Source organism: Aphelocoma coerulescens, chromosome 5 (genome assembly GCF_041296385.1).
Source record: "Aphelocoma coerulescens isolate FSJ_1873_10779 chromosome 5, UR_Acoe_1.0, whole genome shotgun sequence".
NCBI classification, from domain to species: domain Eukaryota; kingdom Metazoa; phylum Chordata; class Aves; order Passeriformes; family Corvidae; genus Aphelocoma; species Aphelocoma coerulescens.
Genome location: NC_091019.1, coordinates 34932456 through 35066688, shown reverse-complemented (window position 1 = coordinate 35066688; position 134233 = coordinate 34932456). Strand labels below are relative to the sequence as shown.

Sequence of the window (134233 nt, the reverse complement as noted above, 5' to 3'; positions counted from 1 at the left end):
ATTTAGCATTCCTATGGCATGCTTTATGCGGCCTGAAAGACATTAACTTCTGTTTGTGCACTTTCTGTGAAGCAAGAGCCACCTTGTCTGGATGCCATTCAGTGATTCGCACTGCATTCTCTCTTATATTTAGTGAATCACACTTTCAAAGGTTGCAGTGGGGTGAGAAGAGGACCTCCAAAAAAACTGTGAAATGTGTCTTTCCTTCTTTTAGCACACAGGTACCTGAATGATGAGAACCCTGGAGGAAGTAAATTGTCACAGTGCAAACTCCCAGAAAACTCTTTGGGTAGAAGATAATTACTTTTTGGTTAGCACATCACATTTCAATCGAATTATGAACAGAAATAGGATATCTAACTACAAAGCTTCTCAGGTTATGCAACAGTATAAACATCTCTTTCTCTTGCATGCACTTACATACCACTTCCCTGAAAATACAAAAACTATCTTTTACATGTTAAAGAGGAGATATTTCCACTCATTAAAAAAGAAAAAAAATTAAAAAAAGAAAAAAGAAAAAAAGAAAAAAAAAAGCAGGCTGTAAAGCCATTGTTTTCAAAAGCACTCTGGCAAAATGTTATCTAGCACTTCACTCTCCTTGTGCCCAGAAATCCAAAATTTCTTTAAGGTTTTTTTTAACAGCATACTGCTATGAATGCAGGTAACCAATTAATTATTGTCTGTCTGAATCTGCAGTAAACCTGAAACAACTCCCTACATTATATTTATGACTTTATGAACCAATCATCACAGGAAAATTCTAACACTGAAGTGACTGAGCAGTTTAAAATACATAAAAAGCATCTTCTTTCCTCTCATAAAACTGGCATTACACTCCTTTCAGGTACTTGAAGTAGGTGTTTCATGCAGGCAATGACTACTTCTGCCTGTGAACAGGCAAAGGCATGGATTGTTTAATGGTGAATAATGTCTGACCCATCTGATTTTGTTCTACGACAAAATGACTGAATTTTTGGATAAGGGAAAGCAGTTTCCTCAACTTTAGCAAGGCTTCCAAGCACTCTCACAATATCCTTGTGCACAGGAAGGAACATTACTGTCCAAGTGGGTGGCTTAGCTGGGTGAATTACAGGGGTCTGTCCTGGGGTCATCCTGATTAACATCTTCCTCTAGCAATCTGGAGGACACGATGGAATGAAGGTTAGTCAAGTTTGCAGATAGCACCAACCTGGTAGAAACCAGTTAACACACTTGAGAGCAGGACTGCCACTTACAGAGAGCTCAGCAGGCTGGAGGAAAAGGCTGACAGAAGTTTCATAAAATTCAGTGAGAACAAATGGAGAGACCTCCAGCTGGGAAGGAAAAACTCTTGCACTGCTGGAGGTAGGGACTGAGTGGGAACCAGTGCTGTTGAGAAGGACCTGGTGGACAGGGAAGGGGTCAAGCAGCATGTGAGCCAGCAGTGTCTCCTGATGGCAGTGAAGGCCTAAAGCATCCTGGGCTGTATTCAGAAGAGCAGAGCTAGAACAGCAAGGGAGGCACTCAGCCTCTCTACTCAGAGCACTCGTTGGACCATATCTAGATGCTACATTCAGTTCTGGGCCCCTCAGTATATGAAAGACACTAGTAAAATTCATGCAGTTTAACAGAGAGGCAGCAAGATGGTTGGGAGCTGGAGCACTGGAGCAGTGAGGAAAGGCTGATGGACCCATCCTTGTTCAAACTGCTCAATAGATGGCTTTGGGAGGACCAAACAGCAGCCTGTTGGGGAAGGAAGATTTATAAACACATTTAGAGTAAAAGTGAGAGAACCACTGTCTCTCTCCAGGCGCAGCAATGCCTCTCTGCCTTATGGCAGCCATTCTGCCCTCTGCTCCATGGCTGAGGTACAACATCTAGGACCACAAATCATACAAGAGCATCTTGGAAATACAGCTCAACTGGGTCACACTCTGTGGGTTTATTTCCTGTAAAATCAAGACAATAGAAGATTCTTGGTAAAGACTCCCAAACCAAAAGCCATCAGCATTTAAGATACATATTGGTCCTACAGGGAGCCATACACATTCTTCGTATTCCAAGTACCCACTCCTAAGACTGTGCTATACCTCTGTGGATTCACAGCCAAACATGCACAGGAGTCCACCCTCAGACAACATCAGGCTTTAAAGTTTATCACCAGAATTTTCCCTTTTTTTTTCTAAGGTGGTTTGCTGTTCCCATCCCTCTCAGAGTCCAAGTTCAAAGCAGGACTGGGACTTCTTGCCCCATATGCCTACCTGAGAAGCAGATAGCAGTTGTTTTCAGCTCTGCTGAGCCCCTAGCAGGGTATGCGGCAGGGCTTGAACCAGTTGTACCTACAAGCAGCAACAGGTCAGACAGCCTCTCCCTGATTACTGTAGTGAGACACGTAGCCCCACTCCAGCACAGTACCAGACATAAAAGTTCCATGACTTTCCTCATCTGTTCAGCCATTTGGGCTGACTGAAACTTGCTTTTACACAAAAGTCTACCTCCCTCCTATCTTGATAGCCACATAACAAATTTAACTTTCTCACAACTGGAGAACACAAGGGATAAGCAGAGCTACAGCAGTGGCTCAGTGAAAGCACCACTGCAGCTTTTCCACTGAACTTGTGCTGTGGGGTAGAGCCTCAGAAGACACAGATGTTCTTGGAGACTTCCAAGTGTGGCTAAGCTTCTTCTTTCTCCTGGAAACAAGGTCCCACTTCAGCATATGCAGAGAGAGGCTCTCCTGAGCTCTGGCTGTCATCCCTGCTGGAGAAGGCAGTAACTCATCCCTCGAAGCACAGCCACACCAGTTCCCACCAGACTCACCTCCCTCCTGACCCCCAGCAATCAAAGTAGCCAGCTAAGGACCCTCAAGGCTCCCCACTTAGCCCTTCCCTTGCTTCTCACTGCACATATAGCACATGTGAAACAGCCAGCCACAAAAATTTAGTCAGAAACAGGAGATATTGACATTTAGTGCGGCACTCCTACTCTTGGATACTGTATATCTTTAACACTTAAGGTAAGGCTTTGTCACTTAGGTTGTTTATTTTGTTTGTTGGCTTGCTGTTACTATGTGCACTACAGTGAAATGGGCTTTGTCACCATATTATACGTGATTCTGAGGAAATGGCAGGAAGCCCTGTCAGGGAAGGTTTAGGCTGGATTTTAGAACAAGGTTCTTCATGCAGAGAGTGGTTGGGCACTGGAACAGGCGCTGCAGGGCAGTGGTCACAGCACCAGCCTGACAGAGCTCACAAGCATTTGGTCAATGCTCTCAGGCACATGGTGTGACTCTTGGGGTGTTCTGTGCAGCGCCAGGAGTTGGACTCAGTGATCCTTGTGGGTCTCTTCCAACTCAGTATTCTGGGTTCTATGATTCTGTTCTATGATTTTGCAATAGCACACTACAAGTTTAAGCAAGGGCATACAGAAATAAAGACCTCCTACGTATCTGACCTAATTATGTCGTAAGTTCTGCCCATGCACAGAATATTTCAGTAAGCTTCCTGTGAGGAAGACTTACAAGGGACTCTAAAGCACACTTTCATATTATAATGACCTCTCAGAATTAAATCCTAGTGATCAGACATGTGAGAATGTGGGAGGGGTCTTCATCTAGTGTCCATTCCACAGACGGCTCCACTGAGATTTACAGAAAGTCTCTAAGTTCCCAAGAAACAATTCAGAACGCTGTTAGGACTACCAGACAAGATGCAAGTTTAGCATGCTGATGAAAATAGCTTTAGAAAACATGGGTGCTTGGGCAGAGCAGTGTTATTGGGGCTCCATCTTTTTAATTGTTTTTTTTCTCCATTTGATCTATCTTTTTTTCCCTTTTCAACTACATTTTAATTCTCTCCTCTCCTTTTTGAGTCTTTCTACTTATTTCTTTCCCCATTCCCTTGTTCACCTCTTTTTCATAGCCTTCTCTTTCCTAACAGCTGCATGCCAATGAAAAGTGACACCAGATGAGAATCCTGGATGACAGTGACATCGTTGATCCTTCTCTTGCTAATTCATTGAACTACACAGAAAGAAAAATCCCCACTGCTATTCTTGTCTAAATTTAACTTCAAAGAAATACTAGAAGTTAACAATCTCAATAGACCTGCACATTCATTCTTTGTACTTACTACATGTTTTTTCTTCACATTTATACGGTTCAGATAAAGGGTTTGTTCTTGCATTTTATCAACAGAAATAAGATCAGAGATTTCCTTCCATTTGTACTTCCTCCTGAAGTAATTCCCAAACACCTTCCTTCATCCTACCCCAGATATTTTGCATTTTTTCTATAAAGAGAAGGAAAGAAAGGAAAGAAAGGAAGGAAAGAAAGGATAGAAAGGAAAGAAAGGAAAGAAAGGAAAGAACCCCCAATATGTGAACTGACTGCAGCCTCCCATTCCCTGTCTCCCTGCACCACTGGGTGAGAAAAGGTAGAGAACTGGGAATGAAGTTGCACCTGTGAAGGAGAGAGGGGTGGGAGGAAGGTGTTTTTAAGAGTTTTTTTTTTTACTTCTCGTTATCCTGCTCTGATTTTGACTGGTGATAAATTCGACTAATTTCTCCAAGTCACATCTGTTTTGCCTGCAATGGTAATCAGTGAGTGATCTCTCCTGCCCTTATCTCAAATCATGAGACTTTCATTATACTTCCTCTCCCCTGTCCCATTGAGGAGGATAGTGATAAAAGTGGCTTTGGTGGGCACCTGGCATCCAGCACAATGTGTTGTCACTAGTCTCTGGAATGCTGTAAGGAATGCAGAAGGATCACACATTTTTTTGTTGAGGATCATGTTATATGCATAAACTAGAACATATACAACTACATAAACCTGTTCTTCCTTATTTCCACTCCTTGTATGAATTTTATTTGCCTTCCATGGTGACAAGACAATTGCAATTTTTCCAGATAGAAAAAAATAGAAGGTCTCAGCCTCAATGATTTGCCAAGTTAGAAAATAAAAGCAATATCACAGATATAACCATACGGTTTAGAATAAATAAGGAAAAAGTCAAGTTGCCTGGGACAATCATTAACTTCTATTTCTATTACGTCACTGTACATTCTACTCCCTTTATTTTAATTTTCATTGTATTTTACATGAACCAGTCCAAAGCTTTAGAAATAAGTCAGCAAAATTTTCACTTCTCTTTTTTATTCTGTGTAAATAAACTTGAACTTTAGCCACAGCAACCTTCACCTTATTTAGCCTTCAGATAACTCTTTTTCAGTTTACCCCAGTCACTCCAAGATGACCTTTGCAGTCAGGAAATGTCTAGAGATTATGAGCAGTCCATTGTTTTGATACCCTGTAAAGCTGGTGCCAGTGGCAGAGAACATTATTTTTCATTTTATTTTTAATCAATTTTCAGGGAAAGAAATAACATTCTTAAAAGGCAGATTACATGCATTCTTGTCTTCTTTACAGGCTTGACTTCCAGTGACTACAACAGGATGCCTGCATGAGCATAGGACTGACTCCTTACATATAATTCACACTATGGAGGACTATTTTCCAAAAACATTGTACAGAAAACTCCTAAGGGATGGATACAGACCAAACTAGAAATGAAGCAGTAGAAGTCTGCCCTTACATATAATACCTGTCCGGTAAGAGAGCAATTATAGAACACCTTTTGAACCCTGTCATTTCTCCCAGGTCTCACAGGTTCACGTTTATTGCCTTTTGATCTTTGCCTTATGCTGCAACAGTAACTCTGATGTGCAGAGTTAGGGCAATGTCAGTTTTTCCTCAAAGTAATAACCTTGCTGGTTTAAAATCGCCTTCACTACAGACCTTGCACCCTGTGTGTGGGAACAGATTGTGTAGGCTGTCCATGAGCAGAGCTGATCACAGGGACTATCACACATAGTTCAGATGCAGGATTAGTTTGCTAGTCCTAAGGTAAACATGGGGAAGTCTATACCTATACGATTTTTCTTACTGCTGGACAACAACTAAAATAAAAATCTTGCTGCTGCTAATGATTTATTTGATCTATTCAATACTATTTCAGGAAACAGATGTCAAAATCTGGATTATTTTAACAGCTCTGCCAATAAGCAAGCTTTTGCTTCTGATGTGAGAAAGCCTTATTTCTCACAGATGTGGCTGGTTACTTTACCTAATGCATGCTTTTACATAAAGAGGTGGTACAAATTCTGAAAATTGGTGGAGAAATCTGATGAATCTGCAGAAATGCTTTAAACTTACCACTGTTATTTGGGTTCTGACAGTTTTACTCTTGAACAAAACCAGCAGAGTTGTTAATGAAACCATCAGTCTTGATAGTGGAATGAACAGCTCCTGGTGCAAATAAAGCATATGGCACACATTCAGCTTTTTAAAGAAGTACGTCAGTGGGACCGTTAACGTTATAGAAAGCCTGACCTTTCTCAGCTTGCACTTCTAGTTCAGACTATAAGGATTTGCTAAATCTTCCACCTACATTTGCAACATTCTGCAGTAGGAGGTTTGTCCTCCTACTGTTCCAGGGCTTTTCTGTTTATCAGGTTCTGGGGTTTTGCCCTTCTTTCTCACCAATACTTTCTCACCTGCTTTCTCCCTGCCCTTCTTACCTAGGCTAGTCTGTTACAGTTTTAGATAGTGAATAAATACCTCCTGTGAGCCTGGAATTGACTCACTTGAAAGGAGGCTCTTAGTCCTTATCTTTTATACTCACATGCCCCTCCGCTGACACCAGCTCTCTGCTCTGTCCTCATGAGTAAAGCAGCATGGAAAGTGCTGATAAGAGGATTAGCTGATGAAAAAAACCCAGAGATCAGGTTGCAACCATAGAACATTCATGCATACCACCACAAAGACTGGGTCCCTGAAGGGGAATGTATCTCACACAGATATTGCTATCTCAAAGTGAGCCAATTAGCCCACGTTTGTCATCTAGTCTTCCTCCATGCCAATGGGGAGAGAAACAAAAGTCATCTGAGTGAGACAAATCTGCCCACCTATTTTAGGCCTGCCTTAGGAGGATATCTCATCCACAGTGGGTGCCTGGTGGTATGATAGCTAAAATTAGTCACTACAGGGTTAAAAAAAGGACAAGTGGAGAATTCCACATTTCCAAGAGGGAAAAGATTAGGCATCCCAGGAGAAGACAGGCTGTGTTAACGACTGTTGTTGGACTTAGTGTCAGTGACTGTCTCCTTAGATCTAAACCTTCAGAGCTGGACAGCAGAGGAAATAAACACATACTTCATTGGAACTGCATGGGGTGGGTGTATACACCATAAAAGAAACTGAACAAACAAGTGGTCCATGGGAGCCAGGAAAGCCATCTGCAGAGGAAGCATACAAGAGCAGGCAAAGCAGCAAGCGGCGGACGCTCCCAAAGAGCTGCGCGTGTCTCGCACAGCAGCACATGTGACACAAACCACATGAAAGGGGCCCGGCGCTCTCTGCCATTGAAACTGCCAAAACAAGCAGACACAGGGCAAGCAGGAGCAACAGTTATGATCACAGTCACACATTGCAGATACAGCGGTGGAAGGGCAATGTCTGAACTGCAATAAACAGATAGAAAATCATAGTGTAGCTTTGAAATCCAAAAGTAATTTTTGCTACCCAAGGCTACAGTCATTTTTGTCTTCTTCTATTTGCTAATGTTTGAACTACATTGTAATACCTTTGTGTTTGGTTCATGACTGGGAGTTCCAAGCAGAGCCTAACAAATCCAGTGTGATAATAACACACTTTCCTGAAATACGAACCTTGCAAAGCCAAGCTAGAAATAATGTTAAAAGCAATGTTTTCATGCTAGCTCAGCACTTCCAACAGTCCCATTTGAAAAAAAAAAGAGAGGATTTAAAAAAATAAAATAAAAAAGAGTTGCTTGTGTTTTTGAAAGACTAGGAAGCAAGCAGCAAGGTTTTTTTTCTTTTTGGTTGGGAGGAAGCAGGGAATGAGAGCTGGAAGGGGTGTCAATTCTTATGTTAGATTCTGTTCGATTCTATTTCGTCTGATCCTGTTCATCCATCAGAAAGTACTGCTGCTGCTGTTGCTGGTGTCATCATAGAAGCAGAACCTGGTGTCAAGGTGAGTTTTAACCTCTAAGATCCTAACAAAAATTTCTGAAATAAACTCAAAATACTACAGCTAGTTGGTATTTAGAAGACACAGTACCTTTCTTTCTAAAGTCTTCAAGCACTGTAGGATTTGGTATTCAAATCCAATGTGACTTTACACTAAAATGATCTGACAGAATATTCTGGTTGCAGCAGCAGTAAATCTGGCACATCATATGTAGTTATAATACACCAAGACTAGAGAAGAAATCTTACTTGCAACAGCCTCTACTGCCATTTTTGCACACAATTGACTCCTTCACATTTCCTTCCCGAATCCTACATACTTTTGTGAAAGAACAGAATTAGTACACAGAAATACTCCTGAAAAGTCTCTGTCAAGATCCCATATAATGAGTTGAGCATGTCCTTAGATTGTCATTATGGAAAGTCCCTTGTAATGCATTCTGCTCAAATTTTGATAAGACAAAAGTTCAGCGTCTAATAACTCCACATCTGAATTCGTCTTTGTTTTGTTACATGACACAGAATGGCAAATTGTACCTTTATAAGTAAAAAAAAAAAAAAAGAAATATTAAGACAACTGAACATTTTCTTTTGTGCTTATTTTAATAAGATCTGCTAGAAAGATCTTTTAAAAAAGGGCTTAATTATTGGTTTTCCTCAAGCCTAATTTATGAAACAGGTTTTCTCATAAATAAAGGCTTAAAAGAAATATAATACCAGTCTACTCAGGGGCATTTCGCTCTTTATTGCTGTCTGCTCTTCCAGTGCACCTGATACTTAGAAAAGAATGTCTTCAAGCCTAGTTTAAGGGTTGTACTCAGGCTGTAAAGACAAGTAATATTTAAAACTGAATGCAGAGCTTAAATGTAGCAGAATGCAGGGCTTATAACCCTTCAGAATGTTTCTCTGTTTTTGCAATCAAAGAAATAAGACATTATGTTTCCTTCTGCTGGCTGCTAAACTGAGTAAATGCTATGGTGCCTGTTTCTATACCTGTCATGCAGACAGGTACCCCTCAGCACATGTTAATTACAGGTCTCTGAAGCTCCTGAGTAAAATCCTTATGTTTGTTTTCATGTCAAGCATGACACATTGTGGTGACAGCAGAGTGTTCCCCTCAGTATCCCAGCTCTGTCTCCAGCATGGAATTCTCACAGCAGATTTGTCCCAGGCTTCACGAGAGGCTGCAAGGAGAACGGCCTCCATCCAGGTCTGTTACTGTAAGTCCTTCCTTTCTTTCTTTCTGATATTTTTCATTTGTCATAGAGATGTGCACTAAGCAACACCAAAAATACTACGATCAGTACAAACACGTAAAAAACTCAAAAAAATCAATACTAGTAAGAACAACCACTGACAAGGTTACAAAGTAAAACTAGTTGGTGGAGATGGCTGTCAGAGAAATAGAAACATCTTTCATTGAATCATATATTGAGTAGCCATTGCCCAGCTTACAATGCTTACAAGGTACATCTGTCCTAAGAACTTCCTGAATCCTTGCTGTGGCCTTACACAGTAAACTTGTTAAATGAGCATATATTAACTGCCCTTTCTGTTTACTTCGATGACTCTCAGAAACAGCCAAAAGTAACCCTAACCAGTAAACAACCATCCCCTCATCATTGTAACCACAGTAATGAACAGATATTTCAGTATCTCTTAGAATATACCTTAAAGATAAAAAAACTGTACGTGCACCTGGTTTGGCCAGTCACCGCTCCTTTCACTGTTTATGTGTATGTATCTTTTGAGGAAAGATAATGTTTTTGAAAGAACCTGGCAGCTCCAGGTATGAATAACTGCCAGTAAATGTTTGCTTCTAGTCTCAAAAGTTAATAGATTTTAGTAAGAAGAAATATAGGCTCTTTAAATTAGCACAAAACCACTCCAAAAACACCCCAAACCTCAACACACACACACACACACAAACAACTCAAAAAATCAAATTAGCATGGTTCTTGGGTTCTCAAAATGTATGCATGTCTATGCGCAATGGGATATGTATCATTAACATCTGAGTGAAGCAGCAAAACAGAAAAGGTCTTGTATACTGTAGATAGTGTACACAGGAGAAAACTGTATACCATAGATTGTAGATCAGTTTATATCATTTAAGAACCTAACCTCAACCCAGTTGTTTCACTAATGAATCACTATTACTAATTTCATGTAGATTTTCCATTTCCAGATTTTTCTCATGGAACACCACCTGTCACAGAGCCAAGCAGAACAAAATGGCTGTTACAAAAGCATCATTCTAAAGGGAGCTACTTTATCATCTTGCAAGTTACAAGGGATTAATGACTGAACAGGATAGCAAGCAACCAGCAAGAGTATGACAAAGGGGAAGTTTGCACTGGTGCAATCACCTGACAGTGATTCAAGTTCCTGCTTCACGAGATGTTCTCTAGCATCATTACCCCAAAAAGGAGTACCCAAAGAGGAGTAAAATTCAGGCTGGTATAAACAGGATGCTCAACCAAACTGCATTGAACCACCACTGATATGCCTTTGTAACACTCCTATGCATTTTTCATCCATTGTAGCCAGATGCTGGACCCATATTTTCAACAGACTTTGCAAGTTCACTAATATTGTCACAACCCATGCAGAAAATATTTCCTAGACCAGTGATGTCTTTTTCAGAATTGTTGGCTGTTTCTGAAGACACTTCAGTGGTTTAGAAGCAGCACACCAATGTGCATAAATTTTCACAAGTCCTCATGTTTTCCTTTCCTATTCCACAGCTGATGACAAAATTTAGTTTTCAACTGTAATACCAGGTTTCTATATATACAGTAGACTACTACTATAAAAACCAGCTCCTGCAAGCAGGCTTATGTTTATTTGTTCCCAAGAGAAATCCTTCCTGGCTTGCACCTAGGTTGCAGCAAAAACTCTGTCACCCCATCAGGTTGTTCATCCCTTTACAATGACATACCTAATGCCATTTGTTCTCATGGGCATAATAACAAGGTGTATCTTCCCAGATCATTTTGTCACCCCAGTCTGTTCCTTCATGTCTTCCCTAGAAACTTAGACAGAGTCAAGCTGTCTTTGCCCAGGATTAGTCCACATCCTGTGTACCTCAGCTTTGAACTCCATGAAGAGCACCAGAGCTGGTCCTGCATTCTGCTCTTCCTCCACGTTCACATATTTAACTCACTTACAATGCTGTGGTAACACCCAGATCCCATCCCAGCCTGTAGAGGAACTCCTCGCAGAGCTACTGGATCTGTTCCCTTGCAGTAGGTGCACTTATGCCTATATGTGCTGCTTCCAGAGACGTACCTTTGGGAGCAGTACAGAGAAGGTTAGATGAGCTTTGGAAAGAGCTGCACCTCTTCAGGTGTGGATGTGAGACAAACTATGATTTCTGCCCTGCATTCAGATTCTTCCCCTTTGTTTTGTAGCTGACCTAAAGGAATGTCTCTTTGCTCAATGTTATATTAAAAAATTAGTCCTGAGTTGTTAGAAAATATCTATTACATGTGCAGCAATATGCTGCATGCTGCTTCAAAAGACTAAAAATACACAAAATTTGAGTAAAAACTTTGAAAGCAAAATATCTGTGCAACACTAATATTCTGAAGTGGAACAATGACCATTTTCATCATCAGAAGTCCCTTCTCATGAAACAAATAAGGAATCTCTTTTTAGCTTTTGCCACTGGCAATGAAAAAATAGCATTTTTCAAATAAATATGCACAAAATGGCCACACTGTGGTTTTACCCAAAATCTGACGCAGATTCAAATCTACATTTTTGAAAGACTTCCAGCTACATCTGAATTGATGCTCCTAAAATATCCAGTTTGTGAAAAAAAACAACCAGTTTCCAAGGACGTGTTGTGTAACTTGACAAATCATATTTCTGCAATTATTTCTTTTGCATATAGGTACTACAATGTTTTACAGAAATAGTGGGCTTCCAACACTCTACAAAAGCTTGAAGACAGCCAATATATTAGGCACCTTCATAACTATAAAAAGTTACCTAATATTTTAAAGTAGCTAAACAGTTCCAGGGAATCAGCCATAAGGCCCTGTCCCTATGACATTAGGTCCAAGTTTCTGAATTAAGTAGACAGAAACCTCAGCTGGAAAGATTAAATGAACTTTAACTAACCTCTCACGTTATACAAATTTTTACTACTTCTAATATTATTATTACTGCAATATTAAACCTATATTTAGCTCCCATAGGTGAGGCTAAAACATATCTATAGAGCTACTTAGAATTTGTTGAGCTAAGAAACAGGAGAGAAAAAGAGGAAAAGGGAGAGAGAATCTGAGAGAGACGGAGGGGAAAATAAAAAGCAGGAATAGAAAATAGGAAGGGAAGAGAGAGAGAAAGACTGAAAGAGACCACATGAATTCTGCAAGAGAGCAAAGCACTTCAGAAAGGGAGTGAGATGTTACTTACAACAAGAAATTTTCATAGATAAGAAAAAATACATGAGTCAGAGTGATGCAATATGATGGAATTTAATCCAGCTGTTTGTGTCCTATGGCAACCCCAGATAAGCAGTATCAGAAAACCAGATGGCAATAAATATTATCTTCATCAATAAAGAACAGATGCCAAGAGTACTTTTGACACATAAATAGTATTTTACTGTGTTCCTATCCTTTGGCTATTCTCTTTCAAGGTTGGACAAGAAAATACTGATCTCTTTTTTAAATGACTTCAGATGCTACTCTTACTTTGTTATGTACTTACACCACCGTGTTAATCTCCTCCTGCAGATTAAGTAACATATGTAGATATATTCTTAATATTATAATAAAGCCCCAAATCTAGTGGCTTGAAAACACTACACAGGAGTAATTTTCAACAAATATCTTTTTGTGAAGTGGCAATAGCATAGTAATTGTGTAGCACCATTCTGGAATCCAAACACTTTAATGGACATTCTGGTCATATTTTGATCTCTTTGGAGCCCTCAAAATATGTCTGGAAAAGACAATTTTCCTCAAAATTATGTAAGAAACTAAAGAAATATTTTCTACTGTGAAAGATAAAAAGTGTAAACTAAATTAAGAAAAAAATGGCTACCATTTAATGAAAATCAGAATTTGTTTTTTATAAAATTATATTCAATAATCTTTTTAATACAAAAATAAAAAATAGCTCTGACTAAATTCAGGACTAATAATGATGTTTTCCATTACAGAAAGGACGAAAATTCCTTTCTTTATCAGCTACTGAAAAAGTATACCCTATTCACATTTGTTTCAGAAACAGCATTGGATATTTTCTCCTCTGCAATGTTATTCAAGAACTTTTTATTTATTATTTTCTTAGCAGTAAAATTAAAGAATAATTATCAATTAAGTAAAGCTTTGGAAGTGCATATGCCGAAAAAAAGCAGATATGAAGACTAAAGAGCCGCCTAAGCTATGGGGTTCCCTAACAGGTACTCCATTTTATAAATCTAACAGTGTCAACATACGGGCAAAAGGGAGTTATACATAAAAATCAGCTACCCTGTGGATGAGTCATGTTCTTACAGACATGAAAATAAATCACTTACATCCTTCCCTCACTTTTCCATCATTTAAATCTTTATCATAAGCCTTATTTTAAAAGTCAAATGGGCATGAAGAAGTACTTTGTTTCAGCACCAAATGTAAACATTCAGTGTAGAGAGAAATAACTCCTTGTAACATCTATGCTACTAAAGGGAAAAGTACTGCTCTTTCTAAATTCCAGCTCCTAGAGGAGACATAGGTGTATCTCTCTGGTAGGTATGGCAAAATATTACTGCAGAAAGCCAAAAGATTTTCAGTGGAAGCTACCAAAGCTAGCATGTTGTACAAGTTAAAATGAAACAAAGCACCTCACTGCTCACAGTGGCAATGTGCTGGCATTCTTATTTAAAGGCAAGTGAAATAATAAATTGTAGACTGAGAAATTACATCTGCATCAGAAACACTTGTATAAATAGTAAAACATAACAGAAATAATTGTAGGCTTGTTTTTGCTTTCCTACTGGAAATTCTCTAAAGGGACATAGCTACCTCTGAAATAGGTATGTCCGACTGAGAAATCTCCAGTGACAGCAAGCAGAGCATTACTGTCTTTCCTCAGACATTGGCATGTAATTCTTTCTGCCTTGAAATTCTGCCTACCTACCACATAGCTAAGATATAACATTTGAGACATGTAGAGAGATGTACTGCTGAGGAGGCAGTCCAGACCCAGCTACAGAACATGCAACATGCTAGTATTTACCAAGTCCTAGTCTCTGCAGGAGAAACATTAAGAAATTATTTGAGGGGGAAGTGCATAAAACTCATACTAGTCTATAGTAAAGTGATGAGTGATAAACATAAAGTTCTGTATGGTTCCTGAAATAAAAGAGCTCTTTAGATAACTTACAACATTTTGATCCAGCATTTAGGCTTCTGGATAAAAGCAAGTGGAACTAATGGACATTCTAGAGAATAGGCCACATCTGCTGTTGTTATGACGTCTGATGAGGACAGCTAGAGCATGCTGAATATATTAACAGAGGAAAATTTGGTTAGATCCAGTCTGAAGAGTCTGCCATATCAGTATTTTCTCCATACACACAAAACTGGTGTACAAAAGCAATCTCCTTGGTGAAGGCCAAGATATTGGCCTCCTAACAACTTGATAGGGGGAAATGCGAAATATTTTCTAGGATTAAAAATGGTAATATGACAAGGTATCACTGTCATTTCCTACCTTTCCCAGCTGGATATTTTGTATCTGGAAACTTTCCCTTGACACTGGTGAGTTATCTAATTGCACTTAGAATAATCTACTCCTTTTAAATCAGGACATATTTACCTCTCAGTTTTTATATTGGCCATCTGGATATAACAAGCTCTGTATGTGTGGTACCTCCTGCAGTGCTTGCAAAGGAACTTTAAAGCATTCACCACAGTTGTTCCTAGTTTTAACTGAGAAATTTTACTTTCTATCTCAAATTCCTGCCTTTTCCAGCAGGAAACTTTACCTGCCTAAACAGAGCACAGAGTATTCAATTCCTATATGCCAGTGGCAGCAGGATGTGTGGCCAGAATTCTGTACACACAGAAATCTAAATGCCAAATTATCAGTGCATATTTATCCACTGCCTGTCCTAAAAATAGACACAATCAATATGATGGAAAAAATGGTTTCCTTGGCTTAAACATAGCGTAAAATTTGAAACCAGAAACATATAAGAGACCTATACACATACCATAGCACTCCTTTGCTGAATTTAGAGGGTTATCTAGAATATTTGGCAGCAAAGGAAGTATCAATTAGAGCCAGGTCACTGTAGCATGAGTAAAGTTGGCTCTGGCCAAAAAGGAACTGTTCCAATATCTCTTCTTTTTAATTGCTTCTGACATGTCATGAAGGAAATAGAACAACAAAGAAAAGCATTCTGAAAAAAATTTTTAAAAAGGAAAAAAAGTAGAATCTGTTTATATTTCAAATTCTCTGGGGAGAAAGGAAGGGATGAATTCTCACCTGTTACTTATTACCAAGAAACACAAAAAAGTTAAGAAAATCAGTCTCTTCAGTAGCCATCTTTTCTTGTTGCTTACAGTCCAAAGCTGCAGAAAGGCCCAGCACAAAGGCCTGAGCTCTACATCAATGCCCTGTTTATTGAGACAGCATTGTGTATAGGCCCTAAAGTTTTGACTTATGACAGTGTCCACCAAGGGGACATGGGTGAAAATATTACAAGTTTACCAAGAAAAAACCCCAAACATCAAAAGCATAATACACAAGTATTGGAGGTAGGTTTAGAAATTAAGATATATAAACCTGTTTGTTAGTCTTCAATTGCATGACTTTTAATCACTACACTTGTAATGGCTGTACAGCTCTGAGGAATTTTAGCTTTCAGATAAAGTTCCTGTTGCTCAGACAGGTGTGTGTTTCATACTAGGGCACTGTTTGCTTACCTACTGTGACTTTTTAAGTGGAACATACAGGGTTACAGACTTTGTTGCACAAACACTTAACTACCACTCTTGACCAGCTTGGGTCAACTTAATACCTTCCACAGCACTGTTATTGAGGCACTGCCTCTTCACACCACAATGGGAAGAAATACAGGCAGGGATTCAGGTCATCTGAAACCTAGGTATCTAGCCCATATTAGTTTCCCGTGTTACTTCCATTACAACTGGAAAGTGACAGAACCACCCAGAAAGTGTATTCCTCCAGCTCTTTTAGGCACCATACTTGCAGAGATGAAACACTTGTTGGAGAGGTGTCCATTTCTCTCTACTCAATAGATTAGATGTTCAGGCAGCTAGATTAGATTCCAAGTAACTATCAGAAAGAACTTGTCTGAAGTCTGATCTTTCATACTACTGTACTAAGAATCTTTAATAAGACTGCATCTTTGTCCTAGTAATGCTATCCCTTCAGAAATTCCTGAGATATAGAAAAGGACTTCATAGTTTGGTAGCATCCGCTGGGGAAAATTATGTTTGTGTCTCTGCTCCTCCTCAAAAGAGACTTTTTCATGATCCACAAATGTCTATACATCTAACATGTCCTTAACCTTTAGGAGGTTCCAAATAATTGCCGTTCTCCAGGCACGGAGATTTCTGCACAGAATACCATTATTATTCAGACTTCTTCTGCTTTACACTACAGCGGGAACTCTCATGCCTCTAAAAACTCCAAGAGAAGAAAAAAGGAGAGCAAATGTCACATATTTGCTATATCAACTCATAAAACCACAACAGAGACATGAAATGGGCTTAAGCCAGAGAGACTGGAACCACATCCCAATCTGCACCCTCCCACAGAATGAGCAGACTGAGATCTTCTGTTCTGGTCTGGATTAAATTCTGCTGTAGATGGAAATCGTTTAGACTGTTGAAAAAAAGACTTGCCAGGAAAACACAACAATGCAGTGAGTTCAAATTCACTATCTTAATGTCTCTTCAAGTTCCTAATGTGTCTAAGAACATGCAGAGCTGCCCATATGCCTTGCAAGTAAATCTCTGGGGCAGAAGGCAGGAACAGGCAGATTTCCCTGTAGAACTCCTTAGCTATCCATTGAGTTGACAAATAAACTCATTGACACCCCCCAACACACTCCTGCCCTAAGCTTTTCCTTCTTGACCTTGTGCTACATCTGGTTCACAAACTGGAATTCTGACTGTTGATGTTTTGATGGTGCTGATATTACTGAGGGGTCTGAAGGCTCCTTCTTGGGTGAAATCCAATACTTTAGAAAACACATGAGTTAAAAGTTTTGGTTTTCTCCACATGCTTTCCCTTCTGGCATCAACTGCTTGCCTTAGGGCAAGAAAAAGAGATGGGTCAGGATTCCTGAGGGAGCTCAGAATGTGTACCCTGAATACTCTCACACCATCAGGTAAAATTCCACCTCTGACAGGGAGGTACATTCCCATGGCATCAAGGAATTAGTAATGCTAAGGTCTGTGATACAGCAAACATCAAAACTCCTGGACTCCAAGTCTTTGGCTTAAAACAGGCAAAATAAATCAATGAGAACAAATGCAGTGGAATTTTCCTTCATCAAGTGTTTAATCACATGCTAAAACCAATGTTGTTTCTACCATTGTCTAGGTTGTCACTCTTTTATTTTCTAAATTATTTGTACAGCTTTTTCACAGTGTTTAGTTTGTGAGTGGAAGTATTTAATTAATATAGAGCCAGACCATCGGATCTCATTGGATCCCTTAAAACATCTAGCATCATTATGAGCAACATTCACAGAAAATTAAGAGCCTCCAGCATAAGCTAATATTAAATTTTAAACTACTTTAATGTTTAAAAATTTGAGAATCACAGTGTGCTTGGTTTAGTCCTACAATTACTACTGCAAGGAATACAAAAGGTAGCTCCTGCTTTAATTAAGTTACCAATTCAGAAAAGACTGAACAGTCACATCACTCATCCTCTATATTAAGCCTAAAAATTAAATCCATATGCAAAATTGTAGTATTGTCAGTGTATGTTTTACTCTAAACTGACTCAAGGGGTGTCTCAGTGAAAACTGCAGTAGCCTAGATCCACTGCAAGGAAAAGAGTGTTTTGGCTTATTGGCTTATATGAATGTCTTCTGATTAAAATATTGAGGAAAATATTGACTCACCTGATGCCATAGCCTGATTTAATGGAGGAAATGGTGACAAGTATAGAAAAATATATCTGCACTTTTTTTTTCTATGCACCAATGAAAAAATTACAGCATGGTTACTGCAGCTCTAAGTGGATCTAAAGGTCTTACATCTCAGCTGGAATCATGTGGCTTTCTGGTGTTAATATACTCTGTGAAAGGCACTGGGATACCGTCAGCCATCCTTCTGCTTTAGACATGGGATGTATATGGGGAGGCCATAAAGCAACAAACAAGTTCTTTACAGAAAATGGGCACTGGTGCAAGCAGAAATTGTTCATTGATAACTTTTCCAGAAATATGAGGCCTTACAAAAGATTGGGTTGACTCAAGAGCAAGTAGGTATTTACTGGGCTAGAAAAGTGTCGGGTTTTCCTGAAATTCCTGTCTGAACTTTAAATGAGTTTCTTGACGTTGAATGTCTTCAAGGAGATCTGTAACTTTACCTACTTTTTCATGATAGTATAGATATTCATGTCTTGGAAGTGTAAGCTGACACAGGGCTGAGGTTGAACTGCAAATGTCAAAGCATTACATGGAAAGATTTACATACCTTATTAGTACTTATTTTTTATTTCAAACAATGTATTATTTTTAAAGTATTCTTCCAAAAAAAGGACCCAACTAACCCAAACCTTTTACCATTAAAAAAAGCAGCTACTATGGTAATTGGATTGCACCAAAATTTGGATTTGGGTTGTTTGTTCTTATCTTCTGGCCTCCAACAAAAACGGCCTTGCAACCTCTTAGCACTGTAAAAGCTGGAAGTAAAATGCAAAATGGGAAGTTCATCAACATGATGGCTACAGTTTTGCACTGCCACATCAGGACTCAAACACAATTTGACCAGACAGAGCTCCAATAGTCAGTCTGCTGCTACATTTGCTTCTCTAAGGACTCTGAATCATCCTATTCTTTTGTGTACTCCTCCCACATGCAAGATCCCATATGAGGCAGCTTATCCTTCCCAGCAAGAAAGACTGCACAGAGGTTCCCTCATGAGTATGTGTAATGTTGCTGCTGAATTGGCCAAGGATGTAATGCAGAGCACCAAGAGACTGAGCACAAAGCCAGCCTAGGAGCAAAGAGCAGAGCCTTGGACTGCAGTTCCACCAAGCTCTATAGCGTACCATGGGACAAGGTCAGCTGCTTAACAGATTACTGACATGCTCTGCAGATGATGGGATGCTAAGCAGGCAAAAAGCATGACTGCCTTGCATTAGGTTTTCTCTGTCCTTTAGATGGAAAAAGTTCTCCATTATCACTTATCATGCTGATTTTAGTGATTCTTCATTTGTTCAGAATTATTCTGGATCACTTTTAGAAATTACATGTGACCTGAGTAGTAAGAAAAATCCAAAGCTGGGGGTTTTATTTCAATTTTCTAAAAGTAAGTTTGAGCATATATCATCCAATTAAGACAAAATAACTTTTGATATTATCAACTTACATTTTTTCTAAGATGTCTCAGACTTTTCTATAAAGTATCTTTGAACCATTCAGGAATTGGTTCATTAGGCTGGGGGAAGCAGACAGATGGTATGGAAGATGGTACCACTGTCTATCATTGCACAATAAGGACATTTTCCAGGATACAATCACATTAAATAATGCATTCTACTGAGCTAACTTAACATTTCATGCAGGGATTGTGCTCATGAGTTAGTCATGGTAAACTGTTGAAAAAAACAACAAAAATCCACCAGAATCATTACTCTCTTCTTCTTAAGTGCAGAATAACATCTTTAAGGACTTGCCAAATAATTGAGATCATGCTTTTTGTTTAAAATCAGAGGAAAAATTATTTTAACACTGAGGGAAAAACATGTGTTAGCCCTACAAAAAGCACTGTTTTAAGGCAGTGTGGAAGGATAGGGAAGCACCCACTGGATTCCTACTCCATTTTAGTTTCATACCTGTGGTCTCCAAAGTTATTAAGTGAATCAGTCATCTCAGAGGTCATAACTGATTTTCAGAGGGCAAAGCAAATTCTTTTTAGAACATTTGCTTTAAACCATGCTGCATTAAAATGTGAAGTGATGCCTATGCATTTTCAGTCCCAGGCATATAATAAAAATTTGACTTGAATTTTCATGTTGTAGAGGATTAAGAAGTTTAAAAGTAAAACCAGAAGTAAGTAAGGCTTTGCATCATGCTGAGAAGCAGGCCCAACAATCCATTTAGTGTGGATCTTAATAGAAAATATTTTTACATGTCCCTTCATTTGTATTGGAAGAGTATTTGGTTCTGCAACATTTAAGTAAATCAGTAAAGTTTCTTACAGATAACAAATATTTAATTATTTTCTACTTTAAGTTTGTGAGAATCTAAGGTAGGAGGATTTTTGGCAGGCAGAAGGATTTTTGGGGGTTAAAGGAAAGTTCTTGTAGTCATCAGACTTGTTGAAAAATTCCTGGTTTAAGAAAGCTCAGTTTTGTGGTGTTCATTTGGTTTCACAAAGGCTTGTCCCTGCTCAAGGGAGTACCTGAATTCAGGGACACCTGTTGAGCTTTAGGGAATTCATTGCCTAATTTTTCATAGATATATAATGCAGTATCCTAAGACAGAGCAAATTAATAGTCTTAGCATTATGGTGATGTTGAAAGATGACCTTGTGCCATGAAATTCAAATGTTGCTGTCATACAGAGAGAATGTAATCCAGAAACAGGTTTATTAGTTCTTTGAGGAGCAAGGATTCATGAATACATATTGAAGACTTATATTAATCCATTCTAAAGATTTGCATTAATGCATTCTAGGAGCCCTTTTGTATGACACCAAAAGAAAAACCTTCTTTCCTCCAGGATATTAAAAATGTAAGTTAAATTTTATATATCAGAATGGGATAGCATTAATTAATCTTTTACAATGTTTTACAAATTTCTTCTACCTTTTATAATTGCAGAGATTCTGCAATGAGTTTATCATTTCCCAATAATCCTTTCTGCTACAGCAGAGGCATACGATCACTTCAGTTCTGGATATGACAATCCCATTTCCTATATGTCAATGTATATACATTTAACCTTAACAAGCCAAGGAACCAATTAACTTTAAAACAGCTTCCATCTAAAACCCTGTCAGGACACCATTTCTTCTGAGCCTCACTCAACACAGCTGAATGCATTTAGGCTTTTAAAGTTTCACTGAGAAACAGCAGTAAGAAACTATAGACTTCCTCAGTCCACTTACAGTGACAATAGACAGAGAAGAAGAAATTAGCATTTCAGGACTTGAACTTTTGCACTGGTGTCTGACTGATCATTAACAGCTTTAGCATTTGTTTAAACGTAAGCAGACACATACCATAGATTGGGAAACAGAAAAAAATATCCTGAGTGAGTAATCTAACCTGAAAGTTACCACAAAACTGCAAAAGAAAGAAAACTATGATAAGCAACATTTCAGAGCAATGTGCTTATTTATTTAAACCTTCGGCCTGTGTAGACACTGAGTTACGGATGATTTGCAAAGGATTTGTCCTGTATATGTCTGGCATTGCATAAATGAAAGAAAATGAAAAAATAAATTTTATCACATGCTATTTTCAATTGCAACATTTCTTCTCCCTATACCATCTCAGCAACTAAATTACCAATTGACTATTTTTATGGTTTAGAAATGGTACCCTCCAATTTAATGCTACCATTGAGCCTCTCCAAACCATGCTGCTGCTTGCTCACTCCCCCTCCCCGTCTGCCCTGTGGTGGGATGGAGAGGAGAGTTAGAAGCACAGAAGGTAAAGATCATGGGTTGAGATAATAATAACTTACTGGAAGCAGCAGTGGGATAAGAAAATGAATGGTAAGAGCAGCAATATTAATAATAAAATCGTACAAAAGTGCTAGAGTGATTCACATGCAAAATGCTCACTGTGGAGCCCGACCTGACCACAGCCACACCACCCCGACCTCTCCCTCCAGCTCAGAACCAGCACCACCTAACTGCTCCCTCTGCCATGCTTTCTTGACTGGAAGAAACCCCTTCTCCTCATAAGACACTCCCCGCCCCTGGCAGTGATGTGAGGTGGTACAGAATCACCTCTAGCTCCTGACCATGCCCCTCCTGGCTACAGCAAAAATTAACACTGTTGTGGATGGAACCAGGACAACCAGACTGTGCAAATGCTTTCTGCCAGCCCCACATTCAAGGAATGTGCAAGTTTGACTTTTTGAAGGATCAGTGGAGTCTGATGAGTTGATAAGCAAGGAAAAAGAGAAATGCCTCAAGTGAGAAGCACTGGTTCCCTTCGGAGTCTGACTGAAGTGCCTTAGAGATGCCAGGGGCTCGCTAGAGGTTAATGAGACGCTGTCTGTAGAAAGTTTTCTTCAGTTTTGTTTGGAAATCAAGCTCTTGCTTTGACTTTGGTACATGCACGCAAAATTGGCACAGATGTGTTGGTGCAGATGGGCCAGATTATATTTCTGCCACTGGTAGGTAGACTTGGCTAAAAGGGACAATGTGCCCTGATCCTGTCACACAAATATTTTATCTCTTCCAGCTCTTCACAACTTCTAAGGCAAATTTTCTGTTTCTTTGGCAAGAAGCAGAATTAGCAGATTCACTGAAATAAAATACATGATCTAGTTACTAGCATGAAATCACAAATGAACAAGAAATGAATCAAGCCAGCTATATGTAAGGTCAGAAAAGAGCAAGAAGAGATAGGTCTGTCAAACCTTTTGTAAAAGTTTAATACCAATCTAAGGTTTGTTCATGTATCTAAGGTTTTTTCGTGCCATACACTATAGCAGTTGCTTAACAAAGGACAATACTGGAAGCATGCTATTTATTACTATACACTTGGTAACTTTTTCTTCTCCTCCTTCTTTCATAAACACATTGGCTGAGAATCATTGTTTTGCAGCTGCCAGATGCAACAGATTTCCAGCACACTCACATTCCTAGTTTTAGCTTGTTCTCAAAGAAAAGACAAAGACTGTAAAATTTAGTAAACAACTAGCATGCAAACTGAAAACGCCCCAAAGTCCTGCCTGATAATGTCCTTCATAAAGGATTGAAATCAATTTGAGACAGCAATTCATTATTAGATTTTTTGGCCAGGGAAGGAAGGGGTAAAGTGTGGTTTACATTTTCTTGGGAAAAAATGAAGACTTTTTAAAATGAGTTTTGAATTTGTTAGCTTTCTCTTTGATAGGCAGAATGGCAGTGCTAGTCAAGAGCATCACTTTTCCAGAGACAGAGAGGGACAGATACTGGTTATGGCATAAAGGAAGTGGTTTGGTGCATCAATCAGAGAGGAACACCACTGAACTTTAGGAAAGGCTGAATTTTAATGTGGTATTTAGTGTTCAGGCCCATTTCTGGAACGAACAGTTTTGCTGTGCATGCTGCAAAAAATGGAAGAGTGATTCACTACAATGTGCTTGCCTTAAACAAAGCCTCCTATTCTGTTCAGAAGTGGACATTCACTCAGAAGCCTGCAGTAGGGCTGGATCCTGATTAAAACCTCATAAAAATGAGCAGGAGATTTCAAGTGGCTGGGAGTGGCTTTGAATCCAGTTGAATTCCACTCTGTGCTTTAAATACTCCTCATCCTTCCTCCACACCTGCATATCAGCAAAGAGTCATCTTGAAGAAATCCAGAGGAGCAGGCTGGGACTGGAAGGGCTCAGCAAAAGCTCTCTAAGAGTCCAGTCCTCTTCCTCATCTTGTTAACAGTTTTCCTTTCCTCCTCAGTGTTGATTTCTCCTCTTGTTTTCCAGACTTTTTTTGTTAATGTAATTTGGATTTAAAACATTCTGGAATTGTAATCCTTCCACATTCTTGCCTTGAAGACAATTATAACAAAGATATGTTAATAAGATTCATACTCAAATGGACTAAATGGGGAAATCATGGGAGAAAATGATGCAAAACCCACTGTGTGAAAATCTACTGGGTTAGATGACTTTCAGAATTTCCTACGAATACCCTGAAACTATTCTTTAAACTAATGCTTTCATCCAACAGCCGCTCACAACTGGACAGTTTATAGGTCTATTATATGCTTGCCAAGAGTACTGTGGTCAAAGGCAAGTCCAAATAGCCTCTCTGAAAAAATCCACATTGGGACAAAACGAAATAAGTTTGGTTTGTTTGACATTTGGACAGAAAAAAGCAAGTGAAAATTCAGCGCATAACTAACAATTGCCATCTGCCGTGCTAGAAATCGGTATTTTCACTTCCCAAGATAAAAAACAATGGCTGATATGAGGTTCTTACTCATGACTGCAAGTGACTATTTTGAGGGGGAAGTTGGTTCTGAGTTTAAACATTACAATCTAACTTTAAATTAGCTGACAAATCACAACACTCAGAGTAAGCATTCGAAGACAGGAATGAGGAAAGATGAAAGATCATGACTGAGCAGCAGGCCTTTTGCACATTTCCCAGCAAAGAAGAAAAAAGATAAAAAGGAAAAAAGATCCACATTATGAATCCAGGCAATGATTCAGCCCAAAAATTTAAACAGCAGCCCAGAAAAGAAATGGGATAAATGTGCCAAATAAACACATATATTTCTGCAGTAGCTATCGAAACTTAAAATACACCTCTCTCCATATTGAGGTCTTCACATTGAAAACTGTCTGTGATATAAATTTTCAGTGAGGTCCTCCAGGCCCAGGAGCAAGGATCTGGCAGATCAGGAGGGAATTTGCCTAAGAGTTTTACATTGATCTCAGTTGTGCTGAAGACCATATCTCCCATCATCCAGGTTCAACAACTGGACAGTGCATCTTGGAAAGCAATTTTCTTCTGCTTTTCAAAACCACTTGGAGTAGACTTTGGGATTACTCCCAGTATCTAGCACAGGATGGATACAGTAGTTTCCTCAGGAAGGCCATTCTGATTTTTTTCAGAAATCGGTCTCTGCAGTGTTTTTGGCAGCAGCTCTCAGTCTCTTGCCAGCTCAAATAACCTGCCAGAAGCCTTTGACCATTGCCATTCCCTATGCCAGGCTAATAGTCCTGAGTTTTTGTGCCCACTGCTCATTCCAGGCCATTGTGCTCTGTGACATTGTTATAGGACTCAGATCAGGCTCAATTATTCTTGCAAGGTAAACAAGGCCATAGACAATATGCTAAAGAGCTCAACTAATCCAGAAACAATCCCACTATTAAAGCTGTCTCTTCACAATTAATATTAAAGGAGAGGGGGTGGGTAAACGTCAGGAGCAAAAATGAACATCTAATGAACGTAATCCTGCCAGACTGACGTGACATGCTGTGTTGATTCTTCTGGAGGGTGAGTAGGCAGTTGTGCATATGTGTGTGTTTGAGAACACACAGATCCTGAAAAATTCTGGAATACAGAAACTTTATGGCTCCAGAAATGTCACCATAAATTATGTATAAACTGACAACAGAAAAAAAAATGCCCCAGGACTGAATTTCACCTTTTTCTGGAAATCTCAACCATGACATCTTTGGCACCTCACCAAGAAAACCTTTACTTCAACATGACATTTTGTGATCCTAATTGTTTAAATTTAATTTTGACCAGAGTATGGTCCTGCATCAGTCTTCCCTGCCTGTCTAAATACCTAGTTGAAGTTGTTTTACTTCTGAGTCTATCACCATAATATATCACTTTGTTTAACAGGGATAAAAGCCAAGTTTCCTTGCTATCCAATGTCAAAAGCTACATGTAATATTCACACACTTAATGCACAAATGCTCAGCTGGTTCAGACTGTCACATTGGGCCTCACCTCTAAAATCCAGTCTAGGAAAGACATCAAGACATCTTGTCTTAATCCACATACAGAAGATACTTATAAGAAGCATTTGCTGGTGTTAACACATTACTTCTAAGTGAGCAGCAGTTAGGAAGGGCTTTTACTGCAAGGAGATTTTCCAGAGGCCATATGATGACTTAACTGAAGGATGGCATTTTGTCCATTGATTATCCCATCACAAGGTTATCAAAAACAACACACTGGAGAAAAAAATAAAAGACCATTTCTCTTGACATATGAAGTGATAAATCAAATTATTTGAAATAATTATGGGTGTCAATGTGTATTTGTCAGTTTGCTTCTAGCTAACCAAGGTCAATGACCTTGTAAGACACAGCGAAGGCTTCCCTTTATTATCCAAGACATACAAGTAACATGTAGGTAAGTGTGGCACTCTAGACCACAGAGAACGTTTGCCAAAACTGCCTAGAAGAACTTCAGAGCCAAAATTTTCATCTCCAGAAAATATGTTGACCTTCAGTTTCTTATGCTTTGAAAGTCATTGGATTACAGCTGTAAATCACATTAGACCATCAATGCTACAGCAAAATGCCACCAAAAAAACTAAGTCAACCGATGTTTGAAGTCTTCTTTTACTAAAAGATACAGATGAAAAAATCAGAGAAAGTTTCTCTTAGGCAAACCCCTTGTCAACCTAAGATGCTTTAAGCATTTTAGAGATTTTTACTCTTACAATCTTTGCTCATTTTATGTGTTCCCATCTCCTTTGAATGGTTACCAACTTCTGACCCAAATAGAACTTCAAAACAGACTTTTATTTGGAACAATAACCCTGCCTCAAAAAGCATAATACTATCTTGCTCAATTTACTAACGACAACAAAGCCCAATTAATGATTGAATTTGTGCCAAAATGAAAATCTGGGTTGGTTGAAGGTTTTTGTAGAAAAACCTGTTAATAATTTCATTTGACTGCAGAGTCTTGATCTTTGCAGATACATTTACCCCTGAAACAAATTATCAGAAACAGTATCATATTCTAAACCAGACGGGTGGGGCGGGGGGGGGGGGGGGGGGGAATTTGAAAAGACCACCATCAGAGGAAAAATTACCAGTATTGTTCTCCAGCAACAGAGCAACTGTTCGTTTTTCTGGCCATTGCAACACACAAGTAACCACTACTCTTCATATGATATGACACACTCATACTAACAGTGATTCTCCTCCCATCTCAAGAGGATTATTTAGTATTTCTTTCTGAGGTCTTTTACAAACCAAATATTTGTTCCCATTCTGCACATCCTGAGTGCTGATCCCAAACTCTTTTGCTAGAAAAGCGTGTTGTAGTGTATGTTCTTTTGTATGAATAATTTGTACAGTAATCTACTTTCCTTTCCCCACATGACTGGATTAAAGTTTTATGGGGCACAGGGTAAAACCAAACAACAAGAATAATCTTACTGTCATCATCACCAAGTTTCACAGCAATTCTGTTTTCATGTTTTCCTCATTCCATCCTTTTCCTCCTCCCTTTTTTAGACAATTAATTTCTCAACTTGCTGTCCCTCAGTCTGAAGTCTTCCCTGCTGCTCACATGAAACAGTGTAAGTTACTGACTGTTGAAAACTTCAGCTGAAATGCAGCCAGGTCAAGATGAGGTTATATAAAAGTTTAAAGGCAACATTTTTAGGTCACATTCTCAGCAGCACAGATTCCAAATGTTTCAGTAAGCAGACTGCACTTAACACTCTAGCTGACAGTACTCATTAAATTAATACTGTGCCTATACACAGTTCATAAAGTGCATTTTTACCATGCACAACTTACAAGCACATGCTGCATTTGTATCATTCCCAGACTACTCATACAGCCAAGCATTTATTTGTACTCCAGCACAGAAAGGAAGAAAGTTTAAAGTAGTTGTTTTTCCCCAGATAATTTAATAAAAAAACTATGGCTTTTCTTTTCTTTCCCTCTCTGTGTGAAGACTCGCTAATCTTGGAAATTACAAACAAAATTAAAAGCCTAGTCATTCTAAATACTTTATACTGTGCATGCTTATTTTCCTTTCCTAATACCATTGCCAACTCTCACCACTGTGAAGAATCTCCACTACATTAAACTTCAGTTTTGATTTTTTCCCTTAGTAAAATGGCCTTTACGGTATTTTGGTTATGTATTCTTATGACTGGAGATTTATTTGAACATTTCAGATGTGAAACCTCTTTGTAACTCTTGGGAATGTATTCCATTTGGTTGCAAATCCTGAGAAAACATGTATTTCTTCATAGTTTCAATAAATTGAGTCTATGACTGTAGGCATGAATGGACCAGAAAAGGGAAACAACATAGCTCTTAACAGCAGGGCAAAACATATCCTTCAGAAAAAAAATCACTTTCCTTGTGCATTTTCTTAAATTATTTTTGAAGCAGTTTTCTAGTGAACTAGTACAACACATTACCTTCTATTTCCTAATGGCTTCTGACTGAAATGGATAAATCAAAGTCTGGTGGAATCTAGCTAAGCAATGTATTATTTGACAGATATATAATTTTTTGAAAGGCTTTCAATTCATAACAGTATTGTACCTTTGATATGCTGTATGTTTTTCATGGCTATCCTACCATTTGTGCTATGGTCCTCATTGATGGGTGATCTGAGGAACAGAAATTGATTGATTTGGCTTGCCACATGGCAACCAAAGCAAGTGAAGGGCATGGCCCAGATAGGTAGGTTGTTCATCCTTTGTACTCCCACCAAGTGTCCTTATAAGTGTTCTCTTTCTTTCCTTTTTCCCTCCCAAGTTCAAATTTTTCACTTCCTACTTGACTCTACAGTTACTCATCTTTATGTGGTTGCTTTGTTGCTAGACAAGTTTACATTTTAATAATTGCTTATGCAGAATTATACAAGCTGGGAAGGCAAAGAATCAAGAACAAAACTAACATTCCACAACAGGGTGAGCTTCCCTCTGTAGAAATAACAATGGTAATTAAAAGAGAGTTTTGCAATTATAAAATTGCTTTAGCTATAAAAAGGAAATAAATGAAAATACTCTTGGTGTCGCTAACATCCTTGCATGATGAAACAACTACAAGCTAAATCCTAAAAGCATCATTTACAGGAGAAAGAGATAAGCCAACAAGCTCTAAAAGCAGTTAGATTAACATACATTAGCTAGCCTTCCCTCCATATACATATCAATACATGTATTATAAACCCTGTCAGAATTTCCATTTTGTGGTTAGAATTGATATGCCAATTAAAAACCCCATCACCTTTATATACATACTTTCTGCATTTTGTTTTTATGTATTCAGTTACATAACCCTCTTTAACCTATAAATATACTATTATCTTTTTTACACATGAAGTTGTCCAAGACATAGAATGTCTTTTTAGAAAACTCATGCTTCTTTCCATCAAAACACGATGTGGCTGCCAATATATTCCCCTTACTGAGGATGTCATTAAAGAAGAACAAGAGTGTTTTGACTGACAATCTACTATGCATTAAAAACATGTGGATCATAATGCAGTCAACAGCAGCTAGCTCATTCAGGGCTAGGTCCCAAAATCATGGTCATAACTTGTACAGCAACCTTTGACTACTGGCACATTCCAATCTGTTAAAGCTAACCCTCTCTCACAACCTTATGGTCAGGCACGTTGGGGTGCAGAAAACTGTGCAGAATGTCCTGTTTCCAGTTTAAGTTCATATATTTAGATGCTTGCTTCCAAAATCAAGACCTAAGCTGCCCAAAGAATGTCTCCACAAACATCCCATTCCTTAACGTATTATAGGCAATGGGGTTTGGATTTATGCTTTTTTTTCTTTTTTCCCCTTCAGCCTACATGAGCTACCTGACCTCAAATAACATCTTCCAACAAAAAAAAAAGGAAGTCACCTACTTTTTCATGCCAGTCCACATCCCACATTCCACTGCGTTTTTAGTTTCTAACTCCTAAAAGCTCTGATTAAACATGTCATACTTGTTCATAGAATGGCTATTTTGTGTGGAGTATCAATGGCTCAGAAATAAAACCTCAAACACAAAGCAACACAGAGTGATTTATTCAGCAACACAGGGGCAGTTTCCAGCATATGATGAACGGAAAAGTTACATGCAGAGTTACGAACTCCAGAAACTAAACATCTTCCTGATTTTAATCTCTTTTTTTTGTCTATTTTTATCTAAAAGCAGAAACACTGTTTATCTCTCCATGAGGATATAGACATTATTAAATGCAATATACACATACTTTATCCGCTTGTGTTTCTGCAAGCGAATTGGAGGCTGAACTTTTTACCTGGCTTGTGCCTATTGGTCATACTCTGAAACATGTTCTAGCAGTTCATTTTCTTGCATCTGTATGTCGAATACTGTCCTGTCTTTAGCATGATAAAAAAATTGTTCAGAGCTACAAAGCCAGCATTTGGGTTTTTAGGCCTCTTTAGCATATGGAGTACATTTGTTGGAAGGGCCATAAAAGGAGAATATACACTGAAATACACAGTTTCTCAGAGAGAAACTTGGTAAAGTTTGAGAGTTGTTTCTCAATCAGTAATTCAGCAATGAAAGAGAAAAGCAGAAAGATAGAATCCACAGTGTCCAGAAAGGACGGGCACTTTGGATTAAGAATGGTATAGTTTAAATCTCTACGTGCCTGAGAATGTGTGCAAAGATACTGGATGTGCACAATTGTATGCAGCAGTTAGCAATCTAAAGGAGATTCTACACTGATGAAGCATGCTTTTAACAAGTACATTTAGCACCACTCTCACTGGAAAACTACAGGTAGTTAGAAGTTTCTGAGAGAAAATTGCAGCTGGTATCCTCAAATCTTGACTTTCATCACTTGCAAAAAATGTTAGGCTGCCAGTGTGAGGCAGTACAGTGCTTTGTCTACCTGTTGAGGAAAAGACTGAAAGCAAAGATTCCGTGTTTGTTTAAATGAGCAGTGGAGATAGTCTTGTATTAAATCCACCCCTAGACTGAGCCAGCTAGACATGCACAGCTGTGGTATAGAGACACTGCCAGTTAGTGCTGTGCCGGATTTAATAAGCATAGCTGCAAGACTGTATATTTCACTTCAGACCTGTTGCCAAGACATAAGATAGTATGTACTCCTAGATACAGACACTCAAATTACATTCCAGGTTATGCCTTGTTTATGCCTTGGCTTGATGTTTTCAGATAGGTTCCTTTGGTCAAAATTTTCTAAATGGCCTTCAAGTTTGGATGCCTTCACCATTGCAGGAAACCAGGCTTATTCTTAGGAAGAAAATCGTTTACATTTGGCCAAAACATCCAAGCTCTTCTGCAGGGGCAAAAATTTTTCACTGGCAGTTTTTGAAAATCTTGTCAAGACCTTCCTTCATGCCTCTATGTTCCACCCCTGCAATTGAATAATATAACTCTACAAATATTTAAAGACTATTCTTGAGTACTTCTGTAATAAATGCTCTAATACTTACAGTAACTTCCAAGACTTTCTGGCCTGCTCTGTGCATTTATATCAGATTCTTGGTCTCTACTTACCTTAGCAAAGATGGCTAAAACCATGTTGAAATGCAAACTGCTCTACCTTATAAACAGTCTTGTATACAAAAAACTAAGTTAAAATTCATCACAGTGAAGATCAACTCCTGTATATATGAACAAGAAATTAAATACAATGCAAAAATAACTGGCAAGACAACAAAAAACATTGACAGGACTAGAGGCCTGTATTAAACCACAGGCAGCATAAAAATTAATGATAATATGACACTCTTGCAAAACTAAAATTCAAGAAAATAAAGAGGAGACCACTGTCATGCCAGTACACGACCAGAAATATTCTACATACAAGACAGTAAATTATTTTTTTCCCCTAAGTCTTATTAAAGCTTTAGATGGAGAATTGCATTGCATAAGAGTTTTCACTACCATGCTTTTCAAATAAGCAAAAGAAAAGCTGGAAAAAGTCCAAAGTGGAAATGAAGAGGTTCAGAAAATATGAACTATTAAGAGAGATTGAAGAAATTGGCTTTGTTTATTCCAGAAGGCTGAGGAAAGACATGATAGGAGGCTTTCGTGCATACAAAATTGCTTGTGAGGGGACAGCAACCAATCTTTCTCTACGTCGACTGAAGGAAGGACAAGAAGAAATCATAGTCATTTCCAATACAGAAAACTGTACTGTGAAAGCAGTTCTACAAGAAGAGAGGTGTAAGTAAGCTGCATGGGGAAGCTGTGGAAATAAACTGAACAAAAGGTTCACAAAAAAAGGTTGAGCAATTGGAAATGGTCTGCTGTACTTGAGCCTGGTTTACTGTAAAAGACTAGATTAAACAGACGATCATTTGATATCTCAATCCTTCTTTTCTATTATTTTTCCTCATATTGCTGCTATTATTCTAGATTACTGTCTACAACAAAGAATTTGTACAAAACCAAGTAGTAGTTTGGGTTCCTCTGTACTTGCACGCCACATTGTGTATCTTCTCAGCTCATCTAGCTCTCTCTGCTCTGAGCTACCACTTGACAGCCCCAGTTCCTTCACATACTGACAGCCTTATCTATATGCTCTGTGCCCTCAGTTCTGTGCTTACTTCATCTGCATATTGTCTGAGAATAAAGAAGCAAACACAGGAGTTGGTTAAGAGTGCATGAAAATAAAAAGCATGGACAAAGTGGCTGCCTCATCATCCACCACCTGCCTGGTTCATACAAGCAATTGAAATACCTTTACCTCTAGTTCCAACCTCCCTGCCTTGGACAGGGACACCTTTCACCAGACCATATTGCTCAGAGCCCCATCCAACCAGGCCTTAGCACTTCAAGGGATGGAGTCTGAGAAAGCTGGTCCAGTGCCTCACCACCCTCACAGTACAGAATTTCATCCTAACATCTTATCTAAACCTACCCTCTCTCAGTTGGAAGCCATCACTCTTTGTTCTAGCACCACGAACCCTTGTTACACATCCCTCTCTATCTCTCTTAAAGTACTGGCAGGTGTTATAAGGTCTGCTTGGAGACTTTTCTTCTTCAGGATGAACATCCCAGCTCTCAGCCAGTTTACATAGGAGAGGTGCTTCAGCCCTCGGATCATCTTCATGGCCCTCCTCGGGGCTTGCAGGTCCACAAACTACTTATGTTGGAAGTCCCAGAGCTGGATGCAGTACTTTGGTGGGGTCTCACAAGGGCAGAACAGAGAGGCAGAACCCCTCCCTTAACCTGCTGACCACGTCTTTTGATGAAGCCCAGGACATGACTGGGTCTCTGGGTTGCAAGAGCACACTGCTGGGTCATGCTGAGCTTCTCCACAATCAATACCCCCAGGTCCTTCTCCTCAGGGCTGCTTTCAATCCATTCTCCAATTCAATCCAATCATTGCCCAACCTGTATTCACGTTTGGGATTGCCTCAAAACCAGTGCAGGACCTTGCACTTGGCCTTGTTGAACTTCATGAGGATTGCACAGGCCAACCTCACAGGTTTGTCAAGATCCCTCTGAGCCGAGCATCCCAATTTGGGTTGTCTTTATTCAGCTGCCAATTTTCATGGGACCTGTTAGAACTTCCTTAAAGATGCTGCTCCTCTGCTGAATTTGACTGTGCTTGAAAACAGTTTTAAAGTTATCAGGGGGGTAGGAAGAGAGCAATTTGTTACGCAGACATATCCAAACACACACACAGCATGACCACCGATGTCTCATCTCGTTACAAAATTTGGCTAAAATAAAAATCTACCCCTACTAACTCCATTGAAATCATAGACAAAGTAATTTTGATGTATACATTCTCAGTATAGGAACTATTTTCACTGTCATGTTTATTAGATTGAAGTGCTTGCTCACAAAGCAAGACTACTAAAAGAATATGCTAGCTGTAACTTCAAGGCCCATGTGTCCCAGAGTAATTTCCTAGAGAGTTTCCAAATATTGAGTGAAAGTATCCCTAGGCAGACCTGTTGCAGAGCACTGCTTGTGCTTTCGTTCTATTTTGCAGGCCAAGTCTGGAGCCTCAAAAGGGCCACAAGAATTATTCCTCACTAAGGATCAAATTATTTGATGTCTCTAAGGTTACTGGACTTGTGAGACTGTCCTATTTCAAATATTATAAGAGGTTTTATTTCAGAGAATGAAGAGGTGGTGGGATAGTGGAAAACATTAGGTTTATTTTTTTCAGGGGAGAGAGGGAGGTATGTGCTACATGTCAGACTTTTTTAGCTCCTGCATGACTCTCTCCAGAACTGCTTACTCTACTACATGTGCTGTGCAGCTCAGCAATGCTACGGTATCAAGCAAACTGCTAAGACAACTTTCTCAAAATTTCCTCCCATTCCCAACAATTGAAGTAACTAAAGTGACATAATTTGGGAGAAAACTGTAATTAATATAGATATAATGCTATATGTGATTTGAATTTAGAAAGCATGAGTCACAGCAGGCTGCACTTCCATCATGGATTAATCCAGCAGGCACCTTAACACCACACAGCCACTCACTCCCCCCACCAGGGGGATGGGGTAGAGAATCAGAAAAAAACAAGTAAAATCTGTGGGTTAAGATAAAGATTAAAAGGACAGAAAAAGAAAGGAAAAATAATAACAGGAACACTGCAATTTGTTATTATTGTTACAAGAATTAAAATATACAAGTGATGCCCAATGTAATTGCTCACCCTCACCGACCAATGCCCAGCCAGTTCCCAAGCAGTGGGCCACCTCCCGTTTTATTGTACGGCGTGATGCCACATAGTATAGAATATTCCTCTGGCTAGTTTGTGTCAGCTGTCCTGGCTGTATCCCTTTCCAGCTCCTTGTGCCCCCCCCAGACTACTCACTGGTGCAGCAGGGTGACAAGCTGAAAAGTCCTTGGCTCAGTATAAACACTACCTAGCAACAACTAAAACAGCTGTGTTATCAACATTATTCTCATCCTAATTCCAAAACACAGCACTGTACCAGCTAATAGGAAGAAAATTAACTGTATCCCAGACAAAATCAGGATAACTTCTAATAAAGCCGTGTAAGAACCTGATCATGAAGAATTTTTTTCATGTCGCTAGTCCTTATTTGTGTAAGCAGGCCAATAGGGCTAATGATGTATCTAAAATCTACAGGAATGGGAAAGGCTTTGCAGTATTCAACACAACTATTAGGACCTCTGGGATAAAGAAAAGCCTAGACATAATATATACCCATATTTTCTACGCACTTTTCACCTCATGTATATACATTATGTGGCTTGCAGTTCCATTAAGTAGCAGACTGCTTGGGAGTTTCAGCTGGGGTGTGTCAAGGATTCTTAGTCATAAATTTCATAGATCATTTTATTTGCTCAAAATAATCTCTTGGCAAGACATCTTACTTCCCTGCCCCCAAGGCATTGTTTGTAATAAAAGCCTGAAAATAACTATACCAGGCAATTTCGTTATTCAGTCTCCTTCAACACAAAATGGAATCTCTTCCAGTCTGTGTTCTTCCTAAAGTGGTTATTGTTACTCTGTATGTCCACGTTGTGCTATCGCCACTGCATCAAACTGCTGCAGAAACTTGTGCAGAATATGGGAATGACTTAATGCCAGTATTCTTTATTTTACAGCTCAACAGTGAAGTTCATCCTTTGTCTAATCTTGTTAAATCTAGACCAAGTTCATAAGACAGATAGACTGTAATATAGATTGCACTAACCGTTTTTGTGCAAGTGGAAAAAAAGCAGAGAGCTACACATATTGTGATAACACAGAGAGGACATTGGAAATTACAAACCAGGCTTTTTATTTCATATTTCTGTCCCTTCTAGATACTCCATTTTAAGCAACTGGCCTTTAAGAAACTCCAGGCACATCACTTCCTAGCACAAAGTTAATCTTCCCTCTCATGAGCACATTACTGTTTATTCATCAATTCTCTCAGTTATTTTAAACACATATCTTTCAAGTTGTGTAATGACAGAACAGTCCTTTTTTAATATACAAGTTATTCATTTTTTCTACCACATGACTGCCAGCAACACCCAGCAATGTATTGCACAGATCATTCAATGCCTTTTTTCCTGATGATTGGAAGATATTATGCAATATTAAGTAATTAATAGTATTTTTGAGAGTGTTCTATCAGATCTGTGAATAATTGAATGCTCCTACCTAATTAAAAGAAGAAAAGAACAGGGTAAAGATTTGTATATGATATGGTATTTTGCTCAAGTGTGGTTTCATGCTGTGGCAAAATGTGTATGTTCTGTCTTGTGCATAATCAATCCTAGCTGATTGTGCAATATGAAGTTAATGGAGATGAAAGATGCTCTGATAGGTGAACAAAAAGTTAAATCTCTTTTTCACTTCATCTGCAATTTTGTTGTGAGGAATATAAGCTCTGCAGCTGCTTGTTTACAACTCCCAAAAACACACTGGGACACAGATTGCTAACGGATGTAAATGAACAGCTTTCTTTCACTTCACAGGATCAAAGGTCCCAGTATATAAATGTACAAACATGTACTTATGGTCACCTCTGCTGAATAAAACATCTGAAAATGCATGTCCACAAGTATGTCCACAAGAATTCTAATGAAAACCAAGGAAACTCTACCATGTGCTTGAATTTGAATACATGCTCTAATGATTCACTGACTAGAAATACTTCACTGAGGCAGAGACTAGATGCCTATATCTAAGGTTACTTTTGATCTGCTACTGACAAAGGAAGTACATGAAAAAGCCTTTTGATAGAGAATACTAGGGTTTTCCTCTTTATTCCTTCACAGACAAAGGAAATCAACTAGAAGTCTGAAGTACAAGTTAACATTTTCGTTTCAGGAATAGAGTTGGGGGGTATTTTTTGCTTCATGATGCAAATTCTAAATATTTCTTTAAAAGAAATGCTTTTCCCTTCTAGGGGGAAAAAACAGCTTAAAAATTATTGAATGGCTTCACTTTTTCTGGTGAGAAAAATGGTACTGGCATTACAGTGGTACAAAACTATATGCAACTCTGTAAGAAAATTCTATCACTCAGTTAATCCCTTTAAAGAATATTCTTCTCATTAAACTGTAGTACATTTTGCAAACCCCAAAATGACTCTTAATAAACAAATGTGCTGCACACCCATTAAAATTTAGAAGAAATTAAAACATTTCTGGTTTTTAAGGGATAAGGGCTCAGCTCAATGAGTTAGCGATCCGTTAATCAGACACTGCAACTTCCCACACTTTTTTTGGTATGGAAGAAGGTCCAGTTTTGATGGAAGAACTACAAAGACAAAAAATATCCAATCTGATTTGTGCATGGAGAGAGATTACAGCTGTGATTAGCACACAGAATAAGCCTGCAAGAAAAGAACACCGATAAGCAAGGTATTCTTGTCAAGAACATACACACCAACATATTTTTTTACTCCAAATTATGTAGAATGACTCTTTCATACACATGACACTGATTTGCCAAACAGCAATGTCCTGGATTCCACCCCAGAGGGGAAGGGTTATGCCCTGCATTGAAATCTGCACTCCTCCAACCTCCCCTGGAAGCCAACCATTAGCTTCCTTACTGTTAGGACAATAAACACTGACAGACGACCTGCCACAGAAAGTCATAAAGGGTGAGATCCTTCTCATCTGACTTTAGCCACTGTTCCACTGTTCTAGTTTCAGCCAGGACAGGGTTAATTTTTTTACAGTAACTGGGAAGGGGGCATGACCAGGCCCTAATGTTATTCAATACGATCTCATATCACTTTCCAGGGACCAGATTCCCATCAGATAGAGAAAGTGTAGTGGGCAAAACACTCCAGTATTGCTTTAAGTTCCCTCTGTCATGGGCAGGTACACCTTCCACTAGTCCAAGTTGCTCAGAGCCCCATCCAGCCTGGCCTTCCAAAGATAGAAAACAGAATTTCATCCTAGTACCTAATCTAAATCTCCTCAGTGTGAAGGCATTACCTGTTTTCCCACCCCTACAGGCCCTTGTAAAAAGTTCCTCTCCAGCTCTCTTGTAGGCTCCCTTCAGATAGTGGAAGGCTGCAATAAAGTCAACCCACAGCCTTCTACAGGCTGAACAATCCCAATTCTTTAAGCCTATCCTTGTAGGAGAGGTGCTCCATCCCTTTAATCTTTGTGGTCCTCCTTTGGGCTCACTCCAGCAGGTCCATGTCCTTCCTGTGTTGGCACCCCAGAGCTGGATGCAGCACTGCAGGTGGGGTCTCACCAGAGCAGAGCAGAGGGGCAGAATCCCCTCCCTCCCCTGCTGCCCACGCTGCTCTGGATGCAGCCCAGGACACCACTGGCTCTCTGGGCTGGGAGTGCCCATGGCTGGGTCATGTCCAGCCTCTCACCCAGCAGCACCCCCAAGTCCTTCTGGGCAGGGCTGCTCTCAGTCTGTCCATCCCCAGCCTGTGTTGATGCTGGGGGCTGGCCGACCTGGGTGCAGCACAAGCACCTTGCACTTGGCCTTGTTAAATCTCATGAGATTTCCATGGACTTGTTCCCGAGCATGTCCAGATCCCTTCTGGATGGCATTCCATCCTTCAGATGTGTCAACTCGACCACTCAGCTTGGTGTCATCTGCCAACTTGCTGATCCCTTTATCTACGTAATTGAGAAAGACATTAAATAGAACTGGTCCCAGTACAGACCCCTGAGGGACTGATGTCCATCAGGACTCTGAGCCCTTAACCACTATCCACTGGATGTGACTGTCCAACCAATTCCTTACCCAGCAAACAGGGAACATATAAGCTGCTCCTTCTTGTACTTTACCATTATACTTACAGAAGCAAAATACTCTGTGATATGACATATGATATCACATTCATTGTGCTCTTCAGCTTTCTGCTGAGAATACTGACTGTGAGAAGGGAGAAAAATTATCTCAACTAGCATAAAATGTTAAACCTGTGCAGGTTAGAGCAGCCCATATATCTTGCTTGCTCTCTCTCTTGCTGATCTTGTAGGGGTTTTTTTAATGACAGGGCTCTCATCATTACCATCATTTCTCTTCTCTCTCAGTTTTTTATCTGGAGATGCTTGAGGTTTCTCTTCTACGAATCACTGCACAGTAAAGAGGCCTACTTCAGATGGTATACTCCATCTTCTAAGTTAAAAGGGCAGACAATAATTTTGGCTTTGCCCTAATATACACAATTCTGCAGCTATCTCATTCTTTGGGTCAAGAATTTCCCAGAGCATTTCCTGGGATAATCCATACTGCAGTAATTTTTCCTCATACATTAGCCAGTCAGATTGTCTGATGCATTTTACACAGTTCAGATTCCAACTCAGTCACTGCTCACTCCAATTTTCCCTCACCACACACGCAATCGCCTGACTAGGTCCTTCTCGTTCACTGACACTCTACTTTCCACAGGAGCACATGCCAAGCATACAAAGGCCGGGGAATGCAGAGGAATTAACCATTTTTGGAATTCGATTACTTCAAAGCCATTTCACATGTTCAAGTCACTTTTAGTCATTCAGAATATGACAAGATGTAGGCAACCTACCTTTTAACCTTTAGGAGATTTCCTATTACCTGGAATTCATATTATGTGGGAAATTATTAGCTGAAGTAGTGCTAGTCATTTTGTTCATTGAACAAAGCTGCTATAGGAGATTCTCAGCTGCAGTACAGCTACAGTCATTTCATTCCTAAGGCCAGGTTGCTTGAGGGTCATCCCCACATACCTTTCTCCAGTGACAAGGAGAGGTGGAGTGGAAAGGAGGAGACGGCAGGTCCTCTCTCCTCTCTTCCCCCACGGGGCCCGGCTCTTCCAAGGCCAGGCAGGAAGAGCTAACGAGAATTCACGTTATTCCCCTTAAGTGAACCCAGTGTCCTGTGTGCTGTTTATTGGAACCAGTGGGCAGGCAGAGAAGGTCTCATTAAGTGAATTGGGTTAATTAAGTGAAGGATGCTGTGACCAGCGCTTCAGGACACACTGAGGCATTGGCGTCTGGGCGCACCTCTCCTCCAGAGCCCCGCCAGCTGCCGGCGGCGGGACGAGCCCCCAGCGCCCCCCCCCCCCCCCCCCCCCGCGCCGGTGTGCGCGGCCGGGAGTCCCGGGGCCGGAGGGCAAGGCCGGGACGCCGAGCGGGCGGCGGGACAGGCGGGAGCGGGTGCCAGGCGGGGTTCACGGCCGGCTCGGGGAGCGAGGGCCCCCGGCGGCCTCGCCGCGGCTCCCGCTGCCAGCGGGGAAGGCGATGGGAGCCGAGCGGCGCGCAGGGCCGCGGTGCGGGCGGGACGCCCCGAGGGCCCAGCGCCCCCTCGCGGCACGGCCGGGCGGGAGCGGCTCCGCGTCCGCCCGCTCCCCCGGCCCGCGGGGCGCGCCCGCCCCCGCCCCCCGGCCCCTGCGGAAAGTTGTCCCTGGCCCCGGAGCCACCCGGCTCCCGCCTCCCGCTTCCTGCCCCGCCGCCGCCGATTGGCCCGCCGTGCGCCCAGGAATGCGAGCCATCCCTTTAAAGCCGCGCGCGGCGGCCGGCGCCCGCAGTGTCCCGGCAGCGCCGCCACAGCTGCCTGCAGCTGCTCGCCCTTCCACGCCGGGACAGTCGGGACTGCCCGTGGATATTGGTCGCCGGTACCCGGAGGCCGGCGCTGACCGCCCGGATCGCTCTTCCCGCAGGTAAGTGCTGAAGCGGCTTCCGCTGCGCTCGCTGTCCCGTCCGAGGGCGGCCGGGGACACCTGCGCCGTCCCTGCTGCGCAGCCTCCCTGCCTGCGGGAGTCTCGCTGGCGCCGGTCGTGAGTGCGACGGCAGCGCGGTGACCTTCCTCGTATGTGTCCCCAGACTGGTTCAGAGACAGACCTTTGCCATGGGGCCGGCGACTGCTCTCTGCCTCCTTCTCCTCGTGCTCGGTGGCTCAGAGACCAAGCGCACTGCAGGTAAGACCAGATTTGTGCTGATACCCGGGGCAATCAAGGAAGGGGGGAACAAAAATAAAACACTTAGGTGCCTGTGTAGGCAGATGAAGATATGCTTGGTGGTAAAGAGCTCCAAAGCTTTCAATGAACAAAAACGTTTTAACCTGAGCATCAGCTAGCTGGGAACAGGAAACTTTTCTCTGGTGTGGAATTTGTGTAACCTTCAGAAACAGGAGTGCAGAGTCTCCAGTACTTGAGTGTGTAGCTTGTCTACCTCTGCACTGAGCAGAGGAAAGGAGGAACATGATGTAGGAACTGGCTGAAGAAGGAATGGTGTAGTAGGCTGCCATCTTGGTGCCATAGAGAAGCTGCTACTGTGCTGCTGTCACTCAGTTGGATTGAGCAAACTCACTTTGCCATGTCCTAGCATAGGAATATTGCAGTCTGGGCTTTGCTGTCTATTTCTGCACTGCTAAAGTGTAATGAGGTGCCAGAATGGCTGCTACCTTTGTGTGTCAGTCAGCGGGTACCTGGCACTCCTGTGCCGACTGGCTCCTGTACAAGAATGCACATGTACTGCTGCACAGCAGCTCCTGGTGGGACTGCCGCACCATCGGAGCTACTGTCTGTGCCCTGATGTGAGGCACTGTGCCTCGCACGATGTGCACCAGGAGCCAAAATGTTAAGCAATCTGGGGAGATAAGCACCTACTCAGCCTCTTCTTGTCCTTTTCTCATGATGCTTGTCCTGATCTCTCTCTCTGCAGAGTCCAGGAGTGATGATAACAGTGTCTTCGATCTCTTTGAACTCATTGGCTTCATGCGGAAGGGAGCTGGGCGCCGGGCCCCCGGGGTGTACCTGGTGAAGGGACCAGAATCCTCCAGCCCTGCTTACCGCATTGAAGATGCCAGTCGCATCCCTGCTGTCCCTGACTCAAAGTTCCAAGACTTATTAGATGCCATCCATGCTGAGAAGGGCTTCATTCTCCTGGCCACTCTTCGGCAAGCCAAGAAAAGCAGAGGCACACTGCTCTCTGTGGAACAGAAAGATGGCTCTGGTCATGTCTTCAGTCTAGTGTCAAATGGCAAGGCAGGCTCCCTGGACCTGAGCCTTTCTGGTGATGGCAAGCAGCAGTTAGTGTCAGTAGAGGATGTCTTGCTAGCTACAGGACACTGGAAGAATATCACCCTGTTTGTGCAGGAGGACCGAGCTCAGCTCTATGTGGGGTGTGAGAAAATGGAGAATGCTGAACTGGACATCCCCATCCAGAACATCTTCACTAGGGACCTGGCCAGCAGTGCCAGGCTCCGTATTGCCAAAGGGGGAGTCAATGACAACTTCCAGGTAAGACTTTCACTTATGTTTTTGCCTAGAATTTTCAGTCATCTGCTTTGAATGTGCATTAGCTACTCAACAAGCCTAAAGAGCGACAAAGACCTCTAAATCTACTCAACTTTACTAATGGAGTTTGAAGGGTAAAACATTAGATTTTCAGGGATGGTACTTTCTGCAGCAGTAAGAAGGCACTGAAGCTTCCAGACAGGTAGTTGCAGCTTCATTGCTCAGCTTCGTATATGAGGTTCAGAAATCCATGGGTTTTTTCCTTCCTGCCTGGAGAGCTGCCAAGTCCTTATGCTCAAGGATAAGACTGTTAGGAAGCGGGGCTCTTTTTTTATTAAGGAGAATAGAGCAATGTGTTTCACTTTCCCATCTGTCTCTCATGAAATTACTCTGTAATATCTTACATGACCTTCAGTCTCTCCATGCAAGTGGTTCTTTCTGTTGTAGTTGCTGCAAGTAGCTGTAATTCTTCCTCTGTCCACAGGGTCTGCTGCAGAATGTGCGGTTTGTCTTTGGAACAACTCTGGAAACTATCCTGCGGAACAAAGGCTGCTCCAGCTGTAAGTTTACAATCTTCTGCATCCAATGACCTATTAAAAATAAGATTTCTCATTACGTTAGAAAGACAAGTTGAAACAGAAGTCAGAAGTATGCTGACATGCAAATCCACATTGCATAAGAAATAAGATTATATTTCTGCAGGCACCCTAATGAATCGGGTGGCAGCTGTTTAGCAGGTGTTAGCCTGGAATGATTAATGCATGTGGTATAAAATGCATTTACTTTATGTCTGTTTTCTTCTCTTAGCCACTAGTGCAATCATTACTTTGGACAACCCCATCAATGGTTCCAGCCCAGCTATCCGCACTAATTACATTGGCCATAAAACAAAGGACATCCAAGCAGTCTGTGGATTTTCCTGTGATGAACTAACAAATATGTTTGTGGAAATGCAAGGGCTGCGGTCCATGGTTACAACACTTCAAGACAGAGTTCGCAAAGTGGTGAGTGTTGGTTATAACTTCGTGGTACCTTTCATTAGCTAGCACTTAGTGAATTAATTATAACCTGAGTTTTGAGAGCTTGTGTAAACAGCAATAAATTCGCTTTGACTTTTGTGGAAAAGGGTATTTCCGTATTAGATTCTAAATATCTTCTTTTTGCTTCTCACCCCCAAGACTGAAGAAAATGAAATCATTGCCAAAGTAGTCCAGATCACTCCTGGGGCATGCATTCATAATGGAATCTTGCACAAAAATAAAGAGGAGTGGACTATTGACAGCTGCACTGAATGTACTTGCCAGGTAAGATTCCTCACATTCACAAATCACCCAAATATAAATTCATAAGTTGGAATTAACAGATATTTCTAAACGGCATTGTTTGTTAGATTGAATCATACACAGAACTGGGCATACTAGAGAAGCCATAGAGTTACTCAGTTTTTTTCATTCTACTAGATCTCTGGTATGTGGGCAGCTTCCATACCTTGTCTCAACAGCTGTATTCTAGAAAATTATATGAAACATCACTGTGATATACCTATTAACACTTGTAGTTCCTTAATTTGGGGAATGCCTGTATTCTTTACATAAGTCCATCAGTAAACTAAAACTCAGCATCAATAGAACAAACATATAGTACTATCAGCTTTGTTAGATCGACCTTCTGTCCTCACTGAACCTCCTGCTGACCTAGTAGGAGAAGACATTCTGGTACTCGGTAGAGGCTCTTAAACTTATGGTGTTCTTCTTTCTCTAGGAAATGCTTGTAGGTGTGTCCTGTTAGCTTTTACAGATTATATGGAACAGCAATCCCTTTTGGATTTCAGTTTAGCTGTTTAAACCCCTGGATCACCTGGCAAGATACTTATGCTTTGTGTTTCACTTCTGCTGCCTGTTGTAAATATACACAAAACAGGATTTCTTTAAACTATTTGCTTCTTCCATTTAAGTATATTTTAGCAAAAGCATTTTGCGGTACCAATCTACCAAAGAGTGGGTTTACTCCAAGCATGCCACTCTCTAGAAACTAAAAGCTGAGTATTTCTATGTGTGCAGTACAAGGCAACTCAAATTCAGCATCTGCTTCTTTAGCTCTCTACATCTTTTGTCTTATAGTCAGCAAATGATACTGTGACTTCTGCATTTGCCTCGTTCCTACCATCCTTCTTACTCAGTGTTAGCTGTAATTGCCTTAATCTAGTAATTTGCTTGGTGAGATTAAAATAGTAATCATGAGAGCATTCTTCTGACCAAGCTGCTACCTTCAAGAAGCAAAACTACAGACCGCCCTTCAGATCTTATTGAGATTGGAGGTGGGTGTTCTTACCCTGCCTGTTTGGCTTACAGATGAAAAACCTCTAAGTATAAGTTGTAGATTTCATGGCTCTTGAGCAGAGTCCACTAAACTCATTTTATCTTTACCATATAATCATCTTAAATCCATATTAACTGAAAAGAAAGTTGACTTTTCATTGTTTCATTTCTTTGAAATCTGACCTTATACTTTGAGTATCACATAATAGTCATTTACTCTAGCCAGCATCTGCTAGCTACTCATGATAAAACTTCACCAGAACCAAAATATTTTCTGCTTTTCACTAAAAAGTAATGGGTGAGAATGGAAACGAGATGAAGTTTGACTGAAAATACCTGTGGACTACCCGTTGGGTTGTATTAGCTCTAAATACAAGGGTCTCTGCTTTAGATATGCCATTGAGTCTTAAAGTTCTGCAGAAAAGGTCTCTGTTATTTACCCAGACTCCAGACATTGCTTATATTCCACTTGGTAACTGTAATTCTCACAACTCTTTATAGAACTCTGCCACTATATGCCGGAAAGTGTCCTGTCCTCTCATGCCTTGTTCCAATGCCACCGTGCCTGATGGCGAGTGCTGCCCTCGGTGCTGGCGTAAGTACTGAATATTTTCACAGTTCTATAGCAGTTGGCCACATCTAACTAGACACATGCTGCTCTGCAGTATACCAGAACTGGATATCCGAGGGAAACCTTGCACTACTGGAAGTAAGGTTCATGTGATGCCTCTTTGAGGCTAATCACTTACATGATACATGTTCAAATATTTTCTACAATATGCAATATACTGAATTGTTTGAGTTCATGGCCTTTATCTCACACAAGAAAGGAAGATGCGTGTGGCCTCTGAGGACAGTTGTGTCCTTTTAGCTGAGAGAGGGGTGGGAGAAAAGCTATGGAAAAGCCTGGAGTCTTATTCAGAACTGTATCCCTCTGCAGCTAGCGACTATGCAGATGATGGATGGTCTCCTTGGTCTGAGTGGACCTCATGTTCTGTGACCTGTGGTAACGGGATTCAGCAGAGAGGGCGTTCCTGTGACAGTCTCAATAACCGCTGTGAAGGCTCCTCTGTACAGACTCGGACTTGCCACCTTCAAGAGTGTGATAAGAGATGTAAGTACTTAATCTGCTCATGCTGGTAGTAAAACAGAGGCTGCTTTTATTGGCTAAATGTTAAAAGCAAAGATTACCATGTAGCTCTGTCACTGGCATGGATCCGTGGCTTCTAGCTTTAAGGACTTGTATTAATCACGTAGAGAGGAGCAGAGAGTTAATGCAGTAAACAGGCATGTTTGGGCACTGCTGCCAGGACAAAATTTGATGCCAGTTTAAGTATGAAATTTCTCTAGTTGCAAAACTTGATCTGTGACAGTGAGGAGGCTATCTATTACACATGGAGTTTTTGGTACAGTCCTGGTACTGGCTATGTCCTAGGTGCTGTACAGCTGAAATCTTCAGAAACTATGAATAACAGAAATCTCTCTTGTAGTTAAACAGGATGGTGGCTGGAGTCACTGGTCACCATGGTCATCATGTTCTGTCACTTGTGGCACGGGCATCATCACTAGAATTCGTCTCTGCAACTCTCCAGTACCACAGCTGAATGGCAAACCTTGTGAGGGTGAAGCAAGAGAAAACAAAGCCTGTCAGAAAGATCCTTGCCCAAGTAAGTGTGTTGTGGTGGTAACTAGTAGTTGGTAAATAATGGTGAACTTCCTGAGTAGTTACTAAATAATCTTGTTCTAGTAGTATTCTCTCTTTAAACTTAGAGGTGGGCTACGTAAAACCTCACAAGTTAGTTTCAGATGAAACTATTTTTATGCCTCTTCTTTATGCCTCTTTAATTGAGTCCACTAATTCTGTCATTTATGTCAGAACAATGCCCAAAGTGCTCTCACTACAAAAGTAATAGTCCTTAGTCAGGTAGAAACTTGTTGTAGCACTGAATTTAAAGCTATACATGTCTTCCAACTTCTTCTCCCTTTAGTTAATGGCAACTGGGGACCATGGTCTCCATGGGATGCTTGCACAGTGACATGTGGAGGAGGACTTCAGAAACGTAGCCGTCTCTGCAATAACCCCGAGCCTCAGTATGGTGGGAAGACTTGCGTAGGTGAAGCTAGAGGGACTCAGGTCTGCAACAAACAGGACTGTCCGATTGGTGAGTGTCCATTTTCCCATAAACATCTGAAGGTTGTTGACAATCTTGAAAATACCAATGTAAAGTCTGTAAACCTCAAGGGCTATAATTTTAAACCATGATATCAGCCAAATACAGTACGGTAGCAGCATGGTAAGCATCCTTTATCCTAACACTTTCTCACTTGTTTCACAGATGGGTGTCTGTCTAATCCCTGCTTTGCAGGGGCTACGTGTACCAGCGCCCCTGATGGTTCCTGGAAGTGTGGTGCCTGTCCTGCTGGCTACCATGGTGATGGTATTCACTGCCAAGATATTGATGAGGTAAGAAGACTATAGTTTGCTCCTTGAAAGGGAATGAAAGAAAACAGGAAGGGAGAATGGAATCACTGTTTTATGCTAACTGTTGTTCTCCTTTATCTCAAACACTTCTTTCAGTGCAAAGAGGTTCCTGATGCCTGCTTTGTCTTCAATGGAGTGCACAGGTGTGAGAATACTGAACCTGGGTACAACTGTCTGCCTTGTCCACCACGTTTCACTGGAACACAGCCCTTTGGCCGCAGTGTTGAGGATGCCATGAGTAACAAACAGGTATTGTCAATTTGAGAGTTGTTCTGGGTTATGAAATCTCACCAAGTTTCTAAAAAACAGAAAACACCTATGTGTTTTAGGCAAAAAGGACTTGGAGCATTTAATAAAACACCATCTTCTGTGAGAAGAAGCATTAAGCAATTTCTTTTGGAGATCAAAATGAGTTTTAAATATCAGCCATGGAGGATTCAGAGTTTACACATAATTTTAGGAGTAAATCAGTATTCACTAATGATACAACAGTATGTGCCTCAGAGATATCTTAGTGCTGGTTCCATTTGATAATATAGAAGGTTTGAACAAGAAAAATAATTAGTGCAAAGACTGGTACTGGAGTTGAGGACTGGAAGAAAGCCATGTATGAAGCTTCTTTTTTTCCTGATTGATTAGGATTTTTTGAATCTCTGGGGAAAAAGTGATGGATAAAAAAATGTTTTCAGTGGGTTTAATTTCTGTGTGGTCTTCTAGGTCTGCAAGCCACGTAATCCATGCACAGATGGAACACATGACTGCAACAAGAATGCCAAATGCAATTATCTTGGCCACTTCAGTGACCCCATGTATCGCTGTGAATGTAAACCAGGCTATGCTGGCAATGGCATAATCTGTGGAGAAGACACTGACTTAGATGGATGGCCAAATGAGAACCTGGTTTGTGTTGCCAATGCCACTTATCACTGCAAAAAAGTAAGTTTATCCTCTTTCACCATCTACCATTATAACAGCCTAAGCTATTAAAATATTCTCTCTGCAAATAACCTTCTAGGGATAGAGGAGGTTTAGGGATACCGTTGTCAAGGCATTGCTAGGAGGATCTTGCTGTTGCTGTATTGCTTTATATATTCTTGTGATATGGGAAAAAATGAAGCCAGATCGTTGTAGATGTTCTGGGAAGATTCTAGTTTAGGCCATACCTGTATCAGCTTTGCTCTGACAGATAGCTGTCTCCAGGGGAAGAAAAGCAGGGTAAGATTCTCAAAAGCAAACCAGCCTTTATTTTAAAAATTATTTAACTGTGGCTTTCTAAGACTTATTACTGTAATGACTAGCTTAAATGGAGAGAATTACAATAAGGCAACTCCTGCCTGGTTGAGGTGTTATGATTTTGCCTAATGATTAGATTTTACCTGCTCAAATCCATATTGTAATCATACCAGAAGTGAACACCTCTGTGTACTTCCTCCTTTCTAGGATAACTGCCCTAATCTGCCTAACTCAGGGCAGGAAGACTATGATAAGGATGGGATTGGTGATGCCTGTGACAATGATGATGATGATGACGGCATTCCTGATGACCGGGTAAGAAAACAGAAAAGAGTAGCCTTTGAGTATGTGGCTTTCCCATTCCCCTTCCTAAAGCTGGGGTCTAGCTTCTAAACTTAATCTTAAAAGAGGACCATAGGAAATTGCTGGAACTGACAGCTATCCTAGAAACCTTAGATATGCATAACTATGCAGACAAACCTTCTGCAGCTGTTTAAACTTTGGAAGTGAATTTTCCTTTTTCAATCAGCCATTCATACACTCATGCCAGCAACGGGGTGTTTTGAGATAGTAGCGTTTGAGTTTTAACTATTTCCCCACGTTTCATTTCTTCTTTCATATAGCAGTACAAGCAGAAGCAGAATCTTGTTAAAGCTTTAATTTGACTCTTTTTAAAACTTGACTTTTCTTGCTTTTGCAGGACAACTGTCCATTCATCTACAACCCACAGCAGTATGACTACGACAGGGATGATGTTGGTGACCGCTGTGACAACTGTCCCTACAATCACAACCCTGATCAAACTGACACTGACAACAATGGAGAAGGAGATGCATGTGCAATAGATATTGATGGAGATGGTAAGTGGCCTCTAATCATTCCTTTATATGGTCTTCTAATCAGCCATGAATCCAATGTAATTCTGATTTCATACCAAAATTTCATCACTGAACACACAGAAGTTCTCTTGTGGTGGTTTCAGGACGTGAAGGCTACTGAAGGAACAGTTAGGGCTAATGGAAATTCCCTTTGGAATATATAGACTTTGCCACAGTTCAATTCTAGCTCCACTCTCACAAGGCAGTAGGAGCAGAAGTGTGTGGCAAAGCTGTTGATGAGTCATCATTCAAAGCTTTTAAATGCTGCTCAAAATGCTTTAAAAAATGTATCAAGAAGTGTGTGGTGGCTTTATCCTGTCCTTTGCAGCATCTAGATGTCTCACTTTCATTCATGAACTTTTGCAGGGGTGCTTAATGAAAGGGACAACTGCCAATATGTCTACAATGTAGACCAGAGGGATACAGACTTGGATGGTGTTGGAGATCAGTGTGATAACTGTCCACTGGAACACAACCCTGACCAGGTAAGGGATTTGAATTGTGTAAGTAGAGGACTGGTGGGCTAAAAAATGTAGTATGTTGTGTGTTGTAGAAAATATTTGAACAAGTTACACCTGAAATTTGACTTGTCACAAATCATTCTTACTACTTTCCCAAATGGTGCCTTTATCCAATAACATGCTCTCAGAGTTTGAACAGCTGCTAGGTATTTTCTGAAAAGTAGCTGTAGTGAAGATCTGTGAGACTACTTGTCTCCTAAACGTTTCTTAGGTTTGTCAGTTGTGGTGATCCTCACAGTGAGAATATGAAATACTTTGGGAATATTGTGTAAAATCTGGGTAGTGGAACAACACAAAGTCATTCTTTAAACTTTGTCCCTAAGCTTGAAGCCAACTGCATTTTAGAAGATAACTTCTACTTCCAGTAAGTGGAAGGCAGCACAAGTTGCTTTTCCCTAAGAAAAAGGCATATTCTGATACTTCTAAAATTCATCTGCATAAAAATCTAGGGGGATCCAGACTCTCAGACAACTTACTGATTGAAAAATCAAAGGCAGAAGTAGATAAAGCCTGTGACATCCTGTCAGTTAAAAGACTGTAAGTTTAATAGCTTCAGGGACATAACTGGAATGTTTGAAGGGTTAGAAAAGCTGTTGCAAATCAGTGGAATGTAGTGTAGTGTAGTGTGGCCATGTAGCCTAAAAGCAGTGTTACTTGAAGGGTTTAAACAGATAATACAAAATTTCTAAGTCATTGTCACTTGCTTTACTATTTCCCCACTTGAGGGAGGGAATCACCTGAAGATTCTTTGAGGTAGCTCCTTTCAGGAAGATCTTTCTCTTATGACTTTGAAATCTTAATATAAGACTCTAATGGCTTTCCAAACACTATCCTGATCAAGTTCTAGAAGTGGAGATACTAGATTTCAAGTACCAGAGTTAGTAGCTAATCCAACAGATTATGGTATGGTATGCCTTGTGTCTGCACCAGGGTCATCCACCTGTGTTAACAAGACTACCAGGCTCAACATGAGGCAGTCTCAGGGATGGTGGGATTGTTTGTCTTTGTTCAGCAGCTGATTAAGCAAATGACTGGCTAAAATCTGTGATCAGCAAGTGCACTAGTTAGTTAATGCAGTCTGTGACCACTATGGGAACCATTGTCTTGACTGATGAATCAGGGGGCATGAAGAGCATTTAGAGGCTTTTATGATAGAGCAAGTTATGCTGTGGTGTAGAAGCTGTAACACCAAGAGTTGGTAGACTGTATTAATGTTACAGTCTCTACTGATAGGTACAGAGTAGTCCAACCCTGATTTGGCCCTTGAAACCCCCTTGCTGCCAGGGAAGGTAGGACATAAAGTACCCTGTTTCCAGTATGGTAGATTAGTGACAGAAGAGGCATGTGGCAAAGGCACAAGATAGCTGATGATCACACTGCTTTCTGATGCTGTGGATTCAAACTGAAACCACAACAAGACTAAAGTAGCATAAAACCAGTTAGCACAGGCAGTTTTAAGTGTGTGTTGATCCTCTCACTATATCCATCTTAGCTCTTGATAAAGCAACCAGAAATCCCAATTAATTCTACATATTAAGACTCCTATTTCAGAGACTCCTATCTTAGCCTTCTTTGGGTGGCTTTTTAAAATGTTATATTTTTCTCCTCTGATAGGAAGACAGTGATTCTGATCGCATAGGTGACCAGTGTGACAACAACCAGGACATAGATGAAGATGGCCATCAGAATAACCTTGATAACTGCCCCTATGTGCCCAATGCCAATCAAGCTGACCATGATAAGGATGGAAAAGGTGATGCCTGTGACCATGATGATGACAATGATGGTATCCCTGATGACAAAGATAACTGCAGATTGGTTGCCAACCCAGATCAAGCTGATTCTGATGGTAAGATAGCCAGTATCATAATAACATTTTAAGAGTATCTTCCAATAGTTTTATGCTATTTTTTTTTCACACTATTTAATGTTGGACAAAACTAAATAACAAAAAACCCGAATGTCTTTACCAGAAAAAAAACTGAATGTTGTTATAGTGCTTCTCAGGGTAAAGATTGATGTCAAAATGACCACATATCCAACTTTCTCCTAAGTCACTATCAGGCTGGAGTGAAGGGGCATTTATACAGTAGCTGTTGTAGCTTCTGTCATGTGTCTGCCAAGTACCTGGGCAGTCAGAGATCTGCAATTCAGACTTCAACTCTCAAGCTGTAAGGCTCAGAAGCAAACAATGGTGGTGACATAATGGTAAAATTACTTTTTATCTACAGGTGATGGACGTGGAGATGCTTGCAAAGATGATTTTGACCAAGACAGTGTGCCAGACATTGATGATATCTGCCCTGAAAATGTGGAAATTAGTGAGACTGATTTCCGAAGATTTCAGATGATTCCCCTGGATCCCAAGGGAACATCCCAAAATGATCCAAACTGGGTTGTTCGTCACCAGGGTAAAGAACTGGTTCAGACAGTCAACTGTGACCCTGGCCTTGCAGTCGGTAAGGGGAAAAATTTAACAGGCACTGTTGTTTGGGGTTGTTTGAGTTTTTTGTTTGTTGGGAGGGCGGGGCAGGGGGTTGCTTGGTTGTTGTTTTTAGTTGGAGTGGGGAAGAGGAAGAGAACCTGAAAAAATATTAAGGAGTTTTATAAGAATTGCAAAAAAGTAGCACCTAAAACTTTATCCTTTAATGTCCCCATAGGTTTTGATGAATTCAATGCTGTGGACTTCAGTGGTACCTTCTTTATCAATACAGAAAGGGATGATGATTATGCTGGCTTTGTATTTGGCTACCAATCTAGCAGTCGTTTCTATGTTGTCATGTGGAAGCAGATCACCCAGTCTTACTGGGACTCCACACCAACCAAAGCTCAAGGATATTCAGGTCTCTCCATCAAAGTTGTGAATTCCACCACTGGTCCAGGAGAACACCTTCGTAATGCTCTGTGGCACACAGGAAACACTCCTGGCCAGGTAAGAGTGGCACTTACTACATGCTGAAGTACTCTTAACATGATAACATGAGTACTCCAGTGTAATTAACAAATTCTTCTGAGTAAGGCAGGCTGTTCTTCCAGCAAGTTAGACACTTAGAGGGGGCTCACACATGCTGATCATGTAGGCTTCTTGGCAAAGACCAATAACTTTGTAATTTTTCCCAATCATGCAAAATATTGTATACAGTTAACAGGATTGCTTGCTGCAGACAGGCTTTCCAGCAGCAGTGAATCAATTGTTTCTGTAACTGTGCTGTAGCTTCCAATTTACATATTTAAAAGTAAATTTAAATGCAGTTGATTTCAAAAGATCCTATTACAGAGCCTAATTACTTACTTGCAGCCTTTAAAAGTAAGGCGCCTTCATGTCAAAATAACTGCTGTGTTATCTCTGGCCTTTAATAAAAAAATACTCTGTTGTAGGTGAGAACTTTGTGGCATGATCCTCGTCACATAGGCTGGAAAGACTTCACTGCATACAGATGGCGACTTAGCCATAGACCAAAGACTGGCTACATCAGGTGAGCATCAGCCTTCTATCTGAAGTAAATGTCGCAGGGAAAGTGGATGTCTGTGAAGATGAACCTCATAGGACCTTGTCAAAGATGGCTGAGCTGTTGTCTCTTTGTAGGGTTGTAATGTATGAAGGGAAGAAAATCATGGCAGACTCAGGACCAATCTATGATAAAACCTATGCTGGTGGTCGGCTAGGATTATTTGTCTTCTCTCAAGAAATGGTGTTCTTCTCAGACCTTAAATATGAATGCAGAGGTAAGGATGACATTGCATTTAAGAGATCCTATATAAGTGAATTGGTTCAAGAAGGCTCGAGACGTAAGAGCCAAGAGGGAAAGTTCAGCTGTGATCTTTCATGGTTCAGTCTCAAACAAGTTCTGCAGGCAGAAACAGGACACCTTCTCAATGAAGTCTTCACAGTCAAAAATTTAAATGTATAAAATCTAAGTATATTTCTATTGTGTTATTTCAAAGTATCAGGAATCCATGTTGAGTTCCAGAAATTAAATACATCTTGAATCTCCTTTAAAGTGCTGACTAGAATGAATGAAAACATCTGACAAAATCTAAGGCAGAAATGCAAAATACTGACTTTATCAAGTAAAAAACTGATTTACTTAAAAGTAAGCAAAGTAGAAGGTTGTCCATATATTGCAGTCTTGAGGTTCAGTGGAGGTAAGCGCGTACAAGTAGTTCCAGCTGTCCTAGTCTTCTGAAATTGTGACTTCATTGTGTAATGGTTACATAGATTAGATTCTGAAGTCTAACTTAAGGAAGCACCTAAATGAAAGTACACTTTCAGTTTTCTTTACAAATGTCCCTAGGCATTAACGACTTGGACATAATCATGCATAATACACAGAAATATTTAAATATATCTTTTCTTTTTTCACAGATCCATAATCACAAGGTTGTTGGATTCAGAGACTATTTAAAAATGCTGGTAATTGCACCTTTTGAAACATTTAGCCTTACAAATCCTGGGACCATTATATTATTCCTTCCTTTCTTCTTTCTGCATAAGTGTGGACTCGAAACACATGACCTGCCTCAAGAGAATGCTTTTGAGAGAATGAAAGTGAGAACATACTTGGTATCTGACCTCTGCTGAAGTGGAAGGAAACAAACATGTCTTGCAAATGAGAATTGTTGTCACTGAACAAGCACTCTTCTTTCAGTAGGAAAGATATTTGTTTGCTGTTTATCACAGTGCAGTGTCACTGCCTCTCTAACTGGAGGTCCCATGGAGTAGCATTTTGTAAAAAGAACATCTTTGGATGTGCTGTGGACTACTTAAACTGAAGACCTTGTGCGGGGAAAAGGGGTTTGGGCGGGAGGGGGAACTCTAGGTCTTTCTTTTTTCTTAATGGGGTAGAGAATTTTTTTTAAGGAAGGCTGTGCTACTTTGGTTTACATCCATTTAACTTGGGGAAATTATTGTTTTCTATGTCATACCTTTCAGATGAAAACATAGCCTTACTCTATTTGTGGTAAGCTAGATCAGCTGCTGTATACAGGACAAAACAGATATCCTAAAACTGATTTCTGTCATGGGAGGTGGGAAAGAGGATAAAAACTGGTACACTGGATAACACCAGCTTTGGGAGAACTGGGATTTACAATTAGATTCTGTTTTTTCCTGATTTAGATGCAGGTCTTGCTTATCTTTAAATGTGTTCTTTCAGCTATGGTGCCAGAAAGCACCACCGTCTCAGCTGGTCCTTCAGGAGACCAGCACATGCTTCACTTTTTATGGTTAAAGAGGCACAAAAATAATGTAATGAAAACATTCCTTTTCTACATGCCATAGATGTTTTAAACCCCTCGCTTCTTTAGAGGGGAGGAAAAGGGGCCTGTAGATAAAATTGTAAAATATTTATTTTTGCCTATTCTTGATGTTATAAGGACTGAGGGATTATTGATTAAAACAAGAAATGCGTCAAGACTATCCACCTAATCATTGTTACAAGTCTTCATGACTGTAAGATTGTAAATACAGATTATTTATTATCTCTGTTCTATACTGAAACTAGAGAGGGTTTAGTTGAGAAAAAAAATCTTGTCTGGAACAGGTAGTGGTGATGTATTTGTTACAAAGAGCAGTTTTCCCATAAAGGCTTTGAGGCGCAAGGAAAAGTGAGGGTGTGGGCAATGGGATGTTTGTTTTTCTCAGTCTGAGCTCAGTGTTGGCTTTTCCTTTCTTTGTGCAAGGCAGTTGGTAGCCTGGCAGGCAACTGTTCTGCAGTGCTAAAATTCAAGTCTCTTTAGATGGTAGCAGTTTCTGTCCCATCTATTGCACTAGAGGTGAGGGAATGCCATTCACCATCTTAGTGTTCTCTAGTGCTGGGAAATGTCTGTGATGCTTTACCACTGGTCAGTGGGCCTAACCCAGAGCCAGGATAGCTGCCCTGGGGAGATTGCAGTGAGAGGCACAAGGACAGCCCTCAATAACCATTTAACGGGCTCTTTGGGCCACTGCACGCTAGGTGTTATAATTAGTGATGTGCAGCTACTAAAGAAGGAATTCATCACAGACTAGACAATTTCAGGAGCTCCTTGCAAAAGAGGGAGAGGCCTTGATGTACATTAAAACACTGTTTTCCCCAACAGAAGGGGCAGCATCCTTATACCTATAATATTGCCTTGTCTTTTCAAAAAAGAAAAGAAATTAACATGGTGAAAGTTTTACGTACAAATATTACCTCATTGTTGTGTGACTGAGAAAAACCTTTGGAGTAAGCAGAGTTCAAATCTCTAACAAACTTTAAAGCTACTGTAGTACTAAAAAGTTAATGCTGTACATAGTCAAAATTTCTTTGCAGAAAATGTATTCCCAGTAAGGAAATGGCATTGGAAAAAAAAAAAAGTCAAATACAATTTCTAATGTTGTATTATATTTTTTCCTGTCATCTTGTATACCATTGCTTATATTTTTATAAATTATTTTTCTCATTGCCATTGTACTAGTTAATCACATAATTGTGTAGATAGGCTATTTAAATAATTTATCATGAAATGCTACCTGTAGAGTTAGTATTTCTATTTTTATAAAAAGTTTGCACACTGAAGATTTTTTTGCTTCCCTCCTCCCGATGTTTTTGCTAGCATAATTTTCTAAGACCATGCTTTTTTTGTAAACATTTTTAACCATTTTTCCATTCTAAAGTTTTGTAAGTTGTACAATAAAGCTTCTTACATACAAAGAACAATAAACCACCAAGGACATTTATATTTATACCTTTGTGCTCTGGCTTTATTAATGTTTTGTAATACATCTCTGGATCACTGATGTGTTATTTGTGTCAAATTTGGCTTCAGTGCAAGATTTTCTCTGTACGTTTTACATTACAACTACACTGAGGGGGTGCACCTGAGCTGTTACCCTACATTAACAGCTGGTCCGCCTGAAGGCACTGCTGCAGTTACACAGCACGGGCAGCTGGTGCATTTGGTTCTGAAGGCTTCACATGAAGACTCCTAAGCTGTGCTGCCCTTGATGCAGCCACAAGGCAAAACAGTTTTTGAGAGACTGCAATCATCCCCAGCCAGGCCAGCCCTTTCACATGAAAAGAGGCAGCATATTGGCTCTTTGCAGGGGCAGGTGCATTAGACTCTCCAGATTGAAACTGCTAGTGTGATCAAAGAGCTCATGCCAGGACACTCAATCGACTTCTAGAACCTGCTGCTAAAATGAAGAACAGTTAAGACTGGTTCCTTGATATTTAGTTGCAGCAGCAGCTTGTCCTGTGTACCCCTTAGCAAAGGCAGATGCTAGATACCCACCTGAGAAGTGTAGTTAGGGGGTTCTGCATCTATAGAAAATTAATCTTTACATCTCCTTTTCCTGAGGATGAAGAGTCCCGTTCAATGTCACTACACTTTTGAGGGCAGTCCTGTATATTTAATTTTTTCCCACTGAGAGCAAGGAGAGCAAAGAAAGAACTCCTGGCCTGTTAAAAGGGGCAAGGAATTTCTGCCCTCATCAGTTACAGGCTTGTCTGCTTGACTTCTCTGCAATGAGAGGGGATAGTGGGAGTGCACTGTCAGAGTAACCCATCTGATCTTATCTGGGCCTGCAATATCCTATGTCCTGCACTTTTGGTCTCTAACTCTCTTCAGGCCTCCCAAGGACACTGAGAAGACTGAGAACTACAAAAAACAAGGACAGTTCTAAACTGGAAAAATCTCTTCATTTACTCGCAGGAAAAAGGAGATATTTTAAAGCCAAGCAGTTTTCTGAACATATATCTGTATCTGAACATATCTATACATGGATATGTGTAGGTTTGACCGAAAGTTTGAAACAGAGAACTGCTGCTGCTGCTGCTGGGGAAGATAGACTTGGCAGCACATTCCAGTGATCTTGTCTGAGCCATGCCAAACTTTCATGCTAACTTACCACATGCATTTATGTAGCTTTTCTTGCCATTAGAACAAAAAAGGCAAGCCATATGCTTTGTGTTAACTCATAGCTTAACTAAGTCCCCCCTCTTTTTGCTTGGTGGGTGTGCATACAGTAGGACACAAGAAGGAGTTATAGTTGAGGTAAGTTAGTCCTTGTCCAAAGAAACAACTACTTAAGAAAAACTAAGCAGCAACGACATGGAAGATTGCCACACTTCACAGGGCAGAGAAGCCTATGGGAAATTGGCTGTTCCCAACTCCCTGAAGACTCATCGGTGGAACACGTAGGTGTACCAACCAATGCATGCCACTTCTAGTGTTACTTGGTATGGGCCAACTATTTTTGCATCAGTAATATTTTAATTTCATGCTACTGTAGAGAACAGGATGTTTTTCTTCCACAACATGCTCTTCTCAGAGCCCATGCTAATGCAGCACCTTAAGTTTTAAAGTGGTCATCTGCATCAAACCTATATTCAACAGGTGTAGTAGTTTAACCTGTAGGTATTCATAAGCTATGGAGATAAAGACTGAGATAAGTGCAGAAAGATCTGCATCTTAATGACAACAGTGCATTTTTTACTGATATTGGCATGATTTTTGCAGGGAAGTCCACAGTAATTAGTAGATTTTCAATAAATTCATTTTGGAAAGATTGTTGAGATTGCAGAAGTAAGCATCTTAAAGTGTCCACAAGGCGAGTTCTAGTTCTTATTTCTCATCTTTTCAAAAGAGAAAACACAGGTGCACAAAGTTGTACAGATATTTATCTGCATGAAGCAGAGTAATGACAAGAGGAAGAGAATTCATTAAAAAAAGTGTTTGGCAAGCAGAATTCTGCCTTAAAGATAAAATCTTCCACAGGAAATCCATAAAATTAGAGAAGTATCATAGAAAAACTTGGATTTTCAAATTTAAACAAATCCCAGGAAGCCCAGACACCATTTGTCTTTCATTTTTCAACTGCTTTCAAAGTCAACTGCTAGCCTAGGCAAAACATACAGGGCTAAACTGAGGGCTGCTTAGATTCTGTGTCCATCTCCCTTGATGACTCTGCTCACAAAACACATATGGAGAGACCATTTTAGTGTTATTGTAAAATTAGGGTAGAATGCCTCTGGCAATGCCCTTCCCACCAAAACTATGCATACCAAATACACAAAGCAAACAATAAGAAAACAATGGCACAGATCAGTATTTTCACAAGAAAACAGCAGATTTTTAAGGGAAAAAAAGTTCTAAATACAAAATACCTGCCTATAAAGCAAAATCATTCATGCACTTTAGCACTCTACAAGTTACTACATGGTCCAGAATATTCCAGTTTACTGGGTTGTTTTTTTTTTTAAGCATAAGAGATAAGGTATTGCAGATTCAGCTGCAAGCAGGGAACTATTTCACATAGACGTAAATGACAGGGAGCCTTTTATTCTAACTACTGCATTTGGATTCTAGCCAATCCCTCAATGAAACGTGTAATTGGATAAATGTAGGTTATGGCATTAGTAGTATTCAAGCACCTCTACTCTATTTGAAAAGGAAACAGTTTTTCTGACCTTTAAATCTCACTACAAATAAAGGAGCAATTATTTCTCAATAAGAGCATCTGTTGAAAATTAAATTAAATTAAAGAAAAAATCAGTTATTATTTTTCCTTGCTTTCATAAACCCTCCTTACTTGTCAGCTTCCTGAGGATCTGCCAAACCACCTTGTCTTCTGTGTCTATCCTTCACAATGTGAGATTCCCAGAGGTGAAGCTCACTCTTCATAAGTGGGGGAGGAAACACTCTTGGAAGTGTAAACTCTGGCAAATTTTGCATGTAAAAAGCAAGAGAGCGGGGATCTTTTTCAGAGCTGTGCTTAGAAAGCCTTTTTAAGTAGCATAACAAAAAGGTGCATTCTCATATCACTTGCTGAAATTTTATCTAGCAAGTAGGGTGTTTTAATAAAATATAATAATTCTTGTAGTTACTGAAATCACAGAAATTGAGCTGCAAAGAACTGTCTCTCACTTATCCGTCCCTGACAAGGAGGTAAAAAGGCACCCTTTCCAGCACATGAATTTACTGGCATACCTTTTCACATTTCTAGACTAGTTGTTGTTACTCTGATGACATGTTTAAGCAGCCCTTTCCTCTCTGATCTATGCAGCAGATGATTTTTGCACAGCCTGTTTTCACTCTGTGCTCAGCATGCCCACTGGCTCTGCAGGAGTTCTGCTCGGGAAGTGAGAAGGAAAGCATGCACTACAGATCCACTAAGCAGATACCAGCCCACGTCTCTCTTGGAAAAAGGCATTAGGCTGAGAATTTTTGTGGGGTGTTTTCCTATTTTTTTTTTTTTAATGATGAAACTGAAAGTTTTTTCACCCCTTGGTAGAACTACTTTAATTTAAACTTGAATTCTGAACATACAAGAATGATTTCACTCATTTTATTGTAGTCTAGGTTCAAGAAACTTTTTAACTTTTTTTTTTTAATCAGGATATTTAGTTTGTCACTTCTCTTTGAAATTAAAGTCCCCCGACCACTCTAAGTCTGCACAGTAACAGTAAAGCTGGAGTGAACTTCTCACACTATTACATTATACTGAAATCAATGCTGTAGTCCTTTAAAATATCCCCCTCAAGTACTATATTTTCTATATTACATATTCAATTGATACACACAATTTTTATATATACATACACACACATAATGTTTATGAAAATGATTGAATCACCTTAATTTTCCACTTTCAGAAGAAAACAATATGCAGTTTGTCATTTAAACGGGAAAACCATGGTGGGATCAAAATATACCCACTGGAGAAAACCAGTATCAACAGCTGAGCACTGGCCACCATGAACACCAGCACTGTATGTGTATCACTGAGGGGTCTCAGTGACAAGGACAGAATGGTTTGGTCACATACTGCTCAGCAATTAGATGCAAGCACACCAGAAATTTTTCTTCATGGCTATGTTGCTTTCACCAATATTAAATTTTTGGAACAAGGCATCTATCTGTGCTGAAAAACAATTGTGTGAAAAAAGGTAAGGAGAACAAACAGCATAAATTTACATGCACACGTGAAACTTCTTGTCCTTCAAACATTTCAAAGACCAAAAGTCAGAAGGATAACTTTAAAAATCAGTCTCCTGTGCTCTGCTATGTTTTGGATTAAAGGAGCTAGAAAGGACAGCAAAGAAGCTTTTGACAAATACAACTTATGCTGAATGAAGGTATGTTATTTCAGAAAACCTGTTTCCAAATCCCAAGTTAGGCTGCAAAAGAAAATTCATTTAAATATCTTAATCATCACTGCTGCATCACTCCCTGAGGAGAAGCTGCCACATTCCAGTGCAGCTGGAATTCAAGTGGCGGGCCCCAATGGAGGGGTTATTGCAGGTCACAACACAGAGTCACTGGAAAAACAAAGAAAAACCCATGAATCCTCCTGGGCTCAACTTTCTTTTTACACTGGTATTGGTGATGTTTCTGCAAATGACCTTGTCACTATATTTTATATAATATCTCTGTTATTGTCCACCTTTTACCAGTACTGTATTTTTCCAAATAATTTATTTCCTACAGCTTTACTTAATACTGAAAATACAAAAAGAAAGGAAGGCTTGAATTGATATTTCACCTGCAACATCAAGCAAGAAATAAAGTATTCCCAAACAACCTGTTGTTTAATATAATACAGTAGAAGCTAAGCACAGATAAATATTAGGCCACTAATTTTTTACACTTTCTGAGCTTTGGGTACTGACCCAACAAACCTCTGGAATAGCAAGCCATGAGTGCTATGTCCCTGTGGCTTGCAGTGACTACAACTGGTGCAGGGTCCTCAGCACTTCCCAAGGCTAAAAGTTAAGTTACAGACCTCCTGTTGGAATATACCCTTCAAGTCAATAGCCATTCAAACTTACCTGCTTCTCCCTGAAATGCCAGATGTGAATAAAAAGATGTATGGCTTCAGGCATGTTGTAAGTCTTTGTTAGCAACAGCAACCCTTCCTTGAGGGTGCTAGGAAAAGATTTTCTATAGCAGTGAGTTTCAAGATACGAAAATAAACCAAGAAAATAAGAATTATATAGTATTTTTCTTAATGTTCTCTAGATATTATACATATAATCTTTAAGCACAATTTAGGTTACTTTAAAAACTGCCCAAGCACTTGGAACACTGCTTTTGAGAAAGTCTCTATAAAACACAACCTCCATGTGAAAATAACTGGACTGTGGCAAGATTACAGCCAGCAGACAGTCCTAAATGAATATCATACAGGCACAGAAAATACTCTTGAAAACACTTGTCAGTATTGCTTTAATTATATTTATAATAGCAAAACTAAGACACCGGCTTAATATTTTTAAGATAAGAAACATATCTAGGTGAGATTTGAAAAGTTCCTTGAAATGTGCTTTAAGCAATCCTATGCAGAACATCCACTATCGAAAGGTTTGTTACTGCTGTTGAAGAACAAGTAAAAATATCAGAAAGTAAAAAAAGAAATAGCAATAGCTTATTTGAAATATAATGTCCCATTCAGGTTTTTAACTAAAAGCAAGTAGATTCAATTCTGACCTCTTTTATATCCACACAATTACAACTTTCCCAGGAGTGTGCAACCACTTCTACAGGCAACTCTGTAAATTAGACTAAAATCTGGGCCAATATGTCCATTAATTTAAGTGTTCATATTAGATCAAGTAAACCCTATGCAGTAACAGCCCATGTATAGTTAATATTCTATCCATACATCTTTTCTTGGTGAATTTTAAATGACTGAAGGTATAGGATCTGAGAAATAATTTGTCCTTTTTAGTCAAGTCACAGGAGAGCTTGTCCATGGGATAAATCTGCTGAATCTCCTTTGCTAGAGTATCTATCCCCACTTAAAAAAACTTTTAAAAACCCATGTTTTTTTAATAATGTCTTCTTATTCTGACATTGCAGCACATGAAATGGAAAACTGACCATCAGCTGAGTAAATAAGGCGAAAGTCAGGAAAAAATACTAGTTAAAGACTAGACAATCAAAAACCTGTAATGAATTGTTACTATTATCTCAAACCCAAACCAGCTGCATTACCCTCCCCCCCCCCCCCCCTCCATTACTATAAGGTTACACAATCCAGTAGCTGCTGCTGGGGCAAACTTCTGAATGCCTCCACCTTTACTCTCACCAAGCCTTCACCAGGGGCTGCCATCCGTCCTCATTTAATTACATTTCTTAACTAGAAGATATGAATGTTTGCTGTGTGGTTACCCTTTTCCCAGACAAGAATCAGGCAGACCTGAGCAGACTAGTGCTGATGTTCTGATCCAGCAGAGGACTTGTGCAAGTCGAGCCTTCAACCAAACCAGGGGTCCAGCCAACAGACAGCCCTGGGGCAAAAAACTGGGTATTTGGATGTTTCACTGAGTCAGGACTCTGAGTCAGACCGGCTACAAGCTCCAGCAAACTGCAGTGAGATAACAGAAGACATGTTTTAGCTAACTTTATGCAAAAACTAGACTCTGTGTGTGTGGAAAGAAAATTATTTCACACCCTCTCTAATAAAGCCCCATCAGTACATACTAAACACTCCAAGTTTGGTTGGTTTTTTGCATTATTTTTTTCACAAAGACATGCATGTCTTATCAGACACACAGCTACACAATATCTGTGTACGTTTCTTTATTAGGCAGAACACCCCCAGGAAATTTAATGAAATGCAATAGTTTATTTTGAAATCTGCAATATAAGATGACATGAATAATTATCGCTAAAGAAAAAAGCAGCTCATGAAACATTTTCAATTATGGTAATTTTTTCCCCTCAGGTTGCTTGATATGGTACTGTATCAGTGTAGTATCACTGACTGAGGTTTAGCTACACTTTCAGAAAAACAGTTGTGCAGAAAAGCATATAGCTGCTCTCCCCTCAAATTTCAATGTTCATATGATCTGAAAAAAAGAAAAGAAAAAGGTGCTGAACTGCCGTAAGCACAACATTACTGGCAAGAGGAAAACGTAACAACGGTTTGTGATACAACTTCTACTTACAACTTAATATAGCCCCCCAAAATAGAGCTGGAAATAATTCTTTACTGGCTCATACAACTATGAGAAATAACAGCCTTTTCGTGTCTGCATGTGGGTAAGTCTGGAGTCTGTTAACCTCAGGAAACAACATCTATATCTACATATATATGAGCTGGATATAGATTAGTGCTTCTTTCAAGAAACAGGCATTACTTATCTTTGAAGGCACATGAGAGTTTCCTTCATATATATATATTCATATATATATATGTATATGCATTATGCTAATAATTATGCTTTTCTTAGAATATATAGAAATTATGTATTACAGTAAATCTATATCACAGACTACAGAACCATAAGGAATGCAAAACTGAAATTGTGCTAAACCAGTTTCACACAATTTTATTTACTTAACCAGCACTACACAAAACATAAACCATATCTAAGTGGGCAAGAAAATCAAACTACTTACAGAAGATGATGCATACATGTTTAAATGTCCTTTAGAATTAAGACCATAACAAAACTCAAGTATATGAATATCTCTTAAAAATGAAAACAATACCTGGCACTTCTCATACCTTCATGCCTTAAACTGGATTGCACTGGGATCTCCATTTCTCAATACAATTAGCACATTTAATCGTGTCTGAACTAACAAGCAAATTATCTACAGAATACATTAAGCAAGTTTACAAATTTGATAAATAACACACCATTTGGCCTATGTCCAGGACTAATTGCTTCAGACAGAACTGAGTCACCTTTGTAGAAAACAAATTAATTAGCTTCTTAGTAAAAAATGGGAAAAAAAAAATCAGGGACTGAAAATTCGGATTACTTCCCCCCTCAAAAAATGAATTCATAAGCAAAAAGATCATAAAATCAAGATGCTTATTAAACATACAGATTTGAGTTCTACATGATTAAACTTTACTCAGTCACTACTGAAAAGAGATAATCTAATTACCCCATTACATTACTCTGACACACATGATTTTGACTCAAAGATATTTAAATTATTACGTGATAGATGTTAACACATTTACCTTACAGACTTCTACAATCAGATGCCCCATATGGAAATTTACTTAATAGTGAAAATCTCCTTGCTCTCTTGTGCAATAAAACTACCTCACAGTGACTATATCTACAGTTACCAGCTCACTTCACTACCCAGTGGTCACAGTGCGTGGTGTTTTCCTCGATTTAACACATTCCATCTTAAAACACACTCATAATTGGAGGTGGTAGTTGGGGCTGAGTCACACATGGCTCTGATCATGCTACATCTGTTTGGACTAAAGGAGAACTTTAACTCAAGTGAAGGCAGCAAGTTACTGAGTTTTTCTCGCTGTTGGTTGCCAAAGAAGCCTGGCGTGTAGTATGCAATCATGTTACTCCTGCATGAGATCAGGTTGCCCCTGGCAGAGGTGGCTCTCTGTGGTGTTCCCCATGACCACCACTGCCACCCTGCTCTCCTCTGGGCAGAGCACTCTCTACCCTTGCTCTGCTCTTCTGATGCCCACATCTACATGAAGAGCAAAAACAGCTTGTAAAGGTAGCTGATAAGTAACCTACTGGAAAAATAAAGCACCCAACCTTTTCTACAGGTACTATTTCTATTTTCTTCATGTAGAAGCTATGGCCTAAATCTCCTAAGGGACAAATAGTTGAGGTAAGTATGGATATCCACTTTGTCTGGCAGTGTAAAAACAGCAGTAACATGACTTCCTGCTTTCTGACAGGTGGAATCGCTTTGAAAAAATATTAACATTCCCTTCACTGTAGAAAGATTAAATACAAACAATCAAAGAAAATGTTGTGATGGTAATTATGAAATTATAACATAGCAGAGGAATATTAGAATGTTCATCTAAATTACTGATGTATGTGAAGAAAACAGTTTCTCTAAATCCAGAACAGATTTCCAGTATAACAAAGATCAATCTTGACAAACACAGCAAAATGTATTGATTTCTAGTAAGATTAGACTGTAATCACAAACTTCATACTGTCACAACTTTTATGTAAAAAAATGAAAGGTTTACCTGCCTAAGATCTGGCTTATTTGAACAGTTGGCTTTCCAGGAAGATAACTAGTCTTAGGCTAAAAATCTAAATATAGATTTAGATTACAATATCACTATGTAATTATATATAAGTAAAGAAAAGAAAAACAAGAGACATTTCCACAATCTTTTTATAATACCAGACAGAGAGAAATTTAATTTTTTGCTGGTTAAAGTCTATTTTTTCTTTTATCAAACTAAAAGTAATTTATAGAAATTGTTCAGTATTATTAATCTTGGTATCTTATGTGTGTAAATTTGAACTTCCTAAAAGCAGTTTATTATCTTTAATATAGCTAGGTCATGTTTGTTTCTATACTGCAGAGTTTACCTTATTAAAAACTCCCATGAAACACTTGGATTTTCATGTGAATTTTTGTACCAGCTACTGGGAGAATATTTGCTCTCCACAGAACAGTGAACATGACTTTCTACTACCAAAAAGATAATCCATATGTATTTTCAACACTGTTTTCCAGTTGACAGAATTAATCAACATCAGTGATATATTTCATAAAACTCCTAGTCAATTATTTCAGGGTAAGAATTTTAATCAACATTCTGTTATACTGTGTGTATTATTTTTGGCAGTTTTATGTTTTCTAAAAGAACATTCTCGCCCCACCATAATAATCAGTGTGTATTGGTGCATACCTTTGGTGAGAACCTGCTTAGGTTTTTTCATTTTAATCAAAAGCCTATTCTAAAGGGTTGTTAAGAGTCTCACCTCCTTTGGTTTGCAGTGGTATGCTGAGAATGTCAGCCTCTGTGGATGGCTCATTGTTCATGCTGATGCAATATAATGGTTCACCCAAGAAAGAGGGTTTCTTCAATCTTTTTGTGTTGAGTGCTCTTGACATAAAGTAACCTTCAGTAATACTCTTATCTTCCATCTTCTGTAAAACTTCTAGGTCATCAGGTTCCTCTGTTTGGGCCAGTGAATCCTTTGATAAGTGACTACCAGCCAATGCTTTGCTGATATAGTAGCCAGGGATTTTGCTCTCTGCATTAACACATAAGCTTTTGTCTTCGAGTCCAGCCTTTTCCTGAGCCATTAACATCCCTACAATATGGTCTTCAACTAACATTTTGGAAAGACTAGATGTGGAGTGAAGAGTGGAGTCTTGACTTGTGTAACAAGGGGGACTTAATCCAAAAGAAAGAGATTCCTGAGACTGTGGCATGGTAACGTTACTTATTGTTCTCTGAGGCTGCATACATTCTTCCAGAAGGGTCTTAAGCTGCTCTTCAGAGAGGCTCGTTTGTTCTTCAGTCTGAAAAAAAGGGCGAGAATTTCTTCTGTCAAGATATAATTAATGAAAAGCAGCACCATAAAACAGCTTGATACACTGGCAGAATCCATAAACAAATATCAATGTTTTTCAATTCAAACTGAATTTAAATATACATTTCCATAATTACAAATTTTATGCAGCATCTTCACTAGGTTCTAGATGGATTCTGTGATGAAAGTTTGGACAGAAGTCTGATATCCACAACACTGAGGGGCCTTTGATTTTTCATAGTCTTCCATGAGATCTGACTGGATTTTAATGACCAGAGCATGTACTTTTTCATGTATCTTAGTTTGTTGTGAATACATACAGATACACACATACACACACTTTAAGATTTTAGTTATTGAAAGCAAAATAGCACATTGCTAAAAGACTGTTGGAGCAATGCAGCTGAGATCAGAAATGGTTTTGGACAGCACCAGCCCACAAAGATTGTCACATACTGACTGAAATATTCCCAGCCTCTCACAGTAGAAATACCACATAGTGGCATTTCTCAACCATGTGACACAAAGCACATCAGTTACCTACTATGGCAAGCATGACCCATGGCATGTGACAGAAGAAAGCTCCATCTTCTGTAGAACAGTTTTAGTGCTTCCTTCAAGCTGTCACTGCTTGCATAGTTCAAAGATGTATCTTTTCAGTTGATTTCTTATTCAGAGAGCAGCACACTCCCATTATTTTTATCACACAGGTCTCCTTTACTGGAGGTTTCTTAAAATTTGTTATCAAAGATAATGACTGATATTAGCTGGTTATGGTGAAGAATAGCAAAGGATATTTTGCTTAAAGAGATTAGCAAGAGCGACTTACTTCCAGCTTTTACAATCTTTAATGCTCCTAAAAACAGAAGCACAATATTTCCTGACAATTTAAAGATTATAATGATAAGTACAAGACTATTTTTAGGTATGTATAATACATTTGCCTATTAAATAGGAGCTGTAGAAGATATCATAATATATATTAAAAATGTTGGAAACACTATGCAACATTTAATAGAAAAAAATGCTTTCTACAATCAAAATCTCAGTTTTACCCAGCCGCCAAGACATAAAGGATCAGCTGACACACTAGTGAACTCTTAGGCTATAGTGATTTATGTAAAACAAAAATTGTATTCATTGTGGAATGACCTCTACAGAGAATTTACTTTACATTGTGCTAGAGGATGGAGCTACTGTCATTTCAGAGGATCAATATCAGATGTTTAGCTGGTATTTTTTTTCCCTGAAGGTCTCTGATCCAACTATTGGAGTCATATTATCCTGTTTGACATATATGAAATGACTTGGCTACAGACAAAATACCACAGGGTGTATGGATTACACCTGAAAACTGATTATTCTTGTTCATCAGTGGGGACGGTTTTCAGTCAGGAAGGAAAGAGTATTTCTTTGAAAAAATTGTGGCTATTAAAACTTACAAGATGACACTACAAAGTGAAAAAGAATTACATTTTAGGTTACCTTCAGTCACCATTCTGTACTCACATATTCAAACATTAATAATGGCTAATAATCACCGCTACAGACCGAATACGGTACAGTTCAGGCACTAACTGATGTGTATAAACTCAGCTCTATAGAGTTATTTAACCCAGTAGTCTTTTCCTGCAGATATCAATTTCCTTCCCAAAGATACTCCAAGTTTTCTTCTTACACATAAAACAGAAGGCAACTACATTAAAGAAATCAAGATGTTTAGGGCTTTTAAATGTGCAAAAAAAAAGGTGGGGGAGGGGAAAAAAGAGCATCGACAGACTCATTATGTGTAGAGATCTTTATTTAGATAAATACAAAATCAGGCAATTATATTGAGAGTCATCTAATCTTGTTATCAATCAATGTATTTTTGATAATATAACTGAAATCAAACCACAAGCTTAAGCACTTACATTGATAACGTGCAAAATATTATGACATCTTCAAACTTCACTCATGCTTCTAAATTTTAATCCTAGTGCAGAAAGTACTCAGTGATGAAAAATAACTCAGACAGTGAAAAACAATTAGTATCAAAACACTATGATGACTCAAACATGAAACATGAAATTTTTCAAATTTTCACTTTCAGTCTAATCTACTGGCCCATGCTAAAGTCCTTCCATGTCTTGAAAAAGTATTTTGATTTGCAGGACATTTGTTTCCAAGTAGTGACTTTCAGAATGGACTCACTGTAAGAAACACAACGCATTCACACAGGAAGAGCCTAACATAAGAGACCACTACTGGAAGCACAGCTGCATCGAGAGGATATCCACAGAGCAGATTATGCTATGTAAACATAACTATATTTGTAACACAGAAGATTCTCACATCTGGAAATCCACATGGATTCCCACATGGTTTTGAGTGTGTGGTTCTATACTAATATATTTCAAAGCTCTTGGCCAAGATCATTTAGAGCTAATTTTATGTTAATGACAGGGCAATTCACTCACTGCAGAAAGGAATTATGTATATGGAGCAAATGAATGATGAGTACAAGATTAACACTGTGAGGAAGATCATCTTGTCCAGCCTTTCTTTGGTCCTGTCATTTCCCCCATCCCCACCCCATTTATCTACAGTCCATTTTCCTTCATCCAAAATTTTTTCTTCTTTTTTTTTCTTTCAGGAAAATCATATGGCTTGTATTCATAGATTACCTTGATTATTACCAGAGGGGTAAGTGGGAAGATTTAGAGCCTAAGACATATGGGGAGGGAAATGAGTAAAACAACTACAGAGTTAAAATTTTGGGAACTAGTGGGCTTGTTTTTCTCCAGAGTGGCAGGCCTGCAGCCAAAGCAGACAGTGTAGAACATTCCTTTGTTCCTTCTATTTTCTTTTTTTCTTTCTTTCTCTTTCTCTCTTTCTCCCTTTGGATTTTTTGTAAGACATGCATGTGAAGATAAGGACAGTATTTAATAAACCTCTCCAAAAATTACATTTTAGAATACTAAAGGCACACTGCTATTTTCTTTTGCCAAACTCAAGAGATGACTATAGGCTTCGGGAAAAATACACAGTGGAGAAGATAAATAGCCATCAGTCATCCACTCAGCAGCCAGGAATTTACATTGAAATGAAAGCAGAAATGCTGCTGTTGAAATGAGGAAACAGAGTTTAAGGAAACACTGTAGGGAAAGTCATCTCACAGCAAGAAAGGCTGTGCATTTGCAACCAAATGAGCATTTGGACTCATGGAATTGCATAATACAACTGTATTAGGAGTCTGCAGAGTATATATTTGCACACACCAGAAGCAATCTGGTCACAACTAACTGTAATAGTTCAGTGTCATGACACTTGGAATCAGTAACGGTCTTAGGGAGATACTGGATTCTGTATCTCCCAAGCTTTCACTGCCCTCATTGTAAATAATTTACAACTCCTATACAGAATAAATACTTCAAGATATTTCTTTAAAAATACAAGGACATAAAATTAACGTCATTCAAAATGCAGAAACAGCCCACTAGACAAGGGAAAATGAGGTATCAGGTCTGGTTCCCATTAAAAACTAGAAAACCTTTTAATTGTTCTGGCTAATTTTTAATAGGACACTGAGTCCTATTCATTTCCTAGGCTTTTTTACCGTTAATGATCCAAAAAACTAATTCCTAGCCAGGAGTTTAGGAGCCTGCTAATGACCTTTACTGTTTATGTGTGGTTAGCTTCTCACACATTGGTGGCCCTCCTCTGACTGAAGATTTCTTGTTCCTTGCTGAATGCCTCCGTGACAGGAGTCTATAGAGAAAACCTTACTGCATGTGGTAGGAATGCAAACTTGTAGTTCGCCGTGGACAGCCCTGCTGTGACTACAAGTTTTAAAGTTCAAATCTTTAGGCTTTCTTTCTACATCTACACAGTAACAAAAACAGACTAACACTGAAAGCCCTTATCAGATTTTACCATGGGGAGAAAGCTAACATGTCAGGATTATTTCTAATTATAGTAAATAATCATAAAATGACACACGGTAAATGAGCAAGCACTAGAAAGTCAGGATATTTAAGGACTCATGTTGCTGGCACATCTATAAATGTGGAAATTTTTTCCCTAGCCTGAAGGTGCTGCAATCAATAGTTCTCATGATACTTTATTTGCTTGAAATAATTTACTTTGATGCTCTAATTTGCTGATGTTTTTACTGGTGTGTGAGATGCAACAGTCAATTCTAAGGTAACTGCTTTCTTCCTGATGAACCACTCAATTTTAAGAGAATACTGATCTATTGAGACAGAGTTCAGGTTTTTGACAGATCAGCACAGGGAAGTTTTGTAAGTTTTAGTTATTTAATAACCTATTGACAATTTCTCAAACAGCTCTGTTCTGTTTTGAAAAGGCAATCCTTGCCTTCAGTCTCTATATTACTCAACATGCACCATCAACTCCAAGGTCCCACCTTTCTGCATCACACCCAAGCATCATGCACTTGTCTATGAACAGTACTGGGCAGTGCAACTGTGGAATATTATTAATATGCTGCGCAAAAACCACACACATCATGTCACTGTGGAAGAGCTTCTTACAATTTCCAGAAATGTTGAAAGCCCAAAATTCTCTTGCAGCACAGGAGTCAGCTTGGTGTCCATAGCTTGTAAACTGATTCAAATTAATGTAATATGTCCATTGCGGATTAACCCCAGCAGACAGCTAAGCACCACACAGCTGCTTGCCTACTCCCCACCCTCTCACCCCAAAAGGGTAAGAGGAAAGGAAGAGAAAAAGAGTGAAGGAAAGAGTAAAAACAATAAAATTTTTGCATCAATATAAAAATTGTTTAATAAGCAAAGAGAGGGAAAGATAACAAAACAAGCAATGCAAAGGCAATCACTCAGCATCTCCCATGGGTAGACCAACACCCAGCCAGTTCTGAGCAAAAAATTATTAACTTTGTAGAACCCTCTCTTTTCCCTTTCTATTACTATGCATAAGGTTATATTCATTGGCATGGAATATCTCTTTGGTTAGTTTGGGTCATCTGTCTTGTATCCCAGCCTACTGTACACCCCCAATCTATTCACTGGGAGGGCCGAGTGAGAACCAGAGAAGGCCCTGATGCTGTGCAAATGCTGTTCAGCAATAGCTGGAACATAGGTGAGTTATCAGCATTGTTTGGTCACAAATCCAAAACACAGCACCCTATAGGCTGCTATGAAAAACATTAAAATCCCAGCCAAACCCCGTACAGACCCACACATCCACTTTCACAAAGGAATTAAGTGCTCAGCATGTCATTTTACTGCTTCTAGAGGTTGCTGATTTGTTTTACAAACACTATGTTAAGAGAAAAATCTTAATGAATGTAAAAGAAAAAAGTTAATCTTTACTCTCTCTAAGGCTGTTTCAGAAGGGTTAGCTCAGAATGTCATGACAGAAAATATTAAAGGGAGTAGGCCAGAAACATGCTCACAACTCAATGAGCATGGTTTGCAGAGGCCAGTAATGTGTATGGATTTGACGATGTTAAAAAATGAGGCTGAAAGCTGAATAATGTATTCAGAAATTAAGAGCTCCTTGTGCTACAATCATGATTCACCATCTGGTGGTTCTGTACTTATGTCTAGTGGGCTTGGGGACTTCTGTAGTGTTACAGGAAAGGCAGAAATCTTCAAGAGTGAACAGGACTCCTAAGCCATAGGAGAAAATCTCCTGCTTCTGCTTCTCCCTCCTTCTGCTGTCTTTCCTTCTGTTAGTTACATTTTCCCTTCTCTTATTTTTTCCACTGTTTCTGTTTGTGCAAGGGCAGAATGAAAAGGTCTACTAGTCAACTTTTGGTATCTGCTTCTGCTAAGAGCCAAAAAGCAGAAAGAACAGAAGTATCTTGGTAAGAAAATAGATGCACCAGACAAAAAGAGGATGAGATCAGTGAGCATCTGGTAACATCACTGTCTGAAAAGAAAATTCAACTTGTAACATTATGAGCCATCAGAAGCTCAACATCAAAGTGATTATCAGCCTCATGCAATAATATAAAATTTCCACTAAAAAACCACTTTAAGAATTTTAGAAGAGAAAATGAACTTCACTAAGAAATTGAAAATAAAAACCCAAAAAAAATTTTTCCCCTCTTTCTCTGACAAAGAGATATTTTAATAGAAATCAAAAGGAGACATGAGTTTATACAGTTTTGGTCTTACTTAGAGTAGCAAAGTAGGTGAAAACTGTGGAGACGAGACATGATAATTGCAGCAGTTTTTTAAAGGTAGCCTATAGGTTATACAGGTAACAACAATTAAATCAGTTTTGCCTCCAAGAACTTGTCATAAACATGCCTATTTTTCATCATTACAAAGAGGCTTAACATTTGTTTTAATTTTATCTTTCTCAAAAATATCAAGTAAATTGCTTGTGGTTTGAATGTGCAAATAAAGGAAAACTGTGTTTCATCAGGTATGCCACACTGTTAACTTTAGAAAATGAAAGCAACTGGTTGCCAGAGGTAAGAGAAGTAGGGGGGGGGGAAAAGGAAGCCAAAAGATCTTTTGCAATTATTTACTTTTCATTTGACACCATAGACACTAAGCTACATTGCTCACAGCTGCAGCGTTTACATGGTACTATACTACGATATAATTAAGAGGTTTGTAAGTGGGATGGCTGTAAGTGGGAATTACTTCTTGGAAGTCTATGAAATAGTTCCATAATTTTTAAAGACCCAAAAAGCTTTATTTCTGAATTTCTGCTACAAGTTGTACTTTTTACCCTTATTTTCAATTTTAACTTCATTTCATGGTAGCTTTTGATCTACAGGTTGTATAACATTTTCTAGGTGCTTACATATTATCAAGTTCTCACCCATGTGCTCTAAAATCTAAATTTGTATGTCCTCAACAAGTGTTAAGAAGGTATCTTTAGGAAACAGAATTTGAAAATGTCACAAAGGCTTAAGGTTTCTAACATTTCTATCAGGCATGTATTGTAATAAAAAATAAGTACTTTTCAAGTAACTGAAAATTGCATCATCATTTTTCTCAACTGAGTATATATACATCAGAGGAAGATTATGACTTTGAAGCTCCGTTTCCATTAACTGAACCAAATATGGTACTTGTAGCCTTTAGGCCCTAAGCAGTATTGTATTCAACATAAAGCGTTAAAATATCACATATAACTCATTAAAATATTTATTGCTATTAGCATGACAGCTTTTTCTGTCATTTAAGGAGCTAATATAATGTAAGACTTATGCATCATGTTATATTGTACCATTTCCCCTAAGGTCCAAACACTGGTTATAATTGTATAGCATATTTGACTTTCATATATATTGTTTAATAATTCATTAATAATTCATTATGTTTCAACATTGTCCTGTTACTCAATTTTACTTCAGCTTTCATCATTAGCATCAGGACACAAATTTCAAGTAAGCAGGAATTAACAAAGGAAGCAATTTTATTCAGTACCTTTAATTGAAGAAAAAGATAAGAACTACAATTCTAAATAAATATATATTGAATTGTCTAATTAAATGTGCATAGAGTATATTTTCCTGGCTAGGGCAAAGAGGTACTGACTTGATGTAAAGAGCCTCTATAACTGGATATCCTACTAGTCCCTAAACAGTAAGAGTTCAGTGCTCCTTAGAGAATGTAATTTTGAAGTTTAAGAATTTTAAAAGCTGCATAAATCATAATGTAAATCCCCCTCCATTTAAATACTAAACTATGAGAAAAGTCTCTGATTTAAATCACTCTGAATTTGAAAATCCATCTGCTCCAAGGTTGTCAACAGATATTTTGCAAACTCTTCTAACTTCAGATTAGTTCAAAATTAGCTCTTCTAATCTACTGTGTTTGTAGATAGAAAAAACCTAAGCATTTTTCCCTATATGATCCACTGTAAAAATTTTCTCTCAGTTCTAAAATCTTTCTTAACAAATGGATATCTCCCTGTTTTTAGAGCACTTGATTCCATACAGTTTCAAGAGTTCTTATGATAGAAGCAAGCTGGCTTTAACTAAACACACTGACAGTGTGTGAAAATATAAGACACAAATTCCTGAACTGGTATTTACAATCCATTCTTCAGAATAAGACTCATTTTCTAGCCTCTACTGAAGAAGCAGAACTTCTGCAATCTAGGCTATTTAGCATTCAAAAACAGTTTCCTAAACATCCCATTTTGTGTTTTTAACTGTTTGTTATTAAGCATTTAACAGATTTCATTCCATAGAAATCTCTTCCTTGAATATTAAGTTGTGGCTTTAATTTTAAGCAAAGCCAGTAGGGTAGACAAAAATGCCTTGATGTGGTTGCAGCTGTTTTCTGTTACAAAACCCCATTTCTTTTTTTTTTTTTTTTTTTTGGTCATATCGGCTTAATATTTTTTTCCAAGAAGTAGATCATGTAGCATAAGGGGATCACCCTCTCATGCAGCAATTTTAAAACTGCAACAAACTATCTAGAGAGTTTAAGAATGCTTACAGGTCTATAATCTACTGGAGGAACAGAAAATGTTCAAGAACAGAAGTGTTCAAGGCCACGTTAGATGTGGCTCTGAGCAACCCGGTCTAGTGGAAGGCGTCACTAGCCACAGCAGGGCAGTTGGAACTAGATGATGCTCAAATCCCTTCCAACCCAAACCATTCTATCCTTCTATAATTCTGTGAAAACAGAGAAGCCACAAACACATGATTTAGGTGACCTATGCAGTTAAGTGTACTTTAGTCTTACTAAATATGAAAAGGACCGGCCCAAGGAGCAGCAGGCCATAAAGACTCATCTTAAGCAACTACAGACAGAAGCTTCAGACTCAATTTTCTTATACTCTTTAGAGATATCTTTTAAAGTGACTCTTAATTGGCCTTGTGTATCAATAGCAAGAGGCACCTCTAAATATTTACTTTTTCTCAATAATATATTAACCTATATGGTAAACCTGACCTGCAGTACATATTTTGAAGGCATAAATACTCTCTTCTGATAGGAGAAGTATTACATGAAGGAAGGTCTGCTATATGTAGAATAAGAAGATAGAGAAACCCACAGGGTTCTCCAGTGAAGTAATACAGGTAGGGCACAATCTCAGTTATCCAAGTTAAGGTAAAGCAAAGTCTCTTTGATGAACGTGGTTTTCTAACAGAGTTTTTGACATCCTCTCTCTGTTTCACATTCAGACCACCTAAATCAAGAGCCTCAGAAAAGTGCTAATGTCAACTGTAGCTCCCCAAGGTCCTCACAGGCAGCAGAGAAACTCCAGCACCGTGGATTGTAATTCAACCCAGCTAAAATTTAGACAGAACACTTGGAATTTTGCTTACTAATTACTGTTTTAAAATTTAAGCCTTTCTGACAACACAATTAAAAGGATACTCAGCCAAAAGAGAATAATGGGAAGAAGTAGAAATCAGTATTACAAAAGAAATTCAGCATGTCACAGAAAAAGATATAAAATATACTACTTTTCAGAAACTTATTGTGAAGAAATATATTGAAATATGGAATTGCAAAAACATGTAGCTTTAAATAACAAGACCCATAATGTATCACAGAGGTTTAGCATTTCATTGTCTTGCTCCCACAAGGTCAATATAACAGCATGTACAGTATTGCCATGTATCGGCAAATGCAAGAATTCAAACACTGAGAGACAGCATACCTCTCCAAAAATATCAGGTCTAGTACAGTTGAAGCTATTTTTTTTTCCTTGTTTTAATATTTTAATTTTTACAGTTTGAAAGAAAGGCTTGGGGTTTAATAGGAGCAAAAATTCTAGTGCAATTATGGCACTGCTAAAATCTAGAGCACTAACAGTACCAAAAGTTACACAATTTATGGGAATAAGAAAGAGAAGTTGTCAGTATTTGTAATAGTGTGAATTGCAAATACGGAATCCTACCTCACAGTCTCAGGAATATTAAGTCTCTTTAAAAAAAAAATAAAAATCAGCTTCCCATTTACTGCTTCTGAAATGCTTCTGACCTTTTCAATTCATGGCATGGATAATTACTCTCATAAAGGAAGACCCCCATCTAAAATCTATGAAACTGTCATTGTCTTTAAGGGAAAGATCCCTGTACATAAGTATAGATAAATGAGTAAGGGTATGGATAGTTGTGCCACATCTCTGTCTCTGCTTGTGAGAGCCCAGAGAAAGGAAATTCTTTATCAGTTCTACTTGGTGGGGCCTGTTGCCACAAGGAAAGTGCAAAGCTTCTACAGGGAATGTCAGGTTGTAGCTGTGTTTGTCAATGTGGGCATATATTTCATGAAGTGCTGAAATAACATTTTTTAAATAGAAAGAGAAAAATATGAAACTTTTTCTTTACTGAAGAATGGAAGGGTATTTTGAAATGAGGTAACTGCATCTGGCTCTTGTATTTCCATTCAAAAGGAAAACCCAAAACCCTTTAGGAAGAATGTGATGAACAATATTGCCCCAGGCAAAACATTTTATTTGGAGTTCAAGCCTTCCTGCACCCGTTCTTGATTTTGGATAGGGGGCAGGGCACAAAACCTTTCAGTAAGTACAAGAACAGGAGTTAAAGCTTGAAACATTCAAATATATATTACCACAAAATTCTCATTTACCACATAACAGTAAAATGCTGAGACTAAGATAATACAAGTGCTAATCTATTGTTACCACTTGATGTCTGGCAGCTGTTTTTACAAAGACACAAAAAAGTGCAAAATTATAACATTATTCTTTTTTTTTTTCTAACTACAGAAGGCACCGCTCAGGAAGTCTAGTTGTTAAAGTAAACTTCAGTTTTGATTGTTTATTAAAACACACTTTTTCCTCAGGCTTGTCTAACTAAGTAAATGTGCAACAGTACTAATGACTACATTCCTGCTGGCATGATAAATTTCATATATTATTATAACCAAAACCCATGTATTTTATGTGTTTGCCAAAATAGAAACAGCATTATCATTTTAAGAACAGGTATGAGAGCAAACATCTCTTTTTCTTCTGAGGCAATGAGGGAAAACCTCAGCTACTTTCTGCCACTAACTTTATAATAGTTTTCAATTCCCTAGGCGTTAGCAATACAAACCACTTTCAGCATCTTCAGCTGTTCTTTTCCTCATGTCCTGTAGCAAGGACAACTAAAAAAGTACATGCATTCAAAGTGTTGCAGTTTGTTATTGTTATTATCCTGGTTCATGTAATCAGAAGCACAGGTATCTGCATACAGCTAAAAAGCAAGAAAGCCTTTACTCAGTTTAGAGAGACAGTAAGTTGATCTGACTGTGGAAACTACAGACCAAAAGGAACACAACACATTGCTGTAGTACACTTTCCATTCTCTCCACTTACTTGCTTCCTGGTAAATCCATGCCTGACAGATAAGAGATGGCTGCATGTTTGTAACTAGAAGCAACAATGGCATTCAACAGGTCCCACAATCACACTGGGCAGGTTCCTGTACTTCTTCCTCATCACCGAGGAGCACACCACAAGCCAAGTGACAGATGTACAGGAAATCAGATAGCCCAAACAGCGTATACTAAGCATAAGCACACCAGCTTTCCTGCACCAGGGACAAAAAATAATTACACTCGTGTAGAAGGCTTTATAGTAAAAAGACTCATGGTTTACAAAATAATGTCTTGATGATAGGAGACTATTCCAGTGTTTGAATTTTTCAACCATTTTCTGCAGAATGTGCTCATATGTAAAATGCAATTCAAAACAGCTGAGTAAATATTGATTCTAAGAAATTTTGCTTTTAGAGAAATTAAAACAATGCTAGAAACAACAAACAAATTACAAAAATGTAAAATGATACAGCTGCATGTAACTCAGGGAAAAGTTAATATTTTGCAGTTTGAAATGTATACTTGCAATAGGAATAGCTAAAATATATTTTTAAATTAAGCTTGTGATGACCCCATTTATACTCAGTGATGTACACCATTGCACAAAAAGGAAAAAAAGTCTAATATTTCCCCTAGTAAAAGACATGAAAGCATCAAAAGTTCATGTTTTTCAAAAGAAAGTTATGTAAATTTATCATGCATTTGGGATACAGGTGACTGCTGAAGCTGGAGTCTGTTTTTTGCCCATGAAGTCAAAGTTCACATGTCATTCATAAGATCTGAAAGATTAATTTACAAAAAGTCTGTGTGATCACATTACAAGGTCAATGGCTTAAACACAAAGCACTGTGCAGCCCAGTTGCTTGGAACTTTCTTTACTGCACATTGGAATGTTTTTGCCCAGTTGCTTTGGTAAAAAAGAACAACCAAAGTTCACAGCTGTGTTTCTGATGAATTAATGATGACATTGTTGGTTTTAGAGGACACTACACTACTCTCAGTTGTGTGGAATCACAGCTACTGAATCACTAGGCAGTGAGAGAGTCAAGTGTTTTATGTGCTTCTTCAGGCAGTTAGGAGAAACCTACTTATTCATTAGGTTAATTCAGATAGAGAGCTCCTTTTGAAATACATTGAGAAAAGAACTGATCATGTTTTTTGAAACAAAACATAGGAGCTTAGGGTGAATGATAAATATTTAAAAATCATAACTTCTTTAACCAAGGATACTCAGTGCTTAGGCTAACATGTTTTTCAATTAGGCTTATTAAAATTTCAAGCTTCTAAAAGACTTCCAGGATAGATGGGAAAATTATTCACATGAACTGTACCAAGGACCAGATTGAAAAATTTGTATATCAAACTAAGACAAGTATAACATATGTTCATAGAAAGATATACATCTGTGAAAACACATAGAGCAGCAGCAGTTTCCAGCACTATTATGTTGCATGAGACAAAATAAAAGGAAACTAGAAGAGATGGAAGTTCCACATACCTGATTTTTTTATGCTAATGACAATAATAGAAACAGACATAAACATCTAACCTGTTGTTACAGACATAAAATGTATGTAAATATCAAGGCTGGATACAGCTACAGTCTGGAAGGATGACGCTGTGTAGTAGTATAACCTTTACAATGTCACTGCATGTATCTATACCAAGCCTGGCAGCACAATTTGAGAGTTATATTTAATTCCTAAGATGAATGAGTTTTAATTAAGAAAGAAACATAATGGATCTGAGCCACACAATGATATTGTATCTTTTCCAGAGACATCAGAAATTCATTCCTTCTGGAATTTTAAGAATTAATTGTTGTGGATCTGACTGGTCTGCCTGGCAGGACACACAATTGACTTGCTCTTGCCTTATGGAATCTATTCACACATGTATCCCCTTACAGTACTAAGCACCACTTCATACAGGAATTATTTAAATGCCCTTGATGCATTTGACACAGTCTATGTTTTATTTTATGCATTATTGGAATATTCATTACATGGGTGAGTCATTTGTAGCTTTATGCGAGCCAGTTTAATATTGGCTATTGGGAGCTATAGGCTGTCAGGCACCATAGTAGAAAGCCATAAAATGGAATACAGAGAAAACAACAAGGCAAGGGACATAAGTACTTTTGTATTTTATCCTCAAGTCACTCTTGGGAAAGAGGATTAAGGCACTTCAGTCTCGCTACTCAGAGCTGGAAGTGCTAAGCACTGTGTCACAACATCTTGCACCTTTTTAGGCATGCTCTCATTGGCTTGGCTTTCTCCACATGACAGAGCACAGTTTCATCAACAGCCATGAACAAGACTGCACTGAATCTATTCCGCACCTTATCAAGGATGGATAGGTTTTTCTTAGAAGACCACACTTTTAGTTTGAAACAGCAGGCTTACAAAGAACTAAATTTAGTTCCCCCATTGCCAAGTTAATGTTTGAACCATGAGATAAATTGAGTCATTAGAAGAGTTCTTCCTTGTTTGAAACAAAAACGTTTTAAAAGTGCCTAGCTTTACAAAATTGCTCTAGGTTTTAGATCTTAAGAAGACAAAGGCACCTGACTGGAGCCCACATAAAAAAGCCCCAAACTCCAGAAAGGGTGAGTCCACAGACATTTGGGTTCTGAGTTTGGGTTTTTTTCCCCTCTTATAAGTTAGCCTTAGGCTGTTTCCAGCTCAGTAAACTGGATGCTCCGAATATTATTCTAAACCCACATAATCCTCACCCTAAACTGTAGAGAAAGCCCAGGAATTAACATACATTCACTCAACACAGCTTTAACTGACTTGCCCAAGGTGGGAGGGCAGAATGTGCTAAGGCACTGCACCTACCTTTCTTTCATGATGTTTCTAAGGTAGAAATTCACATCTTGCTTTAAAAAAAAAAAAAAAAAAAAAAAAAAAAAAACACCAAAAAAACCTCACTAATGAAAAGATGAAAAGGAATCAGTGATTTAAGTCTCTCTCTCTCTCTTTCTTGATTTATATCTCTGTATGTGCAGTGGGGTAAGGGTGTACAAGTATATATGCATCTACCCACTACACACCCTAATGAGTTAGTTAAATCATTTACTGGCTTATTCACAAAACCAGAAATATTGGAAGGGGCACAAGAAAAGGCTGCAAATGAAACCAGTAAAAAATAATAAAGTATTAAGAAAAAATAAGTAAGTGAAGTGAATGTGTAGAATGCAAATTCCTACTCTGCAGTATGTAATTACAGAATTTTGTAAAGTCCCAATATTTGACTCTAGGACATGCAAAAAAATCTGGATCACAGTATCTTCCAAAACCACAAACCAGACCCATATGTTCATGAAACAAACCATATGGAAAAAAAAAAATCAATCTTTTAAAAATATTCAGGAATAATAACAAGACTCATCAAAGAATTTTAATAATTTCTATAATGAGAAACTTAAGATTTATTCTTCTCATGGCACAGCAAAAAAGTTATGCTGAAATCTTTAAAGGCTACTCTGGGGAAAAAAAATTGTGGATATTTGGTAATAAATACAAATATAATGAGATAAGAAATAAAATGAAAGCTTCCCTTCTCCAAATGAGGCCTCTTTGTAAGAGATGAGCAGTACTTGGTTGAGAGTTTTACTGGGAGGGATTCTTTTGGTTTTTGGGCAGCTGTGAGGGGCAAGTGCTGTATTGCCCATGCAAAAGGGAATAGTGGGACACAGAGGAGGAGCAAAAGCCTTGCCATGCTCCTAGTGCTTACATCTGGTTACAGCTACAGTATAAAGACATGCCTGCCTGAAGTTAGAACACTGCAGAAAAGGTGCCAACAGATCCTGAGACACGAACAGTTACACTGTCAAGGAACTAGCAATACATCTTTTTCAATCCCTCATCCTAATACAAAAGTGAACCTGATCCTAAATTTAAAAAACACCTATGGCTATTCTGAAGCTGCTGCAAATTAAACAAGAGGAGTTTAACCTGCTAAACTTCAATTGCTGCTAGAAGTTCTATATACGATTTCTATCGTGCAGGAAATAAACACCAAAGATACTGTACCCATAAGAGTGTAAACTATGTTTTTAATCCAATTTCTATGCCGGCTTTTCTACAGAATTGCTTTCTGTTCAGCTACTTAACTGTATCTCAGTTTAATCTATTTGAAAAAAATTGCTATTAAAGGGACAAAATGATTCAGTCAAAAGATTGATTGAGAACTCTGAGTTCCTTGAATATATTATATAAGAAAGAATACTAATATGGGCAAATTATACAATATTGTATATGCTAAAAATGAGAACTCAGATCCACAAATCTTTTCACACAATGCTGTTTTTATTCATACAGGTGATCACAAAACTGAGATTACAGGAAAAAAAATTAGAATTTGAGAAAGGTAAGCACAAAAAAAAGTCAAACAATGAAGAGAAAATTGAATTCTATATTTCTTCTGAAATAAGACACAGTATGAGACTTCAAGAGAATAAATTTTACATTATTTGAACAGTAAAACTAAGTATTTTATTGACAACCATGTAACAGTAAGATTACTATAAAATTTTGGAAAGAGGAAAACTTTGATGAACAGAGCTAAAAACAAGAGGTGACATACCTCACAAAACTGAAGGAACATTTAATTCAACCTCCTCTATTATTACTGCCTTCATTACATATTTCATGTAATTTAGGACCATACTCTTAATACTACCATTTTCTCTTCACTTACCTCACACAAAGAAAAATAACATAAGCAGAAAGTCTATGGTCTATTCATCAGCACACATCTTCTAATCTCTGCATATGCATTGACACAGACTGTAATCACGTCTGATTTATTAGTGCAGTTCAGTGACTCCTTTATCGCTATCTAATCCTGACTGCTATATATCCTACAATTGCCAACTATCTACACAGCACCTATTGCACAGTATGTCTGGCACTATAAAAGTACTGAACTGTAATTAAAATTACAGCATTACTAAACTTACTAAAACCATTGCTAAAGATGAGTGCAAAAGGTAGCTTTCTGAAGAGGATTAGCTTGGACATTCTACAGTACTACCTGATGAGAACATTACATTTCAAGCATATGAACATTTCAGACAATAGAAAATATCACAAGGTAAAGCCAAGGCACTCTGGTATGCTCTTTGCACCTGCATATTTCAGTGTTCCTGTCATATAACTACAAGGAGTTTGAGTAGAGCCACAGACAATATCCAGATGTGAGATTATCTGATGCATCTTTTAATAGCGCCAAGGAACTCATAGCCTACGGAAGGTAAAGGGCAAAAGGATTCCAAAAAAATTCTTTTCCTTTTTAATTTTGGCTTGTTCAAAGGGTTGCTCGGGGGCAAGGTGCTTCAAAACCACTTCAGGGTGGTCCACTGTAGTTGAATTCTCCTGCTCAGCACTCTCCTTGGCATCTAAATATAAGAGCAATTCTTGTAAAGCAGTATTAAATACTTGGTTGTATTTCCCTGCCTCAGAGGATTTTCTTCCTGTAAATCACAAGACCTTTAGAGTTCATCTATATCCTCTAGCACCTTCACCCAGCGTATTTTCCAAAAACAAGATAAATATATCTAAACAAAATTCCACTCTTTAAATTTTCAGACATGTACCTTATCCCAACCTTGCCAAAAGTCAAGGGTTACTATCACGTAATTTGTAGTAATAACATGTGAAGCATGGTATTCATAAACGTGGTAACCAAAAACCTCATATTTATGCTTTTAATGTATTTCCTCCTTTCTTTATAAACATTAAGAATACTGGGTTTGTCTGCTTTGTTCAGTGTACTACCAATGCAGTATATCCAATAAAATAATAAATAGAAAAATCATTTGGTTGAAAGAAGTTAGTACAAGTAGGTATCAAATACTTAGTCAGATTTCTTCAAAGATACAAACTCATTTTATCATATATAGAATCACAGGACCATAGCATAGCTGAGGTTGGAAGAGACCTCTGGAGATTGCCTGGTCCAAACACTCTCCTTAAGTCAGAATCAACTAGAGTAAGTTGATTGGGCTGTGTTCATCTCTTTGGGGATGAAGACTCCACAACTTCTTAGTCACCTGTCTTAGTTTCAACCACTTTTAAAGGTTTGAGTTTTTTCCCCCTTATGTTTAAAAGGAACACTTTGTATTTCAGTTTGCACCCATCTCTTTTTTTTTTCTGAAGGAAAAGATACAAAAGCAATGCTTATGAAGCACGATTTGTAAGCTAGTTTCCACCAATTGAATTCTGAGTCTAGTTAAACTTCAATAACCCCGAAATACTTACAAAGGAGTGTCTGAAAAACATTCACACAATGCCAGGAATTTAATACTCTTAACCAACACAAGATTTTAAAGTTCTTTCTTAAAAAACTCAAACAATATGTGCCCTCATCAATAAGCACAAGGAAGACTGTCTATCTCACATTTCATCTTCTAACACCAAGTTAATTAATTTTCCTTTAACAGTCTCGGTAAATCATCATAACAGTTTGACAACACATTGTTCATGAACATCATCTTCTGGGCTTGCTACAGTCACTATTTGCCTGACTGTTCTAAAAAAGCTAAAAATGTTCTAAAAAAGCTAAAATCATCAGCCAGTTGCTGGGTTTCATAAGATGGCTAACAACACAAAGATTCAAAAAAAACAGACACACATGAAAGAATGGATAAAATTCATCTAGTTTTACACTGGAATTTGTTGTCAAGTCAAACATTTACCAAGAACTTTTTAGTACAGAACTGCTCTTTGTCAAATATATAAAGTAAATGTCTGAGTCTAAGGCTGTGCATGGATTGCCATCCAATGCGATGGCTGCTGTTTGTGAAACCTTACATAAACTATCTTGAAAACAGCTGTTAGAAGGAAAACCACGGCAAACAGAGAACTCAACGTAGGTATCGTGGAATCTACTCCTGATCTCCAGAGAGTTTGTGCAGCCTGTGCTGAATCCATTCTAACGATGGCTCCACTACCAGTGCTAGCACCACTGCCACGGTCATAGTTCCCGATGTCAACTGAGAGATGGCAGAGGGTGATACAGTACTCGTATTCTTAATGCTGTATTAACCCCTACAGAAATTGCATACTTCTGCTTTATCTCTCCACCCTCTTGGGACAAGGAGTCCTCTCTGCCAGTCTTGTTGATCACTACCCTCAAATATCCTTTTTTTTCCAGATTGTTTTAGGGGCAGCTGAATTGCCAAGTGCTTACGGGACTTGTGCTAAATATCATGTCTGTTCCCACAGCATACGGGCAAGTGACTTAAGAGCCACAACCTCCTCCAGTTCACAGCATTTCTTTCTTCAACCACAAAGAACAAGCCCCAGATTTCAAGTTAGGAAAAATTCCAGAGATTTCTAGTAAGAGAGTCTAGACATACAACATCTGCACAATAAAACTAAATTGATGCTTGCTATATTCCATCATGAAATCCAAGTGAATCATAGAGCTCAAAGATTATTTTAGGCCTCTCAATCTTAGCTAAAAACTATTACTTTATTCACAAAACTATAAATTAATACTAATACTCAATCAACTCCCTCATTGTCCCTTTTGCTTTTCTTCCTATCTCCTTTTTCAAATATTAGCACAAAAATGAAAAGTTTGCTTCACTGATTACTAAGTCTATGAGCTCTGTAAGTTTTCTTTGACAATGAGAAATTTACTAGATGTACCTTAGCAGACCAACAATTGGATTTAAAATTGAATTTAATGCTTGGGGAAATACTCTTCTGTACCAGAATTACACTTTTTCCTAAGTGATTCTCTCTATAACAATAAGGTATTCACATTACAAAAACAATTCCAGGTCTCAGCTTAAGTTAATACTGCATAACCTGAGATGTGAAGCATTTTTAACTTTTATTGAGGCTTCCTGACTGCTTGAATCCATACTTAATGCTTTCAAATGAACAGAATTAAAAATGGAATAAAAGATAAAATACATAAAAGAAAAAATTTACTTGGCAATGTTATATACACTGTTAATACACAATGAAAAATAAATTACACTACACAGTACCTGTTGATCTACCTTCTTCTCATGAATGAATGCTTATCTCGATTTTCTTCTTTACTAACTGAGGATGTTTTACAGGCACTTCACAGATGACTGTTACTGGAGTGCCTTCAGATATAACATAATTTGTATTCAGCATTTCACAGGTATAGATTTATTGATAATCTAGGGAAACTGTACCCTCCCCATAATGTCTTATTCAACATATCCACTCTAGATCTTGCAACAACCAATTCTTTTGAGGATTGCAGTTTCCCTATTACTGCTGTCTGTCACTGCATCTAGCTCTAACTTTTATTAAATTCTGTGACATCTCCTCTTGCCTATACAGAAAATCAGACATTTTGAAAAGAAACATGAAAAATCACCTAGAAGAGACTATGATTGACCTCCTATTCCAAGCCCTCTAGAAATATTTAACTATCCTCATGCCATTTCCAATTCAGCTTTTGTCTAATGTCTTTTCAGGCCCCTAGTGGATACAGGTTACTTAAAAACCCAAGCTATTTACTGTTTCTTAATATCTAATCTGGATTTTTTTTTTGTTGTTTTTAAAATGAAGCACAATTTCTCTTTTGTCTTTTCACTATGGAAACCATTTCCTTCATTCCCCTTGGCAGAAGTGCATATTTGAAGACTGCTACCACATCCTCCCAAGAGTTCTCTCATTCATTCCTACTCATCCCAGGTCTTTCCATATTGGTGTAGTTATTTTGTAGGTCTGATTTAGGCATCTAGACATTGTTTGATGGTCTCCTTTGCTCTCGCACAACCCAGTCCACTGTTCTTCCACTAAGGTTTGCATAACAGAATACAGAATTCTAACTGAGACCTAACAAACCTGCACAGAACAGAAATCTATCGTTTTTATGCATCACAGTATGATAGTTCACAGATTTTGCAACATGACTCAGGCAGTTCAGAATCCACTATAAACCTGAGAAACTTTCCACCTAAACAGGTATTGTCCTTTGTATTTGTGCTGTTATTTCTAATTACAGCACCTTGATGAATTGTATTCTAACTATTTTTGGACCATTTTTATACAATACTCATTTTTTTCAAGATACTGAGACATCTGTCAACATCATGCTACCAAAAAAATTAATAAGCATACTGTTCATTTCAATTTCCAGGTCAAAAATGAAATTTCATAATAAAATTGAGCCAAGGAAAAATCCCTTCACAGTCATGTTTCACTGACTTTTCCACAATGAACATTTGAACATTTAATGTTTCTAGCCTGCATGTGTAAATTGATTTGAACCCAACATCAAGCTACTGCTTCTATCTAAATGGCCTCTGCTACACTGCCATAGGAAGAAGTCCTTTTTCATTATATTATTTTTCTTGACAAATCTGTTTGCTGTTTCATCCTTGCTATTTTTTCCTTATTTTTAAAAAATAAGCACTACTTTCCCATTTGCTATCTCTCAGTAACCACTCTTGTGGCCATTTCTAATTCTGACTAAGAATATTTCTGAGATTTCTTCTTGCAGTAATTTACGTCTGATGAAGACCATCAACCAGATAATTTGAAAACATCCAGTCTACGTAGAAAATTTATCTTAGTTTGGGGGGATTTTTTGCTATGGATAGAGATGCTAGTTCACTGATACTAGAAATAGTAAGATTAGCACTTGTATACAATTTTTTAGCAAAGCATGATGTAAAAAGAAAAAAAAAATACAAACTTTGTCCTTACTCAGCATGACTTAAAACAGGTTTGGTCCTCCTTTTAGTAGAAGGATTTTCTAACATTCAGTGTTGCTTTCTTTGACATATCTTGCTTATTTCAGCATCTATGAGCCTTAGCCTTTATGAAAATTCTCTCTCTAAACTGGTATTTTTCTTTTATATTTATCTGTATTACCTTACTGATGCAAGATTATTTTCCCTTTTCATGTAATGTCTTGGTGTGTTTGAAATCAACAAATGAGCTCCAAGCCTTCTTTTGCAACTGGATTACCTTCACTTCTGACCTCTCACTTTTAAAATGAGTTTGAAAGTTGGGGGGGTGGGAGGTTTGTTGTTTTTTAAAAAGCTTTCCTTTCAATCCTTATTCCTTTGAGAAGTTTAGTTCTATTAGTTCTCAGAGTCTGTTTCTTGACATCCACTGTTTCTATTTTGTTTTCTTTACTAAACATTGTGAGTACCATCATTTCACTGTCACATCAATCAAGTTGCCTTTCACTTAGCTGTTCCTAGCTGGTTTCTCACTATTTAAAACTACATCTATAGAAACTTTCCAGCAAGTTGCTTTCATTTTCCTTCTAAAAAAAGAAAAACCAAAACACTATGACATTACTAAAAGGAAAAAAAGTCGCCAGTGAATGCTTGTTAAACTTACTCTATTATACCTTTCTCAAAGGATATCTGGGTAATTAAACATTTTGTCACACCACCAAATCCTAAATTGCTTTGTTAACTGCTTACAAAATTCTGCATACATTTATTGATCTTCTGTGGTGATCTGCTCATTTTGACTTTATCTTATTTTCCCTTCAGACTTTAATAATTCATTCAGTAACTCTAGATTCCATTAAATTTTTGATACGTATGCTTTTCCCTTCTGATTCTTTGGCCTGACTTGGAAAGGGCTATACCCCATTATAGTACCCCATCTCTTCACTGCCCTTTCTTGGACACACTCTAGCACCTCAATGTCCTCCCTGAATTGTAGGGCCCAGAACTAGACACAGCACTCAAGGTGTGGCCTCAACAGTGCTGAGTACAGTGGAAGAATCATTTCCCTGGTCCTGCTGGCCACACTATTTCTGATACAGGCCAGAAAGCCATTGGTCTTCCTGCCACCTGGGCACATGCTGGATTATGTTCAGTCGGCTGTTGACTAACATCCCCAGATTGTTTTCCACTGGGCAGCTTTCCAGTCACTCTTCCTGCAACACTGCATGGGTTATTGTGGCCAAAGTGCAGGACCTGGCACCTGGTTTTGTTGAACCTTACACTGTTGGTCTCAGCCCATCTGTCCAGCTTGTCCAGATTCCTCTGCAGAGTCCTACTACCCTCCAGTAGATCAATACTTCAACTCAACTTGGCGTCACCTGCAAATTTGTTAATAGTAGACCCAACCCCCTCATCCAGATCATCAATGAAGATATTAAACAGGTCTCGGCCCAACACTGATCCCTGGGGGACACCACCAGTGACTGGCTGTGAGCTGGATGCAGTACCATTCACCCCCACTCTCTGGCCCTGTCTGTCCAGACAGTTCTTAACTCAGCCAAGAGTGCACCTATCCAAGCCGTGGACTGCCACCTTCTCCAGGAGAAGGCCATGGGAGGCAGTATCAAAGGCTTTACTGAAGTCAGATAGGCTACATCCACAGCCTTTCCCTCATCCACCAGGGCAGTCACCTGGTCATAAAAGGAGATCAGGTTGACCAGCAGAACCCACCTCTCCTCAACCCCTACTGGCTGGGTCTGACCCCTTGACTGTCCTGTATGTGCTGTGTGATCACACACAACATGACCTGCTCCTTAGCCTTGCTGGGCACCAATCTTGCATGCTATAAAAACAGAATCAGGTTCCACTCAGAATTTGTACAAGAGAGACCTGATTAACTTCTACTTCACAACTCAGACGGCTTTTTGAATTGAAAGGCCCTCCTTTCCTCCTGTCCTACAGACATATGGGGGTTCTATAACACAACCAGCCTCATCAGGAATTAGATCTAAAACTGGGGGGCTTAATAACTCTGCTAGAGAGATCCCTCAGCACTTTAAGCATATAGGTTTTTAATTTACCACCTAAAATGCCCAAATATTCTTTCTCTTTAAATTCTTCCCATATTTTCCACTGGAAATAATATTTGCCCTCATTTCCTGCAACAAAGCTGTTACTGTGCTTTATTAAAACAACTGTGCTATAACCTTGCTGACATCTGTGAAGGGTTACATTTACTGGTTGGTTTGGGTTTTTTGTTAAATGTGGTAAGTGACAGTAAAAGCAATTTAAAAGTGCCAGGCATTAAGCCTAAGCAAGATAGAGGTCAGTAGAGCTTATAAGTATTAAAAATTGAAACGAGGGAGTAAATCTTTATATTTAAAAGACATTGACAAACATACAAATGCAGTAATGTGAGGAAAGCTGGTCCTATCTAACTTGGCTCCCATTTGCATAATGCTTCAGGTTGATACTCACTAGCTGGGCGACTAGCAAGTTTGATTTGAGTTTAAATAAAGTAGAAGTTGATCATAATTGGAGAATACCCACTACAGATTTTAAATACCTGTATAATCCTTCTTCTTTTTAAAAAGCACTAGCACAGCCTTGCAGCATTCCTCAGCAACTACTTATTAAGAGATGGACAAGAATCCAAACATGAAGCTTTTTTGTTTCAAAACACAAAACATCCACTACAATGGACTAACACCATGTAAACACATCTTTTTTCCTTCATCTGAGATGTAGACATTTAGAATAATAGGAATTATTTCTGTGAGAAAGGCAATGATTTCATGTGAAGTATTCCCAACTTCCAGTCAATGTGCTGAAATTGAGCAACACATTTCACACATATACAAGTTTGCCCTCAAAAAGAAAGGAAATTTGCCCAAAGTTGAAGAAGCAAAAATCTCTAAAATGGACAGTAACATAAATGGTAGCAGACAATCCTCTCATTGATTATAAAGAATAGAATAAATAATAGTAAATAATAAAATATTAAGTAATCATATGACTGCTCCTGTTGATGCCTTTTCCTGGTCTTAAAATCAGGAGTCACACACGGTTAGAAGGGGAAAAGGGATTTTACCTTGGTATTTATTTTAAGGATCCTTAGGTGTACACGTCCAGGTCATATACATCGAGATGCACCCCACCGAGTCTATCTCTGTCTTCATCTTCTGTCTCCACACCTCTCTCTCCCTTCCCCAACATTGGGTATAACATTATAGGTTTTACTAATTAGCATATCTATCAAAGATTCCCCAATAAGAGGCTCAAGTGAGCCCCCCTCCCCAAGGAACTTTCCCCTGGATGGTTCTATCTTGGTTTACAGAATGTGTTCTGGAGAGGACCTTGGGGTCTGGGGCACACTGATCTCTGGCTAGGAAGCTTCTAAAATGTTTTGTCTCTTAGCTTAACAAACAAGTCCAAGAATGTAGGCAAAAAAGCACTAGGAATACAGAAGTTGTAAAAAGGTATAACAGGGGTATAAAGGAAAGGGCAAAAATCTTCATGGCATCACTGTAAACACCATCCAGGATGCTGCTGGCTTTCTCTGCTGCCAAGGTATATTGCTGGCTCCCATGCAGCTAGACCCCCCCATCCACCAGGAACCCCAGGTAATTTTCAGTGGAGCTGCTTCCCAGCCTGTAAGTTGCCAGAACTGTTGTTGGCAGTTCTTCTTTCCCAAGTGAAGGACTTCACTTTTACCCTCACTGAATTTCACGAAGTTTCTGTTGGCCCATTCCCCCAGCTTGCTGAAGTTTCTCTGGACAGCAGCCCTGCTCTCAAGTGTATTGAGCTGAGTTGCATCACCCTCTCTGCCCTCCCCCAATCTGATATCACCTTCAAACTTGAACAAGAACACTTTATTTATACTGTACTTTATAAACACCTATGTAAATAATGCTTCACATTTTCATTCTATTCTATGGAAATTATCCAAGCTATGAATCCCATGACTAAGTAAAATCTAGACTCTCAAGAAATCATCCATATCCCCTCCCATCTTCAGTCAGTAGCTAAAGTATGTTTAATTTTCCAAAGTGATGGGATTTTATGCACTAATCAAAGCTTTGTATCCAGCTTAAACCAACTCTGAATATTACAACAAAAGAACCTGAAGTTACATGCCTCCTCTGACCGGCTGGATTTCTGCCATTCATGCCTACTATACAACACAATACCATTAACTGATGTCACAGTAGAAGAATTTTCCTCCCCTGGAGTCACATATTCCAGAGAGGTGAGCATTCAGGACAAATACTAAATTCAGTACCCAATTACATGCTCATGGCAATAAAGACTGAAGAGAACAAGAAAAAATACAGCTATATTAATAATCATAGTGGTACTCCAAATACATATCTCTGTAGTTCACACTCTCAACACTTCCCTACAATATGAAGTTAGAAGAAACAATGGATCAACCCTTTCTCATTGAAGGGAACTTGGGCAGAAATAACAATGTGTGGTGCATTGAGAGCAATAATGCAAGAAACAACAGGGGTTGAAGGATTAAAAACAGTTTGAATTTAGACAACAAAGAAACAGACAAAGATACCAAAACAATAGCTTTATTTTTTTTTAATATTTCTCAAAGCATTATCCAGTGATCCACTGTGCACTACTTAAATTCTTATTTCAGTATGAAGAAAAGAATCTCATCAGGGTAGGTATTGTGATGTAGAATTCAACAAAGCACTCGTAAGAGACATTGCCTATTCATCTCTGCCACCTGGTTTTGAATCTAGTCTTACTTAAGCTAAGTAAACTAAAAGCTTCCCGAATTTAAAAGCTTTACAGACCTTCCCTAGTAGGGAAAAAAGTGCTTCCAAGAAGGTACTGAGAGCAGGGAAAATAATTTCCCATTCTATCTTCTTTTCAACAAAAGGAGGAAAAGATCTTAAAAGGGATTCTTACACTCCCCTCTCTATCTTCTCGACAAAGAGTAGTTTCTACTGTGAATAAAAATTAGAAATTTCTTGCAGGAGACACAAAAGAGAAGGAACACACAGGGATCAAAGAAGGAAGCTACATAACTAAAGGAGAAAACACAAAGCATGAGACAGCACTAATGACAGAAATATTTTGTAAGAAATGATGAGTGGGTTACACTGATCATAATGGTTCAGTAACAACTCAAAAGAGGCCATCTCTATTATGGGGAAAACAGGGAAAGAAAGGAAAAGAATATGATACCAGAATAGGCAAACAGAAGTTGATGTGGGAAATACTAAGAAATATAACACAATTAAAATTTGAGAAACAAGAACCAAGGAAAAAAGACAATTTTCTGTTTCATCAAAACAGTTGATTTGCCTCAAAATTCTATCAACAGCAATGAATCAGCCACACCTCTGATCATCTTATCAACTGCCATGACACATTGCCACCTGAAATCACCTAGGGGAAAAAAGCACACAAGAAACCATCCTGCACTAAAAAGGCAACTCATGCTAAAAACAAACAGCAAAACCCAAACTTTCAGAAAGCACTACGAATGCTGAATGTTCCCTTAAGAGTATCATCTCCTCCAAATTAATGCTTTGCACCTCTTGTTACTGGTGTGCTCTACATAGAATAAGAAGTAACATGACAAGTGAATAGAGATGTATTTGTATCCCATTTGACTCTGGCTAGTATTACAATGCTTTTAACATGATAAAGTTATATTTTATAAGCAGAGTCAATAGTATAACTATATTTATTATTTCTTCCTTTATGGCACATTGTTTCTCAGATGACTTCCAACCAGAATATTCTCATAGAGATTTCATACCTAGAATGACTTCTAAAATGTTTAGTAAGAGTGTGTCCTCAGCCACCAAGAACTCGTCAAGGGAAAATGTGGTGGATTGTTTGGGGGTTTTTCCCCGCCAATATGACAGCATTCTCTTCAAAAGTCTTGTTCTTTATTTAAGGGAACCTACATTCCTCCTTCTGGACTTAAAGCACATTAATTTACTGAGCATGAGTTACAGACATGGTAATATACTCATTGTTTAAAGGCAGAAATAAAGAAGCAAAATAAACTTACTTCCTTGAAATAGTCTAAAAAGCCAAACCCCAAAATCGATGGAAGCGATCAAAAGAGGATAAATCCAACTAGAAAAAGGAGGAAGACTGGTAAACAGGTACCCATGTTCTGACCTGTGTAGAGGGGTTGAAATAACCCAGTCAGTCCAAAAGAAACATCATTATCAATTACACAAAAAAACAGGTCAAGAAACCAAGTATTTTAACTCTATATAATGAGATTTATAAAACCTAATTAGGAGACTGAATTCCAATTACTTCAGCATGAGCTCTGTGCTTTCATTATCCCAGAAAAATCTCCAGCCCCAGAAATCATATTTCTCCCTTTTAAACAGTGCATACATCTCACTGCTACTTCTTCAGAGGCATGAAGCGTTTGACTTTAGACATACAATTGGCACAACTTAAATATTGTTCTCCCACACTTCTACTCTGGATGTTTGTAAAAATTAGTTCTCTCAACATGAAAAAATAAAATGAGTTGTTAATTCTATTTCCTAGAGACATGGAATTTTTTCAACTGCTAGATGTCCGTAATAGGTTAACACTGTGATTTCTACAACCAAAAGGTTGTAGAAAAAATGAGAGTGAAGATCCTTGGGCTTATCCAAATTCTAAGTTAGTTTGACAATTTCCTTCTAAGTTAAAAAAATGCCTTTATGAATTGTATATTTATATGGTGTACATCTGAAGAATAGTCAACAACACAATTTGCCAGTCTTTTTATTTTTTGCCTCTATTTGTCAAAAACAATGTAGGACTTCAAATTTAAAATTGGGTATGTTAAAATAAAAATTATATTCAATTAAATATTTTTAATGTTAGTAACACAGAAACTGGTCATATCTCTTCGCCTACCAACATAAGTACATTATTGAAGAAGAAAATTAAGAGTTAATTTATTATAAAAATAACAATGATTTGCTAAAATCTTGAAATCTGGGGGATGTAGTCACAGAGTTCATATTATTCAAAATCCACACATGTAAAGAAACAGGGTAATTGCTACTTCACCACAGCATATCTGCTTCAAACTGAGTAACGGCTTGAGGTTCTTTACATTTATTATTTCTAACGTCTTCATTGTATTACAATATTTTTCCTCAGAAAGAAGGCTGATAACTAGGAAATAATTACAAAGTGTCATCAATGAAAGAAATGTCAGGAATTTTTCTGGGTCAATACAAATTATCATCTCCTTAAAATAAGAATACATGTCCAGCCCATGAAAGATACATATATGCACTGCTTATCTGTATTACAGTTATTGATGGAAGTGAAACAACATTTTGGTTCATTGCTGTTTACAGAAGTGGCTGATATTTAAGTCTTAAGAATAATGTATTTAAATCTCTTAATAATATATAAAGCTAAACTTGGCAAAGTTGTAGGAAGCACACATGCATGCAACAAATGCTTATAAACAGCAACAAACACATGAAATAAAAAATGCAAGTAATATGAACAACTGAAATATTTAAATCTATTACTTTTCTTCCTTTAAGAAATATATTTCTTCAACAAAAGATTAAGCTACCTCTCTTGAAATTAATCCTGCAGCCAGATATATTTCTTATAGCTATGTAATTTAAGAAACAATATTAAATCTTAACAGTAAATCACCTTCAATATTTTGCATGCCTTTGGGTATTGAATTTTACATCTGCAGTTAGGAAAAAAAGACAACCGTCTTGCTATTACTCAGCAGGATACAGATTCCTTTTTGTAAGTGGAATTCCAGACATTCCATCTGTTTCCCATAAAAGTAGAAAATAGTTGGTCTTAAAGTAGATCAGTAATAGTACATTTAAATAGTGTAGGTAGAAACCACATCGAGCCAAACAATACACCATAGCAAAAAAGTTTTATTCCTTTATACAAAATTCATGCATATGAACCATTGCTTAAACAATTATATGATTTACATATTAGAAGATTGATATTTCCTGACCAGTAAAGAGACAAAACAAAGTTTTTAAAACCAATTCTACAAAATGATTAAATGCAAGTGACAACTACCAAAATGGAAAAAAGGAATATCTACCCTGTTTTCACTGGCTCTTTTCACAGCCAGCCGTCTCAAGGCGTAATAGCTACTTTGCGATGTCTCATCTGGTCATGCAAAAAACTCTTTTCACATGATTAGAGTTATGCATCTAATTTATTATGTACACACAATAGGCACTTTCCTATTGTGAAAGCAAATCTCCACGTTACTATGGTAAAAGCAGTAACTAGATATGCAAAGAATAATCTGCATGAGAAAATGACTGCACACAGCCTATGTTCACTGTGCACAGTTTACTGATACCACAGTGTTTTGAAAATTTAGCCCTGGTTTCGACTGCCTGACTTGGCAAAAGAACATCTAAGCAAGCATACACACATCTAAACACACAAGTACAAAGCTCATCTAATGATAATTTTAAAACCACATAGAAGTCAAACTTCACAGATAGGACTATCATAATATTTCTGTCCATCTTTCAGTGTAACTGGAGGAAGTTCATAGTTGTTACTGCCATAAAGAAAATGCAAAAAAGTATTCCACTTACCAGACAATTGTATTTTTATCCTAGAAGCATGCATTTTTGCTAGGTTAAGAAATCTCTGAAATGGTCTTGACATTTTGTTGAATTATTTTCTAAAACCATCTCACAGGGATAGGCCACAATAACAAGTTATGTTACTTTTCTGCCACTTTCATAATTTTCAGTAATGCAAATTACAGGCCTCATTCTAAATTAACACAGGACAAAATGAAATTATAGATAATTCTTTTAATTCACATTACAAGCATAGACCTGCAGGATCAGACCTTTATAATATGAATTGAAGTAGTGAAGACAGATTGACAAGATCATAAAATATTAAATAAGTAGACCCTTCTTTTTGTACTTGAACAACCTTAAGCATGTACACCTATTTATGACAAAGCCACTCAATTTACCCCTTCTCAGTAAAAGCAACTATATAATTAAAATGTCTATGAAACTTCACCACCATAGAAAGAATCTAAATGGACAAATATTGACAACATATTTTAAACAGAACTATTATGTTAGTTCTGGAGAAGGAAAACAATTGAAAACAAAAGTGAGGAAATAGTTATGTCTAGAAATATTATATGTCCTTCATATATGATATGAGAGAGAACTCAATAGCATGTCTCTGAAGTAAAACACTTTGAAATCCAATCTGAATTCTTGACACTTAATCACCTTCACTGTTTAGTCTACTTGTCACACTAACAAAACCCCACTTATAGCAAGGTTTCCCATTTTATTAAAGACTGTTGTGCAGGTATATGTCAATAAAGCACAGTCATAATTAAAGGATGCCAGAAGCTAGAGGTGAGCTACTGACATTTTGGACACCCTAAGCTGAACTATCATCCTGCTGTTATAAACAATAATGTAAGAGTAACACATTTCTTATGTGTATACATTCCACTTTCACAGAAAATAAGCCTAGGACATTTACTACTACTTTTTTTATATGAATGGCCCTGATAAATCTGTCAGAATGAAAAAATAAACATGGTATCTAAAGATGAAAACGATTTCTAACATCATCTATATAATAACAGCTTTAACAGTTCTTTGATCAATATTCCCTTTTTCCAACAAATCCAGTAACCTACATTTTAATTCTGAAAAAATGAAAATATACAGAACAGATATTGTACTGAGCTAAAGCTAAAGATGTCTTTCATTGTGTTCTGTCCTGTACTGCTGTTTCAGCCTAAGTACTATATTTTGAATGGCTAGTTCTTTTTTCTTACTGCTTTGCACAACTGATGTATTACTAATGCTCAAATACTAAATACACTTTTTAACTTGCCACAGTACTTTATTTTATTGATAACTTTACTAGTTAACACAAGTAATTCAGAATCAAAGAACAATGAAGGTGGAGAAGGATCTGGAGCACAAGTCCTACGAGGAGCTGCTGAGAGAGCTGGCGTTGTTTAGCCTGGAGAAGAGGAGGCTCAGGGGAGACTTCATTGCTCCCTACAACTACCCAAAAGGAGATTCCAAGCAGGTGGACATTCTCCTATGTAGTGAGTGATAGGACAGAGGAAAAGGCTTCAAGTTGCACCAGAGGAGGATTGGTTATTTCTTCAAAAGGGTGGTCAGACATTGGAACAGGCTGACCAGGGAAGTGGTTGAGTCACCACTCCTGGAGGTATTTAAATGATGTGTAGAAGTGACACTCAGGGACATGGTTCAGTGGTGGACTTGGCAGCGCTGGATTGGACTCAATGACATTAAAGGTCTCTTCTAACCTAAATGATTCTATGCAAACCTTCTTAGTCAAAACCATACTATACATGGAAGAAAAAACAATTATTTTTTAAAATTTATTTCCATTTATTTCGGAACTATGTATCCAATACTCTCTAGGTTGAATGAAAATATTTGTGATGTTTAAACAAATGTTTTGAACAACTTGTACACTATCAGTTCACTACAGAAGTCTGAGATAACAAGACCACTGTTTCTATTATCACTACTTTTCTATTCCAGAATTCCTTGTTAAGGCTACTGCGCTCAAACACAAAATATCTACAAAGAGGAAGAGAGTAATGTTTTAAAGAAAATTTGGAAAATTCTTCTTTAAATATGTATTCTGCTCTTTTCCTGTCCCATTACAAAAACATAACAAAGAATAGGGCTCTTGATTCTCCAGCTTGAATATTTATGATAAACTCAGTTCCAAAACCCATAAATGTTATGGCTCATTAAACAACTGGCTAGTTTACCTGTAAAGACTATTATGCATGTATATTCATATCTAAATAAACTGTTCAAAAGAAGCAGTAATTCTGAAAGACTAATTTACAAACTTGTATGAAAGCCTAAGAAGCAGCAGAGTATCAGGCTATTCTCCCTCCTTGCAAAGATATAGTCAAGATGATACTGTTTTAAAATCTATGCCACAGGTAATACACTCCGTTTGATTCATTCAAGATTTAGGACAGGAAATAAATGCTGAAGGAAATTACCACATAAATGACATTCCTTTATACTAGATGGGTCTGAGACTGAAAGAGTTCTTATTTTATCCAAGCTATAATACTCATCCTGTACTCAAAATACAGAATAATGTAGAATAACAGTATTCTGCTCAAAATGAAAGGACATCTCTCTACCTTCTAGTTCTTCAGAAGGTAAATTAGACTTTTCAATTTTACTAAAGGCAATCATGAGCATGGATTATGACCAGTTTTAGTTTAGAACCTTGAACTGACTTAAGACTTCAGCAGACCCCTTAAAAATTTCAAGTACGAACTAAGAAACTGCATGAGGGGCTTTTTTTAATATGTTTTAGGCAACCTGATGCCCAAGCACAAATAGCATTCACAAAGAGCACATAAATGCACATGCAGGATTAAGTGGATTTCATTTAGTTGAATGTAGCCTTTCTTGCACTGTACACTTGTTTATATAATATCAAGAGTTTCTGAAGAGACTGGTCTTGCAATGACTTAAGCACTTGCACATATCTTATCTGAAAGAGATGCAGTATTTTAATAGAGTACATATTAGCAGATTATTCAGGGGGGAAAAAATACTTAATTACCTAGGGAAAAAAAATAATATTGGACTTACAAATGACCTTATACAAGTAATCTCCCTCTCTGAACTTACCTGACACCCACCTAACTACAGTTAAAACCTTCAGAGTAGAGCAATCTGCATAAGCTACTCTGCTTTCTGTGCATAGGTACTCTGTGAAGGATTTGACAGTACACAGAACTTTGGGCAGGGTTCCCCTTTCTTAATGAAAAGAAACTCAAAAGGCTGAAATAACACCAGCTTCTAAGATTATGATGCCAGTACTAAGAGAAATAGAGAATATTTATGTTTTAAATACTGTTTCTTTATTTGCACACTGCATTTTTGGGGCCAAAGTAATACTTACTAGTCCATCAAGTTGAAATACACGTTAATTGTCTTCAGGCATTTTGCACTAGACAGCTATGCAAGAATGATTCAGAGTACTTTCATACAATTTCACTTCAAATCAAGTGTACCTTTCTTTTTCATGTTTTCTTGCAATAAACGATTATCCAAAAATTGAATACTTTTCTTCAGAGCAGAAACCATCTGCAATTTTTAACTGTGGCCGACAACTGGTTGATGTGCAGATAAAGTGAACTCATTGCAGGGGGCATTAATTTCAAAAAATTGTATTGATTAGTTAGACTGTACTTTAAATGTTGTCCTATAGAGAATGTTTAGCTAGTTCAAGCCAGACAGATTTTTAAAATCACTAAATTCAAAATTTAGCTTGCTATACCATAAATCCCTCAAAAATGGGATTTTTCAATCTTGTACAGTATATTGTTCTTATACTATATTACTTTATTAGCTTTTACACTCTTTTAAAACTTTTGATAATGACATTAGCAGTTTTGTTGTATCAAAGAGCTGAAAGTCATTCCCATCTTTACTTTGTTTAGTTTGTTTCCTTTTGTCTACATCACATTTGGACACCTTTAGAAGAAAAGTATAGGCTTTATTCAGGCAACAACTTTTCAGTTTTAGTGAAAAAAACATCCTAGTAAGGCCTAATAATATATGGAGATGACTTAAGACAACTTGATTCTTCTCTCTAGCTTTCACCAGAACATTTCTTCATGACATTCTGGTATCCTGTACCAAAACTACACCTTACACTACTTAATTTAACCTTACTTAAACTTGGTATTTATCTGCAGTTAGCAAATCGGTACATTACCTGGCAGTTTATAGTTTCAAATACATAATTGTGAGGTAAATTACAGAAATGGTTTTAAATTGAGAAGATTAAGAACAAATTGAATTAGAAAGTGTTTGCTGCATGCTGTGTTCCAGAAACAAAACGAGAGAGAATTATAAATCGGAACTAAAAACTGCACATTAAAATCTGTTGTCCTCACAGTGCATTTTGTATTCTGCTATTTGCCTGCTCAATGGAATTTATAAAAGTAAACTCCACATTCAAAACTAACTAAACATTAGAGGAAAGGTTGTGATCTACATTGCCCTGCTTAATATGGTTAGTCCACTAACACTATGAAATTCAAAGAAAAGCACTACAAATAGTAATAAACAGAATACAAACAGAAAGTCTGAAAGACAGTAGAGAAGGAAAAGCTAAAGAGTCAAGAGCCCTTTCCAAAAACATAATCCAGTATGTGGAGTTAATAGGTTCTACCAATGTCTTAGATACCTACATCAAAGAAGTATTTTACTTTTATTTAAAAGTATTTTTTGTAATGGAATGACAAGTAAAGTTGTGAATGAATAACTTTAAGAGTGAAGGACAGAAGTTGAATTCAATTTTTCTATAAGCATATTTAATTTGACAACACTTAAACACATTTTTCCCCACAAAATATTACTTCCCATGGGTTTTGGTTGAGTTTTGGGTTTGGTTTTTTTGGGTTTTTCTCCTCCTCTGTGGGATTACTGGGAGGTCAACTGTGAAAGTACAAGTAAGATTTGGCCTAATCATTTTCCACCTGGCAAAAATCCAGATAATAAGTCAAGTAGTATAATATAATTAGTAGCTTGGAGTTGTTTTGTTTTATGTATTTGCTTACGAAGCAAGCTCAAGTTTATAAAACTTTAACTGTAACACATATCTATTGATTAACCAAGGCTTTTCCATCCCATATTCTCAACACCAATTATTGTTTTTGTCCACTGTTACCTGTGTTCTCAGATGACATCTGTCAAGCACAGAAAATACTCTCATGAAGGTCTTACCAAACCAGGCATTCCAAGCTTGGCTGCTAAACTAAGCATTTGCTGAAAGGTCTGAGTATCAAAACCAAGTAGTAACTTCAGCATTCAATATTAAAATTATTCTGCCCATTCAGATCTCTATGGCCAGTCATACTACTCTGTGACTTCTCAAAAGTTTGTGTGGGATTATGGCAGGTCTTAATGGATTTAAACTCTTAAGAAAAGGCAAATAACAGAAGAGCCCTAATGAAGGTAATTATATAGCAATAATTAATAACAATGCATAGAGTAGATATACAGACAGAAAATAGTTGTTTCAATGGTTTATTTAATACTACCTTCAGAAAAGGTTTAAAAAAATGAGAAAAAAATAGAATTCTTCAAAAGAGAAAAAGTCATTTAACGTCATATACCATCCATCTGGTAGACTGGAGGTGCCTCTTCTCCTCCTTTAACTGTATCAAAATGTATTCAGTATGGTCATAGAAAGATTACCCCAGTATTTAACAGTACAAATACTCAGTAATTCAAAATCAAGCCATTCAAATAAAAGCTTATTTTTATGTAGCACCTTTGTTTCTAAAGGCCACAGCAGTGCTGCATGGAACTACCTAAATTGCCAGTTAGAAAAATAAGTCAATCACCTGTTGAGCAAAACTTATTGAAGGACAGGGGAAAAGAGGAACAGGATCCCAACCAAACAACATACCAGAGCAGAAAAAAGAAATACCTTACATCAAAGAGGAGTTTAAGCAGGAATAATAAAATTAGCTGAGCTGGAATTGGTTCTGACTCTAGTGTTTATTTCTACGGTAGTAAAATACAATTCTGATATTTAAAGATCAAAATTCCTATTATTTCAGTTTTGTTTCACTGTTTACACTGCCAGTTTCATGTATGTAAAAGGAAATCCATCTGCTCTACTTGAAGAAAATCAACAAAACAGGGAAAACAGGCTTTATTCCAAAAGTACTTGTAAATTGAGAAGATCGGAATTTTAGTATCTTTTGATTACAACGACACATATACATTTAATAACTTAAATACCTTGCACATTATCCCTCAGAGGTGAAAATGAAGCAAATTTTACTTTCCATTTTATTAAAAGATCAGAAATTATCTCTAATGCAGCAGTTTTATGGATTCACATTTTAATATAGAAAAAATAGTCTAGTAAAGCAAAAGGGAATTAACTGTAGTCTAACACTGATGGCACAAGTTTCTGCTCTTGTTCTTTCCATGACACTGAATTTAAAAGAAGAATTTAAATCAAAAGATTGCAGTTACATCACCAGCTTTGTCACTTGCCCACTGAAACCCTGGCCATGTTTCTTTGTGTCCACTACACCATTCATAACATATCCAGTTCTCTAAAATGCTTTGACTTCTGTAATACAACACCAGAAAGGAAAAAAAAAAATTATGTAATAGACTATTTTTCTTTTGAGGCTTTTATTTTCCAACACAATTTTTCTGATTTTAAAAAGCATCAGTTGCTCACATCATCTTTATTTTCTTTGCCCAGTCTTGACACATGTGGTTACTTATCACATGCAAAAAAAATATCTGGTTTACCACTATCATCTGAAAAATCTGAATTTGGACTCTTAATTTAACAATTTCCAAAGCTTCCCAAATGAGCAGAATTAATTGCATTAGGGGGGGGGGGGAAAGCACAAAACAAAATAAAACAAAACCACTAATTTCAGCTTACTTGCCTAGATTTTCCATAGTAGCTTAATCCCATAAAATCCAAAGTAAAGCCTGTTAGATATAAAAGAAAAGTGCAAAGCTCCCCATTTAAGGACTAGTTACAACTCATTAAAGTAGGGACACATATAATTTGAATCATTAGAATGCATGCTGAAATATAATTACTGGCTATGAATCAAACTGGGATGGATTGAACTGATTCCTGGAATGCTATTATGGAGAGTACCTTGTGGAGAAAGAATGATCCTTCTGTTTGCACAGCAACTAAACGGCTTCAATTTACTTTTAAAATTGACTCGAATTGAGATAAAGGTCCAGGATTTCAAAATGTGGCCTTCTAAATCTAATCAGCTTGAATTATGCCTGTTTCACACTGTGATACTTGCAACCTGGTTACAGGCAGCAGGGATAAGGCTGCACTCAGCTTATTTCACTGCTTAATTTATATGGTAATTACCACACCACAGCCAGAATGGAGAGCATCTGCCAAAACTGGAGGCCCCAGAATAATAAAACTGACATGTGCTGTGATATTGTTGAAGTGCTGACTAAGAAACTTCTTTTATCTCCTCTTGAAGCTATAAAATGGTATTCGTGTTATTACTAGCAGGGAATTTTAACAGCCTTGCACTGACAGCAATTATGTAACACATGCACAAAACAATAGAGTTTCACATCACTTAATAAATCCTTGAGCTCTCTTAGCTCCACATCTCTCACTGGCTGGATTTTATGGTCTGGTAGTTCTATCTGACCTTCAGAACACTGAAGTATACAAACCACAAAAGCACTAGAAAATTATTAGAAACAACTGGCTTTTCTCCCTGCTACGTCTATTTAATGAAGAGGGCATGATGTATAATGACGGAGGTTAATTAAAAGATTTGTCCACTCACTTTACTCTGTAGCTAAATGCTGTTATGAACCCCTGGTATTAAAACAAGCAAGATACAGATATTGCTTCTCATCCTATGACCATCCTCTTATTAAGCAACACTTGCATTTAGAAAAAAACCAGGCAATTTATTTAGCACGCAACAGTAAACAAATTAAATCTATCTTTATTCATGTTTATGAAAATAAAAACGTCATAAACATAAGGAATCTAAATTTGCAGCTGATTTTCCTGCTAACTTTACCAATTCTGTTTCCAATACTGTGCTTTAGTTTTTTAGCTTTCATATCTTGCACCTGAAACTCCTAACAACAGTACCAAAGTTTTATAAAAGAATTAAAACCATTGCACTATAAATGTTTAAAAAGCAAACTGTCAGATAAGGAAGGATGGATAGTTGAAAAATAAAGAACATAAAGAAAAGTTAAAAGGTCATTTCTGTATTGGAACTTGCATTACAGGATAGTGTTCACACAACACAAATACTCCCTTCTCCAATCAAGAAGTGTTTGATAGGTGGATCTACTAAAAAGGGAGAAACACTATTTCACCTTGGAAAACTACACAGTGACTGGAAGTCACTTGGTAATGAGACAGAGACTGAAAAACCAATGAAAGTTACTCATACAATAATTTCGAACACTGATAATTCAGTTTTTGTACCATTCATAAGTGGAAAGGCACTTGTTTGCTTAATGACTGTTGGCATGAATTCACCATGCACCCCTAATTTATCTCCACACTTCATACCTATACTATTTACAGGTTACAGTCTATCACTCATAAAGAGTCTGAATAATGTATGCATGTATGCATGATGACTATTTCTAATCTTTCTCCACAAGTAAGTCCATACTCTCTACATTCTATACAATACTTACTTCTGTCATTCCTTGAATTAACATAATTCAAGTTTATTATTATTGTTATATAAGTTCAAGTTAAAGACATGCCTCTCTGAGAAGGACCATCATCCCACTGTACTTGAAATTTCTCTTTCAAATACAGGTTACAATGCCTTCCTTTGCATACAATACCAAAAAGATCACCATTCTTTTGCTGCTTTACTAAATTAAAAATTCTTAGCTGATTTATTGCTATCACTTTGAAGTCACTTACTTCATTACTGTTCTAGCTTTGCCTCTAAAAATAGTAGTAATACAAACACTTTTTGGTACTTAAAATTGATTTTATTTCATGAATAAATTATCTTAAACAAAAAATAAGTACAAGATACTGCATACAAGTGACAATTCGAACCATAAACAACTCTAATTACTTTCTGAATTACACACATATACCTGTTAAATATATAATAAATCAAAAACCTGTAAACGTGTTATATTTATATGCAATTACACTGAGAAAGTAACATACATGGCTTCAACAAAAAAGGCTCTGTAGACTGCTCCTCACAAACCAGAAGCTTCCAGCACACTCTTAATAGGCTTCTATTACATTTAAGCCAATAGTAGAAGACAGGCACAAAATGTTTGTTTCCTGAAGAATGAAGACTCCCTGCTGAGAGACATCACTCTTCCTTGATATTTCTTTGAAGGAAAGCTTTGATTTACAGAAAGAAAAGCAGCTAGGGAGAAAAAAGATCTGCTACAACCACATGTTCATGTTTGTAGAAGCAGTTATTCAGTTTTAATCTTCTTTTCCATGAACATCCCAGAAAGTGAAACCATTCAGAACATTTAGAGTTAAATACTCTTCTTAGCAAGAAATATTGTTTAGTGTTCAATACATACACATCTATACACGCAGACCACAGTATAATTACATTTTGTATTGAGGCACTAGAGAAGATAAATGCAATCAAAAGAAAAATACATACCTTTAAACAAAGGCCACCAGTAGTCCAGGCAGAAAACATGAAAAACAACTAGACCCCACCAGAATGGGATGGGGAGTTCCCTGCATGTCAGAAAATTAAGACAACTACATAAGGAATAGGGAAGTGCTCTAAAAAAAGGGCAATGACAGAGTGCATAAAAAGGGACATTATTAGTATGGAGGAGTGTTTAATTTTGACTGGGTTTTGCATTTGGGAAAAATAACTAACTACACAATTGGTTTACTCTTGAAATTATAATGAAGAGGGGGAAAAAAAGAGCCTATGAACAGAGAGTGCAAATACTCTTGAACGAATAATTTAGAAATGTGAAACTTCTACAGAAGAAATTCAAATAAAACTATTCACTTCTAAACATAATTGTCAGAATAGAAAAATAAAAATGGGTCAAGTTAAGAAGGATTTCTTAAAAAGCCCATTCAGTATCTTCTGTTTTCCAATGTCAACTTAGTATAATGGGCTTCTTTTTTGGTACTACTTGAATAGTTGAAACTAAAGGTAACACACTATATAGAAAGCAATTCTCCATAAATCAGTAGTACATATAAAAAGTAGTCATTATCATCTAGTATTATGTACCAGTGAACACTTCTCAGAATCTGTAAACAGAATGGTGCCAAAATGATGAAATAAGGAGGTGAATCACACAGAATATTCTGAGTTGGAAGGGACCCACAAGGACAATCAAGTCCAACTCTGAAGTGAATCGCCCATATGGGGATTGAATCTGTGCCCTTGATGTTAATTCGCACCCTGCTCTAAGGGGAAATCAAACCCAAAACCAAACCAGACAAAAGAAAAAAGACCCAAAGACGAGATCCTACAACCCTGCTTCTTTAAGAATTGGAGGACTGTGTTAAAGATTAGGATTTATCACAAAGTATGTGGCCATGCTTCTTACATGGACACAATCAATTTGTGTGATGACAGCTACACTTGCCCTGCATAGTTACAAAAGTACATGCCCAGAACTCAATTTTTAAGTCTCAGCCGAATTCGCCTTTTTATGAGGGGAGACCTTGATGGCAAGAACATAGGCAAGTCTGAATAAAAACTTTTCACCACAGCCCTGAAACAAAGCTCTAGAAGGAAAAAAAAATCATGGTGTTAGAAGCCATTAACCTAGATTAGATTAATGAGATTAGATTAGCAATGAAACTGTCATCAGAAGAAGGAAGTTCCTAGTCTCCACACAACAATCTGTTCATGCATTTTGCATGAGAGATACAAACAGTGCTCAATATTCCACCCATCACCAGGCCAGAGGAATATCGTCCTTCTCATTTATGCTGGTTTGCCCCAAATACTTTGTTCCTGGATTAATATCATAACTTTACCATGGGAAAGATGATGTCCTTCCTCCTCTAAATCTTAGAAAAATAATTATGTAGGGTTTGGTCACTCTCTTGCTGAAGCACAATGGAGATAAAGCTACTGAGATGAAATTGTTGAGGTTGACTAAAGTGGGAGCGTACTCTAAGACAAGTTGTGTTCCTGAAAGAAAAGAGGCATAATTTTGATCATGCCTGATAACATGTTTTGTACCTATGGCTGCTTGAGTGTATTGGCATGCTCTGAGCATGTGTAGCAAACAGAGGCCATAGACAAAGGAATGCTCAGTCCAGCATCAAAAAACAGACTTAAGCATGAGACAGGCCACGAGGTGCCCAACCCTGCCAAACTGGCAACCAGTACAAATACTCAGTAGCAGAATACTGGGCATCTACATATTTTTTCCATCAGAAGTTTATATGCCCTTAGCTCTTCAGATTCCTAATGAGAGGGCTTATTTTAAGTGAAGATTCTCTGGAAAGGAGATATCCCAGCCTCTTAAGTGTTTTTGGATACTGACCTGTGCTGTGCAGCACAACTAAAAAATATGCATAATCAGACTCCTTAGATATACGAGAAAAAACTTCCAAAGCTTTTCTCCAACCAACTTTGTTTGGCATTGTAAATAGGATTATCCTGTTTCTGAAAATAAAATTACTACATTCATGCTAGAAATACTGCTGTTGTCACCCCAGGAAACTGTTTCTAGAAGATAAAATTCCATCAGAAATGCTTCAAGCTTTCAACTGAGCTTTGTCATAAAACTCTGATTATCACATTTATCACAGTATGCTATCAGTTTGCTTTAAAATATTAATTGCAGTATCCCTCTTATCTATAAATTCAATGGGATTTTTCTATTCTTACAAATCATACTGAAAATAACTTTTTGTTTACCACTACTGTCTTTCATAGGTGAAAATACATAAACTATTATATAGCTTAAACTGAAATAAACAATATGCCAACAGCAATATTTCAGATATTTATAGAAGTCACACCTTGCTAGGACTTTTAAGAGGGTTTTGGCCTAGGAACCCCATGTGGCTGTCAAATAGTTTGATGTAGTTTACAGGAGTTTCTCCAACCTGTGCATCTGCTATGTGTTTTACATCTTTCACTACTAGAGATGCCGTATGATTACACTTCCATCCTGGCCTAGTGAGCTAAAGTGTTGCAAGAAAAAAATCAAAGCTTGACTACACAGTTTGTACATGCAGACATACAGACACACACAGGTATAAGATAAATCTACAGCCAAAATTTTCTATGTTGACATTTATCACAGACTCAAAATCACACAGCCACCAACCATAAGATGGAGAGATGCATTTATATGCTGATTATCAAAAGATTAAGATGCAAATACTCAACCAAAAAGGATAAATTACACCTAAATATGCATTACAGAAGGTTTCTTCCACAGCAGCCCTGTTGTTTTTAATTTCTCATTTTGAATGGGACATCCTAGGGCAAAGCAGAAACAGCCTTCCCCAACAACATTTGCAAAGAAACAGGGGCTTTTTCCTGACTATTTCTCTTAGAGTACAGAGTGCAAGCAGGCCAACAACAATAACACTTCTTTCCTACAGAGATTAAAGAACAGTGCAAACTTGCAGCAAGGAACGAGGAAGTCTTGCATTTGCCAGGAGAGATGTGTGACAACAGGTAAATACTTTCTCCTTGCCTCAGAGGGACATGTGAACTTCAACGATGAAAATTTTATGCTGTTGACACCTACTAACCAGAGAACTGTTAAGCAATACTTGAGTATTAATGCAGCTAGAAACCATAGTTATTGCACTGAAATGTGATGCTACATGTTGTACAAACAGGGAAGAGAAAGGAGAAATGAAAAGCCCAAATAAAACTGTTAAGTATACATACAAAAGGTACAAGTACACAGGTAGTGAAGTACCTGGAAAACAAAAAAACTCCACTGATCTATAAGACTTGACTGTCTTTAACCAGAAAGCTTTAGGCATGAGCAGACCAATTGTTTAAAAATATAACCATTAGATGAAGTGCACCATCCTGCTTTGAAGCCATGTATTTATCTCAACCATGAACTAAAGATGACAGATTGAAAGGAGAGTTAAGAAGGAATAAAAAAGAGCCTTACAAGTAGATATATAAAACCCAGGCTGGACATGATGAGAGAGGTCAGGAAGCAGAAAAATGGATGACACAGTACAAAAAAGTAATAGGCAAATACAACACTATTGAGGTCAGAGAGGACAGCAGTGTGACTAAGATATACTGAAGAAATAACACAAGAGCACAGAAGAAAGTCAGTTTCCATGGACTCTTTCACCATCTAAGAAAAAGCGTATTTCCAATAATAATCTGTCTGATGGTGTTAAATGCCATTTATAAATAAACAAAATTAAGAAAGCAGTGCAGTTACAGATAAATTTAAGCCATGTTAGAGACACAAAATGGGAGGAGATCAAATGATGACTATAAGTACCAGTACATGAATTTAGAGATGGGTGGGTAGTCAAAGATGTTCTGTTATTTTATGATGGCAAACACCATAATATAGCAGAGTTGTAAACCAGCAGAGTTGTTGTCTTAACTGGAAATTGCATTTTGGGAGAAGAAGGATCAGTACATTGAATTGACAGAAAATTTGACGATTCTTACCTAGAAACCCATTATGTTTAAAACAGGTCCCACTGCAGGTATCAAATTCCAGCAATGATTTCTCATATACAGTATCAACACATAACTAATATTTATGATGCAACTGGCAATATTACTTATCACCATCACATGGATGCAGTTTAATTTAATAAGCATTTACGTGAATATTATCTTAATTTTCCATATAAACTAGAAGCATCATTAAGACTTTAACTGGTCAATATTTTAATCCAATTTAGTTTTTAAAATTTAACATTTATACAAAAATTATTTAATTATATTGAATCTTAATGCAACATGTAGTTTTCAAATTTTTTTTTCTAAATACTTTCAGCAGCCACTTCATTCGTCTCCACAGTAGAGTGAAAAATAATTAATATGCAGTAAATTTATCTAAATCATGAGTGAAATATTTACATTTTGTCAATCTACTATTAGTCTTATTGCTCTCTTCATGTGTGTAGTAGCTGTTAAATGAAGAAAATAAGATTTTCATACTGATATTTTCCCAGGTGGAAATGCTACTGCATTTCATTCTGAAACAACTCTGTACAGTCACATAATTAGAATGAAGTCTTGTAAAACCTGAATAAAGATCTGTTTGAAGCTCGACAACAGCTTGACAAGCAACTTTAGCACTTGGTAGATACTTTTTGAAGAAATAATATAGGAAGTGGCATATCTTTATTTAGATAGGTTGTCCTTTTTCCCTTTATTTGTTGCAATGAAATATGTGTTATGAAAATGTTTTATTAAACAATTGTCTTTATGGACAAACATGCTTATTTAGAAACCAGACACCTCATGATACCATATGAATTAAAATAAAGATGTTTGCTATTTATCTGCTTCTGCAAAGCATATCAGAAGAACCAATGACTACCAATGCAAAGAGTAGTTAAAAATATGGCTGTGTTCCTGTGTTCAAAAGTTGTAGTTGTTAATTTCTGGAGAGACTGTGATACAACAACATATTACAGTATTGTCTAGTTGACAAATTACTTTCCAGATATGTGGTAGGACTTTATGTTACTGTCCTCTTCTCTTTAAAAGGGAAGAAAGGAACTATGGCAGAGGACAGGAAGAAATTATTCTTCTTTTCTGGAAGTTGCCTAATACAGACTCAGGATCAGGTACACTGAATTCAATCAGTATCAGGGAAAAACTGGAACAAGACTATAAGTAACAAGAAACCCCCTCACCACCCAGATGAAGAGTAAATGAGGTAAGTGATCTGAGACTTTCTCTAGGATCAAACAATACGTAATTTTATACTGAGGTTTCCCCACAGATATACTGTATTTTGCATCAAAAAGATAAGAATCACACTTTTTGGAGTAAGCTCCTGCAGGTAATCAAAGCTCTTGACAGCATTGTCCCATTTATTATTTTTGTTCTTCATCATCCTCTCCAATTGCTCACATTTCTGCAAATTTCAGCTATTCCAGTAACAGAATGTGTATTTTCCTAATACTACTTGATATAAAAAAACCCCTTTATAATTAACAATCACACAATGCATTTGGCCACTAGATTGAACTTGTAAAAAAAATAATTCCTAGAGATGTACAGACATCTGATAAATTTAAATTTAAGACTAGGGTAACTATATTTAGCTTCTCTTTTAAAAGCACTTACTAGAAGTAAGAGGACACCTTTGTTTTTCAAGCAGGTATCAGTATCTCTGTCATGCTGAGAGGTAATTGGCATTTATACTTACGTGTGTGTTTACACACTATTACTTGCATATATATTCAATATGCATTTGAAATATTTTTGATTGTATATATTTAACCAAAACCCCAAAAGAGATATGTGTAGGTAGATTTTTGGCAGTAATTAATCAGCTGCCAGTGTAACACATTAGAAATCAACACACGTATATCCGGGAAAGGTGAAGCTATCTTACTTAATAGCTTGCTTTGATGTGCATTTAAACCTACTGTCTGCCATGAAGAAACTCAACACATCATCAAACCTGCCACTGGATTATCACAAACGGCCAACTAGACAAAGCCACAATTGAAAAATAACTACATTTATTATTCTTTCTATATAAAATTCTTTTCATTAATGCTCAGCAACATGCATTTGGCAGCTGAACTGCTGGGTTTTTTTTGAAGCAGCAGTGAACAATACAATTCACAAAACAAAGATAAGCTCAGTGGTTTCCAGGAAACTGAAAGATGAAAGAATGCAGAGAGTCAGACATGGTTTCAAATGAAGAACAAGGGAACTAAGGTCAAAGTGAAACCTAAAAGAAATTCAGCAAGGGCCCAGAAACCATGGTACAGATACATTTCAGTTGGATTGAAATTTCACAATGCATTTCAACAATGCATACAATACATTCTTGGGCATATTAATTCACTAGGGACAATTTTTTCAAACTAAAGGAGGAACTCAGATTCCAAAGCCCTTAGTTTCACTAATTCAAGTGTAATATTTAGCAGATTTTATGCATTTATGTCAAATGTAAATTAGATTAAAGTTTTATCTTCCATCTTTGTTTTGTGAGTTGACTCCCAGATTTAGCTGAGACCATGAAGTCTTATGCGTACATGAGGTTGACTGTAGTGGAGGAATCCGTAAATGTTATAATTTCAGAAGCCAGCACCTAATAAATAGCCTCCTATAGAAATATGATCAATGTATTCATTCCCCTTGAAGAGAAGGTCATTACCATTATACAAATAAATTTAAAGAACCCATTTTGCAGTAGTGAAAAAATACAGCATTCTACCATACACACCAAAAAGGGCTAATAGAGTTACCTTTATACCTACTGCAAGTAATGCCCTAACACACAGAGCTAAATTCTGCTCAGTTAAACTATTAATTATTTCTACCTAGGAAGCAAAAACAAAAAATACTTTGTCCAACGGACTTTTTAAAATACATTTTAACATAAGTTCTCTCAGACACTAAATTTGTAAAATACTGTATTTTACAACTATCAGGTATAACCATGCATTCAGAAATAACATTCCTAACTGCTGGAAAATCACCTCCTCTACTCACGGCACAGAATTTATTTATAATTTTACATATCAAATTACATAGTGGTTTAGGAAAGAGTAAAGGAGAAACTGAAATGTAATGTGAATTTTAAAAACATGGATTTTAAATACACAATTTTAAAGAAAGCCAGAAAAATAACAATGCTAAAAGCTGCACAGACAGACTCTTGCCACAAGTGAGAGGCAAATCTCTCACAACCTGCATTTTATAAAGCAGAAATGATAACTTTATTACCAGTCCAAGTATCCCCTAGAACCATGCCTAGCCATTCCTCTTCTGACATACAGTGAAGAGTGCCACCTACTGAATAAAAACCAGTATTCCAGAAATCATTAAATTATTCTGGAAATGTGCCGTCTATGTACTTACTCCCTTCCTCAACCCAAGCTTTCAGTTTAGTTTTTCATCATGCAGTGTCCTGGCAGAGACCAGATTTGCCAAAATATGACTTTGATATAGAAACAAGGTCCAATGAAACCCACATATAAGTTACCTGATTTAAGAAAAAAAATTATTCAATTATGTTGCATTAAAAAGAAAAAAAAAAAAGCACTCTTTTTATAAGGCTGTTCTTTTTTCACACAAGAAAGTGTATCTTTTCTATATATTTTACTGTACTGTTAGAAGGAAATACCTACTTGCATTCAGACCTGAACACTTCTTTACTTTCATTGACAACTGAAGTATCTCACAAAGGACCTAGTACATATTTCACATCCACATGCCATGATCTCAGTCATGCTACAGAGCAGCAACTGATAAGACACAGTGTGTCCCCCTAAAGAAGCCCTACCAGGTACTGCATAGCAGGCAGCAATGCTACACATTGGTGCAGGTGACATTCTGTATTTATAAATACTGTAAATTGGCATTACAATCTATCAATTTAGAGTTTTAAATACACACAATCTAGTCAAGGAAAAATGTGTGGTATATTGCAAGAGTCTGCATGTAATGTGATACCAAACAAAACTGCTATAACCCAACCAAGATTTGGAACTGATCCATTTATACACAAAATATCTGAATGAGTCAGCAACCCACTGAATTTCCCAGGCCTACTGCAGACTATCAGACAATTCCCAGACATACTTCCTCAGATTGTGCTTGCCTCATGAACAAGGTCAGTAGTGACAAAAAGTGATATAAAGGTCAATGAATAGAAAAATATTACAATATGCAGACTTACTTTATCTGATTACCCATTCACCTACTCAATATACTGAAGCTCACAGATTTCCCCTATTTATTTGTCTCTCTCTTTTAACTGTTTAATATAACAGAGTAGTGTATTAAGTTCTACTATTGTTTTGGTACTATGAATAAATAAGAATTAAATATGCTGCCTTACTGTAGTCACACACAAGTGAACAGCCTTTAAAACAATCACTGTTTCCTTGTCTGAAGTCTTTGTTCCCATACTCCATATATACTCCAGCACTGCCAGAATAAACCTTGTTTATGTAGAGTGGCTGAAGCTTTTGCAACTATAGCAATGGTGCTATAAGCAATTGAGATTACACCACTATGGTTATGCTGCCACCTAAATCACAAAGCCTTTGATCTCCACTGGAGATCCCTTTCTGAGGGGGATAAAAGATAACAGGAACAGTATTTTGATTATCTCTGATTATTGTGAAGAGTAAACCTACTGCTGAATAAAGACCTCCAAGAGAAAAAGGTAGGCTACATGGATTTTTGGTCTGTCACAACAAACATATATTTATGTTTTTCTTACTACGTGAAAAACTCTAAAATCAGCTACACACAATGTAGTGATAATAAAGAAAGATTACCACAATAACTTAGGGTATACAACATTCTCATCAGACCTGGTCCTTTAAAGGACACTGAATTACATGAGCCATTAAGAAATCCTTCCAGGATATATTTATATATTATTGTTTATGCTATGCTCCTCTGGGGAGGAAGAGAGAAGGATAATGTCTTTGACTTTGAAAGACCCTATATTAAAGGTAAGCATGCATCACAACTGAAAAAAAACATTTCCCAGATTAAGAATAATTATTTGAGACTTTTGCCTGCAAAGTTTCCAGACCAAGGGAAGAAAAATACCATAAAAATAGGAAACTTACAAGATTTCTCTCTAGGGATTCCAGCTGATAATCTATTTCTTTCAGACGATTCTGTTGATCACGTTTTTCCTTATTGTCTCGGAGAACCTTTTCACCTGGAACTGTTTCTAGGCTTCTGTTTGCATAAACCAGAGACTCCTGAGAAATGAACAGAAAGAAGTTAAACACATGACTTTATATTGCTTCATAGACAGATGAGGGTTCTTTTGATTTCTATTAAGAAAACACTGAAATGCTTAGAATAATATGGCAGTGTCAAATTCTGCAAATGCATAGTTTTCATTATGTACATTTTCAAATACAATAGCTAACCATCAGGCTAGACATATTTCAGTAAAAGAATTCTCACCCTTTGCATTTTAAGAGGAATTTCTTAGTCTCCAGAGCTAACACTTGGGCGCTGAGTTTCTACTACAACAATAAAAAAGCTCTGAGAATAGGGGTGAGTGAATGACTGGTTCAAAGCTTGCTCCTATTAACCATACTGGGATCAGAATTAAGCCAGAAGGAAAAGTAAAAACTGAGCTGAAATGACAATAGCTTTTGTATACTAAGTATCATGGTAAATGAGGAACAACCCTCTTTCTGTAAATTGGAGTTAGTTGCCCAACCATTATTAAAGATTTGGGTTACACATTCTCACATCCTTCAATAGTTTTGGACTGGATTCTGAAGTTTGTATCAGTCCCACATACATTTAGGTATTGGCAAAACTGCAAAGCTATGTTGCAATTGGAAAAAAACAGCTTTCTCTTGCAAACCAAAGATTCTATAGAAAAATCCAATAGTGGCAGAGGTAAAAAATCCTAAGCAAAAAACCTTCTCCCATCTTGATAATCAATTTAACCCAAAGGGACATGAGCAGCCATAGAATAAAAAAATACTCTATTCATTCTTACTTTCAGAAGCAGCTCAAAAAATTTTAATAGGCACACAAGGAAAATAATTCCAAGTAGCATGTCTAACTGGAAAGAAAAACAACCTTCACAATCCAACATCCAACAGAAAATTTCTCAGCACAATATACAAAAAACTGTATCTATAAACAACTTTTTCTAACCATCAAGCAAATCTATGAGTTCTGACATTTAAATGAAACTATTAGTTGCCTGAAAATAAACTTATTTTAATACAGTAAAAATTTTTGAATATATATTTACAATCAGCAATAGTTGGCAGTACTACAATGACAGTAAATTTTCCTGTAACAGACGATCATATTTTCTGCTTCTTTCTGCATTGCTTTCAAAATTATTCATAATAATCTATTTGATATTTGACCACTCTGGAGCATTAAGCTACTGCTTTCTCATAACTAGTTCTTACAGCCTCACTTATCTCATCCCTGAATAGTAACTGACAGAAACTCACATAATATGAGTAAAGTCAAAGCTTTCCCCAGTTATTATTTTTAACATTTTTCTCAAGATATCATGAAATAAATGTAAAAAGTATTATATCAAGGAAAACTTTTTATTGTCAATGTTTCACATATTCAGAATATGTTATATTTCAATTATATAGCACATGTACATAGTAGAAGTCCTTTTGAGATTACTTCATCTTTCATATCTTTAGATCTGTAGAAAATAAAACTGTTAAACATTTTACATAAGGGAAAATACAAATACTTAGCAAGAGCCAAAGCTGTAACAAACATAATGCCAAACAGAAATATGCAGTATTTCAAATACCTATTTGCTGCACTCCCTTTTCTCCAAATTTTATAAATAAAAAATAACAAAATCTCATCTAATGAATCGTCTTAAGGCATAAAACTGGCTGATCAGTTCATTAACCTGCTTCTAACCATGCTCTTGAAACAGAGAAATCTGTGAAATTCATCTGTTTTGGTGAAGCGCAGACATAGAGCATAGGCCATCAAGGGGTTCATTGAGTGAAAAATTAATGTATCTTCTGAATTTTGAGCATTTATTTAGTCTTAAACTGTTAACTATAGTCTACTTCTATAATAGCAAAAGGCAGTATTTTCCTGATAAAAATCCCCAATCAGTTATGAAAGAACTCCTCACTGTAATACATAACATTAATTATCTTTTAAGACAACCAAGCCTACAGATATTATTGCTTCTTTAAATACCATCTTCATTTGCTTTAGTTTTCAGGTAGCTTCCCAGTTTTTCAAGCTGGTAACTGTACCCATCACACACAGTATTACACTTCATATTCTTCAGTCTATTGTTTTCCTGTTTCTTTCAGGATTACATTCAACTTAATTTATTCTTCCTCAAAAATATTAAGTAAGACAGAAGCATTTTTAAATATTTAGTTTATTTGGCACCAGAGCAAAGACATTTTTCAGAGAGAAACACAGTTCTGATGAGAGACATTTCCATGTAAAAGAGAACATTAGTCATGGAAAAGCATTCTTAATCCAGCTGGACTCCTTGTACAAAAAGAGGAACAAGTCTGCTCCCCTGTTACAGCTCAGTTATGGTACTGCAGGAAAATTAAAGCCCACTATTAAAGATTTCAGAGTGAAAGAATAGTTCCTATATCCTGTCAAAGTACCCATCAGTGGCAAAAAGCACATCTCCCACTGAGACAACAGTGACTAGGTATCTGCATTTTCAAAGTTATATCTAAGGCAATTCTTAGAAGAAAAAGAATTTGCAGCTTCATAATATGCTACTCTAAGCTAATTCTAAATTAAAATCACAGAACTACAATGTCTGAAAGCCTTTTATATGCTGCAAAACAAAAGGCCACTGCTTTTCACTAATGAAAGGAAACAAGGAATTAACTACCTCTTTTTGGTTGTTAGGTTTAATATTACTCAAAAAAGATAATATGTTACTCTTCAATTAGCATACACCTAAATGCAAGTTTCTATTCAAATACTTCTGGGCTATTACCTGAAAGGAAACAACAAAGATAACTTGGACAAACACTTCCAAACAGAGCATTCATTATCACAGGCAAGTCACGTTAACTTCAAGCTGATGTCTTGTAACATTGAACACAAGCTCAGGCAATCATTGGCAAGCTCAGAGTAACAACTGCATTTGTTAGGTGAATACCAGCGAGGGGGAGGTGCTTTTTCATACATTAGATCCCAGCTGGTAAATGATCAACATCAAAATGTGACTCCTCTGGAACTGAGCTACAGAAAATACTACTAGAGGTAAAACAGAACCTCACATTCAGAAAGAAGCCAGCAAAAAAATTGACATTAAAGTGCTCTTATAAAAGCGAAAAAGAACAAACCCACAGGTATTTTAGCCTTTCAAAGAGATGTTTCTCATACCCTGGTAACTGAAAACAGTTTTGCCAATGAATATTTTTACAGATATTCTCCGATATACCAGTTCTGGCCATAAAATGAAAATATTACAGAAGTAAATAAGCTTTATGCAAATAAGTGTAAAATAAGAATTAAGGGTTTTTAAATTTAAACCCCATTATAGTAGAGGCAACAGTAGCAGGGCATGGGATAAATAGGAGTCTTCTAAGTACAATATTCAAACAATCATTTCTCAAGGCTGAGACCTTGATTCTTAATCTTCAAGTCTCAATATTGCTGGCAAGGGAAAAAGACAAAGGCCATTAAAAACAAGGGACATACAATTTCAATCTATCTTCTAGAGTCTTTAACACTGCTTATCGGTCATTGCCTTATCCTTCAGATCGTAAGTGAACAGGCACTTTTGGAAACCTGAGACAAGAAGAAACCTAATTCTAATTCCCAATGGTAAACTGTCATAAATAATTTGTTTCTGTGCTGAAAAAACCACCCCCATGCAGTTAAAAATGTGGGAGTTACCAATTTCTGAACATGAAGTATCTTGGAAGTATGGAATCAACAACTGCTAAAAACAAGACAGTTCTTGAATTAAATACGACTCAAAACAGCAACAAATTATTTTTCCATTGTTTTCCACAGCTAAAATTTCTCACTTCATTCCTTAATACATATACTTCATGAATAAATAGAAGATTCTAAAGAAAAACGCAGAAGATACAAATACAGACATATGCTATATTGATCTCAACCACACTTCAAACAAAATATCTGCAGATGAGCCCTGTTCTTTAACCTACCTGGTAAGTCTGGCTTGGTGATTTTGAGCTAGAGCTGGAAAGTGCAGAAAACTCCCCATCAGATAGTAGTACTTGAAGCTTATTGTCTATCTCATTCAGGACATGAAATTCCATTGTTTCAGGTGTGTACCCTTCTCCTGGTGCCAGCCAGCCAGATAGACTCTCCTGTTGAAAGATACAGAAAATACTTAAGCCTCATTTGCAAAGGAAACCTTAAGGGTAGTTACATAACAAGTTTATTTATTTTTCAGATAAACTATACTTAATAATAAAATGTACATTTTCATCCATCTCAGTATATAGCTAAAATCTCCCAATATTCATGTATCTAGCACACTTGAGAGCAGCTATGGGCAAAATAAGTAGAGATATTCATACAGCCATCGTTTTTAAACATAACCAAGGAGCAACTTAAATGGACAACCACTTTCCATCTGATAAAGGAATCAAAAAGTGAGAAAGCCTAACCAAAACTAGGCTTGGAATGAAACTGCAGAGGTTCATGCTACGGCAGAAACCATCTGGAGCCAAATCTCAAATGGAAGGTATGAGATGTAATGTGACACTTGCAAGGTACCACCAAAGAAGAAAACAAAGCATTCACAGGAAATCAAAGGAACTGCTCTGAGGTCAGTAGCTGCCATCCTTCTAGAGCTATCTCCCAGAGTTATCACAGAAACTCTGGGAGAGACAGAAAGCTGAGTTCTTTTCCTGATCATGATTTACATGACTTTTTCCTCTTGATAGCAGTTAACACCTGAATAACACATACAAATATATACTCCTACTACATACAGTTGCATATTATGAGTGAGCTAGGCCACTTAACCCAAGCAAATGAGCTCATACCCACAGACAGATGCAGGTTCTCCACAGCAACTTGGCACTCCTGCCTCACACTCAGGGAAGCAAGTCTGCACAACCCTGATTCACTGGGTATGAGAGTAGCAGATTACATCTCTGTCCTGACCACAATGAAACACCAGATAGGACCTTAGAAGAGCAAGGATGTGTGGAAGGACATGAGTGTATTGCTGATTTCCTTTCTTTTTCCTACCAGAATAGGACCAGCACTTTGCCCTAAGACTCTAACATCTGTCTTGCAAGAAATTCATGTCCACCATTTGTATCCAGCTTCCAGATTAGTCCTCTGGCTATTCAAGCAGTTGCATCCCTCTAAGAGGAGGAAGTATCAGCTTCCAATTACAATACCACTGCTACGAGGTCATTCGTGGTTCATCCCCATTACCATAAAGCACACTAGTTGCAAAAATTTAAAAAATTTTTACCCCAAATAGCTGTCATAAATTATCTTCATAATAAATGCAAAAAAAAAAAAAAAAGAGGAAGAAAAAAAGAGAATCCAGAGAAAGTCATCCTTTTTGTGAAACAAAATCAGTTCTAATGTTTTCTCATACAAGTATGATGAGACACAACTAATGAGCCTGATCAGACCTGAGCTGACTCCAAAAGAGCCACTCACTCAGAGCATCTAAATATCTTAGATGCTTGCAAGCTTTGTGGAAACATCTCTTCAGGTGAGACAGTGACCACCAAAACGTAAGTACTCAGCATGGCACTGCTTTTGTGTCAGGTGAACCATCCTCTAATCAGAGAATGAAGATCACAGTGCAAAAACACAGAAATGCCACTACAGGAGTCCAGTAAGATGTAACCAGGCTCATTAGCTACAGGTCAGTGTCTATACCCCATACTCCAAATACCCAAATTACCCCAGTAGTCATTTTACTCCAGGGTGAAATGGACTCACACATTCTCTTTTGTATTTTCAAGATGGCTTTGCTTGGAAAATAAGCTTCTGTCCTGTCAATGTTTCCTGTGTGTTAACTCAGAACAATACTTTTATAACAGCACAGTTAGTGCTTTCTGTGGAACATCTGAGACAAATTACAGCCCTGCAGCTTCAGCTTTGACAATTAGATTAGCATGAATATGTGTACTTCTAAAATATTTTAAACACTCATAAAACATTCTTTCAAAAAGTGAGAAGTGCTGTTTGGATATTTGGCATTTATAGTAGTACAAGTCAAATGAAGCTATCTAATCCACATTACTGCATACAGAGGAATTCATACAGCATAACCAGATCTGCCTTGATTGACAGCCTCCAAAATATTACTTCAGCCAATGTGATTGCACATTTTTAAAAATCAGAATAAAATAAGATGAAAGAGGCCATCAACTGGATAGTTACCTGGGCCAGCTTGAAGCTGTCTAGATTACTCATTAGCTGATAATTTCCTCATGATCTTTGTTATGAAGCAGCCACAGGAAATGCCTTATCCATAATAAAATTCAAATGTGGGAGAGGAAGAATCCATCACCAGACTAGACAGGTCTAAGTAACTATTATCCTTTCTTTTACTCTACTTTGATAGCAGAATTAGGAGCTTTTTTCTTTAAAGAAATGATCTAGTACAGACTAGAGTACTAAATGCAAGCATAAACTACCATTCTTGTCCATGTTATCAAGAACATACAGCAACACACTTGTCCTGTGAGATGATCTACTTCATATCAAATAATAACAGTAAAATCTCTATGGATGTAGAGACACGACAACATGATAGTGACATGTGCCAAATACAAAATGTGGACAAATGTTACACTTTTCCATTGCCTTGATGCCTTGAGAATTGGTCCAAAAAAAGGTACATGTGGTTAGTTGGAATTTGCATTAGCTATTCTGCATAAATGCCCCTAAATTTTGTGACAGACACTAGCTTAAAGAGAAAGAAAACCTACCAACTACACATTTTGAGAGACTACTTTTGCAATCAGTAAAACAAATTTTTTTTAAAAGCCACTATTCCCTAGGTTGGAAAGCTATGTTTACTAACAGAAGGTTGTTTAAAACATCTTCAGATCTTTAAATGATGACATTTATCAAATTGAAGACCATTTCCTGGGAACAATGATTGGTGGGACACTCAAATACACTTTGTTACCCTCCATGAGGATTATTTTTACTCACTTCATCTCCTGCTATTCACTGAAGTATGCAGACAGTACACTGTTTAACAATATTATGTTAAAGCATAGATGTCAAATGCTAAGCAGACTTTATATATTTTTAAGAGAGAGTGAGATGGAAGCCACAGAAAGATGTCACATCATCTTTCTAAATGGACCCATAAGCTTCATAAATGTGTATTCCCCAATTGCTGCAATTTGAAGTCCATTTATCAGTCATCAAAAAACTGTTGTTGGGACTTCTTTGCAAGTAGTTTCTGGCCTTTCTCCCTGAGACTACAGCACTAACCACTCAGATTGATACTTCACAACTTCACATTTTATGCAAAGAAAATAGGTTTTCTCCAAGTGTAGTTCTAAGGTTCCTTCCTTTTCTTTTAGGTTCTGCTGTTAGTAAAATTAACAAAGAAACCAATGAGAATTCTTTTTTGGAGACAAATCCAACAGGATTTGTCCATCTTTTCTTGCATATCTCAGTAGGGTACTTCATGGTAGGACTAAGATCAAATTTAGATTTACTGTAAAAATAAGCCAAATACAACAGGACAGTACAGATTAAATGTGTCATACCTCAAAATCTTGCAATTCAGTTCCATCTTCTGTATCTTTCAGTAGTTCAATTAGCCTTCTCCTTTCTCCCTCAAGCATAACAAACTGGTTTCCTGAATCCTTTGCTAGCTGAAATATTTACAAAAAGAAAAAAACCCATACTTCAGAACTCCACTAGCTCAAACAGCACCAAAACAGTTTTTAAACTCTATGAAATTAACACCCAAATCTTGTTTATTTCCATGACACAAATTATCACTCTGACAGAAAAATATAGCAGCCTACATACAATAAATTTATAATCTTATCTTAGTCTTTGATATAGCGGGGAGGCAAATATTTTTCATTGGATGAAAAATCGTGATAGCTACTATGTCCTCACAGGAGAAAGAAAGCAGGAAAATCAAGGTATGTAGTTTCTGACAAAGAGCACTCCCATGCAGGCTACATATGAACACCCTTCATATCTATCCCTTATTTATGCAAAAATGACATAAACATCCTTTAACTTAACAGTAAATACTTTTTTTAAAAGTCTTAAGATATTGCCCTTAAAACAAGCTATGCCCAAGCACAAACAGAACAATTCAGTTTCCAGTACTCTTCAGCAAGTACACAGAAACAGTATTATCCCAACCAATATGAGCATCCAAGTTGAGAACTACCTAATTCAGCACTCTGCCATAAATAACAGTTTTAACAGAAAGATAATTTTTTAATTTATGCCTAATTAGCTTTTAAATCTCCTGATTTAAAAGAAAAAAAAAGCCTGTCTTCAAAAATATTTATAGATTAATTTTCAGCTAATATTTAAAAAGATGTTACTGGTTTTATGCTTTAATGCTTACCTCAATGTTCTTTTTAATGAAATGCTGGCTGGTTTTGGTTTTGCTATGCATTTTTTCTGCTGTTTTTTCTGTTTCTAATTCACTTGGACAATCTGATGTTTGAAGGAGAAAAGTTGCTATATTATAATCACTCCTATTCTGATTCAATAAGAGCTGTAATAACATCAATCCCATTCAAATCTTAAGCAAACATATAAAGTTAATAGACAAACTTTTTGTATGGTGTTGTCATTATTTATGTAAATAATATTGTTATATTTAAAACATACTATCGCCAAAATCTAATTTTATTTTCAACTTTTTATGAGATCACTCATTGTAACAAAGGCTAAAATACTTTTGGATTTCTGACCTCAAAAATGTTAAACATGGTGGCCTTAAAAGCCACGGCATTCCTTCAAACCCTATCATCGTTGCAGTTTTCTCATCATTACAAAACCAGACAATAATTTTTTTGAAAACCACAGAACTATCTGGAGACATATCAAGTACATTTTTCTAAATAAAACAGCTGAAAAACAGATGATATAGTTGATATTATTATAACACAGCTTATAAAACAAATTTCATCAAAAAATGAAACTCATCATAGAGCTGTAAATCTATTAAACAGAAACATGATATTCTAATAACAATGGATTTCTATCCATGACAGAAAAAAAAGGCTTGTATTCTGTTTTTCAGAGACTTCTACCATGCTTAAAATAACAATTCCTTTATGAACAGCAAATATTTGTCACATTAAATACTCAGTCTAAGAAAATACAATCAACTTCTAAATCTCAATAACTACTTCAAAAGCAGGCATGGTACTTTTTGCTTTTCTGGAAAGCAGAAATTTGAAAAATGGGTGGGCTATTTCCCTACAGAAAATGAATTTGACATGTTAGATAATAGAAGACAGGCTGTGAAAGTTTATAGGGAAGTAACTCTTTTTCAGAGTGAATAGAATGAAAGCAAACTCCCAGCGATATGATATAAATTCCATGGACACCAAACCTTAAAGGACTGAGGTGTTAGATCTGACCAAGAAAGCCCTCACAGTTCAAATGCACAACTGTTCACTGAAAGCATCCTAAGCTTTCTTTATCATTACCAGGCAACATCACGAATATGTCAAGGAACTGGATCATATAGGAATTTAACAATATAAATATGACAAGTTGCATCCTGAAATGAGAAGAACTCACCAAACACCAACATAATACACATATTACTTTTAAGCTATATCTTTCACTTGACTGTAGAATAGCATCTTTGAGAGGGAGCTATCATAGAGAACATCTCAGAACATTTAAAGTAAAGAAGGGACAGACATGGATCATTGAGACAAAGAACACACTGAAGATTGCCATGGGTAATTAAAAAAGAGATTCCACCTCAAAAAATTTTTCATATGCATTTTGGTAGATTTGGCACATTTCAAAGATTTGGTACAAATCTTGATGAGACTGATAAAGTAATAGCATAAAACCAGTGCATACATTCTTCTTCACAAGCTCCTCTTGTTCAGGGTCTGCCTTTATGACAGCTGTGACACAGAAATCCAAAAGCAACCAAAACAGTAAATCTTAGCTATTCAGACACGACATCAAAAGCCTCCAGCAGAAAAAGTCATTTAAAGCAATATATTGCTCACAAGCTGTAAGTGATCTCTACTTCATTCCCAAAGTAGGAACATGCAGAACATCTCAAAATAGTGCAAGTGATAGCAACTCCCAACCATGCCTGTATTGGAAACTCCAGAAGTCAGTGCTGTACTGAATACTGGTAATGAAACCTGCCATTGCTACTCAAGGGCACTCCAGCACAACTCAGATATTTTGAACAAGGAAGCTGAGGGTCAAGCTTCGTTTTAAGGGAGGAATGAAAACACATGGTAGCAAGACAGAAATGAAAAGCTCCAGCCCACAAAGTTAAGGTCACATACTGGTGAACAAAGACAAGTGGTAAGATGATAAAGGAGCTGAGGTCCATGTTTAAAATGAAAACATGCAGTCACATTCTACAAACTGCAGAGATATTGCTGCCATCTATGCTTCAGCCTTGAAGAATGCACTTTTATTTTGTCTTTGTCATCTTAGCCAGTCACCAGGAAGATAGATTCCTTCTGTTTACATAGAATGCTAGTTGACAAAGAAATAAACAATTGCAGTGGCAATTAGCAATAGCAGTGGCATCTGAAGCTATTATTCTTATATCACAACACATATGAAAAGTTACTCAACCACACAAACTTGAATTTCAAATACGGAAAGAACAGAGGCATACAAGCACAATTCCATTTATTTTGATATGTTGGACACACTACACCACTAACAGCATTTGAAATGTCTATACAGCGCATGATAACACACATTCTCTAAAAGAATCAGCAGGTGTTTGAGTTTTGCCAGAAAGTACTTATTTCATAAAAGCAATGCAGACTTTACAATAATCAGCATAGCAAAATATAAAATACAAGTTGTCTGAAGATTTTTTTGACACAAATACATACAATTTCTGCTGAAAACAAAAAAAATTATAAAACAGTTGCAGTTAGATTCAGCACCACTTGTCATTTCTAAATAGTGTCTTGAATATAAGCTTATTAATAAAAGCTACGATACCTTAGAGTAATAGCAAAGACAGGTTTTAAAAGAATTTCCATGAAGAATCAATTACACATTTTACAATATATCTGTTACACACCTCTTCCTTTTGAAATGAAAGAAAAATGGTTTTATAAACCCAAAAGTAAAAATTTTCTTAGCATGTTGAGTAAAATGTTTTAGATAAGTCACAAAACTATTCTATTCTTTCATTTGCGAAAAAGGTAAGAACTGTCACCATTAAGTAATCTTGCTTTTTCCCATTTTACTGGCCTTGCCACAAAGGCTGAGTCTTCATTACCCACCCATTGTACATGTTGTTTTGCCATTTCTAAAAATACAAACTATACCATTAATAAAGCTTACCCTGGTTTTCTTGGGCTTGTGCGTGAAATACTGAAGTACATATTTCATCTTCTTTAGCATGGGAGGGATCTGCAAGGAATTTTTTCTGGTAAAATTTAATTGAAATGTATTTCAAGAAGATCTACCATCATGTGTATCATGCTATAAGACCTCACACTTGGAAAGCAAAGAAATTCACTTGCATAAATTATACAAGCACCATATTTCTCAAAATAAAGAAACGGGAAAGTGTAAAGTGTGAATCATAAGTATGCTGTTTCTTATGTCTGTGTTCTTAACAATTACTGCCCATAGAGGACAATTCATCACATTCTCAAAGACATAGTCCAAGGCCCTAAAGTTCAACTGCCTCTGCAGACACCATGTAGCAAGTCATCTAAAACTTTGAATGAGAATAAAGCATCCAGGTTTTCACAGCTGGTGTCTGCCTATGCATGAATTATTAGACTTCCAAGCGGCTTAGGTCAAGGGCATAGTCTAGAAAAACAGTGTTCAAGCATCCTAGTTGTTTCAGTTACTCAAAGAAAAAAATGTATCAGTTGAAGTATTCATATGTGTCAACTGGAAATAGAAGTTAGAGTAGTAAGTTGCAGTCTATACACTTAGCACTTACAGAAAAGGAATCATATTGCAAAGAACCATATGAATTACATGTGATTTTCACAATGAAAAAAACCACACAATAAACAGTAATAATGAAGTGTAATGGACTCAACTCAACAAATGATGTCATTAAACAGAGCATGGGGTAAGGAATTTAAGGCTGTTCAATTCCTGATTTACATTTCTGCTGCGAGTGTGAGGTTTTGTTGGGCCTGAAATTAGTAACACTTAAGCTGCTAATGATTTTGTACTCAAATTTGTGCTTGATTTCACAGCTACATTATGAGAGCTATAATAGCTCTCATATATAATTTATTTAATAAAGCTCTATCAAATTCAAGTTCTGAAAAGCAAAATATATGAAATGTATTCTGTTTAAATATCAACCAGGGCAGCCACCAAGATGCTCATTTAATTAAATAAATACTTAAGTAAATAAGTAAGACACTAGCATGTTACAGAAAAGATAAAGATCAAGCTGGAGGAAAACTATAAATCTAAACTATACAGTTTTGTCAGTGCAGTACACCAGAAACCACGTAATGCACATGGTCTCTACAGGAGTACCTTTGAAATAAAGGAGCAGTCACATAAATGAAATAAACGAGTTAGCAGTCCTATAGTCTTGCTTGTCTACTGTTATTTTAATATACCCTGACACCTACTGGAGACTGTCTAAGTATCACCTGTATGAAATTCTGTCTTCTTCCCTTAGCAACCCAAACTTTACCATAGAAATAAAAGCAGGTTACATCATAATAGTGAGTTTTGTTGAAATATTTTAACTACACATTGCTACCATTATTAAGCATGTACTTCCAACATTCAAGCTGATAACAATAACCATTCAGATCTCAAATCCTTATTCTCTCTCCAACAAGAAAAAGGATAGGATATACCACAATTCTATTTCTCTTTACTTACCAACTGTATCATGCCACGATGAGAACAAAGCCAAAAACTGGTTTGTGTTTTCCACCTCCTCGTGGCTTCCTGTGGTTCTGATAGACTATTCAAAATAAATAAACTGTGTATGTATGGATACATGCATGTACGTAAAGTAAATTCTTTAAAGTGAAATACGTTGTCTGCTTATCAGATCTAATGAAATTCAGACCCTATCAAAAATTACTCTTCCCACTTTATTTTCTTCTTGAGGCTATCTGAATTTCTCCTGAAATTATGATAAAAGCATGGTGAAACTTTAAAGCCTCTGTTACATACTGTCTCTTATTTGGAGACCCACTTCACAAGACAAAGTTCTGTAATGTGGTTGTGGCTCCAAATCCAACTCCAAACCCAATGAAATTATGAAACACAGTCAAACCAATCATGGTTTTTTAGCAACTCATATTTCTTTTCATGTAAAACAGAGGAAATACTAACCTGTTTCAAGGCATTTAACTGCTAGAGGCCAGGATAGGGATAGGATAAAGGAATTTGTGCCGTAGGATTCTTATGCCTTCTTAAGGGGGCATCTCTAATTTCTTCAACAACAGACAGTACTGAAATAGATGGGTGTAAGGAGGATCACACTCGAGCAGAATAAACCCTTTTTGGCCTGGGTTCCCAGACATTACCTCTTGACATACCTTACCCTCCCTGCAAATGGTGAACTCAGGCATAATACTATGCCACTAAACTACACCCAGACAGCTGTATATTTGGCAATCGGTCTTATCAACTTTTAAGGGCCATGTCCTTCTTTCAAAGCCTGCCTAGCCAATATATATTAAAAATTATCCAATCTTACTTTTTGAGATCCATGTCTTAATTTTAGTTGGCCAACCGTGAGTTATTTAATAACAAAGCTTCTGTGAGATATGATAACTATGTAAGACAGTATTCTAAGATGCATCAGTCACAAAATAAGCAGAACACTTATAACCTGAAGTTCTTCCCAGAGCATTGCCCTCATTTCTTTGCCTTGCTTCTTAATTACTTTTTCCTTAATACGCTGTTTTTCAAGTATTGTGTCAAGTTTATTCATTTTCTTTATAGCTGCTTGAATCTGAGCATTTATATCTGTGTCTTCAGAATATTTCAAGTCAGAAGAGTCTGCTGTAGAATATATTTAAAACTAATGTTAGCTTGAAGCATGTCAGCTTAAAAAAACAAACAGTAAAAAGTTGTTCAAGTAATTTGGCAACAACCATAGACAAGAGTACAACATTCTCAAGGATATATTAATTTCTAAACCTGTTTGTAGCAGGGAAAAATACAGACATCTCTGCAACAGACTGCTGAATCATACTCTGAGCTGTAGCAGCTGGATATGGAGGTGTGGAAGAGGAAGAGTCACCTAATTTGGGCAAGTGATTTGATTCAAATTTATAATGGAAGAGTGAAAAGATCTCCACAGTTATCAGCAAAAATCACTACGTTTAAAATTAAAAATAATTTCTTCAGCCTGACTAGTAGAATGCATGTTGAAATGAATAATTCTGGGGTTAAGAGAACATAATAATAAGAAAAAATAAAAATCTGTGAAACATGATGGAAGCTACTTTACCATTACTTAATTAAAGTATATTTCTATATTGTCTCCCTTTTTTTCCCATATATATATATATATATATAGATTATAATTATAACTTTTACCTTTTCCCCTTCCTGTAGCATCCTCATACTCTGCCTTCTTTTATGGCTTCCATACTAAGAGTAGAGGAAACACTTGTAGCACTGTCCCTATCCCACAGACTTCCAAGTTTTAGAGTTCTGCAACACTCTTTCGTTTTCCAATCTTTTGAGGTCAAATGCTTTACATAGCCATTGATCCAAGCATTTACTGTGATGCATTGGTCTACCTTATGCCATAAAAAGATGAGTGAGAAAACAAGGGGAGAGCTATAAAAATCTTAAGTGAGCTACAGGGGACAGATGGACCCAAGGACAGATGGTAAAAAAAAGATCACTTATTTCAACTGGCCTGAACTAGGCAGATTGATTTAAACCTAAAACTACTGAGTGAAGCTTCAGGTTGAGTTCTATACAATTTCTGTTCTGTAGATATTAATATCATGTTTGGTGACCAGCATTGCTGCACTGGATAGGATCACCACTGAATTCTGCCTTATTAGACTGATCAAATCTATGGAAAACTCGAATTCTATTATAACATTAAAGAAAATGAATATCCATTAATAAAACAATCTCTAAATAAAGAATTCATCCTATGCCTCTTGAATAGCATAGTTCATAAACATGTTCAATTTGTAGTATTCTTTTGTAACTATATAATATACACACACATAGGCTACCGTTACAAACTCTCTTAGAGGCACTAATAAGAAAAGGAAAAGATTTTATTGCCCTGCTTGCTTTATACACCTGAAATGCACTATCTGATTTGGTGTTACCTGGTTTCCCTGTGGAAGGTTCACAGAATTTCAACATCTGTGTTTCAGTGCTTTCATCTCCAGAATCTGAATTAGAGCTACATCCTGAAAAACACAGGGAAAAGCCTTTCACAATAAACCAGATACATTTTTGTCAATTAGGGATCACCACAGAGCCCTTGCAGTGGATTAGTTTAAAAAATAGTATGTACTAGTACACCAGGACCCAAGTTAAAAACAGGAGCAGGAATCAAGGGATTTCTTTTGACCCTAATTCTGTCATGAAATCTTAACTAAACTTCAAGATGGTATCCAAATATCTGCTTCATTTATTGGCATTTGCATCTCTATTTGTAAACAGTCAGACACCCCAGAACATTAATCCATTACCATTTACAGAATGACAGAAGAATGCCATGAAACACTTCTGCAAGTGTTTCAATTAAAGTTATACACTGCATACTTATATTTAAAGTATTTTATTAGTACTAACATTTTTTAGTTGTTAAATACTGTAACTTATGACCATAAATTCCAATCTTTTGGACAGGTGGACCATTATTAGGATACAATGTTTCTAACAAATGATCATGATTACTCTGAAAAGTTTCATAAGAACATCTTAATGAAAACACTTTCTAACATGATTCCATGGAACACAGACAGATTGGTTTTCCTGATCTTTAAAGCCAGCTCACAGTTTATGACGCCACAAGACATTTACTGTACTGTACTGGCAGTAATAATACATTTCTTTCAAAGGTGGATTCCAAATAGTGAAGAGAAGTGAAGGTATGAAATTTGACATCATCTTTTCTAGACTTCTACCTATTTGCAATCTCTTTTCCCTCCATCAATAGAATTTCACCCGAACTATAAAAACGTGGTATTTGGTCTAGTTACAACACAAGAAGATATTAGTTATTCCCACACCTGACAACTCGCTGGGATTCCATAGACACTTCTGAATAAAGATGGTCATACTCTCCACTGCAGTTTGCTGATCTGTTCTTACTTCCTGGACATCAGATTTATCTCTGTCATCACCTTTGTTTTCTGCTGGACAGCAGTCTTCTAGACTGCCTCTCTGATAACCATCAGCCAAACTGACAGGTGAATCGACCTATGAAATGCAAATTATTACCACCATGAAAACAGGGATGTTTTGGGTGAAGAAGAAGATAACCACAATACTCACACACTATCACAAAGGACAACAACAATTCTGTACAATATTGCAGCGTACTTCTTAACTAGAAGAACCATTTTCAGGTCTGATACACAGCTCTCTTTCTTAGATTTCACATTGATTCTCAAGCTCATCATTCCACAGATTGTCAGATTTGGGATTGCCAGGCTAGGAAATTATTCCAAAGGTTTATGCCATTTCTGGTGCAGCAGAGAGTACAGATTACCCCTTAAGAGTCTGTGTGTACAACAGCCTCATATTTTCCTGACACTGTGAGAACTCTGCAGCACATAGCATCCTAATCTCTTGCTCACTCTACAGAGCTTTTTATAGTCTTTGAAGGGCTGAAAAGCTTATGATTATTTCATCAGTCCCAAGAGATTTCCATTTTCATTCAGCAGCCAATAAAGTTTAGGTCAGAACTCGGGTTCAGAGTTAGCAGCTGTTAACCTCAATATCTGACTGTGAACCTAAAAAAAATACTTTAATACTTCTGTGAAGCATCCAGGTATGATCCCATCCTACAGACAAGAGAGCAGAGGTACAATACAATTGGAGTAAGATAAGAAAATCAATCTAAATGCCTAATTCCCAAGTCCTAGTTCCTACATCCCAACAAATTTATCACATATCTGGTCCCCAAAATTAAGTTAATCCCCAATATTAATTTTCTCAGAGGATGAATGAACACCTGCTTCCAACAGAATTTGTTGGATCCCTGAAACTGACATTTCTTAGAGTCCTCCAAATTGGTTTTTAAAATTGATTCAAACATAACTCAAAAGAGCCTTGTAGTCAAAAATTTAACGTTTAAGGATTGCTCACATGCTTTCTTTTAATAAGCAAAATAAGTTTTTTTCCAACTGGAATTTAAAAGCACAAATGGGATGAAAGTGAAATTATTCATACACCTCTCATCCACCAACAAACTACAGTTGTGCATTTACATATTAGTGAGAGAATTCAAATGTTTTTCCTTAAAATAGAATTTATTTAATAATCCAATTAAATATAAAGAGGAAGAAAACCAAGTTTTCCAGGTTGCAGTGCTGAATCATCCTTTTTGTGGCAAATATAAAAGCAACACGGATTCAAAAAAACTTAACTAAAAATCATTCTATTCCTGCATAAGGAGCAGACCACCTTCATGAACTTTCACACAAGCCCTTGGCACACCTGCAGAGACCAAAACTACATGTGAAACTAAAAAAGCAGAATATTACTTCTTCAGCATTCTACAATGAAGAATTAGGCATAGAGGTTTTAACCTGCTGAAGGCAAGAAAAATCACCTTTTGCAAACATGGTTCTGGTGTTAATAACTCCATAGTTTTATTTAAAGATCTACAATTACGTCTTGAGCTAGATGGAGGCCTTGAAATTTCATCCAAGCTCCCACTTTTAATATCCACTGTTACCTAAAATTGGGAAAAAAAAAACAACAGTCACAAAATTCCAAATTAACAGTTTCATAATAAATCACTACAAGCCTTGCAATATTTCAGATATAGATCATGTAAGTTTCAAGTGCTTTCTAGCAATGCCATGTTGAGAGGTTTTTCCAGTTTAGACCAGCTTGCCACTCAAGTATGTGCTTTTTAATATATGTACAACTATATAACATCAAGCCAACCAAGGTATTCAAACATGCTGGCTACAAAGACACTTCGAATGGCATACATCTTACATGTAATGTCACAACAGAGGAATTATCATGGCTCTTCTTTTTCTTTTTTTTTTTTTTTTAATCATTGGACTGACAAAGTTAGCACCAAGAAAAGAATGAGGGCATTTTAGACACATCCTGAATACAACTAAAACAGCCAAAGGCTACTTATGTTCAAATGGGAAGGTCCTAAATCTAAATGATTACATTCCCAATCTCAGTTCAATTTTGAGTTTAATCCCCAGAAATGCACGTTTCTCTGCAAAAACTGTATGAATTCCCAGGAATTAGACATATCAGTGCATCACACGTGCTGGCAATACTCAGAAGGCTCAAGTGAATACAAGTCTTTATTTCAGTAGAAGGCAAGAAGGTAGGGAGGCAGGCAGGGAGGAAAGGAGGGAGGGAGGCAGGAAGGGAGAAAAGTAGGGAGGCAGGCAAGGAGGAAAGCAGGCAGGGAGGGAGGAAAGCAGGCAGGGAGGGAGAGAGGAAAGTAGGGAGGCAGGCAGGGAGGGAGGAAGGCAGGCAGCAAGGGAAGAAACTAGGTAGGCAGGGAGGGAGGAAAGCAGGGAGGCAGGCAGGGAGGAAAGCAGGGAGGCAGGCAGGAAAGGAAGGAAAGCAGGGAGGCAGGCAGGAGCCCGTCCTTACCGCGGGAGCACAGCAGCCGCGGGCGCCGCCGCCGTTGCCCTGACGACCAGGCCAGCGAAGTCTCGCGAGAGCTGCGGGCTGTCCCGGCGCGCCGCGGTCCCGCTGATGGCGGGGCGCGTCTCGCGCTGTTCCCGGTGCGTTCCCAGGGATCCGGACGTGAGCGAGCTCTCCCTGAGCCACAGGGAGCCCCTCTGGAGCGCTGCCCTCTCCGTCCTGGTAGAGAGGAGTGCTGCCTGGAGGGCGCCTCTTTCTCCGAGCCCCCCGTGCCGGCCCCGTTGGAGCAACAGGAAAGAAAAGTGACTGCTGACCCTTCTGAACAATGTCCGTGCTGTGAATTATTAA

The 134233-nt window shown here is 37.7% G+C and overlaps 2 protein-coding genes and 1 long non-coding RNA gene across 3 annotated transcripts; 2 read left to right on the top strand and 1 right to left on the bottom strand.

The window, feature by feature from the left end:
- Positions 1-5498: 5498 nt before the first annotated feature.
- On the top strand, positions 5499-9226 carry LOC138110867 (uncharacterized). The gene is made up of 3 exons (XR_011151125.1): positions 5499-5592; positions 7980-8035; positions 9115-9226. It is a non-coding gene; the product is annotated as an uncharacterized lncRNA (long non-coding RNA).
- Positions 9227-40347: 31121 nt separating this feature from the next.
- Positions 40348-56183, top strand: THBS1 (thrombospondin 1). Its single transcript, XM_069017677.1, has 22 exons — positions 40348-40467; positions 40631-40725; positions 41471-42048; positions 42530-42605; positions 42853-43049; positions 43224-43349; positions 44865-44958; positions 45304-45477; positions 45854-46030; positions 46352-46525; positions 46700-46827; positions 46942-47094; positions 47563-47781; positions 48286-48393; positions 48779-48938; positions 49323-49441; positions 51092-51326; positions 51709-51936; positions 52138-52409; positions 52856-52953; positions 53064-53203; positions 53844-56183. The coding sequence occupies exons 2-22, from the start codon at positions 40656-40658 to the stop codon at positions 53849-53851; spliced, it is 3534 nt and encodes a 1177-aa protein (XP_068873778.1). The 5' UTR covers positions 40348-40467; positions 40631-40655; the 3' UTR covers positions 53852-56183.
- A 9791-nt stretch (positions 56184-65974) lies between these two features.
- Positions 65975-133930, bottom strand: FSIP1 (fibrous sheath interacting protein 1). The gene is made up of 12 exons (XM_069017676.1): positions 133892-133930; positions 132870-132995; positions 131323-131512; positions 130411-130494; positions 128940-129112; positions 127976-128060; positions 126449-126517; positions 123492-123583; positions 122665-122772; positions 119101-119265; positions 115039-115176; positions 65975-66718 (listed from the first exon to the last, which is right to left on the bottom strand). Exons 2-12 carry the CDS (start codon positions 132903-132905, stop codon positions 66143-66145), a joined length of 1716 nt encoding a protein of 571 aa, XP_068873777.1. The 5' UTR covers positions 132906-132995; positions 133892-133930; the 3' UTR covers positions 65975-66142.
- Between the last annotated feature and the right edge of the window lie 303 nt (positions 133931-134233).

What these genes read in the sequence shown, in the direction of transcription:
- THBS1 (XM_069017677.1), top strand. Translation starts at nt 40,656, where the DNA reads ATGGGGCCGGCGACTGCTCTCTGCCTCCTTCTCCTCGTGCTCGGTGGC. An exon ending in GAACAAAGGCTGCTCCAGCT is followed by an intron (nt 42,606 to 42,852) that starts GTAAGTTTACAA and finishes TTCTTCTCTTAG; the next exon opens with CCACTAGTGCAATCATTACT. An exon ending in AGATCAAGCTGATTCTGATG is followed by an intron (nt 51,327 to 51,708) that starts GTAAGATAGCCA and finishes TTTTATCTACAG; the next exon opens with GTGATGGACGTGGAGATGCT.
- FSIP1 (XM_069017676.1), bottom strand. Translation starts at nt 132,905, where the DNA reads ATGGAGTTATTAACACCAGAACCATGTTTGCAAAAG. An exon ending in TGCTCTGGGAAGAACTTCAG is followed by an intron (nt 128,061 to 128,939) that starts GTTATAAGTGTT and finishes TATTTTGAATAG; the next exon opens with TCTATCAGAACCACAGGAAG. An exon ending in AATCCCTAGAGAGAAATCTT is followed by an intron (nt 66,719 to 115,038) that starts GTAAGTTTCCTA and finishes CCTTTTTTTCAG; the next exon opens with ACTGAAGAACAAACGAGCCT.